This window comes from Coloeus monedula, assembly GCF_965178545.1.
Source record: "Coloeus monedula genome assembly, contig: HAP1_SCAFFOLD_67, whole genome shotgun sequence".
Classification (NCBI taxonomy): domain Eukaryota; kingdom Metazoa; phylum Chordata; class Aves; order Passeriformes; family Corvidae; genus Coloeus; species Coloeus monedula.
Window position 1 is genome coordinate 431,200 of NW_028120824.1, and position 141,943 is coordinate 573,142.

At 51.4% G+C, this 141,943-nt stretch overlaps 1 protein-coding gene and 1 pseudogene across 2 annotated transcripts; one reads left to right on the forward strand and one right to left on the reverse strand.

The window, feature by feature from the left end:
* Window positions 1–50,502: 50,502 nt before the first annotated feature.
* LOC309585540 (epidermal growth factor receptor kinase substrate 8-like protein 2) lies at window positions 50,503–120,831 on the reverse strand (annotated as a pseudogene). The gene is made up of 11 exons: window positions 120,826–120,831; window positions 74,870–74,944; window positions 74,060–74,208; window positions 73,788–73,914; window positions 73,318–73,433; window positions 54,595–54,706; window positions 53,709–53,828; window positions 52,711–52,858; window positions 51,440–51,623; window positions 50,901–51,033; window positions 50,503–50,574 (listed from the first exon to the last, which is right to left on the reverse strand). The product of its transcript is annotated as an epidermal growth factor receptor kinase substrate 8-like protein 2 (transcript).
* Window positions 65,240–66,988, forward strand: LOC309585551 (inositol 1,4,5-trisphosphate receptor-interacting protein-like 1; the record flags this gene model as incomplete). Its single annotated transcript, XM_082303517.1, is given in 3 exon segments — window positions 65,240–65,471; window positions 65,474–65,477; window positions 65,665–66,988. Coding segments are annotated over 3 exon segments (1,560 nt in total).
* Window positions 120,832–141,943: the final 21,112 nt, after the last annotated feature.

Here is a 141,943-nt window from a genome sequence, read left to right on the forward strand (position 1 = left end):
ATTACATCCCCGGATTCGTTCATTTCCAAATATTATCTCTTCCCAACAAAGCACTGGGCATCCAAGGAATACAGAAAGTGATGGGCTGACCACTGCTTACTCCTCTGGAATGCCAGAGCTTGGAAAAAAAGGGCACTTGAGGCTTCTCCTGGTGCTGCCCGTGAGGTGTATTTTACTTGAGAGCCCCTTCCCGTGTCTTTCCCTGTATCCACCAAAAAATCCACCCCTTCATTCCCCAGCTGCTTGCTTCCTCCCTCTTTTCCTGTATCCAACAGAATTTTAACAGGTCAATAGTCCCCTCTGCAAGAGCACCTTTCATTCCAAACCTAAGAACAAACGAATCACTTCCCTTCCACCGTCCTTATTAGGATTCCACTGAGAGCAGTGGATGGAAAATGATCCTCTCCTGGTCCCTGCTGGATTCCCGGAGCAGGGATCCTTTCCCTCTTTCCCCCCACCACGGTGCCCTCCTCCCCCTCCCGCCCCACCCCACACCCTTTTCAGGCTTTGTTCCACAGCTTTTGCCTCCAGGCCTCAGATCCTTTCGTTCTCCACGAGCTCCCAGCAGCTCCACAGCCTTCCCGCTCCCATCCTGACCATTTCTCCGGGAATGGAGCTCCGCATTTCAATTGCCTTCTCTTTTCTCTGACAATTCCCACCAATCCAGAAGACCTAAAGCTGACACAAGGAACACTCGGTGCCCACAAATCCAAACCCAGACCCGGCCATCCCCAAACCAGCAACTCCCGGACAATTTGCGTTCATTCCAACCTAACACTGAGGACTCACCCAACCCTTCAAAATTCCCAAGAAATATCCTGTTGCCTTCACAGCTCCCAGGGGATTCTGCTTCGTGCTCACACGAAGGATTTGGGACTTCCCTGAAAAAACCCGTGCAGGGCACGCTGGAATCCCCGATCCCGTGAATCCGGGGAGCGTTAAAAGCTCGGTCCAGCCTGGGCCCCCGGAAATTTTTGCCAAATATCCCCCAAGTCCTCGGGATAACAGAACTCTCTGGTACTGCATTTTTGGCGTTGTAAAGCCTGGAATTCCTTTATTCCTAGTGCTGGGCTCTGCATATGGCCGAGAAAATCCCGGCCTCCACACAGACCCAGATTCCAAACTTTTGGATACATTTCAGCAAGCCGAGAAATTCACCTTCCCTGCTTCTTCTTAAGGGCATCCTTCTCTTCCCTTACCCGGCGTGCTCTCTCCCACTGGGGGTGGGTTTTCCCCTTCCCATGCTAATTAGTCCCTACTTCTAGGAGGTTTAGGTACCTTTCTTCCCTGGGACGGATTTCTTAACACAGCTACCGAGGCTTTGGGAGTCTCCTTTATCTTCTACTTTCTGGGAAAACACCCTGTGATCCATAAATGCCACAATCCAGGCGCCCAACTTCAACAAGACATCCTTTTTACCTAAAAACACACACTCTCAACTCTTAGATCTTTTAAAGTTTTACCCCCGCAAAATTCCCCTATTTTTCCACCACTGAATTCCTCAGTCCTGCTTCCAAGGATTTCTTGAATACCACGGGGCTTTTCTCAAGATTTACCCCCACGACCTTCCCTACGTGCCCACTGCTCATCACCTCATTTTTCCCTCAATGTGGTCGTTCTCCACCCCAGAGAGTTTGTCAAGTGTTGCCTCCAAAATGTTCCCCATCTCTCCACTACTCAGTTCCCCATTTTGCCTCCAAAATATTCAATCTGTCCCCTCCACATTGCATCCACTTTTACCCCCAACGTTTTACTTCCTCTACAATATTGATTCAACCTTTTCCACCCCAAAAATGTGCATTCTCTCCCTTGAACACCACCTCAGCTTTTCCCTCAAAAATACCCCAGAGGGAAACTCAGATTCAGCCCCCAAACTCCCATTTTCCTACACAAACAGTTCTTGTGGCCCCTCTCAATTCCCCCAGGCTTTCAGCTCAAAGAAGAACTGGAAGCCCATTCCCTCATCTCCGCCCTTGTTTTGCTTTCCTGGAAAACCTTGCGATCCCACACTTTCTCCAAGAGATCTGCTGGGAATACTGGAAGGTTTGCTCTGTCAGAGCGCCAGGGGGCTTTACAGCACTTGTTCCTCTGCATCTTTACCCTTTTATCAGCTTTCCCCTGGAACGGTGTTGTGGGAGAAGCTTGGAACTACCAGAAATGGATCACGTTCACATTTTTTCCCCACCAGTTTTTATCTGGTTTCAGATTCCTGGAATTACCCTCCAATGTGCCCTAGAACACTGCTGTGAAAGGATCAATGAGAAGAACAGCCGGAAAGCAGAAAACCACCTCCAGCAGCAGCCACAATGATCCCATTTCTCTTCTTACCTGGTCCTGCCAGAGCTCCCAACAGCCATTCCCATTCCAAAACAAGAGCTATGGAAGACATTCCTGCTGTCCGTGAGGGTGAGGCGGCAGTTCTGGATGTTCTTCGCTGTGCAATCAGACAACAAACAGAGTGTAAATGATCCTGGTGGTCCCTTCCAAGCCAAACCAGCCCGTGATTCCATGCGTGGATCAGCACCTGTCCCAGCTCCATTCCAGAAACCTCCTCCCACTAACCCAGAACTTTCCTTTTTCTGCTCAACATCAGGGCTTTGCTGCCGAGTGCCCCGGGCAGGGGACGCCTCAGCCTTCCCTGGGACCGCAGCATTCCCTGGGCTGCCTCAGCATCCCCTGCGCTGCTGTTCCACGCCCATCCCGTGGTCCAGCGCCGTTCCGGGCTGCAGTGCCGGGCTCTCCCCACGAGGCGGCAGCACCGGGAGCGAGCAGCCCCGGCCGGTCCCGCTGTCTCGGGGCAGCTGCGCCTTTAACCCGCCCTGAGCCGGCGGGGCCGTGAACACAGCGGGCACAAACCCCACCGCTCCCCTTTATTTCACCCTCAGAGGCACAGGATCGCAGCATTTCCTGGGCTGCAAGGGACCCACAGGGAGCATCGAGTCCAAATCCTGGCCCTGCACCCCAAGAATCCCACCCTGTGCCCGAGAGCCTTGTCCAGACCCAAACTCTTCCCCCAAGATCCTGAAAACACAGCGGGGCTGGGAGAAGGATGACCACGGAGGATTTTTTTATACAGATCTCCTTGCACGATCGTTAAATAATATTATTAGACAGTCCATGAACGCATCCCTGTGCCGGGACAGCCACCCCTGTGCCGGAACACTCATCCCTGGGCCGGAATACCGATCCCCCGCGGCCCCCACCGTCCGCTCGGGGCTGTCCCCGTTCCCCGCTCACCTCCGAGCCCGGAGCACCCGCCCCGGTGCCCCCGGCCCGGCCGCGCTGCTCCCCGGGCTCCCCGCCATCGCCGCTCCTGGCGAAGAAGGGCGGAAGTCACCGGTACCGCACCGATGTGGCTATTCGACCTTCTCAAGATGGCGGCCGGAAGGACCCCCCCCCCCCCCCCCGCTCCGTCTATTCGACTGCCTGAATGCTCCCGCCTGCCCCAGGCGCCGCTGACCCCACAGTCGGTGTCCGCGTAGCGGGAAACGCCTCAGAAAATTGCGTGCAAGCGCTGGGCTGGCGTTGGCGTCGGCGTCGCGTTCAGGCAGCCGAATAGACGCAGCTTGGGGCGGGGGGGGGGGGGGGGGGGGGGGCCTTCCCTGCCGCCATATTGAGAAGGTCAGAAAACAGTGCACACGACCGCCATCTTGAGTGTGGCAGTGACGACACTTCCGCCCTTCGCCGCCATCTTGGGTGCTGGCAGAAGCCACTTCCGGTCGAGCCGCCATCTTTAGTGTGGTACACTTAGGGCCCCCGCCGCCCCTCACAAGGGCTTCTGTCTAGTCGGCTGCCTGAATCCGGCCCGGACTCCGACGCCGGCCCCGCGCTTTCCGCGCGATTTTCCGCGGTGCTTCCCGGTGCGAGGACACGGCTGGCGGGGTCAGCCGCGCCGGAGGCGGGCGACGGCTCCGCGACCGGCGGCAGGCATCGGCAGGGACACCTCTCGCAGGGGGCCTACTGCGTCCGCCATCTTGAGTGTGGCGGAAGTGTAAACCACCCTCTGCAAGGTCCTGGCAGATAATAAAATAATAAAATAAAATAAAGACTGTCATATTCTAATAAAAACGTCACTTAACGCCGTCCCGAGAGCGCGGAACTGCGCCTTCCTTTCCGAGCCGCCTCCTTGAGAGCGACACGCGGGCGGCTCGATTCCGACCGTGCCCGCCCGGTGCCTCCCGCCCGGGTCGCGCTGCGACCGCGCCTCTGCTGCCCGGCAAAACCGGCCCCGCCGGGCCGCCCCCCGCGCTGTCATTCCCCGCGGTCACCGCCCCGCACGGCGCCCGTTCCTTTCCATAGCTGTGGCCCCGCTCACGCACGGCCGTGTCCCTTGGCGCTGCGAACCGCCCTTCGCCCCTCCCCTCCGCTGACAGACCCGGCCCCGCTCGCTCCCGCTCCTTGCCACGCTCGGCAGCCACCGAGGCCGCCGCCCTCTCGGCTCAGCCGGCACCGGGCGGCAGCAGCGCCGCCCAGCTCAGCCCGGGGGCAGGCACAGAGCACAGGGAAAAGCCGGCTCCGGGCGCTCTGCAGCTCCTGCAGCCCGAGCGTCTCGGCTCCTGGGGCCAGGCGCTTGCTGCTTTCCTTCCTACAGAAAAACGCCGGCTCCTTATTCTCAAAACCTGCGGATCTCTATTCCCAGCTTCTTATATTGCTGTATGCGACAGAGTAGACAGAGAAGGCTGGCTTATTTCCAAATGAATTTACATCTAAATCAGTAGCATTTGCCTATAGACGTAAAAGTGAAGAACTTAACAGGTTTTAGTATTCTGCACACAGCCCTCGCTGGGAGGAATGGTAAAAAGTTAAAAACAAATGAAATTTTAAAAGTAGAAAGTTAGAAACAAAGTTACAACGGCAGAAATTTAGAAACAAACAAAGAGGTAAAATACAAGAAACAAACAAATTTCTAAAGGGAGAAAGTTGAAAACAAACAAAGTTAGAAACAAATAAACAAAAAAATTAGAAACAAACAAAATTAGAAAGGTAGAAATTTAGAAACAAAGTCACAAAGGCAAGTGTTGAGCCTTTGACAGGGTACCCCTCCTTCTCGGACCAGGGTGAAAGAGCAGAGGAGGCTGCTGTTCTGCTAAGTTCTTTATTTCACGGTCTCACAGCTGTCTTGAAGGCAGAGTTCGAATGGGGTTACATGATACAGCCAAGCAGCAGCAGCAGGCAAAAACAGCTTCTTCTATATGCTCCATACACTATATTTTTTCTTATAGAAGTGTGGATTCCATTTGTTCATTGACCAGTAAGATTAACACACGATTCTAGTTTTCCTTAAACCCATCCCGGTCTAAATCTAACAGTCGTAAGCCTCACACAAGTGTCATCTGCCCTTGTTCCATAAGGAATCCCTCTACAGACAGGGAGTTGTCACCGGCCCCGTGCTCATGGGCTGCAGGGGACACCCGCACTGAGGAGGAAATGGAAATGGGAAAGAGGGAAATGCAACCGGAGGGGACGCACCTCTGGCACCACACCACCTCTTGTTCCTGCTGTCCTGGAAAGTCCCAAGTAAATCCGGTCCCTCAGACCTTGCATCCCTGAACACCAGGAGAGCCGGTGTTTTACCCAGATCCCAGTGCCCTGCACGGCTGCGCTGACACGAGCACAGGCCGATCGCTCCGCCCAGCACCATCCCTCATTCTCCTCCCACGGCTCCCCAAGCGTCCCCAAAGCACCCCAGCGTGTCTGTGCCGGGGCCAGGGCCTGCCCCGAGCCCGACCAGAGGCTGTCACCCAGCCCTGCACCAGCTCCCACCACTGGGAGAGCTGGGAATGCACTGAGAGCTCGGCTCCCCGGGCTCCCCAGCACCCAAACCGGTCCTCAGACACACAGAAATGCCCAACCTGCCCCTCTGGGCACAGCCAAACACCACAATTCCATCATCCCCAAGCAACTCTGGCACTTGCCTCTTCACCTCTGCCCATTTCCAGTAGCCATGGCTAGGACCGGGCTGTCAGAAATAGCATTCCCTAGGCAGTTCATCCCAGCACAGAGGAGAAGAGGAGCCTGTCCCTGACCCACACCATGGGCAGGACAAGGGGGGCCCTAGCTGGCTTTGCCTACTCCAACACCACAGCTCTTGGTCCCAAAGATGGGGCGAGTTCAGTGGTTTTTCCTGTCCTGAAAGAGAGCAGAAAAGGGAAGTTAATCCCACTGTGGAATCCAAGACTCCTGCATTTCCTATTTCTGCTCTGATTGCTTACCATGGAGTTTTAGCCATGGAAAAAAAAGGAGAATGACACCATATCAAATAAAAAGTTGATTAATCCACGTAGGGGCTGTGGAGAGGATACAAAGGAGCTTTTCCATGATTTTGGGGCTTGAAGAGGGACTGAATTTCCCTCAAAGCTGGGAAGGGCCTGAGGATAATAAAGCAAAGGAGCAGCTTCATCTCTCCCTGGCAGAGAGCTCGGGGCTCCATTATGGATACAAATCAATCCCAGCAGGATTTCAAAGGGTTTCTTTAGGATGTCAGGTCCCTCTTTATCAGATCCCTGCTGGGATTCAGGGCCTGCCTGGTCACGGGGTGCTTTGATAAGGGCTGGATTTAAATCCCAGATCTGAGAACAGACATGAAAGGTCCCTGGGTTTTCTAGGGGGTTGAAAAACTCAAGCTGGATTCGCTGCAGAGCTGAAAAATCAGGGTAAGAGAGAGCAAGGAGTGGCCAGCAGGCCCAGGCTCCTGATCACGCCCCTGGGATCCACGGGATCCATGGGATCCATGGGATCCATAGGATCCACGGCCTCTGGCACGCTGCTCCAGCACCCTGCAGGGTGACTGACAGCCGGGCAGGGGAAGGAGCCACCAGCAGCTCTGCCATGTGCACCATCATTCACCTTGCACGTGGCCTAAACAGCCACCAAGCACTGATGGACTGACTGAGCCGAAAATATCGGAGAGATCTCAGTTTGCACTCCAAATTCCCTGCAGCCTGTTCCCTTCCTGATCCATCCCTTCAAGCAGCAAGAGTGGAATTCCTTCCATCGTTGCTCTTTCCCTCCTGTTTTCCACTCAACAAGAAAAAGAGCAGCCACGTGAACAGGAGTAAAAGCCCCAAACCCACAAAAAAGCACATTCTCAGCATCACTAATCCCTGCCAAACTGCCAGGAACCTTCCAAAACTACATCCAAGCTTGGAAACAGGGATCCAGTTGTTTGTTTAAGCAGCTATTGATCCAGTCTCTTCCAGCTAATTAAACTATTCACTATTTAAACTCATTAAACTGCTCATGCTGCTCCTGGCAGCCAGAGGCAAAGAAGAAATCGTGTCTAGATTAAATGGTGATGGTGAATGTGCCCATCCCAGTCCTTGGAGAGGTTGGAATTGCATCCCTGTTCCTCTGCTCTCTTTTCCTTCCTTTTTCTTGGAGTGATTCCCACCCGGATTCCTCAGCTCCAGCTCTCTGAGCAGCCTCAGGGGGAGCATTTCATCCCCTTGGAGCCAACTCCATTTGTTGCATCCTTCATGCCTCAACCACCCCTAAAAGCAGGCAAGTGCTGATGGGCAGTGCAGCTGCTTCCACTTGGGAATGTTTCCAGTGGAACAGGGAGGGAATTCTGAGAAGCTTCCACCCACTGCACGTTATTGCTGGATAAGAGGTGAGGCAGCAAAGGATCAACAAAGGGAGATTTCAGCAAGACAAAGTCCAGACAGAGAGGCTGCAAGTGTGGCTGGGGCTGCTAAACTGGGAAAACTGCAAGGTCAGGCTGTGGGAACATGGATTATACTGAGGTCTGGAACTGGTGTTGGGAAGAAAGGGAGAAGGAGAAGGAGAAGGAGAAGGAGAAGGAGAAGGAGAAGGAGAAGGAGAAGGAGAAGGAGAAGGAGAAGGAGAAGGAGAAGGAGAAGGAGAAGGAGAAGGAGAAGGAGAAGGAGAAGGAGAAGGAGAAGGAGAAGGAGAAGGAGAAGGAGAAGGAGAAGGAGAAGGAGAAGGAGAAGGAGAAGGAGAAGGAGAAGGAGGAGGAGGAGGAGGAGGAGGAGGAGAAGGAGGAGGAGAAGGAGAAGGAGAAGGAGAAGGAGAAGGAGAAGGAGAAGGAGAAGGAGAAGGAGAAGGAGAAGGAGAAGGAGAAGGAGAAGGAGAAGGAGAAGGAGAAGGAGAAGGAGAAGGAGAAGGAGAAGGAGAAGGAGAAGGAGAAGGAGAAGGAGAAGGAGGAGAAGGAGGAGAAGGAGAAGGGCCCGAAGTAACTGCACAGTGAATTTCCTTACCATGAGCCAGGCTCATTCCCTGAGCTGACCAATATCTCCGAGCTCCCCTTCATGGCACAGCCCTGCCAGTAAAGAACAGAAGTTCCTGCTGCTCCCACTGGAATTCTGTAGCGTGCCTGGCATTCCATACGTTCTGCTGCCTGAGAATTCCTGCAGCCGTCCTCGGGAAGAGCAGTTCACTGCCACAGGAGGAACAAGAGGAAAGCAGCTGCCACTCTCGGGTTCTGTGCCCTGTAAAAAGTAAAAGCAGATAAAGATCAAAGCTCCATAAAGCTGGAACCATCTCCAACCTCGGGACAGCACTTCTGTGGGAAAAGCGTGGATGGGCAATTAGGAAGGAGATCATCATGCAAATGGACAAGGGGGGGGAATTAAATTCTGCTGCTTTCTGATTGAGGCCTACTTCAATTTGCAGCCTTTATAATATCAGTTTAATGGGACTTTTTGTGCTTTAAAGAGGTTTTTATTAGCTGGGGGTTGTCCCTGCCTGGACTGAGGCACAGCACAATGAGTCTCCTGCCTCCTGAAGCCGTGTCGTTATCCCAGCGTCTGAAATTAAAAACCAGCACTCTGGGAAACCTCTCTACTCTGAGGAGAAGTGTGAGGAGTGTTTGGGTCTGTGGAGAGCCTGGAACAGCTCTGAGAGACACCAAACATCCTGTGGATCCCAATAAACAGCAAAACATTCCAGCAGCTCCTTCCAACACCGCCCTTGTAGGGAACTCTGTCACCCCAGTGGGTATTTGTGGGAGTAAGGAAGAAATCCCACTGATGACCTCAGTGTGATCACCTCTGGTTCGTCTGGGGATAAATCTCCTTTATCCTTCTGGGAGAATAAAGGAATCCAATGCTGCCTTAATCACCTGCTCCTCGGAGTCTGCATTTCCAGAATCCATCTCCTGGCCCAGCATGGGAAGGGTTGTCCAGCGCTGGAACAGCTGCCCAGGGCAGTGGTGGAGTCACCAACCCTGGAAGTGCTCATAAAATACATGGATATGGCACTTGAGTGTTCATAAAATACCTGGGGAAATACATGCGTAAATATAGGGATAAATACATGGGTAAATACATGGATAAACATATGGATAAATATAGGGATAAATATGTAGGGATAAATATGTATGGATAAATATATGGCACTTGAGGTCATGGGTTGGTGTGACCATGGTGGTGGTTGATGTTTGGACTTGATGATGCTAAAGGCCTTTGCCAGCCTCAACAACCCCAGGATTCCATGATTTTCTGCCTTTTTCTCCTGCTCTGGGGCTGAGAAACTCCTTGAGCGGAGCAGCAGTGGGAGCAGGGAGCCACAGGCTGCACATCAGAGCTCTGCAGGCACTTTTAATCCACCTCTCTTCATGTTCATGGAAGATGGCACAGGAAATCTCTCAGCCCGAAAGCATCTCCCCAGCTCTGCACACCCGGGACAAAGCCGAGGTGAATGATCCCCTCCAAGCTCCTTCCAGAGCCATTCCAGCGGCAATCAGAGGCAGCAGTTCCTAGAGAAACGGCTCCTATCCAATTCAGGAGCCTTCCCTTGGGGAGGAGACATCCATTTCCCCTTCTACCTGTCATTCTTCTTCATTCATGGACTCGATAAGGCAGGAAATCTGGCAGGCTTGAAGTAAAAAACGAGCTGTTCACAGCAAAGAGAGCCTCAGCGGGTAAAAAAAAAAACAAACCCCAAACTGTTGGAATCAAGATGAAGTTAATAGGAGCAAAAATAAATAGAAACAGACCCTAAATGTAAATGAACATTACATCACCACTGGCATTTCAGCTCCTTTTCAAATACAGAAATAGCAGCAGATTTAACTTGCAGAAAGTTGCTGTGTTCACACAGCCAGAGCTGCTTCAGGGGCACAGCCCTGAACCTTCTGCTCCCCAAAACAACTCAAGACTCGAGAAAGGAGAAACAGGGATCAGGCAGAGGGGGAAAATCCCAACTTCCCGGTCAAAAGAGGTTAAGAGAAATACAATTCCATCCCTTAACCCTGTGGAGATGGGATCTGTTGGCGTTTGCCAGCTCCAGAGGAGTTCACTCCACCTCGGGCAGATCGGAGGTGAAAGCAAATAATGCAACTGCAGCCCCGGAGAAGGCTGGGCTCTTAATTGACAGAGATTCCAGAGAGAGGGAAATAACCTCCAGTACCATTTGGGCAGCAGGTTTCTCTCCCAGCTGCCACCTCAAATCCTCGAGATCCCCGTTGGCCACCCAAAATTCCAGGCACCATTTCCAGCCTGGAAACAAACTCAGAGTGCTCTCAGAGTGAGACCTTAAAGCTGGAGCACCTCAGCCCCCACACCTGCTCAATCCCTGCTCTCCCAGGGGCTCAGCCTGGAGAAAAGGAGGCTCCAGAGAGACCTTTTCTCTCTCTGGAATTCCCTGACAGGAGGGGGCAGCTGGGGGGGGGGGGGTCGGGCTCTGCTCCCAGGGAACAGGGACAGAAGTTCTGAGTCATTTCAGGGAGCGAAGAGTTACAGGGCAGGAAATAAAGACAGCTGAAGAAGATCTGAGACGATTTTCCCTTATTCTTACACACCTCAGATATTCAATTTTGTCCAAGTTTGTGTCTCGAATTTAAACCCAACTCCTTCCCTGTGGGAAGGAGGAGATGATCCCGGCCTGCCATGTGCCAGAGCGAGAGTGACAGAGGGAAGGATGTTACTTGGGGAAGGGTGGCACACTGACATTTCATCGTGGCTGATATGGCAGAGAGACTTCATTTTTTTAACAGCAAAAGCTTCAATATTTCACAAAATCTGTGTTCCCTGTGATTATTTGTAAAGCATTGTGGATGGGCTTGGCACTTCCCTGACAGAAACACTGGCAGGGCTCTGCCTGGAGGGATCTATAATTGGAGATGGGAAGAGTGGATGGGAGGACAGGGATGCAGCAGAGGGAGATCAGAAAGAGAATTACGAATTCTTTCATTCTTTTCTGGATTTTTTGGGTTCTTTTAATGTGATCCATTTTAAATCCAGGCTTAAGATCTGATTCAACTTCAGATTTTTTTTGCTGCCCAAACTTTCTTCTGTCCCTGGCTGGAGCAGAAAACCAAAATTTCAAAATTCCTCATGAAATAAATAGGAGGGTGGTGTGGGAACAGCCTCACTTTCCCAGGTGGAAACACTTCCCTCCGGGTTTATCATTCTGGGAACAATTCTGGCCCAAAGAAGGGGAAGCACAGAGTGGCACTGCCAGGGTGTGACACGGCCAGGGCACAAGGAGGCCCTGGGTTCTCCTCCAGGTTTGTTTGTGGAAGGTTTGGGGTGGTTTGGGGTGGCTGAAGGGTTTCTGACAGCATTAATTGGGAGTCAATCCCCCTATGGATCCCCATTCCCAGTTCTCCCAGGAAGCTCCTGCAATGGTCTCTAAGGGGTTAATGGAATATCTGCTTTTCCCTGCACGGATGACGGGGCCCAAAGCACTTCCCTGGCCCTGCAGGAGCCCCAGCACTGAAAATCCCCGAGCAACACCTCGGAGCTGCCACAGGCACCCAGACAGAAGGGGAAGGTGCCCGTTCCCTCAGCTCCCGGCTGCCAGATGGGGGAATATTTTGGGCTTTTGGGAAAAGCGTTGGGTTTCCACCTTTTCCCTGCGTGTGAGGAAGCGCCTGGCACCAGGGAATGCTCTGCTGAGCTGGGAGGCCCCGGCATTCCTGGAGAGAAATCTTTAGGATTAGGTGGGGGATTACACCACCTGCTCCCTTTCCCTGTGGCTGGGGGCACCAGGCTGAGGGCACAGCGGGCGGGGTGTGCCGGAGACCCAAATCCCACTGGAACCACGGCGTTTTCCATCCCCTTGGGTCCAATTCCGGGCAGGAGCAGCACCTGGAGGACAAAGCTGCGCGGCAGCCGAATGCCGGGTGACAAAACCCCTGAAAAACAGGCTTGAGGAAGTGGCTGGGTGGAAGGGTGAGCTGAGGGAGGTGCTAATTAGAGCACTGGGGGAAGGTGGTAATTAGAGCACTGGGGGAAGGTGGTAATTAGCTCTGCTGCTCACCGTGGCTCAGCCTTCAGCTGTCACTCACCCACGCCTGGAGCCTGTGGAACACGTTCCTGTCCCATCTGCGAGGGAAACGCTTCCCCTTCCCTCTTCCTGCAAAAGCAGAGGAATCCTTGTCCCTGGATGACCAAGGCCGGGCCAGGGGTGGAGACGCCATCCCTGCAAGGCTTCAAAAGCCGTGGATGTGGCGCTGGAGGACAGGGGTGACTGGGGAGCGTGCTGGTGGGGCTGGGTTGAGGGTTGGACTTGGCGATCCCAAAGGTCTTTTCCAGACATTCTCCTGCAAATGGAATGTTTATATAATAAAGCACACAATTTGGAGCTCGTTAAACAGTTACATTTCAGTCAAAACTCTGCACATAATCTCTTCATGAGGGGTTTTGAATTCCACCTCCCCTCTGCAGCAGCGATCCCGTGATTCCAACACGGATCTCCAGTCCCCTTTGGCATTTTCTGATTTCCAGGCAACATCTCATGGCCTCAAAAGCCTTGGTAGACTTAATCAAAGCTGGGCTGAGTCTAAAGTGGACTCGAGCACAACGTTCAGGTGCAATGGATGCTGCTGGAATGGGGGCTCTAATGCCAGGTGTCACATCCTCCCAAACTTCCAGCTCCCGGAACTAGAAAGGAGCTTTAATGGATGGAAAAGAAATCCCCAAACCACAACCTGAGAATGAGTTAATGACTTGGAAATCACCGGGAAGGGCAAAGCGTGGGGGCTGGAAGTCAAAGGGGTTCAGAGTTGGCCTCAGGTGCTGGTGCAAGGATGACACGAGGAGGGGAGGTGGAGGTTGCACTGGTTCCTCTCCCGAGGCAGCCGATGGCATTCCGCAGTGGGAAATGCAGGGAAAAGAAATCCAAAATTCAGAACTGGCTCAGGAGAGCCAGCAGCTGCCTGGGAACACCAGCGGGAGCAGAGACAAGGAGCAGGACAAGGAGAAGGCAGGAAAGGAGAAGCCACTCGGGCTTCTGAGATGGCTTCCAGGGGAGGGGGAAGGGAGCCCTTCCCGTGCCTCAAATACCGGGAGCACAGCAGCAAAGGGATGTGTGTGACAAGGATGTGCAGGACCGGAGGGCACCGGCTGGAATCTCCCTGGACACAGGTGATGCAGCTCCCTCAGGGCACACCTCACCCCAGCCAGGGTGCAGGGATGGCTCTGCCCAGGCTCAGCTGCGCCTCTGGAAACGCCAAATCCCAGCTCCCTGCCCTGGAGCTGCCTCCTTCCTGCCGGGAAAGGAAAAGCAGGACTGAATTTTCCAGGTCCCCCCCACCTGGTTCTGTCTCAGCTTTGAGCTGGAACTTCCTCAAACCTCCCAAGCCAGTCCCAGCCTTTCCCACCAATTTCCTCTGTGGAACCTAAGCAGCCGCACCTCCCTCTCTCTAAATAATCAGAACATTGGCAGGGCTGCTCTCTCCACACTTTAATTCTCTCCACAGTTCAATTTTCTCCTTTCAGAGGTATTAGGAGCTGTTTGCACTTCAGTTTTTTCCGGCTCTGTGCTTTGCTCCTCTGTTCCCAGGCACCAGTTCTCCCTGAGCTGCTCCCTACCTTGTTTAAGAGTTCATTTGTTTGGAGCTCCTTGGAAGCAGCCGCAGGCACTGAGGAGATGCCAATTAGTGTCAGGGCAGTTAATTTGGGGGGGGGGGAAGGAAACAGGACTTTAAACTGCTCCAAGGCCTGTTCCTCCTGCACTGGGAAATACAGGGAGCACCTGAGCTGCTCAGCTGGGCTGCTTTAGGGTGCAGAGGTGAATTTGGAGCTGATTTATTTGGGGTGCTCAGCAGATGCTGGCCATGATCTCTGCACGTGCAATCCCAGCTGCTCTGCCAGGATGGAGCCTTCCTTAGCTCCCAATAAATCTCAAACCACTCCTTAGCTCCTCATAAACCTGAAACCAGAAGGTTGGCACAGCAGCCTCCTGAGAAGTAGCATTTTGACAGGGATTTTTTCTGAACCATTAACTTTTGTTTGCTGGAGCTTTCCCTGCAAAGCGCTGGATCTGCATCCCGACACGTTCGGGTGGGATTCCTCAGCGCCGCGTCTCGTCCTAAAAATACTCTGAAAAAGGAGATTTGTCCTCTCTAGGTACACTCTGCCCTTTAACAGAGAAAGCCTTTGGAAAGGATTGATGCCGGTCTTATCACATTCATGTATATTTTAATTATGATTATCAGCAGAAGTCATAATTAATGACAATGGAATATCTCCATATTAACAGCTATCAGGAACAGCCCACACAATTTCATGGGGGTGACCTCAGTGCTTCTGTGGGAATCTCAGCCCAATTCCCAGCTGTCCAAAGGCTCCTTTTGCTGGCACTGATCCCACTTTCAGCAGAACTGTGCAGCTCAGTGATATTAAAGTCAGCAAAACTCTCAAGTATAAACCCATTTCCCAGGTTTTTTCACGAGGGAGTGTTCCTGAGGTCAGCCCTGCACCGTTTGCTTCAGAGGACTTCAGCCTCCCGTGCTGGCACAGAGCTCCAAGGGAAGCAAAGTGCCCCAGGAAAGCTGCGCTGGGGGAGAACAAACACCACAAAAACTGGGATTTGCTGGCACAGGGGCTTGGACATCACACATCCTTCCCTGTTCTTGGGTAACAGAGTTATCACAGATCTCCTGAGTAGCTACACCAGTAAAAAAGTGACTTTTCCAGCCCAGATGCAGCTGCATAAGCGTTCGGAGTGGCAAAATGAAAAGAATGTAAAAATCCCACCATGGAGTGAGATGGTGCCGCCTCCTGCACCTGGGCCACCATGGAACACTCCAGGCTGGGGGAAGAGGGACTGGAAAACTGGGAAAGGCCCTGGGGGTGCTGGGGAAAGCAGCTGGACACGAGCTGGGTGTGCCCAGGTGGGCAAAGCCAAGGGCACCTGGGCTGTGCCAGCTCGGGGTGACAGCAGGGCCGGGGCAGTGCCCGTCCCTGTGCTGGCACTGCTGGGGCACCTCCAGTGCTGGGGGCAGCTCTGGGACAAGAGGGACACGGAGGGGCTGGAGCCAGTCCAGGCAAGGGAACGGAGCTGGGAAGGGGCTGGAGAGTTCCTGAGAGAGCTGGGAAAGGGCCACAGCCCGGAGCAAAGGAGGCTCAGGGGGGACCTTGTGGCTCTGCACAAGTCCCTGACAGGAGGGGGCAGCCGGGGGGGTCGGGCTCTGCTCCCAGGGAACAGGGACAGGAGGAGAGGGAACGGCCTCAGGCTGGGCCAGGGGAGGCTCAGGGTGGATATTGGGGAAATTCCTCCATGGAAAGGGCGCTCAGGCCTTGGCACAGCTGCCCAGGGAGGTTTGGAGTGCCCACCCCTGGGAGTGCTCCAACACCTGTGGCTGTGGCATGGGCGGACGTGGTCAGCGGTGGCCGTGCTGGTGCTGGTTACACTCAGTGATCTCCGAGGTCTTTTCCAACCTTGATTCCGCTCTCAAGGCAGCCCCACGGAGGAGCAGCACAAAAGGCACCCCCAGGCTGCGAGCGGAGGGTTCAGAACACGCTGCGGCAGCAGGAACGAAGCTCTGCAGGATGAAACTGAAAAGGGGAGAAATGCCGGGCTCTGTGAAAGGGAACAACTGAGAGAGCCACAAACGAGCCACCAAACTTCTCACAGGGGACACCACCAGCAGCACAGGTGTGAAGGGACTTCTTTTTGCCCCAGAAGTGTGAATCCACAGCCCAAGCCACGTGCACACACTGCAGATGTGAAGTGTATTTTTACTGCCAGCAAGCACTTGGGAATAAAAAAACCTCAGCCCCAAAGCTTGATGTCTAAACAGCAACACAGAAGTTCTAAGCCAGCTGTCGAGAGAAACAAAACACAGCAAAAACAAAGCAGACAGGGAGCAAAACCTTGTCACACTGGCTGTGTTTCCGAGCGTGACAGCTTCTGCCATGCTGGGAATGCAGCACCAAACACAAAAATCCTACTGCAACTCCTGGATCCCATAGCAGGAAGGACATGGAGATTCCCCGTGGGAATCAGGGATGCAGGACTCGGCTGTGCTGCCATCACTCCCTCAGGAATAGCCAGGTTTAGCTCATTCTGTCTGCCCAGAGAGGGGGATTTGCCCCTGGATCCCCTGGAATGTTCCAGGCCAGGCTGGACACTGGATCTGGGAGCAGCCCGGGACAGTGGGAGGTGTCCCTGCCCGTGGCAGCGCTGGCACTGGATGAGCTTTAAGGTCCTTCCAAGCCCAAATCGTTCTGTGAGTCTTAGAGCCCTGAAATTCTCATGACAGAGGTGGAACTGCAAGAGCTTAAGGTCCCTTCCCAAAAAACCCCCATTGCACGACTCTTCAGCTTCTGGAGCCCTGGGTCCATGGAAATGCAGTTTCAGAGGAGCTCCGAGGAAATGGGTGTTTTGGGGAGAGCAGAGTGGCTGGAAGAGAGGAACAGGAACAGTCTCCTCGAGCAAGCCCTTGTGTCTCAGGGAGCGGGATCGGCTCGCTCCTAACGCACCTGGTGACTCCCAGAGCGGGGGATGGAAATGCAGCCCTGGTCCGAAAGAAACCTCTGCGCATCATGCGCGGGCGCGCTGGCTACTGCGCATGCGCGGGCGCGCTGCCCTTCTTATATTAAAACCAAAATTTTCACTCTGTCCCCTGTAGTTTTCCTCGTATGTACCTTCAAAACGTTCATTCTGTCCCTCACAGATTAGCTCAGGTCTTTTCCCTCAAATTGTCTCTGTCTGTCCCCTACCGATAAGAACCTCAATTTTCATCCCAAAATGTCACCTACTAATTGCCCCGATTTTACCTCAAAACGTTCATTTTCTCCCATACTAATTAACTCACATTTTACCCCCAAAACGTTCGTTTTATCCCCTACAGAACGTGCCCAGCATCCGAGCAACAGGACCGCGAATGCCTGGCGGCAGCAGCGCCACCGCTCCGCGATTTGCGCTCTGGCCACTGAAGCCCCACACGGCCGGGACAAGCATGAGGCGGCGGCACCCACGGAAATCGTGAGGTCGTGGCCTGCGGTACGGGATGTTACCCCCTGAGCGGCAGCACCGAGCGTAAAAAGCCGCTGCGCCCGCACGGCCTTCCCGCGGCGCTGCGCGTGGGTAGCTGCGGCCGCTCCCTGCACACGCGCAGCTTTCTTCAGCCGGCATCGTTGGGCCAATGCGCGCCTGCAGCTGCTCCCCGGGGTGGCTGCAGTGCCTCCTGTGCACCAGCAGGTGGAAGCAGCGAGCAGCACCACGCAGCTCTCCCGCTTCCCTGCGCGCACGTCGCTTTCTGTCATTGCACCCGTGCGGTTTTCCGCGTTACTGCACGGGCACGGCTTCTCAATTTACTGCGCGTGTGCCGCTCTCCAAGTCGTTGCTCATTCCTTTGCTTTTTTGAGTTCTGCCGCTTATGTGCAGGTATTTTTGCTGGGGTTTTTTTAGGTTTGAGGAGTTTTATTACTGCTTTTTAACTGCACGTGCACGGCGCTGCTGAGTTCACATGCACGGGTGCGGTGTTCTTACTTGCGGTGTTAGCGAGAAGGAGAAGAGCCCAGCCCGTGCTTGGGTTCGGGAGCAGTGCAGCAACGCGCAAGACGAACGTTTGAAACAACGCAGGTCAGCGCGGTGCAAACGACCTGGCAGGTGAGGGTAGCACACAGAGAAAGGCTACTACGTGCACAGTAGCAGAAGTCAGAATTGTGACATGGAAAAACATGCTTTCCTTCTCGCCCCCGATACAGGAGTCCAGGATGGACGCTTGGAGCACGTCCATCAGAGCACCAAGGACCTCTGCAGGAGCCACAGCCCTAAAGACTCACGATGGCACTGAACACCTCTGTGCTCTGTTAACCAAAGACTGGGGCAGATCATGCCTGAAGAAAGAGTGGTCTCTGTTTTTTTCCAAGCTGCTACAGAAACAAACAAAGGTAGAAAGGTAAAAATGAACAAAGGAGGGAAGGTGAGAAAGGTCGTTTGAAAGTCAAAGTCAGAGAGAGAGAGAGAGAAAGAAAGTCAAAGTCAGAGAGAGAAAGTCAAAGTCGGAGAGAGAAAGTCAGAGAAAAGAAAGAAAGAGAGAAAGAAAGTCAGAGTCACAAAGAAAGAGAAAGAAAAATAGAGAGAAAAAGGAATAGAGAAACAGAATAGGGTTTGAGAGAAAAAGAAATCGAGTTTAAAAGAGAATTAGTGTTGAAGAGAAAAAGAGAAACTGAGAAATAGAGTGACAGAGACATCCAGAAATAGTTAAACAGTGAGAAAAAGATAAAGAGTTAGAAAAAGTCAAGGGAGGAATAGACTGAAAAGTAAAGCAAAGCAGAGCAGCAAAGCAAGAAATACGGCGAAAAAATTACTAAACCACACCAAAGGAAGAGAGCAACCAAAAGGGGGGAGGGGGGGTATCTTTATTAGGGTTTATTCAACTTTACTGAACGAGGGTTTTTTATTTACACTTCAGCAAAGCAAGTGGAAATAACAACATACACAAGCACAAGCACAAATACAATCCATATGCACACTGGTCAAAGTCCAATTGACATACAGAGCAATATGTGCAAGTGCAGCAGCAAACACCAACACAGAGCAACACAAGCCAACCCCCTATCAGTACAATGTAACAATTGTTCTATTTCTGGAAAATTCATTACATTTTATTGTTTCAGGAAACCCAAAACAACAGCAGCACAGGGAGAAGAAAACACTCATCCACCACACACCTCCTTCAGCTGACACACAAACCCACCCTCGCTCTCGTCTCGAGAGCACCCCATGGGAACGCGGTTCCCGGGAGCCCCAAAATCATCCCGCCTGACAAATCCCCGGCACGGTCGGCACCCAAACCCTGGCGATGAACGGCACCTCACAGACCGGCCGGGTCCCAGATAAACAAACCCAGCCGGGAGGGAAAACATCCCCAGACAGCGCAGCTGGGTTGTTTTTACTCTGAGTTTAAAAAGCAGCTGAAAAGCCTGAAAGGCAAAACTCACACACACAACGTTAGGACCATTCCACACCCGCACTCTTCTCGCAGGCAGACAGACACAGGCACACACACACACAGTCACACACCCTTCAGCTTACACCCTGACTGCAGCCCTTACTCCAAACATCCCAGCCATGGAGATGCTCCGACACAGCTTCTGGATGCCGCTCCTCGACGTCGAACGGCGCGCGCCGGGAAAATCGGCAGCGTCGGTGACCGCGGAGATCCGGAGCCGCCTCGGGGACCTGCGAGACAACGGGAGGCGGTCAACGAGACGCCGAGGGCTGGGAGTTATTCCCACACCGGGCCCGTAAGTCTTCTGCCCAAAAACCCATGAAAAAGAGATGAACCACTAAGTTTGATAACTCTTCTACTTAACCGTGACCCTACGTGCCGGGGCAGGGCAGCTCAAACCCAGAAAGCACACAGGGAAGTGTTTTACCATGTACAGCCCCGTGAAACAGAGTGGGCCGAGAGGCAAGAACTAAAACGCAGGGGAAAGCAGGGATTAGATACAATAAAATGTCGGTAGGGCCTTTTTTAAGCTGAACCTAAGTCGATCACTACATCAGGTTGAACTCTATGTTCACTTCCAAAGACATATGTCTTTTCAAATCCAGACAGCTGGTTTAGAACTTCTGTGTTGCTGTTTAGACATCAAGCTTTGGGGCTGAGGTTTTTTTATTCCCAGGTGCTTGCTGGCAGTAAAAATACACTTCACATCTGCAGTGTGTGCACGTGGCTTGGGCTGTGGATTCTGGGGCAAAAAAAATTCAGGAATCAGGGAAAGAAAGAGATGGAAAAGAGAAAGAGAAAGGGAGTGTGAAGGGAAAGGGAAAGGGAAAGAAAGGTGGAAGAGAGAAAGGGAAAGGAAAGGGAAGGGAAGGGAAAGGAAAAATTAGACATAGAAATAATATTAAACCCAAAAATAAAAATAAATATGATGCCGCTCCCCATCCCGTTCCCCAGTTCCCCATCCCATCCCCCGCTCTCCATCCTGTTCCCCCACTCCCCCATCCCGTTCCCCATCCCGTTCCCCATCCCGTTCCCCCATCCCGTTCCCCCATCCCGCTCTCCCGCTCCTCGCTCACCGCCCGGGCCCGTCCGTGCCCGCCCGCCCCAACCGCTCCCGCCGATTCCAACTGGCCACGCGCAGCCCCGAGCCGCCTCCCCATTGGCCAGCCCTCGGCCCGCCCCGCCTTCCCATTGGCCGCTGGGGCCGTCAATCACGCGGGAAACCCCGCCGCCCGCAGGCGCTGTCCCACGGCGGCCGCTGGAATGCGGCCCGGGCACATCCCCAAGGGAAAAGGAGGCACAAAATGAGGAATTGGGAAGTAAAAGGGGAAGGCTGCGCAGCGCCCGCGGCGCCCCGACAACGAGGAGCAGCCCCCACTCCTCTCCCCATCTTCGTTTTGCACCCCCGAGCCCTGCACGTTATCAGGGAGCAGCCCCAACCCTCTCCCATCATTAACTCGGAGATATTCCATGGTTTTTCCAAACTGCTGAATTTATTGTGCTGAAGAGCCGCTTCGTTCAGCACACACCGGTCCATAGAGCTGCATAGAAAAGTGCTGAGATACAATTCCAGGCTTCCCCAGCCCATCTCCAGGTGTCACCCCCAGCCCTCCCAGGGGCTCCCAGTTCCCAGGGCAGAGCAGAACCAGCACCCAGCCAGCAGCTCCTCGGTCCTGCGAGGTGTGTGGCACTTCCAGAAGTACACGATGCCTTGGAGCAAGCTGGCCAAACAATTCCACACCTAAACCCTTCAATCCCTGCAAGTCAAGGCAGACTCACAAATGCCCAAGAATTTGCACCTGCCATGGAAAAGTTAAAAGATCAACGTCTGCCTGAACTGCATTTGCAGAGTCCAATTGCACCCATTTTGCTCTGCCTCACGCTCGCAAATTGCCCGGAACGTGCTGTGTACAACAGCCTGGAAACCATGGAAAACTCCTGACACTGGTATCCCGACTCTGCCTCCTGCAGACACCCAGCTCAGGGAAAGCTTTGCAGCAAAGCACATCCCAAAGGAGCTGTTTTCCCCGAGGAAGCCCAGCAGCGGCAGCGCTGGCCCAGAGCACAAAGCAGCAGCTCTGCTGGGGAAGAGCATCCTTCAGTTCCTCTGCTGCTCACTTGACCAGAGAGCTGTTCCTAGGCCACATTCACTGCCCCACCCTGGATGAAATACCTGCACCCCCCCTTCCAAGTGCTCACTGCTCCCTGCTGTTCACGTGACCTTTTCTACATCAAACTACCAGGAACAGTGCCCAGACAAATGGAGACCTTTCAAAAAAAAAAAAAACAAAAACAAAAACCTGGGTTTGCATAAATAAGCACTGAACCTAAAAACTTTTATGTTTCCAGTATTCCAACCATGTCCAGATGGTGAGCAGGTGCTAAAAATAACAACAGAAAAGCACAAAAAGACACAAATCTTCCTTCTCGACCTTCAATATCCTCAATTCAGGAAAATCACCAAACTCAACAGCTCTATATAGAAGGGGAAAAAACCCCACGTGTACTTTGAGCTGGTGAGAAGAACAGGAACCTGCAGCAATTAAGGCTGCACAGTCCACAGCAGCAAGAGCTCAGCACACGTCCAGACAAGCAATTCCAGCACCTAAATTAAAAAAAGAAGAAAAAGTTGATTACTTTTTTTAAAAGTTACTCTAAGTTCGTAAAACCAAACCAGCCTTTGCTCTTGATTTTGGCTCACTGATGCACACACACACACAAGAAGCCAATGGTCACACAGGGCCCCCTTGCAGAATTCCTGATCCAAACCCTCACCTTTCCTGCCCAGCACTGAGGGAAATCTGACAGAGGATTCATAAAGAGCCCTCGCTGAGAGCAGTCATCGCCCCAGGCCTTCAGGCTTGGCAAGATCCTGAAGTGAACGGACCCAAATTCAATTCCTAAATCTGAATCTCTGACAAGTCCTGTTAGAAAGACAGCGGACAGTCCATCAGAACACAGAATTAAAAGGCTGCACAAGGAATAACAGAAGCTTTTCCAGGAATAGCACAAGTTCCTTCTCTCCCTCACCGGTCCGGGACCGTGAGACCGAACCTTGGGCCCCAGGAGACAGGAGAGCTGTTATCAACACCCGAACCTCCCAAGCGTTGTTATTGCTCAGAGAGCTGCGCCGGCACTGAGCTACTCCCATGCGCCTGCAGGGCTCTGGGGAGGGGCAAGATGACGTCCCACTCCTGCCTGGAGAAATTTCAACACCCTAAAAAGTCATTTCCCTTCTCTCTCTCTGACCCACGGCCAAAGCAGCTGTGTAGAACGACCCGGGGGATTTATGGGAGGGCTGATTCTCTCAGGAAAGACCCCAGACCCTGAGGAAACAAAACCACCCCAAATTTCCAGCTGGAAACACGCTGCCTCCTGAACGGGAGCGCACAAAACTCTCTAGAGCCAGACAGGAGGTGACAGACCGGCAAAAGCCAAAAGATGTGCTCTGCTTGCATGCACTCTCTGACTGGTAATTCCACAGGAAATTCCCCACGGATCGTCAGCAGTCGCCTACAATTTGTCCTCTGCAATCATGACTGCCTTGGCTTTCTGTGGAAGCGTTTCAAACATCCAGGGAGGGTTCAGGGCCTCGGCTGGCTCGTTTATGGCTCTTCCTGACAGGCCCAGGCCAAACCCAAGCACCCCCCTCACTGCTCCAGCCCCAGGTTCAGGGAAATATTGATACGGCTTAGAAATACTCTCCTTCCCTGAAACTCAGTCCCTCCCTGCGCATCCCCGGAGAGGATTTACTCTGTCCTTTGTTCCCGACAGCACCTCTCCAGCGCAAGTCCCACTTCACACAGACACTGACTAAGCAGACCTAAGGCAATGGTTCCAGCAGCAGCTGCAATCCCGAGCTCCCTGTCTCCTGCACAGCTCATCCAAGCACTCCCAGCAATCTCACCTCGGCCCAGACACCCTCTGTCCTCAGAGGGAAACACAACCCGATGGCACGCAGCTCTGGCACCACATTCCCTCTTCCCTTCTCCCTTTTTCCAGCACACCAGGCTGCTGGCAATGGCATTCCCATGGCAGTTCATCCCAGCACAGAGAAGAGGAGCCTGTGACTTACCCACACCATGGGCAGGACAAGGGGGGCCCTAGCTGGCAGGGACGGGTTCTTCTAGCACAGAGGTTTCTGAGCCCAGAAAGGAGCCTTGCTTTGGCTTCCCTGACTTATTCAGCAGCCCTCTGGAAACACGTGGCAGGGAGGGAAGCTGCTTTTCCTGACACCATTCAGCTGCCAAAACCAGTAACCCCTCCACAGTGCTCCTGCAGCCTTGCCTGGCCCTGGGGCCATAGAGCAGGAGCCTTGTGGGCATGAACCTGCCCCTGATTCATCCCCTGAGCAAAACCCGCTAGTGAAAGGTGGTGAGAGCAACCAGGGCAGGGGTGGTAAGCAAATCTGTGACATCCAGTTGCCTCACCAAACACGCTATCTGACATACAAAACAATAAGCAGAAACCTTATTTCTGATATTTCCTCACTTCTAAGTCTCAGAACTTGCAACTAAACCTACTCCATCTGAAAATCTGCGAATGTCATTTATTAGATTATTTGTAATCTTCCTCGCTGCTGAAGGGTTAACATGGTGTCCTTATATCCTGATGCTTATAAATAATTAAGGACACAGCAGAATTCTTCACTAAAATCTACTGTAGTCTTTTCCAGAACTGATTTCTAATCCTTTCCAAGACAGCTGCACAATTTAATTAAAAAAAAAAAAAAGTGCTGAACCATATTTCACAACTTGCCAGCTGCCTGCCAGGGCAGAGGGGTGCATGGCTCTGGCAGGGAGGGCACAGCCTCAGCACCAGCCTGCCTGGAGAACCTAGCTCTGCTCAGTGCCTCAAGCAGCAGTGCCTCAGGAAGGACCCTTTCCCAGCCCATCCAAAAGGACATAGGCACTTACTGGTCTGGCCACAGGGAGGGGGTGAGTGCTGCAACGGGGAGGCTCCTGCACAAGTTTGGAGTGGGCAAAGAAGGCACAACTGAGAAGGAATGGCCACCTCAGCCCCTCTCCTTCATTACAGCTCTGCACCTTCCCCTACCTGTAGGTCATAGGGAGAGGTGACAATGGGCACTGAGGGAATTAGTTGGCTGAGCAAGCTGGTGGGCAGAAGGTCCAAGAAGCTGACTTGCAAAAAAACCCCAAAACCTAGAACGGTTCATCGTGATTAACCACATATCAGAAATGCCTTCCTCTCTAATGGTAAAGCCACTGACACACTTCTTCTTCTCTTGCTTTGTCATTTATCTCGTAAATCAACCCATCTGCTTTCAAACCAAACGTGCCAAGTAAATATGAAGATTATTAGGAAGCCTTTTTATTTCCCTAGAGCAAATTAAACAGCTGGAGGTTACATTTTTTTTAACATTGCCAAGCTGTTACCAGGCGTAACAAAAGGCAGTTGGCTGCACACACAGCCCCGCAATGTTTCACTGGGCTGATGCAGCAAAATCAAGGAACTTGTGCCTTGCACCCAGCTGCAAATGCCGGAGACGCACCGCTGATTTTATGGCAACTGTCACACCAGGAGAGCTGATCCTCCCAGACAGTGGAAGTACACAATTAGGTCACATTAAACATCGAGAAAATGCCACAGCAGTTCCACATGCCCACTACAAGGGAGTGACACTGGAAAACAGTTCCTAGCTGGCAAGAGCCATCCCAGCATCAGTGCATAATAAACTGCTAAAAGTTTACAGATGAAGTCTGAGGGTGCAGAAGCGTGAGCAATCACCCAAACAGAGGGATTCGTAACATTTTCCCACAAGGCAGAGAAGTAAGACAGGCAAGCACCAAAGCCTGGTTTATTCCCCCTGGGAAGCCACCGCTACCTCCTGTTCACAGAAACAGAGGGGCTGGGTACAGCATTCCTTCAGGAGGGTTTCCTTTAGGGCCAGAATAACAAGATGAAGCAGTGGTGCTCACAGCAGAAGCTTCAGACTTGTGTAGGCTTTTTTTCCATGTACAACACCAAGCTCCTAGCCTTACCACAGGAGCAAAAGTGTTTGCAGTGTCCTGACCATTGCACCCACACACTACAAAGTACGTCCTTGGCCAGAGGTGGACTAGCGAGAAAAGCACAGCCCAGTCTGCTTACAGAAAGCCTTTTGCATCCTGTCAGCACCACCTACGTTCAGCTTAGTCCAGTCTTGCACACCTGAAATCAAAGGTAGTTATGAAAGGCAGCTGTTGTCACAGATAACAGGCATTCTGTTGCACAATTATTTGGTGCTCGCCACAAATTGCACCGAAACAACTTCTATGCCATTGCCACAACAGTGGTAATTCTTTAAAACATGAATAAAAGGGCTCTGTACAGGAGGGCAATGCTGCATGGGGAGAGAACACACCACACCATGTAAACTTCAACACTGTGAGAAGTGTCAGTCTATGTCTTTTTACTCCCATATACTCCCATGTATCTTGAAACTACTTGTGGAGTCTACTGATTACAAAAGCATGCTTAATTTTGCCTGTGATCAAAGACACAGCCATGATGCAGCAGCAAGCAGTGCACCTCAGGGAAACGTCACACAGTTTTTGGGATGGTAAGTGGGCAGCACAGCTTTCTCAGCACATGAATTAACACCTCAATTCTTTAAAAGTTTCCATTTTACCAGTTTCTTCACCAGCACTAGTTGTCGTGATCAGCAGTCCTGTTGCCATATCTCCTCTGCATGCATCCTCACAGAGCATCCCCATGGTTCACTCCCCAACACAAGAGCAAGGCTATTCTTTACACTTTTAGGTCAGCCCTTTAGCACAGGCCAAGAGCAGCAGCTCATCCCAAAAGCAGCTGTCAGAAAGGCACAGGCAGATACGCACGCAGGAAGTAACCTCCTGAGGTACTGCTGCTGCACTGCCCGTGACCAGGTCTGAGAGCAAAGCCACGCACCAGCACATGCTAAGAACCAAGCTGAGGGCTTAGAGGAAACAACCAACCTCCAAGATATTTTGAATTGTGAAACTTAACTTAAGCTACAGCCCAGAACAAAGAAGTTATGACACCCTCATAAACCAGATTTAGTCTGCTCTGTCATGGCACAAGATTACAATGTCACACTTTCACAGAATGGTTAAAGATTGGAAAGGGACCACTGGAGGTCACCTAGTTCCCAGACATGCAAGGGTCCCCCAAAGCAGCTTATTGAGGATTGTGTCCAGATACCTTCTGAATACCTCCAAAGAGGGAGACTCCACAACTTCTCTAGGCAATCTGTTCCAGTGCTTGGGCATCCACACAGTAAAGTTCTTGCTCGTGTACATCAGTTTCTGCCCGCTGCCTTTCGTACTATCGTTGGGCAAAACCCAACCAGAGCCTGGCTCCATCCTCTTGGCACTCTCCCTTCAGATACTGATAGACTTTGATGAGGTTCCCTCTCTGTCGTCTCTTCTCGAGGCTGACCAGGGCCAGCACCCTCTGCCTTTCCTCACACATGAGATTCTCCTTAATCATCTTTGTCACTCTAAGCCGGACCCTCTCCAGAGGCTCCATGTCTCTCCTGTCCTGAGGAGCCCAGAACTGCACACAGCACTCCAGATGCGGCCTCAGCAGGGCCGAGCGAAGGCGCGGGGTCCGTCCCTCCCGGGGAGGCTCCGGCGGCCTGTGTGAGGGCCGGGCAGGAGCGGGGCGCGCCGGCCGCTCCCTCTCGCGGCCGCGGGGCCGCGCTGGGCTCGCAGCGCTGCGGCTGCCGGGCCCTCGCTCCCGGCAGGGCCCGGCCTGGGCCCCACCGCCCGTGCGGGAGCACCGGCCGCCGGACCCGCCTCCCGGGACACAGCCCCGCTCCCGCCCGACCCCGGCCCCGCTTACAGCACCTCGAGCCCTAAGTGACAGCTGGGCTTCGCAGGACCGAGCGCCATGGAAAAAGGGAATCCAGCCGAAATACGCACGCCTCACACTCCCAAGCTGTAGGGTGGGCTCTGATGAGAGCAAGAGCTCATCAAGACAGGCCCAGCCTAACCTGGGGGAGACCTGCGACAGAGGAGCTTGAATGTCCCATACCTGGGAAAGCAACAAAAAGCCTTAACCCAAAATTATTTAAGTAGTTCATATTCAGCATAAGTTTTCCTCCCTAATTCCCCATGCCCTCCCCACGACCCCAGCCAGCCTGGGTTTTGTAGAGTAATTTTAGGGCTCCGTGTTTCTGACCAGATCTCATCTACCGTGACATGTGACAGAGCCCAGTGAGTGGAAGGCTCCAGCCCACAGATCCCCAAGAAAATCTAAGATTTCCTTGCTGCTCATGCAGTTTTCTCAGACTGTTTGTCAAAAGTTATTGGTGGCTATTTTTTAAATGAAAGGAGTAGAGGGAACATAGCTTTGAGGCATATTGGGCTAGCATATTGTTCAGACTCTGTACAGGGACAATAAAGCTTTTAGGCTCTTTTGATTGACATATATAATGAAGGTAGCTGTCAAACCTTTGTGCAGCAATTTTATTTCGTATTGACAAGCTATTTCACTGGCCAGGGTTTTGCATAAAAGGAATCATTCACATTGCTGTGGTGCTGCTATTTACAGAGCCTAGAGGACAGTGGCATCACTACAATATAAAGATTAATATTCAAATTTCTTTTGAAATACATAACTCTGTATGCAACCTATCCTACGTGCACATCTTCATACAGGGAGAAAGGCATTGTTCTGCAGAGAGAAGGGGGCCTGGAGCTGCTGGGGGTTGTTGTTCATTCACTGAATCATCATGTAGCCTTTGAAAAGCCACTTAGTCACTCTGCAGTTGAATGTTTCTCTCTGGGGAGCAGAGAACAAAGCCTCAACACAAACTGCCATCACTGTTACCAGTCAGTGGCAGAGCTCACAGAGCCAGCATGGGGTCAAGGGGCTGCTCTGAGCAGCCCTTGTGTGCACAAAGCCCAGGACAGCTGTGCTCCTCCCAAAGAAGCTTCTTTCTCCTGCCAAAGCAGTGGCAGGGTCAGCTTGGGCTACCTGAGACAGCAGTTGCTGCTTGCCCACTACCTTTCTTTGATTATGAACAATAACTTGCCAAGAAATCACTAGCCTCAGAGAAAACAGGCAGAAAGCAAACGAGAGGGCAAAGCAAAACATAAAGGAGAGGGGGGAAAAAAAAATCCACATAAGCAAGGATGACTCTCACACTGTATTTGCTATGCAGTCAAGCCCACAAGTGGGTTGTGTATCTGAAGGTGGAAATACAAAGACGTGTCCTGTTCCCTGGGGAAAGGTAAGCAACTTCTCAAACGATCTTTAGAGGCTATTATCAGTCTCGCACTAGCACTGACATACCCTGTGCCCAAAGCCACAGCATGCACACACTGTATCCATAAAAAGAGATATTCATAGCTCTGCAGCTCATAGAAGTGCTGTGCCCGTGCTCTGGTACCAGTATCATTTAAAACAAAACAAACCAAAAAAAAGTTTGAGTTGCAAGTGAGGGCATGGAAGAACTTGCACGGCAAGAATTTGGAAAGAGCATGGTAATCCAGCTTGGTCAATGGGCACACAATTTTTTAAGAGTGTACCACGTTTGTTTGTTCAGTCATTCCTATATTCATTTTCAAGTCCAGAGACAGCAGCTTCATGTCTAGCCCCAAAATAACAGCACTGTCTGAGACAAAACCAGCTTGGTCAGGGGTACCAGAGCTTTTCCCAGCCCGTTTATGTAATAAAGCATTATATACAACTGTTGGAAAACATACCAGTTTAAAAATCTTTTATCTATGACTTTAGCCAGGTTTGCTCATCTTTGCCCCAGGGGAAGGGAACTGAAGCTTCTTTCCAGGGCATTGTTTCTCTAGGTGAGGCCTGATGGGCTTAGCATTTCAACAGACTGGGAGTAGCCCCGACAAGATAAAGCCATCGATGGAACATCAACAGAACCAACAGAACGTCAGCGGCCATCTAGGAACATCTACCCCAGACTCTGCCTCCAGCAAAGACTGATAAGAAATTCAAGCAATGAAGATCTAATTAACATCAGAAGCGAAGAAATCCGGATCTAATAGGAGAGCAGATACTAGGAACTACACAACTTGAGACCAATGAACACTGACCCAATTCGTTTCTATGAGTTTTGACTGCAAAAAAGATCTGAAAATTCTAGTAAAGATCATGTGTCATGGAATGATTCTCCGCACACCCGGGCTATGTGCGGATGAGATGATTTCTGTGGTACATCCTGGCCAGAGAAGAAAGTAGTGCCTTGACTCTCTAACATTAAAAATGTTGTTGGAGGGCTTTTTGTTTTTCCTGCAGTTTCAGTGACACAACCAGGAAGCAGAACAGGAGCTATATGTCCCTGTTACTTGGGTCCTAAAATACAGAGAAAGAAGACAGGGCAGAAAGCAAAGAAGAAAAACAGAGCTTTGTCCTCATTCACATGATAGCCCTGTAAGGCTCTAACCCAAAAGATGTAACTGTATAGTGAAACATCTATGGGGGACTCTCTTGCCTGGCACAGAGGGGTTCTGCAGATAGACTTCCAGGGTGGGGAAAGAGTACCAAGTCGGCAACACAAATTACTTCAGGCCAAACTCCAATACATAACTAGAGATTCCATAGATACATCCAGCCTTAAGCCCAGGAGCAATACAGGTGGGGAGAACGGAGCCTGGGTGATTAAAACTACCTATTTAAGCAGTTCAAGGCAGCTGGAAGCAGCACTGGTGCCTCTGGGTTTCTCTGTTCATTATTTAAGGTGAACATAAAAACACAGAGTGCAGGAGCCCAAGGATGTTCCTCACTGGCTTCAAGCTGGCAGTTTGCTAAAAGCAGCGCTCCTTGGTTTCCTTGGTTTGCCGACCAGCAGTGCCACCTCCCCTCCCTGCTGCCACGGTGCTCAGCCTTCCCCAGGGTTAACAAAAGGGCACGTTACTCTGCTTCGCCAGATTTCAGCTCTGAGAATTTCATTCTGAACAGTTCAGCATCTGCTTTGGCCAAAACAGTTCCGCTATTTCCAGGAATATTATTAAAGGAAAAATATACTGCTTGGCACACGCTACCTAAATTCAGGCAACCTTTTATATGAGGATCTCTAGCTTCGGAAGGGAAATTTTGAAATCTGGCAGAGAGGTGACCTTTGTGGTAGAAATGTGTCTATCCCTATCAAAACCTACCTACCTTTGGCCAGATTACAGAGCAGGGAAATACTGCAGTTAAGGGCACAGTAACGAGTTCTGAGAACTGCAGTTACTTGCTGTTTCTGCTGTGGGCAAGAGGTCCCTGATCTCCTGCAGAGCTGCAGCTTGTGCTCACCCACTGCCTTGGCCAGTTACGGCTGCACAGGTCCTCCATGGCTGGATGACGAAATTACAGAGCCAAGGGTGAGCGGAGAGACCAGCATTCCATCTGACGCCTACATACATTCCCGTAACTTTCGGATACGGGACAGCCCCATCTGCCACACAGCCCAGGGTCAACGTCAGCATCACGAGTGCTGCGCAGGCACGAGGGCACTGCAGGAAACAAACTGCGACCAAAAAACCCAGGGCCATTACAATACATCGATGCACAGCTGGAAGAATTAATGTCAAGCAGACAATGGCATTGCAGACGTCCCCTAATAACGAAGGCTTGAATCTGCTGTCTCAGTAAAACTCTCTAAACGAGGTTTGTGTGCAGCTTATGGGGAGTTTATGAAAGAAATATAAATATAGGCCATCATTCTGCAAAGCTTCACAAACCCAAACCCTTGCATTCAGGTGCCATCTCTCGGACTTTGCTGCAAAATCAAGGCCATTCACGTTAAAAGCACAGACAAGAACATCTGCTCAAACTGATGTGTTTTAACTGTATTAGTTAATTATCCAGACAACTCTTCTTATGTCATGGAAATGCAGTTTGAACACTGGCAGATAAGTGCTCTTGCATTAAAAAGGGAGAAATCAGTATTTGCTGTTGGATGTAAGCAGCCATTAGAAGAAACAGTCCCACCTTTCACCCAAGCATACCTTCTCCCCATCTTCAGCACATTATGCAGTCCTTCTGTGTATCCGTGTGTGGGATCTCAGGACTCATATCCATATACCGAGAACTGGCATGTCATCATCATCCTGGAGAATGATTTCAGTTCATTAAGTGCTGCTAGGAAAAAGATTATAATTCCTCTCACCAAAAGCCTCAACAGGCTACAAAGGAAGAGTACAAGGAAAAGTTAACTTCTGTCTTCATTATATGTATGCCCTTTCCTCATGCATAAAGCAGGAGCAACACAGAACTTCTATACATATAAAGAAGTTCTATAGATAGATAGATTATATACTTCAGTACATATATATGTAGATAGATATAGATCTATGTATTATTATGTACATACTTCAGGTCTGGTTAAAGCACAGCGGCGAGCAGAGGGGGTCTGTGGTGCTTTCATTCCGTGAGAGAAGAAAACCGTACCTCCTGCAGAAGGCAAACTGTCCGTGCAGACTGCAGAAGGCACTCAACAAACAATTTTGGTTTGTCACTCAAGTGCTTGGTTAATGATTCACCCTGAACAACCAGGCAAGGAAGAAGCGAGCTTGTCCTCCTTCAGTGCACTGGCTGCATTAAGAAGAAAGAGCTCAATGTGGAGCCAGTGCAAGAGAGAAACTTCCCACCTGCACTGCTGCAGGAAACTCTTCCCAGGAGTATGAACTGGGATTATGTATCACAACAGCAGGTACGGCTGGAACTATGGAACCAACCCAGCCACACACGGACCTTGTGATATATTTTTCATTAGCAGAACCCAGATCCTTTACGCAGTAGTTGCCTCCCAAATGTGGAAACTGCAAGATAAAAAGCACATTTGGGTGACTTCTTGATGGGTGACTGCAGAGCCACAGGCTCATCTCAGATCTCCCACAGACCCAGCCTTGGAGTGCCTGCAAATTCCTTTTTTCCTCTTATGCTTCTGAATGGTTAAAGGCAGCGTGGCGAGCCATTTTACAGGGGATTTCAAGAAAATGACACGCTTGATGTTTACATGTTTTTGCCCATGAGACAACTTTGATATGCCTTGTGAAACACATGCTTTCACAGAAATCTGAGGAGGAAAACGACATCACCAAGAACAGTAAAATCTTGTTCTGTTTGGAACAGACAATTTTAACAAGACTGTTTTAACGGGAATAGCATTTGGTAGATATTTTTAAATGTTGGCAGCAGGTTTTGCTAGACAAAATTTTATGATATCATTCCTTGGATAGATTGCTAATCTGCAAAAACCCATCATTTGAGACCCATTCTAACATTACAGAAGTCCCTTGATTTCCATGTACACAAGGTCAGGCCATTTATGAGTGTAAAGTGTCCCCAGTACTTAATTTTTCCAGGTGACACCCGGTGCCACTTGGCTGTTTGAAAGACAATTTGAGCCAGTACACTTCCACATAGGACTGCACAGAATGGCCATGTTCTACTTCCCTTCTAAGAGTTGCATAAGCAGATATAAATGTTTCTGTGTTCAATAACTAAAATTAAGATTCCCTTTGCTTGTAGCCTCCTTCGAGAATGTCACTATTCTGTTTGAGAAACCACATCCTGCTCTGCATCCTATGTGGATTCATTCTGTCAATCCAGGGAGATCAAGTTCAGCAGCCTCCCCAGGACTGCTGATAATCTCCTGAAAGTCCACAGTAAACATTTCTTTACACACTGGATCAGATCTGATGAACTATACAACTTCACACCAGCCAGGAAAGTGTGTGGGACTGACTTTTTAACCAATGCAGACGTGGGGGTACACTTACAGGCCAACTATAATTTTCCCTAGAGAATGCTGAGCATATATTTTTTCCACTCAGAGCTATTGTTCCATGTTTTCCCAGGATTTCAGAGTATGTCCAGCAGTGACTGGAACCCCCATGCAGTAAACCCACTCAGGCTTACCAGGAAGCTTCTGTGGGAGCCTCAAGTTTCGGTGCAGCTCAGAAGCTGCACGCGCCTAAAGCATCTCCACGGGAACACGAAGCTTCCCTCGTGCATTTCATTTCTTTATCCGAAATATTCTTCCCACTCAGCCACAACCTAGAAAGGAAAAAAAAGGAAAAGAAGGAAGATCAATTAATTTTGACATAAGGAGTCTTGACTATCCCAACACACTGCAAGGTGAAAAAACATCCCTGCCCCTCTAACAAATCCCCCTGATACTGTCTCCATCAAGTATCAATTATTTAAACGCTGTATTAAGGAGAGTAAAGACACAATGCTTGGAATTCTCAACAACGGCTCAGCTTGGCTACTCCAAGCACTTTCCCACCTGGGGAGCTGAGCAGTTCCAGATTTAAACACCACATTTAATACAAATCTGACAGCAATTTGATTTGATTTGGCTGCCAGCATCGGAGCTGCTTCCACACAGACACACGAGGCTGCTCCGAGCTGCCATTTCATCGGCGCCTGGGGACAGGAACAGCACCCGCACCGGCCACCTGGCTCAGCCCGGGCTCCATCCAGCACCCACCGAGAGCCGCTGCGAGCTGAAATCCTCCCGGCCCCTCCTGCCGGGGAAAGCCTGCCTCCGGCTCCGGCTGCCCCCAGCTCCCACCTCCCGGGGAAAGCCTGCCTCCGGCTCCGGCTGCCCCCAGCTCCCACCTCCCGGGGAAAGCCTGCCTCCGGCTCCGGCTGCCCCCAGCTCCCACCTCCCGGGGAAAGCCTGCCTCCGGCTCCGGCTGCCCCCAGCTCTCACCTCCCGGCAAACAGCAGCTCCATCCTTGGTGGCTGCTCCCGGCTGCGGGCAGCCGCCGCCCTTCGGGCAAGCCGATGGCTCGGGCAGCTCCGGTGCCCGCTCTTCCTCGATGCTTTTGCGTTTTCCTGCAGCTCCCCGGGCCGGAGGGAGCGGGGGGCGGCGGCGGCGCGGGGGGGGGGGAACGAGAGCCCGGCACGGCACCGCGGGGCGCGGGGACCTCTCGTGGGAGAGGCGCGGCGCGCGCGGCACGGAGGTGTCCCCGCCGATGCCTGCTGGCCGGCGCCCACGCGCCTCCCGCCCGCCCCCGACGCCGCTGACCCCACAGCCCGCAGCAGCCCCAGGTGTGAGCGGCCAGGATGAGGAGGGGGCGGCTCCTGCCAGAGGCCGCTCTCCGAGGGTTCCCCGGGCACAGCTGTGCAGGGAGCTGCTGGTCCAGAGGGGCAATGGGGGCATCCCGAGTGTCCCTCCAGGGACAATGGTCGGAGCATCCGGCAGGAGCTGGGGAGCAGCCGGAGGCACCTGGGCACAGAGCACTGCTCCCAGAAAATGCCCAGGGAAAACCCCTCGTGCCAAGGGGCAGCACCTGAGCAGGCAGGGCAGCATGTGGGGTCCCAGGGAAACATTCCACTTTCCCCTTTCATCTTGGCAGCCCTTCCCCAGTGCCCCCCCCCAAAAAAAGGGGGGTTATGAGGAGAAAAGGGATTTAAACGGAGGGAAAAAAACTTCCTTTTCCATAACTGTCTGTGTTTAAATTGAGGGGGAATCCCCTTCCTCTGCAATTTTAAGGGCATCAGTTGAAGAAAACCCTGCCTTTTCCATGCTCTTAGGGGTATCACTTGACAGGGAATCCCCATTTTCCATTATTCTCCAGTTTAAATAGAAGGGGAAAACCTTGACAATGCTATTTTATTGATTGGAATTGAGCATAACTCCCCCATTTTCATCATCCCAAGGTTTAAATTGAGGGGAAAGCCCAGTTGTCCCTCCTTTATAAGGGTTTGAATTGAGGGAGAAATCCCCCTTTTTCCATCACTGGAGAGACCTGAAGCAAGGAAAACCCCTCTTTTTCCAGTATTTTAGGGGATTCAGAGGAGAGAACCCATTTATTGCTATGGCATCTATTTAAGTAGAGACAAACACTCCCTGGTCTCTCATTTTAAGGGGTTCAATTGAAGGAAGCTCCCCCTTTTTCAGCATTTTAAGAATTTAAATCTGTACTTCAGGGCACTTCTAGCTGGGTACTGGCACCCAATCTCTCACAAGGGAGCAAGCCCAGCACTCACAAAACCCTCCTGCTGCCAGAGAGCCCCTTATTTTTTCAGTTTTATTTATAATGAATACATCCCTAATTAGAGACCCCAACAGGAGTTACACCATGTATATTATTACTATTCTTCTCCACCCTCCATAGTCCTGTGACTCAATAGCCACCAATGAACAATTACAGAACTTAACAAGGAATCACGCAACTCATGTGTCTACGCTGACAAAACAAGAAGCTTTTTTACCCCTTCAGTGGATACAGCTGTAGTAAAACAGAAGGCATCTACAGAGCCCTTTAGTCACCTGGAATTTAAGGCAGAGCAGCCAAACAGCTGCAGCTCCTCCCAGTGCTTTTATCCCTTCTGGTAAAATTGCCTCCTCCCTTTTCCCGGGCATTGTGGGAACGAGAGGCGGGCCCGGCCAGGGGTATATTAACCCCAGCCCTGGGTAAAAAAAGGCTTGTTCTTTCTGTGGGGTTAGTTGGGTTGAGGGTGTCTTCTTATTTCCATGAAGGGGGGGGGGGGGGGGGGGTGTGTGTCATTCAGGTTTTCTCAGCTTTCTTTCAGTAGGTGCTTTTGGCATCTAAAGCAATAGAGGCTTTGAAGACACTGTGAAGAAGATAGCATTGAGTGCATAGTTCGTGATTTTTGGATCGAGTGTTCAAGGTTGTTAAGGTGCTTGGTGCTTTTTGTATTTTTTTTTTTCCTTTGCCTTGTTTTTCTTAGAAGCACTGCAATTTCCTGAAATTCCAGATTGTGTCAGTATTACACTCCAAATTTTTCAGCAGGTTCATTGTGCTGCAAGAGGGAGCTACCCTGGGTCAGAGATGACATCGGAGATGGAGGCTTCTGATAGGTAAGTTAAGGACTGTAAGTATGAGTGGGAGTGGGAGCAGGGTCCCAGTTAGTAGCTGACTTGTTGGGATTTGGCTTGTATGCCACTACACTGGTGCATTGATTTTGGTTTTCTTTGTCATAGCTGACTAAGAGGCCAACCTGGTGATCCCAGTGCCTTTGGAGATGGCTGAGGTGGACTCCTTTGCATCCAGTGTGGATTCTCATCACTGGTCATCTGAACGCTAAGTTGGGGGCTGGGGCCCGGAGAAGGGATGATAGCAGGATAGTGGGTTGGAAATTGCTGGGAGAGATTTAAAAAGTAGTGTAGGGGAAAGGGATGCTCTCCAAGGGCCTTCTTAGGTAAGCTAAAGGGAGTAGCCCTACTTTTGACTGCAACTGTAGGGTGTGCAGCGCAGAGCAGTTCCAGTGTGTGTTGTCTTGTCCGGTGTGTGTTCTGTGTCTTTGGCTTCCCTTGGATCAGATCTCTCTGCCTTTTACCCTTAAGGGGCTCATCATAAGCATTGGCCATCATCTCTAGCTTCTTGAACTTTCATACTTCTCGGTAGGATGCCAATATCACTTGTTCTTTTACCAGTGGGCTTGGCCACATCTTGGAATCACATCTTGAAAGCATTGAGTCGGATCTCTTTGGAGGCCTTGTTCCCGGCTGTACTGCCATCCATCCTTTCCAGCCGTGAGCTGTAATGTCCTGGGGCTTGTAAGATTGTCAGGATATGGGAGCATTCTAAATGTGGCCTTGTCTCTCACAGCCATCTTGATCATTGTGACTGACAGTTCTTAGAACAGGTCACTGTTCCAGTCTTTTCTTCTGCTCCTTAGAGCCTCTTTCATCCACCATTGCCATACCATCAGTTGTCTCTTTTGGCGTCGTCCCTGTCCTTGCCATTGTTCTTCTTGCCGAGAGCTTTTTTTATCATCCTCATGTCACACTGCTTGTAGTATAATGTGTTGTTTGAGTTTGTGTCTAGCCTGGAATTGCTCTGCTCTGTAGAGTAGTCTTGGGGGGGGGTTAGGTGGAGAAGAAAGGAGACTTTACAGGGAGCCTTTTGCTTTGCTCAGCCACCTGAGCCACGCCTTGGATGGAGTGACTGTGGCCAGTCTGTGTGGTGTTCAGTGGAGATGTGGGAGTGGTGCAGTGGTGTCTTGCAGTTTCATAGTAGTTTGTCCTAAGGCCCACTCTTGTGGGATCCTAGGCAGTTTGCTTTGAGGAATGAGAACTTGGGAAAGGCTAAGCTTTCCCTGTCTGTCTGGGTAACTTTGACAAATAATTCTTTTGCAGAGGGAGAGCATGTAAACCTGATATGAATGGAGGAGACCAGAGGAGCACAGCAGCGAGGTGGGTCAGTGCCTGAAGTCCAAGCTACGGCCTGACTTTGGGCTCTATGTTTACCTCACTGTTGGGATTTTCATTTTGAAGATGCAAAGCACTTGGCACAGCAGGGTATTGGCACCGGGGGGACCATGAGCTGGATGAGTATTGATTCCAGCACAGAACTGGATGCTACTGGAGTTGTTGTATTAGTGATGAAACTATAAGTAGCCTTTGATTTTTTTTTTTTTTTTTTGTTTTACAGGTGGTCTGCAGCATTCAAATTGCTACTCCAACATGACAGACACCCTTGCAGAAAGAGGTCACAGCCGAGCACTTTCAGGTGGAACCTATCTCGGCAATGCAACCCTTTTGGACACTACATGGGCATGTGCCTTTCCATTTTGTTTTGCCCCTTCTCCCCTGGGAAGGTTGGTCATCATTCAGCTTTTCAGGGGTGGTGTTTCATTTTGGTTATGTTGCAGGGCTGTTCTTTGTCTTTATTTTTAGGAAGTAAACCTGGATATCAGCAGTCAAGGTCAAGTGAGTGAGGTAAGCAGTGACCAGTGGACGCAACCAGTTATTGCTCGGGTGCCAAATTCTGGGGCAGCTCAAAGCATGCATTGTCTGAGCATCCATTTGTGTGTTTTAGGTGGCCCACTTGTATTATGCCTACAGGGGCTGAACCCCCTCATGGACCAGCTGATGGAGCCAGTTTATCACCCTTGAGCTGCCTGTCCCTGTGAGCCTTCCAGAAGTATTACAGGGCTCTGCAATGAAGCCTGTACCTTTTCTGTTTGAAGGTGCCATCTGGGCAGCCTTTGGCAATGGCTGAGGAGTTGCGGCGAGTTGGGGAGGGAGGGAGGAGCAAGGGTCTCCTCAAGTTTCAGCAATGCCACATCACCTTGTCTCCCCTTAACCCAGGGATACCCTGCGACGTCGGCCTCGGAGTGCGGCCACAGAGTATGAGCCAAGGACCGGGGTGTTCTCAGGAGCCAGTGAGTAGTGGAATTGTTGGGTTTTGGCTGATGTGCTGCTGAGTTCAGGCACTGATGTTTGGTTTTCTTTATTGTAGTAGACTGAGAGAGAACAGCCCTCTGAGGGCAGGAACTTCCCAGATGATGAGGTGGCCTTGTTTTGCACCTGATGAGGATTTGCATCCCTGGATATCTGAGAGCTAAGTCGAGGGCTACACCTCAGGGAGGGGGATGAGAGTGGGGTGCTGGGTCAGGACTTGGTGGGAGGGATCTTTGAATTAGCTTTGGAGTTGGGGATGTCCACGAGAGGGCCCCTTAGGCCACGTAAAGGCAAAGTCTCGCTGTTGATCACAATGCTGAGGTGTGCAGGGCAGAGCAGTCCTGGTGCGTGTTGTGTCACTTGTCTATTGTGTGTTCTGTGTCTCTATTGTGGGCATCTTGTGTCACATGTCTTTTGCCTTACCCCTTTGAGGGGCTTATCAGAAATGCTGGGCATCATCCTCAGCAGCTCCTTTGCGTTCCTTGGCCCGACGCTGGTACCCTTGAACCTTTGACTTGCAGGCTCGGACATGCATCGGAATCGCATCTCTCTTTAGCACAATTGAGTCAGACATCTTTTACAGTCTTGTTCTGAGCTGTATTGACAGCTGTGCACCGCAACGATCCCTTATAAGCAACGATCCCTTATAACAGATTAGGACTTGGGAGAATGCGAGGATAGGTAGAGGATTCCAACCGTACGATTCTCGGGCATCCATCTTTGCGGTTCTTGGCATAAGTCCTTCTGTTAAGGTCTTTTCCTGCCAGAGTTCTTTGAGCCTCATCTAGGTCATGTCATTGGTAATTCTTCTTGCTGAGAGTTTCCTCTCCTTGTTGCATCCCCTTGTTTGTCATCTCCTGTGTCACAGGTGTCTGTGTGTTTGGCCTGGGGCTGCTTTGCCCTGCTACATAGTCTGGGTGTAGGTGTAATAGGGTAAGTCCTAGGGACTTGACATTTGTAATGTAGGGATTAGTTGGACTCAAGATGGTATTTCTAGATTAACACAAAGTGTCTGGAGCTGCTAAGTTACGATGCAGTACTTTGACTTTTGTCATCACTTTCTTTCAGATGCAGATGGATTGAATCTGTGGCAGAGTGCCCCATACCAGGTGAGGTGGTTCCCACAGGAAGGTCAGTCACCGTTTGTCTTTGCAGGGCAAGTGTAAATGGTGACTGTGTTACAGCTTTGTTCTTCATCTTTATTTGTAGGAAGTAATGCTGAAGATCAGTGGTCAAGGTCGATGGAGCGAGGTGAGCGGTGACTGGTGGCCAGAATGAGTTGTTACTGCTTGGGTATCAGTTTCTGGTGCAGCTCTAAGCATCCGTTTTTGTTTGTGCATTTTAGGTGGTCCACTGGGAAGGTGTCCCAGCCCTGGGATGCTGGAGGCCAGGTGGGTGCAAGCTTAAGCTATAGGTGTGGTGTACTTGAGTTGGAGCGGGGAGGCTGTGGTTTCAGTCTCTCAGCATGTTTTTTTGCTTTGCTTCTCTGCAGGTGCTGCTGCTGCCCTGGGCATGCCAAGGGACAGAGGCGAGCAGGTGAGTTGGCATTTAGGTGGGGCGACTGATAGGTGAGAGGTACGTGGCAGCATGCGAAGCGTGTCCCTTTTCGCTTTGCGGGTATCGTCCGGGCCACCTCCGGAGTCGGATGGAGATTTGAGGTGAGCCTGGGCCAGTGGTGCAGAGGGAGCCCAGCCCGTGCATTTATTCTTCTGGAGGGCAATAGTCGCAGTTTCTGTTTTGTTGTCTTAGGTACCACAAGTAGGTGCAGAGCCTGAGTTTGGAAACGGCCGGTGAGCGATGAGCCTCAGCAGTTATGAGGGAGAGAGGCATTGTGCAAGGGGTCACTTCTGGGACGTGTCATCACAGTCTGAATTTTGTCATTATTCTCCATCTTTTGCAGCCGCCCAAGTGGGCTGTGGGCCATGTATTGACATCCACGGTGCTGAAGCGTTCTTTTCTGTCGAGGATGGATTTTGTCTGCTGGTCTTCAGAGAGCTAAGTGTGGGGACTGTTGGTTGGGAGAAGGCAAAAACCTTTGGAATCACAGGAGGCAATTTGAAGTTAGCTGAGAGGAGAGGGCTGTAGTGGGCCAGGCCCCTTGGAGGTTAAGGGAGAGAGGGTTTCTCTTCAGCATCACTCGAGCCTTTGCTGGGCTGGGCAGTTCCAACCCATCTCCATGTTCTCGTGAGCTTTGCATCATTGGATTTTGAGTCTCGATGTCATTGTCCATCTTTTCACCCGAGGAGCCTGCCTTCGGGTCTGGCACGATTGCCACGGTCTAAATTTTGCCTACTCTTCAGTGTAGCCATGCTTTTGAGCACTTTTGAGCATAGCAAGCACGTGGACATCTTGGCCATTTGTGGGTCGGTCATGTTTTGTGATGTCACTTCAGCCTTTGGCAGCAGAATCCTTCTCTAGGGATCCCTTTGTATCAGCTGGCAGTTGTTGCCTCCTTCTCTAGGCCTACTGCACTTCTTGAGCCTCCTCTTACCAGCTTTGGCACTAACTTCTCATAAGGAGTTTACCTTTCACTGTCACGTACTACTGCCGTAGAGCCTTCTTTCCTTTGGCGTCATCAGCCTCTGGCTCATCTTGCACTAGCAATCTTGGGTCCATCAGGTAAAACTGCTGGGCAGTTTCAGTTTGTGTCTATGTGATGTGGTCTGTGTCCGTTGTCTTCAGTGTCATAGGGCTTTGTGATGTCTCAGTGCTTTACAGGCATCGTTATGGGCCATATTGGCAGCAGGAGCACTTGCATACTTTCCTGGATCGGGCTTATTCTGGCATCTTTATGGTTTTGCTTTTTGAGACCAGAAGAAGTACACAAGGTGTTCCTATCCATCTTCCTTCTCAGTTTTGGTAGTATCTTTTTTTTCATGTGCCGTTCTCTTGGACTTCTGTATGAAGTATACTAGACCCTCCTCACTGCAGTAGTTTTGTAGCTTCTGTCGCCTCAAAGCATCCTGGTCTCAAGAATTTATCTTCTGAAGCGTTATCTCAAGTCTTCATGTCATCTTTGCTTATATTTGATGCACTGTGTGTCCATGTGCCACTTATGCTTGGAGCTGCCCTGCCCTGGCACATTCAGTCCTGGCTAGTTTGAACAGTTTTAAAACTCTCCTCTCCTGCCTATGGGCTTTTGGGTAGAAAGTTTATGGGGCTGGTGTGGGGATAACTCCTAGCTGTCAGCTACTTGCAGACTGCCTCATGCTGTCTTGCAGGTCCCTGAGGCAAATTTTGATCCCTATGGTCACTGATGCTACCAATTTTCCCAGGATCTACTGTTCCACATCAAGGAGCAGCAGATGGAAGAAGATGTTAAAGCATCTTCTTTAGGGGGGAGTGTTTCTAGTAAGGGCTGCAGTCAGTGTGTAAGCTGAAGAAGGGGTGTCTGAGAGTGTGTCTGTCTGTGTGTGTTGACTGGCTCTAACCTTATATGTGTGTTGTTTTTTGCCTTTCAGGTTCTTCAGTTCATTTTAAAACTTAGAATACGAAGAACCCAGCTGGTCCTGCCCATGCTGTGGGGTCAGTCAGAGGGACACAGGGTTCCTCTTCTCCTTTGTGCTGGGATGAACTGCCTAGGGAATACCATTTCTGACAGCCCAGTCCTACCTGTGTCCTTTGGAAAAGGGCAGAGGTGAAGAGGCGACTGCCAGAGTTCCTTGGGGATGATGGAATTGTGGTGTTTGGCTGTGCCCAGAGGGGCAGGTTGGGCATTATTTGTGTGTCTGAGGACTGGGGAGCCGAGCTCTCAGTGCATTCCCAGCTCTCCCAGGGGTGGGAGCAGGTGCAAGGCTGGGTGACAGCCTCTGGTCGGGGCAGGCCCTGGCCCCGGCACGGACACGGGGTGGTTTGGGGACACTTGGGGAGCCGGGGGAGGAGAATGAGGGATGGTGCTGGGCGGAGCGATCGGCCTGTGCTCGTGTCAGCGCAGCCGTGCAGGGCACTGGGATCTGGGTAAAACTCCAGCTCTCCTGGTGTTCAGGGATGCAAGGTCTGAGGGACTGGATTTACCTAGGGCTTTTCAGGAACAAGGGGAAATGTGGTGCCAGAGCTGTGCCCTATCAGGTTGTGTTTCCCTTTGGGGACAGGGAGTCTCTGGGCTGAGGTGAGATTGCTGTGTGAGTGGCAGGGAACAGGGAGCTGAGAATTGCAGGCACTGATGGAATAATTGTCTTAGGTCTGTTTGGTTTGTGTTGGTGAAAACTGGGATTTGGGCTGGAGAGGTGCTCTTGGGAACAATGGATAGAGTACATTTGCTCCATGGATGTGTCAGGAAGGACAGAGAAGGGGAGTATTTATAACCTGTTCTCAGTATTTCATGCAAATTTGGGGTGGAGCAGCAATGCAGGTGGGTGGGTTTGGCCTGGGCCTGTCAGGACTAACCACAAAGAATCCAGCAAAGCCCCTGACCCCTCAAGGCATCTGTGAAACACTTCCACAGCAACCCAAGTCAGAAATCCAGTGATTAGGGAGGTAAAATTATAGGTAATTGCATATGATCTGTGGGGAATTTCCTTTGGAATTATCAATCAAGGCAGGGCCTATCTTTCAGCTCTTTTCCTGGTGTGCAGTTTCCTCTCTGGTTTCAATGAGTTTGTGTGCTCCTGTTAACAAGCAGTGTGTTTTCACCCTGAAATTTGGGGTGATAGGCCTTCTTTAGTGTTTTTCCCACAACTGAATCATCCCTTCCATGAGTAGTCCATGTTGTTCTACACAGCTGCTTTGGCCGTGGCTCAGAGAGAGAGAAGGGAAATGACTTTGTAGGGCATTGAAATTTCTCCAGGCAGGAGTGGGAGGTCGTCTTGCCCCTCCCCAGAGCCCTGCAGGCGCATGGGAGTAGCTCAGTGCCAGCGCAGCTCTCTGAGCAATAACAACGCTTGGGAGGTTTGAGTGTTGATAGCAGCTCTCCTGTCTCCTGGTAGCAGTCCTAGGCGGAGGAGGGGAAAAACGGAACTTGTGTTATTCATGGAAAACTTTCTGCTGTTTCTTGTGCAGTGTTTTAGATCTTTGTATGATTTACTATCCAGTGTCTGTAGGTAGAGAATGACTTATTGGAGGTAAAAATTGAGATAATCACTAATGGAAATGGTAGGGAAAACTTTTGAAGTGAACTTGAGGTGACCTGTAATGGAGAGCATGAAGATTTTGAAGTAAACTATAGCAATCAGTTGTGCACAGGTAGGGAAACCTTTGGGGGTAAAATACAAGGTCACCTCTAGGTGAGGGAATGAACACTTTTTGAGGTAAACTGAGTGAATCAGTTGTGGAAGTATTAGTAAATTCTGGGGGTGAAACTTGATGTAACCTCCATGGTAGAAAATAAATCAATCTTTTGAGGTAAAAAGGAAGTAATCAGTGTTGGAGAGGCAGGGAGATTGAGAGTAAACTTGAGTCTGTAGTGCAGAGAATGAACATACTGAAGTTAAATGGAGGTAGTAACTTGCAGACAGGGAAAAAATGTGGGGGTCAAGTCTGAGGTAATCTCTAGGGGAGACAACATTTTTGAGGTAAACTGAAGCAGTCACTAGGTGACAGGTTGGACAAGTTTTGGGGGGTAGAAATTCAAATGACCTGTTGGGCAGAGAATGGACATACTGAGGTGAATATCAGGTAATAAGTAGTGGACAAGTAGCAATAATTTTGGAGGTGAAAGCTGGGGTGATGTGTGGCAGGGAGAGCGTACATCCTGAGGTAAAGTGAGACAGTACTGGAAAGATAGTGAAATATTTCAGGGTAAAACTTGATGAAATCTCCAGGATAGAAAGAGAATATTTATAGGTCAAAAAGAGTAAATAGTTAGTGGGCAGGTAGGGAAAATACTGGGGGTAAAACCTGAGGTTATCTCTAGGGGGAGAGAATGAACATAGTGAGGTAAAAATCAGGCAATGACTAGTGAATGTTAGGGCAATTTTGGGGGGGTAAAACTGGAGCTAATCTCCAGAGTAGTGAATGAATACTTTCTTGTAAAAAAGAAGAAATCAGAAGTGCACAGACAGGGACAGCTTGGAGGGAAAATCTGAAGCAATCCCCAGGGAAGAGAATGAACAGCATGAGGTAAACTGAGGTAGTCACTTGCAGAGACACAGTGAAAATTTTGGGGATAGACACTGAGACATTCTGGAGGACAGAGAAAATTACTTTTTGGGGTAAAAATGGGATGATGGGTAGGGCAAAGCTTGTGGGAAAAACTTGAAATAATCTGTAGGAAAGAGCATGAGCATTTTGATGGAAAAATGAGATATTTATTCTTTGCTTCCCTTTGGGATAACTTAATCTGCACCCTTCCATGAGCAATTCCTTGGCTTCTCCTGGAGAAAACCCCCATGGCAGAGGCAGTGTGCAAAGGAGCCCAGAGCTGTACTTGGAGCAGAGAGTGCTGAGAGCTGCGTGTGCCTCTGCTGCCCCAGGCTGGCAATATCCCCATGGAACAGACTGGGCAAATGGGATTAGAGGAAGCACAATCCCTTCCTGGAAGAGGTTTTCTCCTGTGCAGATCAGGCACAGGGCAGGAAGGGAACTTTGGAGATCAGCTGCTTTCCCCCAGAAAGCATCACTCACACCAGCATGGATGACATGACCTGTGCCCACTGCTCACCATGCACCTGGCCAGAATCAAGAGCAAAGGTGGGTTTGGGTGTGAGCACTTGAAATAACTTTGAAAGAGAAGCAATCACCTTTTGCTGCTTCTTTCTTTCTTGCAGATGCTGCGATTGCCTCTGGGCACATGTGCTGAGCTCTCCCTGCAGGGAACTGTCAGCCCTGAATGCCTGTGCAATAACTGCAGCTGCCCAGGCAGGCACAGGAAACTATTCCACACATTAAATTGCTGTGACCCAAGGCACTCCTGGAGAGAGAGTGTAGAGAGTTAGAGCACTGATCCTGCTCCCTGCTTTCCCAGTAGTGCATGAACATGATTTCATCCTGATCCTGAGAGCTCCAAGGACAGTAACAACTGAGGTGCCACTGATGCTGCCACTTTTCTGATGGGCCTGGCCCAGAACCATAGCCCAGCAGGGGTCTGTGGGAGCAGTTCAGTTCCCCCTCCCTTCCTGCACTCTGGGCAGTTCCAGGAGCCATCTGATCCCTTTCTGAGGTTGCCACCACAGCCTAAGCTCCCCCCCCCCCACTGGGCCATGATGGCATCTGCATTCCCAGAGCCAGCGAACGGCTCCAGCCCTCGCACCACTGCCGCACATCAGGCCGGGCCAGGGGAGCTGAAATAAAGCCTGGAACTCTCAAGGGTAAACTGGCACCACAACCACAAACCTCCCTCAGTTGAGAGTAAAGAGGTGTCCCTGTATTTACACACGTCCAGGAACAATACTCCTCTAGAGCAGGCGTGGATTTACTTTTTTATCAGTTGAACTGGCACTGCTGCCCCCTGATGCCATTAAATTCTCCATCCCCACAATCCCTGGTTACCCTTGGCTGTGGGGTTTTTGCTGTCCCACAGTGAGTTAGGAGGGATCTCTGGCCAGCCTTGTTGCCCAAGAGCATTCAAAATCCTAATCCTCACTTCTCTGACTACTGAATACCTTAAACGCCACTCTGCGTTGTGCAAAAAAGTGCCTTGGGCCCACTGGGAACTGCACATCTCTAACAGCTGTTCTCAGTTATTCCAACTGAGTAAAATAATTATTAAGGAAAAGAGGAACCAGTTAAACCTAACAGCTTTTGCCTGATGTTTTCCTCAGGAATGAGTTAGGAGCTCAGTAGCAAGGCCTTCAGACAGGCACAGTCTCTGATATAAACTATATCTGGGCACACATAAAAAATAGGTTATATATAAATAGATAGCTATATGCCCTAATATATAATACATATTTATATTACAGAGTTATGTAAGGCATAAATATCTGCCCTACACATAACCAAAAATATTTATCACCAACTACCTCTAAATTACCCCCTGACCCCTGATGCTAGGAATGTAACATTTTTAGGGATCCTTAAATCAAACAGATGCAGGAAAATAAACCACGATTTTATGCCATTAATTCCAAGATGTTTTCCTGGATGTGTGCTGCTGCGTCTGTTTTTCTGTAAGATCTTGTGCCTTATCCCTGAAGTGCACTCAGAATTGTCAGGATCATGAAATCCATTTGGGATTTTACTGTTGCTGCAGTATCCAGTGAGATGAGTTTTTTCAAAATTATTTCTCTTGGACCGAGCACATCTCCTCAAGTTCCTTCTCACTTTCTGCATCCTGGAAATGCAAAAAGGGAAAAGATCAATGTACAGCTCAAGTGAAACAAATAAAAAGCATCATTTCCCTTCTTTCTCTCCAACTCCAAATCAGTTTTTAAGCATATCATGGAATCCTGGAATGGTTTGGGTTGGAAGGAGTCTTGAAGCTCATCCAGTTCCACTCGCTTCCACTGGGCCAGGCTGCTCCAAGCCCCGCCCAAGCGTGAGTCTGAAAAACCCCAAACAAGTCCCAGATCTAGACAGCCCACTGGAAGAAAACCCAAAATTAATTAGAGCAGCAGAGCCTGGCTTCAGTCTGGCACTTCTCCTTGACAGCACGCAGAGCTGAACGGAGTGGTCAGGGCACACTCGAGGGCAAACTGGGAGAAATCACGGCGGGGTCTGCCCTGGGATGGAGACCCAGCGCCGCCACCGAGCGCCGTCCCGCTCGCCCCCCCTCCGGCCCCAGGGTGGGTCGGTCCCCGCAGCGCGCGCCCCTTCGGCCGGGCTCGCCCACTCTCCGTGAAGAGGGGCGGGAGAGGGGGCTAAGCAGAAGCTGCGGAGACAGGATCCCCTCATGCCGCTTCTCACCGTTGAAGTCCCCGGTGTCGGCCACCACCGTGGTGTGGTGCTTGAGCTGGTCCAGCGCCGACTCCACCTTCTGCCGCTTCACGGGGGACACCGACACGTCCGCGGCTCCGGGGGACTCGCGCGCCCAGGAGGGACGGTACGTGCCCGAAGGCCACCGGCCCGCGCGCTCCCGCCGCCCGCCGCCAATCCCAGCCTGGCTGGGCGGCAGCGGCCAATCAGGAGCGCGGACAGGAGACGGACGAGGCCGGGAGGAGCCGAGGCGGGGCAGCGGGAGGGAGAGCGATTCTGATTGGCTGGTTCGTGAGGGCCGGGCGGGGGTTCGCCTTGGCGACCGTGACGCCGCCATCGTCCCCGACGGAGCGTATCGGGGGAGTCTCCTGGCCCCGAGATCTCTCGGGCCCGGAACCTCCTGTCCCCGGAGTCTCCGTGTCGCCAGAACCCCCGGCAGTCTTCCCCGCGGCCGGTACGGCGCCCGACCCGCCCCTGAGCCACCCGTCCCTCGTGGCCGCGCGGGGCCCGGGCGCGGCCGGTGCCGCAAGGTGGCGGCGGGCAGCCCCTGAGGGAGGCGGCCGTGAGGGAAGGCTCGGGGCCGCGTCGGTGGTGCCCCGCTGCAGGAGCTGAGCGCTCTGGGCTCCCTTCCCCGCCGTTGTGGCAAGGTTCGAAATGGTTTATCGAGTGCAGCTCCAGGCGCTGAGAGAGCCCTCGGCCCAGTAAGGCAGGTGTTTTGGGCTCGTGGTTCGCCTGAACTTTATTTAGGCTGTAAAAGAGGTGATCTTGTTAGTGTGGGCCCACTTGGAAATTGTACTCTCCAAAACATCTACAGAAGGAATTACCAGTTATTTCAGCTGGGTAATTTAATTGTTAAGGAAAAGAGAAGACAAACTTTTGCTTCTGGAAACAGGATGGCTCTTGGCTGGAAATGTTGGAGAATCCGTGTAACAGGCTCCTAGTCATGGGGTTATGCTGTTCCCTCTTTCTGTATGGTTCCACTTGGGACAGCTGCCACAGTCGTTCCCCTTCCAGAGAGGCAAGAATGTGCTTTTGTGCAGCCTTCTCATGCTTTGCCCCTATTCTTAAGACACAGCTATCCAGGCCGTAACATCCTTCTGTTGAATGTCAGTCCCCAAACCCAAAAGGAAATGTGTGGTTTCAGACATTCAGCTGAGTTTCTGAGACTCTCAGTGACAAACCATTATGAAAACCCAGTGAAAGAGACGGAGATGGAGTTATAACTTTACTATTTTAATAAATCTTGTACAGTGCATGGTTATATCATTGTCTCCTTCGCTCAGTTACATCAATGTACAGTACTTTATAGCAGTGTCTGCAGGCAGTACAAACAGAACAGACGCACAGCTCAGTCGCGTGGAAATTTGTAAAAGTGGCCTCTGCAATAAGGTCTACTGAGCTATTTGTTTTAGGAAGTGCTCCTGTGGCTCCCGGCTTTACAGAGCTGTCATGTACACTCCTGTTAAAATCCCAGATAACTGTAATTCCCTGTGATTTGCTTTCCTCTACACCCCAGGACTAGAAGATGGTGTGTTTCCTAGCTCAACATTCGTTTTTATTTTCATTTTAGAAACTTTTTTGCCTCCCGTGCTTGCCATCCTGCCTCCCATCTCCACCCTAATCCGGAGCCAGGGCTTCTCAGGAGGATTGTCCTCTTCATCCCTCCCTGACAAGGTGAGTGCCCTTCTCAGATCCTAGCAGGGCTGTGACTAAACCCAGGATCCTCCCCTGCCTGCACCCTAATTCTGCTGGTGAGAGCAGTGTCCTGTTTCAAATGAAGAAAACAGATTATCCATTGGAGACGCTTAAGAATGAAGCCAAAACTAAGGTGCACTGGTGTTCTCAGTTTTAGACATGAGCTCCCCAGATGCTGTTTTAAAGCTTTTTCCATTAAATGTGCAATGACAGGCACAAATTTGGACGAAGACTCAGCATGTGCTGAGAGAGAAAGAAAACCCAGCTGTCCCTGGGCTGTGGGCAGCTCTGGAGCTCTGTGTGCTTCACTGCTTTGCAATCAGATTGGTCTGTCAGTCAAACAGAGCTAGAAATGCAATGTGCCAAACTTGCTGTGGACAGGAACTACGCTGCTTGCTTGAGTTTTGAAATGGTGAGTAAATTTTGGAAGCATAATCACTTAATTCTGCTTCTAGGGAGAGGGATTTTCCTCACCCCTATTTACAGATTGCTATATACAAATGCACATAACTTTATGAAGGAAAACGGGAAGTAAAGAGCAACACCCTGTGCTAAATTAGAGGGGTTTTTTTCTTGTGGCCATTTAATTTGTGTTAAACCTGCCTTTCCCAGTGTGCTTTGGGGTTTCAGCTATTTGGGAATCATTTCAGCTGACTTTTTGCAGTGAAAATGTGAAGATGGGGACAAGTGACCAACACCCTGGGAAGGGCTGTGGGTGTGCCTGGGTCGGGAGCAAACGGTCAGGGCTTATCTTCTCCTGGTTTGAGGCCCGGTTTGGCAACACCACCGCAACATTCCAGTGCAGGATCCGTGCCCCAGGGAAGGGCTGCACAGCTGCCCCCAGCCCCAGCCTCTGCATCAGCAGCGGTGGGCGGGTGGAACTCACCTATTTCCAGATTCAAATCCCTTTGTTTGTCACTCCTGCTCATTTCTAGGCACTGAAAGCTCATTTCAGCTGTTCAGAGATAGCACTAGCTGGTCCATGGATTTAAGGAAGCAGCCAGACTTCGGGAATGTGTGTTGCCATTCTAGCTTTGTCCAACGAGGGGGCACAGGGGGACAGGACAAGGACAGGCAGTTGTCACCGGCCCTGTGCTCGTGGGCTGCAGGGGACACCTGCACTGAGGAGGAAATGGAAATGGAAATAGAAAGGGTTAGGTTGCCCAGAGAGGTCATGACTCACCATTCCTGGAAGTGTCCGAGGCCAGGTTGGACAAGATTTGGAACAACTTGGGCTTGTGACAGGCATTCCTGCCCATGGCAGGGGGGTGGAATGGGATGAGCTTTAATGTCCTTTCCTTAAACCCAAACCACTGCAGGGTTCTAAAGCCTTATTCCTCTGGTCCAGGCTCCAAGCCTTGAGGCTGGCCTCTCTTGTGCTGTGTGCCACGCCTGCTCTGCCAGGGGAGAGTGGGGAGCAGGGGACAGCCCTCGGAGAAAAGCTTTGGGGGTCTTTTTTTGCTTGAAGCCAGCCCTTGTACATCCAGCCCCGTGTGAATCCTGCTCTGATCGCATGCACGGAAAATTTCAGTATAAAATATATAGTTATAAAAAAAATACTTCATGCAAAATTAAAACACCTTTCCCAGTGGGACATGGTCTTATTGTCAACCCTTCCCAACAGTGTTCAAGGAATTGTCACTCTGATGGCAGCTGGACCCCAAGGGGAGCTCTGCTGCATCTGGCCTGGGCCAGGAATCATTGCTTTCATTCCCTTTTTTTCTGCACTACTTAGGGCTAAGAGCTGAAATAAAGCAGAGAGACTTTAATTTGCAGAATCAATCCTTTCCTGGCGGCGCTTCGTGATTTCTTGGAGCTCCGACTCCCCTCTGCTTTTCTGGAATGGAAACAAAACAGGCAGTTTGGATTTGAACTTCAAGCTGCAGTTAAGTGACAGTATTTAATTAATGCTGTAAAAGTAGAGCTAGTTTCAAAGAGATAAGTGATATCAGTAAAAAGCAGATTAATTAGTGGAAACAGGGGGATCTTACAGATTTGCTCAAAAGACACTTCGGAATTTTTACGTGTGTTTTATTGCTGGTGTAGGTTTGGTTGCATTTTTTTTCCCCACAATTGTATTTTTTAAAATGCCTGTTTAATGAGCTATCTGACGCTGCTGGTACAGCCCCCATTCCAGCAGGAATTATCCAGAAAAATGCTTACCTCCAGCTGGTTTTTCTCCACTGTGATCTTGCTGTAGACTCTGTTTCCCTCATCACCGCACACCTTCTTCAGCTCCTCTCTGTTGAGGGAGAAGAGCTGAGCTCCGGTGAGGATGCCCAGGTGTTCCACGGTCCTGGGGAGACACAAAGTAGGGAGGTGACGATTGTGCTGCACGTGGCCTCGTGCCAGAGGTGAGGAGTTGGAGATGGGAGGCCAGGAGCTGCAGTGGGACCATATCACGGGGCCCTGGGGCTGTTCCAAGGTGGCAGCTGCAATTCCAGTAGCATTTCAGGCCTTGGATTTAGTTAGTTAACTGTTTATCTCCAAGAAAATATTTATACCAGAGAAAGGGAGTGACTTTGGGCTCTGAACATTCTGGTTATAGAGCCTGGATTGAACAGGGTTGAAATCTAATTTGCAACACAGGCTCTGTAAGTAAATCCAAGTGGCTTGTCCCAGGTGAGATGGTGCCGGTGGCCTCCCCCGCTCCTTCTCCAGGGAAGGACGAGCATTGCACGTGGCAATAGGGCAAATCTTACTCTTTGCTGAATGACTTGGCCTCCAGCCAGGCTTTGACTTCTTCAGTGCTGGATTCAAAGGTGAGGGGCACGAAAACTTGCTGAGGCTTTTCCACTTTGAAATTCCTGTGGGGAGGCTGAATTTTATTGTTTGTGATCTTCTTTAGCAGCTCGTCGTTCAGCTCATCCGTTTGGTGAATAAGTTCTGTAGAAACAAGTAGGGAATGAAAGCAAGTCTTCAGTCAAAAATGCCATTAAATGTTTGTGGGGAAACTGTAAGGCAAATGGGGATGTGGCTCAACATTCTTATTTAAATTCAGCCCAGAAAAGTGATTCCCATTTTCCTGTGCCCCTGTGTTGCCATTTATTTTGCTCCCATCACCCCTTGGCTGTTGCCTGATGTGGAAGCACAGTTCTGTGAGAATCTACAATTGGAGGTTTGGAATTGAGACCTTTTCAGTCCTCTCTGCTGCTTCTAGTCACTAATTTGCTGATCGCAGAGCTCCAGGTTTTGCTCCGCAACAGAACAGAAGCGGCAGGAAGCACAAACTGGGAATGAGCAACACACTCATGATGGGATGAGCTTGAAGGTCCCTTCCAGCCCAGGGCATCCTGTGCTTCTGTGAAAACTCCAGTGACTCTTCATCCAGTATCGCTTTCCCCATGAAACTCCTGAAGACTGTGGAGAATAACTCAGTGATACGAACAGATTTGTGTCCTCGTATGGTGGGGCTTCCTGTCGTCCCAGAAGGGCTCCTGCTTCCAGGAGTGGACAGGGTGGGATAAGGGGTGAGGTGAGCAGGGCCCCTGATCTCTCTCCTGCTCTGTGAGCCCCACAGCACGTGCAGGGTGAGGGAGTGATGCGGATCTCCTGTTTGGCCGGGAATTCTGTGGAACCACATGAAGGAAGCGGCCAGGCGGGCACTGTGTGTGTGCCGGGAGATGAGCAAAAGGAAGTGAGAGAAAGGGATTGACCTGAGCTGTTCCTTAGACACACTTAAACATTTTGGAAGAGAAAGGAAACTCTCTCCTTGGGAGGAGGAGGAGGAAGTTAGAACTGGAGGAAGGAGGCATGGGGTGATCACTTATTGCCCTGCTCGGCCCGGGCCGCCCGAGAGCCCCGGAGGTGTCACAAGCCCCAGGGCTGCTCTCTTGGCTCTTGTCCTGCCTGGAATGGCCTCCAGACACAGTGCTGCTCCATTGCTGTGATCAGTAAAAGGTGCAGGGGAGCCCCTTGGGCAGGTCTGGTCCCCCGAGCGCCCAAACCCAGGGGAGCCCAGAGTGGGACACACACGTGCGTTCTTTGGCGTCCTGTGCAGAGTGGCGCGACAACATCTCACTGCCCCACTTATCCCCGGCGTAGCTGGCAGGCAGCTTGTGGGTTGGGCTGGATGGGCCATAGCCCCTGGGGCTCAGGTCTCCTTTGTACCTCTGGTTAGACTGGTTAGAAAGGGAAAGAAAAGTAAGAATTTTTTTTGGTCGTTTTTAATTTTCTTAAGCTTTCTGCCTCACACCCACGGAGGGACAAACTGCCGTGTTCTCCTTGTGCTGATGTGGGGCTGGGGAGACCTCAGGTGGAGCTGCATGGAAGAAGTTAATTTCTGGGAATGAAGAACCCAAAGCAAAGTCTGAAGTTTGCGCAAGGGAATTCCTAGTTGTGCCAAACATGTTCGATCTCATTGGAAGGCAGAGCCTCACTGCTCCGTAGCTGGGATGTGAAGCGGGACCACTGCCAAGGGCCTGGAGCGGACTGGAAAGTTTTTTGACGTTTTGATTAAACTAGCAGGGATTTATCCAGAAGCCTGCTGGGCCGCCTTAGGCTTTGCCCAAACGCTGCAATACCAAAATGGGGAAGCAATTCCATGCTTCCCTAGGGTGTTTAGAACACTCCAGCTCCACGTTTCTGCAGTGCAAGTTGCAGTATTCAGTTAATTCTCACTTAGATGGTGTTTCCATCTGCCTCCACTCCAGTAACGTGTTCCTGGTGCTGAACTGAACTGGCTGAGGGAAGTGTCCATCTTTAATTTAACCCCCAAGAAAAATCTTGATGTGGAAAAATATGGAAAGCAGGAGGCTGGTGCACAAATAGGAAGGATAGGCCTTATTTGGGAAGACGATCGTAGCAAAATGTGAATTTTATCATAGGAGACTCAGGAATCTCCTGGCTTTGTCTACTTCTGAAGGTCTGTCCTGATTTGTGCATAGTATCCTAAGAAATCAGGGAGGTCTAATGACAACATTATTCCCAGAGGCAGATTGTGCCCTGCAGCTGATACCAGTCAGGTATTACCTGACTACAGACCTGTTTGAGCTCTTCCAGTTTCACCACATCCAGGATATTGTACGGAACATAACCGGCCTGCCCACTCCGGTTGAGCAACTTCCACCACTGCTTATTATCTTCCAACACCTGAGAGAGGGACAAAAATAAATCTGCTGTGGGAAAATGGGATTTCAGGCATAAACAACCAGGATATAGCGGGGCCGAACCATCCAAAAGGTGAAGTTGCCAGAAGGACATCACTGAGGCCAGGAGCTCTAATCAGATCTGTTGCTCTCAGATGCAATCCAGGACTGAAACTTTTCCTGGAAAGCATCAGAATTTATCGTAAGGATGAACAGGAGAGCACCTCTGCGTGCTGAAGAACTCATAGTTCCTACATAATGTCCCTGTTTCTCCAGACCTTTTTTTCCTAATGACTGAGTTTCTGATGTCTTTTTGCATTAAAATAAATAATTAAATAAATAAAAAGCCACATTTTGCAGAGAAACCTTTTCCTCAGGTCACAGATCAGTGTCAGCCCAAGTCACGTCCCACCTTGTCCAGCTGCCAACAGTGCTGCAGTAAGAGAAAGGTTATGAGAAAGGTGCTTTTCAGAGAAAACAAATCCTCGTGGAGGAGGAAGTGGTGATAAGGAACCGACCCAGCGGGGGATGAGCAGGGCTCTAGAGCGAGTTGTTGTCCTCCCTCCTCACTGTGGTTAAAATGGGACCGATGTCTTTGAGCTGAGGAAATGACACAACACAGCACAGGCAGCCTGCTCCAGCTTTGGGTTTGAGCAAAGCTTTGTGTCACTGCTGAGATACCACCAGGGAAAATGGAGTTGGTGCTTGTTGCTATCCCGAGCTCTCTCCTGCCCCTGGGGGACACACCTTTTCCAGGAGCGGTCACGTACCTCCAGGATTTCATCCTTCAGCACCGAGAGCTCACTGGCGTTTCGCGCGGTGAAATCGTAGCGGATTTTGGCAAATCTCTTGGGCACAGCCACCCCCTGGGCCTCGAAATTCCTGCAGAAGAGAAGTGGCCTGAAGTTCATTAACCTGAGCTAGACTGTTGGAAGGACTCTGTGTGGAAGCTGGAATTGTATTAGAGGATCATCATAAACTAAAAATATATGTGACAATGTGGCCAGATTGCAATGAATCTAAAGACAGGACAGGGTTGGCTCGAGCTCACAGAGCTGCTGCCTCCAGTGTAAACTAACCGCCTCGTGAAAGCAAATGGTTTTTCACAGACATTATTCAAATAAAAGGGGAAAGGGGAAAAAAAACCCAACCAAGAAAAAAGGAAGGTTCCCATTAGCAAAAAAAGCCTACATGAAAAAGTGAGGTTGTGAGCTATGGCCGAAGGGCCGAGTTTGGTGCTGATTCTCAATCAATTCAGCAAATGACAGTGCATTGATGCAACTGTTTTTTTAGTCAAATTTAGTCCTGATTCTTCACAGTAATTTGCCTCAAGAAAATGAGCCCCATATCCTTTGGTGAGTTCCCTGTTGGCTGAGGCCCAGACCTTCAGGCCGTGACTTCTCAACATACTTGCAGTGAGACTGGCTCCCTCTTAATTGCTTCTTTTTGAAGTATGGTTTGTCACTATCATCCTGCTGAAGATGAACAGGGCTGGTGTCTCATCTTCATATATTCTTCCCCCTCGTCCCCTCTCCTTCTTTTCCCCTTTTTCACCTCTAAATAAATTTCTTAAAGGCGGTTTAACCCTGGGATAGTCTAATCCACTTTAGTCCTTCGTGGTCCACCCTCAGATAGATGTGTTGGCACAGAAGAAGTAAGGGTGTTCTCTTAGGATCTGATACTGTAATAAAGGGAAGAGAAAGATGAAACAGGCATTTCATGTTTGTCTGTTTTCTCTCCATGTCGTTTCGTGAACATGTACTCACACTTGGCCAAGAGTAGTGCATTCAGACACTGCATATGAGTGTTGAAGAGGGGACTAAGAAGAAAGAAGCTTAGTGTTCTGCAATAGGAATTATGCTTTGGGGATTTTACGAATTGTTTCCCTCTTTTTCACCATCATGCTCTTCTTGCACACTTCCTTGTCTTTTGCTATTGAGCGAAAGTCTGGAGGCTCAGAAAGCCCAAGTTTCATCTGAGAAAGATTTCCTGTGTCAGAGAGAACGGAAGGGATTCTGTTTCCATCCTTTCATGCCAGGAAGGATGAACTGCCTGTATCAGGAGGTGCCGAATTGGTTCTGGGTGCTGCTGTAGCTCACAGAATTGCAAGACCCAGTGCTGCAGGAGTTCAAATAACAGACCGGTGGAAAGGCTCAGGGGCCACAAGCTGTGCTGCATCTCTCATGGACTTGCAAGGAACCTCTCCTTTGGTGTCTGTGCAAGTGCTGGCTGATGTGGGCACTAGGATTGCTCTTTTAATCAGGCAGCTCCAGTACCTTTCAGAAAAGAATTTTCATGGCACATCATGAGCCATTAATCTCTTGACTAACCATAACATTTCCTTACTCCTTGGTTTTACAGCATTACTCAAACACTGACATTTGTCATTTCACCAGCCATCTCCCTTGACCTCTAGCATCAGGCACTTGCAGGGGGAAGGATCTGGTCTCACAAATATTTTCATACTCTGATCTCTGTGATTTATTAACCATGAAGTTTTGCCTTCAAAATTCAAGATGCCATTTCAAATAATTTCATGTGCAAAAGTCGAGTTATTGGGCAAAAGGGATCCTTGATAGCTGGGTACAAAGGACAGCAGGACTGCTGTTGCTGTTTTCTTTTCAACTACTGTGCTTGCTGTGTGACCTTGAGGAAATAGGTTCACTGCAGCTTTATGGTTCCGTTTTTGCATAGGGAAAATAAGGGCAGTGATAATTGCTTTCAGTTGTAAAACACTTCAAGATTTATGGAATATGAATGATTCTTACTAAGTGAAAAGTGTTGCAAAGCTGGCTTAGTTGCACACTGTGCTAACAAAATCCCGTATCAGCCTATTGACCCCAGCCTGAAACACTCATTAAAGTTTATAGGACATTTTGGTGGATGAGTTGAGGCAGTTGTTCTGCTGGAAATATCATACTGAAAGCACTTTTAAATCCATCATCCGCTTTGACTTTTTTCTCTATTAAAACTAAACACAACTGCTTGCTCTTTCCAGTTTTCTTAGTTTAGTTTTTGATGGGTAAGTACTCACTGTTAACTCAGCTTGTACCCCCATGGCATCTGAGACATTACAGTTCATTCTAGTCATAGCATAAACACACAATAGCTGTTGTACTGAGACAAAAAGAGTTATAAAACATGTAAGATATCCAATGGACTGGTATTAACTATCAAGTTGCATGGTCACTTTTGAATGTCAAATGTTCTTTTTATGGATACTGCATTAATTTAATTTGTGCTTAAACATTAGCTAGGCTAGACATTGGTGTCTGAAAAGTTTACATATTTTTCCAATGTCAAAATGTGTAAATTTAGTATTAAAGAAACAAAACATATTTACTTGTACTAGAGGAAAAATACTTTCGTAGCAAAGAAATTAACTGAGGTGCTCTTTAGAAATAGGTCTGGCTTGCTTACAGAATTGTTGCTTATGCAGTAAAGCAGATCTACAGATGTTTTCTTTTTTTCTTCCAGATAAAACTTGGATTGTTTGAAAAGTGGGGAGATATTTCACCATAGTACAAAAGAAGATACAGAAGAGGAGAGCAGAATGAGAGCTTTGCAAGTGCCACATGCCTGCAGCCTGCTGTCTTTAGCAATGCTGTTCCTTCCAGTCACTGGAACGTCAAAACAAAATATCCCAAGACTGAAGCTTTCCTATAAAGGTAAACTTTTCAGTAGTTTTTCTGATTCTGGCACTTTGGTTTCGATGTGATACTGCCAGCAGTTCTTTTTGTATTACTAACCAGGAAATACATAATAGAAGCCTTAAAGATGGATGAATTCTGCCTCGGGGCAGTATTAAAATCTGGGTTTTTTGTTGTGTCGGGGCACATGTTTCTGAAGTATAAATGTCTTTTAAAAGTATTATTTCTGTTTGCTCCAAGAGGATGTTAACAGACTCTACATAAATTAGAGGGGAGTGGTCCTTGAAAGGCTCTGAGGTGCATTGGAGACATTCCTGTGTGGCTGGTGCGGATGATGTGACACATGGAGGACATTCACACCTTCCTACAGCATCAGAGAAAGTTGAGAGAGCTGACTCAAGTGTTTCAAGGGGACTGACATTTATTTTTGTAATAATTCTTTTTCTATCACTAAGTGGGTATGTTAAACTCTTCATATGTGGTTTTCTTTCTCCTTGCCTCTTTGGATCACAAAAGCGTGATTCTCTGCAGAATTTCTTAGTCTTGTGTGTAGTTCTTGTTAAGAATGGTACCGTCTGAGGGATTTCAACACAGACATATTTATGTATTAATGGCCAATTTTTTAAAGAAGGTGGATTTCTTTTTGCTTTGCATGTACAGTACACCTCCACAGGCACAGAGATGTGTCACTGACACTTCCTTCTTTAGTGAAAACAAATGCTCTCCAGTTAGTTATGTTTCAGCTATGTCAGCCCCTTGCCCTTAGGGGAGCTATTTCTGCTCTGTTTTTCAAACTTATGTCTTCCTATGCATTGCAGAGTTACACTCAGGATGGTGTGATGGGACAGGCTGTAGAGCCTTCATCGGGGCTTATGATATGTTTATCATGAGTTTAACACCCAGAGAAATGTATTGAGTAAGCAGAATGACATGCTATTTATTTACAAGCTTCTCTTTTGCTAGATTTGCATGCCACTGTGCATGCTATTCCACTGTGTATATAAATGTGTTTGGATGTGTTTGTGCGAGAGAGACAGAGGAAGCAAGATCAAGGGATCTTGACAACATTTTTATAAATTCAGGGAACAGTTGCACTCCCTGAAGCCAATGCATACAGAAACTGAAAGAGCTGACATGAGTTATGAAAGTTAGCAGTAAAACCCTCCTGACATACAGCCAGCCTTCTCACAGCTAGGCCTTTTGAGCTAATTCCCAAAAGCAGCATATACCATATGGCCATGGCATTTACTGTGGATTTGACACTCACGATTAGTGAATTCCTCTCAACTTCAAAAGCAGATAGCCTTTGGCAAAATCCTGATGGATGCCTTTGGCAGGTAAAGAGGGGGAGAAAGAAAAATTAGTGAGGTCAACACAGGGGAAAAAAAATGGCTGAAATCTTAGTTTAAAATAGTGGCAGAGACCTGCTGGGAACAGTTGGGAAAATGCCTGAGCTCGTTTAAAAAGACAGTGAGCAGATGATTGATATTTAGGCCCTGACCCAAACTTTTCTTAGCAACTTTATAAACCTTTCAGTTTGGCTTGAGGGATACCGTTTCCTGTCCAAACTTATTCACCTATATCCCTGTAGGGGGGGAAAATCAACAACAGATACAGATGCAAAACAGCACATAAATCTTAGTTTTGAGAGCTGTGATGGAACTGAAAAGTCAGAAGAAAGAGAATTACCAGAATTTATTGTGCCTTGTCTTACTTTCTTGGGGGGTTGGAAGGTGTATATTTTTCCACATGGAACAAGAAATAATTTAATGCTGTTTTTTCACATTTATGTATTGTAAATGATTCCAGTATGGCTTATCATAATTAAACTATATTTTGCGTGTTGACAACAGAATATCAGATGTACTGAATATTTAATATAGTTGTGAGAATTAAGTCCACCTTCCTCCCCCCAAATCTTTCAGACAAAACAATTCCAAGGTTTCTGAGAATAAGATGTAGGAGAAATGAACTGTTTTGCCAGTTCTCATAAAATTGTTAGTCATGTCACTGACAAGTCCTGGCATCTCTGTTCTTTGGAATTCATACTTGAACTCTCATGAAGAGGAGAATACAGGGCTCTTTTCCTTCTTTATGGAAAACAGATGAGAACTGGCCACATCAGGCAGTTCCAAAAACCTGGTCACATGTGTCTTTGAAGGGAAGGTTTCATCTCCTTTCAGGTGCAATGTGCTTATGGCATAGCTCCATCTTCCCAGAAGAGCTGAGCATTTGCTGGGGCAGGAGAGCTGGAAGTAAGCGGGACTTTGCTCTGCAGTTACTGAAGCTTCCAGTTGCATCAATCAGTGGTGGATGGAGGAAGAGGGAGAGGGTAGGGTGGTTAAAGATGTGTCTATAACTGCAGGAGTGCTTCAATAAACCACAGCATGTCAAAGCTCCTTTGTGTTCAAACAGCAATTGAAATTTTAGACCTTCTCTGAATGGCAGTTATAGGTTTCCTTCTTCTCAAGGTTGTCATCTTAACGAATGGGAATCTGTGCAGGAAATGTTAAGATATTCCAGTGAGTGATGTTGGGATCAATGTAAAGTCATACAATGGATTTCCTTTATTGTTTGTCCCAGTCTAAAGATGTGTTCTAAAAAATTGTGCATGTATAAAACTAAAACTACACACAAATCAATTAAAATATGTTGTAGTACAGAATCAAAGTCATATATTTTCCACCTGTGTTAACCGAATACACTATGATCTTTAATCACATATCTCATCCTTTCACATTTTCCCTGATCCATTAGTTGAAAAATTCTCTTATTCACTCAGACTTAACGTTTAGATACTCGTTCATGTCATTACTATCCCAGAAATTGTCACTCCTCTTGTGATGTTTTTAGGGTGCTCTCACTCCATATACCTTACTTATTCTGTGTATCTTAGATACTTCTACAAGATTGAGGTGCTTTTACTATTACAGCTTTACTATTAGGAGAAGGTAACAAACTGTCTTCTAATAGAAGATTATGATCTTTAGAAAACCAGGGGATGATTTTGAGTAATATTCCATATTTTGACTCTCTTTGCCCAGTACTGCTTTCAGTCTAAGACCAACAGTGTGTATTTATCACTCATTTTCATGTAGCTGGAGATAACCTGTGACCTTCATCCAAACTGCAGAACTCCACAAGCACAGAAGTGATATTCAGCTTCCCTAAGCAGCACGTCCTTGTTGTCTGCTGCCTCATTTAACATCCTCATTCCAACCTCTAGAGCAGATGCAGAAGGTTTTCATATACCAGTCTAATTCATTAATGTCATTTTCAGGACAGCATCAGTTCTGTTACTAAAGAATGGAAGGCTCAGTGTCCTAATTCATGTATGTTTAATTCATACAGTGTAGACAGTCTTGTTTCTGTTTGATCTTCTGAGTAATAATTTTTCCTAATGCATTGGGAGGTCCTTCCATAAATATCGTGTGTGTGTCTTTTTAGATTTTACTTCATAGGGAGAAGTAAAGAATAGCCAGACCAGAAGGTTGATTGCCTTCTGAGAAAAAGAAGAAAAAAAAGCAAATTTTTCTCAATTTGTGGCTATCCTAAAATTTTCCTGCCGAAAGAGAGAATCCTAATTGCAAATTTAACCCTATTGATTTGATTTACTTGGCTGCTTTTCATGGACATTTTAGTAAGTGCAGTCTGTGTTCTCAGTGAATGCATTTATATTACAAAAGTGTGCACCCTAGTTTCTTGGCTGGGGGGCATGCCCTAGCCCAGATTTGGACATTGTCACCAGTGACATCCACAAACATCTATCATTCCCGTGTGGGAATGTGGCCATTCCCCAGAGCAAGCCATGCTTACTGTGACAGCGGTGACTTGGTCAGAGGACCAGGAATCCTGCATTGTGACACAGTACAGAGGAATAAGCAGGACTGAAGGCAACGTTTGGCTTTTAAAGCAGGATTTACTTAGCACTGTTAAAAACGACTATGGTAGTAATTTACATCTAATAAACAAAAGCATTATTCTCAGCTGATTTGTTTTTCTCCATATAGAATGAATTAAGATGCAGTCTCATTCTCACTGAAGTCATGGCAAGAGTTTTTCCACTGAAGTAAATTGAAGCAAGATCAAATTCACGCTCCTCACTTTTTTCATCTTACCTAAATAAACTAAAGACAGGTAGTTCTTTCTCCTCTGCTGAAGGATGACAGTGCTAAATCATCAGCTCCACATGGAAATTAGCCATGTTTAAGGATTGTTTAGTTTCACGCAGTGTTTTGCGCACAGGATTTTCTTCCCCCAGAGTGATCCATTCTTAAAACATGGTGAAAAAGCAAACAGAGAACATTTTGGTGCCAGGAATTCTTTTGAAAATTTGACTGGGTGAGTGCATTTCCTTAATGTTCAAAAATTATCCTTTGACCATGCTATTTAACAGTGTCAAGCATTCTGTTCTCTATATTGTTTTTGCTTTAAACCTGTTTCATTTTAGAACTGATGAGATGCTTAACTGTTGCATCAGAGCAGTTAGTTTGTCCAGTTTCAGTACAGCTGGCTTATTTCCATGTCATGCATCATTTAATTATACATATAAAACATAGTTAAAATTGTACAGCTCCATGAGCCTCACTTAAACTGTCTGTGGCACTGCAGTAATCCCAGTACCCTGACGGGGTGTTGCACAGCTGTGACTGGTTGGAATGTGGTAAACTGGTGATGTGTAAGAGAGCCTGGAAGTGAGCTTGCATTTTGCAGCTGTGCTCGCTCTACTGGAAGAGGAAGTTAAACCAGAAAAAAACTGCTCTTGTGGCAATATCAGCATCTGTAAATCTGAATGCTTAATGAAAATCAAGGAAAATGTGCTGAGTGAGGAAGTGGTGCTTTTCCCTTGTTTGTCATTTAATTAATTTTTGGTGGTTTGTTATTTCTCAGAAAAATCTATCTCAGATTCCTCTGTGGAAAAACATGAAGTGTTTATGTGAGAGTGAAGATCCTAGTATTGGATGATTGTCTAGATATGCAAAAGACTTTGCCTGTTTTGTCTCAAAAATGCTTTCTGGAGGCAGTGATCATTGACACTTAAAATGTACCCTAGCTTGAAGATGGATGGGCACTGCTGTCCATGTGTATATGCTGTCGACTGAGTATAAACTTGAAGGCATCTATTACATCTTAGTAATGGGAAAAGCAGCAAATTTCTTACAGACATTTTTTTCCTTTTTTAAGCTAGTGAACTTGAAGGTCAGATTCAACTATATGTTGCATTTTCTGTCATATAATTATCATATCTATAATGTCCTGAAGAGCAGCCTCCAGTCAGTGACATCAACAGTTTACACAGCAGTTGAACTAAGAATAACCTTGGAGAACTGACCCATGTCAACCTCTTATGAGTGTAAACTGTAGTTCACAACAGTTTCTGTTTTTTCATGATCACAGAAGGGCCTCAGTTGGATAAAAGAAGAATTGTGTTCAAAAAATACAAAACTATTCTGCTGAATGTTCACTTTACTGTATCTCAGAAGAGGAGAGGAAACAAAACTGAAAGAGTAATACTTAACAAAGTATTTTTGCTCCCTTATAAAAAGAAGGACAGGACAACATCAAAAACAGCTTCCCTAGAAGAATGCAGGGAAGATACATGATAAGTGGCATCAGCTTGGAAGAGGGATCAAAACTCTTTCTTTGATTGCTTTTACTAATGACATCTGTTTAAGCAAATCCAATTCAGAGCAGTTTCAGGAATCCCAAACTTGTTCTCTTTCTGAGCACTATTTGGAGGGCATGATCTGCCTGACATCAGTGTCTGTCTAGCAGTGGACATCTGTGGTCACTATGCAGGTGCTCGATTCACATCCTGTTTCCTTTTCCTCCCTCCCCATTTCTGCAGTTCCATTTGTAGGTGAGTTCCCCAAAGAAGAGCTGAGGAACATAAGGGATGACTCTTCCGTACTCACAGTCCTTTGGAGATAAATACACAGAGATAGCAGAAAGAGTCAGAATTTCCTTTAATAAACCAGTGCAGTATCAGACAAGTCAGAGAGATTGGTTAACTCTGTTTAAGGCAGACAATTTTGAAGATGGTGGGAGTGACAGATGTACATCTTTGCTACAAATTTGAAAAATGAGACATTCTACTTTCTGAACAAAAGCCTGGCTATCCCAGAATTTTGCACTGTGTTGAACCATAGAGTTTTAAGAGCTGAGAGGTTGTTGAAGACACCAAAATTTTGTAATTAACTTACTGGGCCTCTTTAAGGAGGGTGTTACGTCTTCCTGTGCATCATTCAAGCAGCCTGGATTTCTTTCAGAAAGATTTCTCACTAAATCTGTAACAAAACATTAGCCTGTATGACATCCTGCCCCAAAAGTAATAAATATAAATATTATTAGTAAAAAATGTCCCCCTCCAAGATTAAATAAAAGCTTACACCTATATACCAAGAGCATCCACGGATCATGTCACACAAATTTATATTTGACAAGGGTTTGTGTGGGAGGGCACTTGTGCCTGCTTTGTACAGGGAAGCTCTGGGGTTCCCAGGTTCACGACTGATGGGTCTGCACTTTGTGTCTGTTGAGGCTCTGGGTGCCCAGGGCCATGAGCAGTTCCCGGGCTGGGGATGGCGGGTGGGGCTGGCCTGTGATGCGCTCTGGGGCCTGTGACAGCACAGGGGCCGTGTCACAATGGGGGCAGCTATAAAAGGCCCCATTGGTTGACGCTGCCCCCAGTAGAGCCTGGGCAAGCGGTGAGTGCCCACAGGCGGTGGGGAGGCAGGGCTGGGGGAGGGCTGGGGCAGAAGCGCTGGCACCCGGGGCGTGTGTTCTGTCCCTGCGTCCAGGGCCCAGCCCCTGGCGGGAGCGCCTTGCTCAGGCTCGGTGCTTGCTGGGGCAGCGGTGCAGGCCTTGCCTCCTGCCAGCTGCTGGGGGCCCTCTCCTTCCTGCTGCCACATCCCCGTGGCTCCTGCCCTGCACTGGCTGCCTCCATTCCGGCCCTACTGAACCCCTTCTGGGTGTCCTCTTGCAGACCATGGCTTTATTGTCATTGCTCTTCGTGCTCGTGCAAAGCCTGATCCAGTATCCCCAGCCAGCTGGGGATGGGCTGGATGAGGCCACGCACCGGCGAATGCAGGAGCGTGAGGAGCTGCTCGACCGCGAGATGGCTCGGCTGCTGCAGGAGCTGGAGCAAGGGCCCCCGGAGCAGCAGGACGAGGGCTGGGGAGCCCTGCTCTTTGGTGCCCTGCAGCAGTGGCCATTCTGGGCTCTTGCTGGACTCCTGCTCCTCTTGGGCCTGTGGTTTAGCTGCAGGAGGAGTCCTGAAGCCAGCAAAACCAACAGCAGCGGCAAGGACCAGACCTCCTGCAAGACCTTGGGAGAGGAGAAGGAAAAAGAAAAGGAAGAAGACAGTTTGGATTCCGAGAGAGATGGAGAAAACATTGATGTTACTGTGGAGGCAGATGACAGTGGCAGCGGAAATGAAGGAGAAGGCAGTCCTGTGGCTGCAAATGAAGGAGACGACAATGATGCCAATGAACGAGATGAAGATGTGAAGTTGAAGAAAGACAGTGATGTTAAAAGTGATGATGGCCATGATGCAAGGAAAGATGAAGGCTGGAGTGATGGGAATATGCCAGGAGACAATACTGCTGAGGAAAATGAAGAAGAACCTGGCAATGTTATTGGAGGTGTGGAAGACCTAGATGAAGCAAATGACGGAGAAAACAAGGATGTGAAGGTGGAGCCAGACAAGGATGCTGGAAAGGAAGAAGAAGGAGATGGAAATGAAGAAAAAACCGATGATGCGTATATGAAAGCAGGCAACGATGACGTACGTGAAGGTGAAGATGGAAAGGAAGAAAAAGCAGATGTGAAAGTGCAGGAAAGCAGTGATGCCAGTGAACAAAGAAGCAGTGATTGGACAGGACAAGAAGACAGCCGTGATGGTGAGAATGCAGTAGACCATTGTGGTTTTGCTGCAACTGAGGAAGAAAAGAAGGACATTGGAAATGAAGAAAGCAATCTTGGAGACAAAGATGAGAAAGCCAGTGCTGCCGATAGGAAGGGAGAAAAGAATGAAAATGGAAATGGAGGGGAACATGGCAATGTTGCTTCAACTGAAGAAGGTGTTGATAAGATAAATGAAGGAGAAAGCAGCAATATGAAGCTGAAGGAAGACAGTCATTCCAGTGAACACAGAGCCACTGATTGGAATGGGAAGGATCAGGAAAACAGGGATGCGAATGTGAAAGGCGAGAAGAATGAAGATGGAAAAGAAGAAGAAGGTGGAAATGTGGCTGCCAGTGAAAAAGAAGGCAGTGGTGCTGGCAAGGACAAAGGCAGCAGTGGTGGAATTGAAGAGGAAGAAGACGCCTGTGACGTTGGGAATAAGCGAGGGATCCTTTTAGTGGATCGCATACAGTGTCCTGTCGAGGACGTGGAGAGAGGTCGCTCAGTGGCAGCTGAGCTGATGGAGAGCTTCACGCGTGTCTTTATTGACAGCGTGAGCAATAGTTTCTACCCGGTGCCTCAAGAAGCCATCGGGGTGGGCAGTGCCTTTGAGGGTTGGAGTCCCCGTGAGCAGGATGTGGTGTACCGCGTGCTGGTCCCACTGAATCCCCCACCGGGACACGCCTTCCACCTGGAGCTGAACAGTGCAGGGCAGATGGCAGCAAGGACCTTCTGCGTCCGTGTGGAGCTGGTGTGCACGTGCGAGAGGGAGCAGCTGGGCGAGAAGCTGTTGTGCTTCCTGCACCACTCGCAGGAGGAGCTGCGGCGGAAGCAGAAGCCCAGCCTCCTAGAGACACTCTGCACCGGCTCCTACCTGGACGTGGAGAAAACCTCCCACTGGTTCTACCAGCTGGTGAGATGCTCGTGGCTGCATTTGCCTCAGTCGTACTCATGGCACTTGGTGTTTCAGCCCTGCAGCCGGTCCTGCCAATTCCGGCTGAGCAAAGGCAAGAAGAGCCTGATGGTGGAGATGCTGTTTGGGGTGCGCCACAGGGACTCCGACATCTTTGTGGTCAGCCAGCCCACAGAGGCCCAGAAAGGCGGCTCCAGCATCTTTGTGAGCAGCCAGCCCGCCGAGGCCGACTCCATCGCAAGCACAGCGTGGCCTGAGACGTACGCTGTGGCAGAGGCAAAATTCTTCCAGCACGTCGCCAGGCAGGTGCCGTGTGAGAGCTTGCACCTGAAATGCCTGCAGCTCTTCACCTGCATCCTGAGGGGCACAGGGTTTTCCAGCTCGACCTGGAAGACTGTGGTCATGCACGTGCTGACCACCGTACCGCTGTCCCAGTGGCGCAGGAGGGAATTTGCACGGCGGCTGTGGGACATCATGGCATACCTGCGTCGCTGCCTGCAGTTGAAACGCCTGGAGCACTTTGTCCTGGGCAACCAGAGGCTTCCTGAGGAGATCAGCTTGCCGCCGGCAATGCGAACGGTCGAGCCGCTCAACCTCTTTGAGCACCTGGCCCGAGATCCGGCCGCCCACGCAGAGGCGATGCGAGCTTACGGTCAGCTGCGATTCCGCCTCTGGATGCTGCTCTCCAACCACTGAGAGGAATTCCCTGCACAGAGCTGTGCTGGGGGGGCTCCCACCCGATGGCAGCCACGTGAGCACTGCATAATTCTTGCTTTTTTCACTGGCAATCCTGAAGCTGCTTTCCTGTTCCTGCGGAAGGAAGATGCTGCGGCACATTAATTCATTGTGCAGACACACATCTCTGCGTGGCCTTGCCCTTCACCTTTCAGTTTACCACGGTGCTGTTGCAATGTTCCTGCGTCTACGAGGCAGAAACTGGCTCCACCTGCACATCCTTACAGAAGACTATGAACTGAGAGAGGTTGCTTGGCATACCTCCAAGTCCAAAAAACGAGCCTGTTAGGGACTTAATGTAATTCTTCAGTAAGCTGTACTTATTGTAGTTTTTTAAGGATGTAGTTTTTCTTAGTATATGAAAGTACAACAGGTAGTTTTAAGTCACACTACCATGGAAGAATAGGTAGTCCAAGTTTTCATAATGGGAACTGGATATATTATCCATGCTTCAAGAGGCCCTTTAGTATTGTCAGTGTGTAAACTATTTTGTAAACTTACCCTTAGTTTAGGCAATTAAACTACACTGCTGTAGTTGCTTGGCTGCTTTTCAGTAATATCCAGATATTTATGTTAGGAAAAACAATAAAAGGAGAGAAGTTTCTCAAATTGCCTGAAAAGTGTCCTTCTTTATATTTAATCCAATGGTTCTTAGAGAACGTCCATCCATTGCAGCTACCTGAAAAAATGACAAAGTGACTCAAGCGGTGATTGTGTCCAGCAGTCACATCTCGGTATTGCACTTCTGCAACTCACTAGAGCAGGGGATTAATTTTGTCTCATGAATGCAACCAGAAGTCATGATGGTTGAAACAGCTAAAATATTAATTAATCCTCCCAGTGCTGCTTCAAACCTGCCCCTCCTCATTCAGAGCATGGGAAAGAAAGCTGCTGTGGCCCACGTCAGAGAGGGAAGGCCTCTGAAGGGACAGGAACAAGCAGCTCCATGTGAGGAGAGCAGGCAGGAACCTCCTAGAGGAGGATCGCTGCCAACAGCAGAACTCGCTGTTCCACTGAGAGGGAACTGTGCTCGCTGGGGTCCCTGCCTTTTGCTTCCTCTGCTGGGCAGGCACTGCTCCCACCACAGCCCCTTTGGCCCAGCTTGTGGAAGGAGGAGAACACCCTCCCTGCTCCCTTCTCCCCAAACACACACACCCACTTTGTTCCCCTCTCCTCTGCCCCCAGCTGCAGAGACCTGCCCTTTCCCTTGCTCCAGCGCTCATCAGCCCCTTCCACAAGGACATGTGCTCTCAGTGGGTAGGACTTGATCTCTGTGTGCCATTGAGCCTTACGGCCTGACCGCACAGCTTGTGTGGCCTCTGGAGCAATGCTTGGAGTCAGGGAGAAGCACGGCCCCCATGGCTTCTTGCTGCACAATGCACCCAGGGCTAGATTGGCCAGGGCCAAAACTATTGCAGGTGGTTAAACTGTGGGTGTGGCTGTGAGTTTTGGTGCAAGTGTGCTGTGTGTCTGAGGAGCATGCTGGGAGAGGGGAAGGGCAGAACCTACAGCTGTCCAGTGTTGCCACTGAAATACTGCTGTGCAGCTCAGGTGCTGATTTTAACTGGTCAGTAGTATGCAACCCCACTAGGATGGAAATTGAAAACAGTGCTCCATAAGAGCAAGCATAGCCAAATGATCTGGATGTCTTTCTGGCACTGAGCTGTTCTTTCAGGCCTTGAAAACAGGGGCAGCTCTGATAAAGTAACTGAGCAGCTGGTTGGTATTAACTCTCCTTTGCACTGTCAATTCACCTTCTTTGGGAATAGCTCACCCTGCTCTGTGTCTCTCCTAAGCCTGTCAGTATCGATGTGAATGTGCTTTTCACACCCATGCCATCTGGCACTGGTATTACACCAGAGTTCCTCCTGCCACTGCAGTTCAAGGTCTTTCAATTTTTGCATGAAAGTCTTGTCTCCTATGTTATGGACACTGCACTCCTTAGGAAGCTGACAAATACATTTGAACATAGTGGGAAAAATGTTGAAGTGGAAGCGTTGCGAAGATGTGTGGCCAATTTCACAACATCTTTCCTGTGGAACTGCTGCAGGCTGAATGGAGCAAGTCCTGCTGTCAGATGTGCATTTGGAGAAAGCAGGTTTGAATAAAATAAGTCACAGCCAGAGAACTGTCAGCGCTTATCAATAGTGTCAAGATACGAGTTTCTGTAGCCAATTGTCCTTTGGATTTACTGAAGAAAATCCCTTACTGGTTTAAATCCTGGACACTGAAATCCACAAGAAAATTCCCATTTGCTCCAAAGCGAAGTCCCTTTCCCTTTCTTCCTGCTTCCTTCATCAGTGAAGCACAAACTGAGTTAGAATTTAAAACTGTGTTGTTCTCTGTACAGCCCCTACCAGAGAGGATGAGCAGAAGTATCAGGACAACCTGGTGGTGTCTTCTCTGGCCTTAAACATCTGGGCTGTAAGATGTAGCGAAGTCATTTATCTTGCCTCAGCGTTGCCGTGTTCATGTCCAGAGAATGGCCTGTTGTCAGAAGCCTTTCTGAAGACGCAGTTACTTGAAAATTGCAGGTGCAGGTGCTTGCAGCTACTCTAACCTTTTGTGCATCCTTCTGAGGGAAGCATAGTCTGAAATGAAGAAGTGGCAGTATTTTGAAGGCAAGTGCAATTAGAAGGAGGGTAATTTGTTTGGAAAGGTGGGGATAGCACTGCCTATAATTTCACAAAGCATACTTTGAGAAAGGAAGAGCTGTGTGCCTTAAGGTGCTAATCATGATCAGCATGTTCCATTCTGAACACCTGGACATGCTTGCAAAATACAGGACATGTCTCCATCCAGGCTGGAAAGAAGGAGCCCACTGCTGCAGGGTGGAGTGGGTTCCTTTGTGCAAGTCAGCACAAGTCCCAAAGCCTTGAGGTGGACTGGAAGGTAGAGAGCTTCTAGACACATGCTATTGCCACAGAGTGTTTGGTTGGTGTTGCCTGTTCCTAAGAGTGTGGACTAATCTCCACTCTTCATTCCCCGTGTCTGTTTCCTTCCTAAGGAAGATTCACGCCTTTCTGGTTGCAGGTCATGTGCTTATGCAGCTAAAGGTAGCTGGGAGGCTGCTGAGCTGAGCTGAGCTGGTAGGCTAAGTGGAGCAGTAAAAGTCTTTCCCAGTCAGTGAGTTGACCTCAGGTCCTTCAAATAATGCAGTCCAAGAAGATTTTGCCAGTATTTCCACTGGAAGCCTACCACGGGTCTCTTGCTTTTTCTGTGTTTGACTGGCTGATAGATTGGGAGGGACAAGGGGGTGTGAAATGCTTGACCAGGGCATGAATGAAATGACTTTTTTCTTTAGTTGGTCCTAGGCATCTCAACCTGAAGTTCTAAGGAGAGAGAGTGGGAGTAGCAGAGTTTGTTTAAAGCTGCCTTTTCTCCAGGGTCAGCAAATTAAGAGGCTCTTTACTACTCTGCATCTGGTAGTGTGGGCTTTCTGAATAGCTTTAGCTACAGGTGAGTTTATGAAACACCTTCCTTAGAGTAGGGCGGAGGTTTTCTCTTATCTGCTTGATTCTCAGGTGACTGGAGGTCAGAAGAAATTTCCCCTCTTATTCTGCATCTTAGTTACTCATGTGGATTAGGAGAGCACTGTGAAGGGACTGGAAGGTAGTGATCAGTAGAGATCTAAAAAGAGGAGGATGAGATGCGCTGCTGAAACAGAGTAGCCTGTGAAATTCCTGACTCTCTCCTCTTTCTTTGTGATGATGCCTGTGAATGACTGATCAGTGGCTGCTGTGATCCTGTCTTCCTCTTCTTCCCTCCCTGCTGGGTAGCACTTGGGACACGGAGCTGTTCAATGGCGACCTCATCTAGATGGCAGAAATTACAAGGCATTGATTGTTATTATATAGGATGGTTCAGAAAACTGTTTTCTGAGTGCACCCAGCTCTTGTGTCATGGCTGGAGAAGAGAAGGGTGATTAATCAGACATTGTGTGTTTTGTCAGCCCTCAGCTGATAAAGAGTATTTCAGAGATCACCCAAGAGGAATTGGAGTAGCCCAAGGGAGCAAAAAGGGAGCTCCTGCTGTGCTGTGCTGTGATCGGCATCAGAGCAACCCTTCCCAATAAACAGCACCATCGTATCCAGTAGCAAGGATCTCCAGTCAGAAAAAAGCAATGGAGGAGGTTTGTATTGAGGATGGTGTCTAAATGCAGACACGTCTACATCCCTATACAAAATAGAGTTCCTCTCGGAACAGCAAGAGAGAAGCCAGTTGCTGCAAGTGTCAGGAGGAGCACATTAGAGTGGAGCGAGCCAAGCTTCAGGAGTTCTGTGGTTTCAGGACTTTTCTTTTTCCTTTTCCAAACTTGTATTTCTTGTTACAGTGGCTTGTCCATTTTTCAGCCAGGCTATTGATCAGCCACATCTAGCGTAAGAAGTAGTTTGGATGGGCCTGAGTATTTTTATCCTGCTTTGCAAAGCATAAGTTGGTTATGTGTGATCTTTTGTCAGTCAATAGACAGATCTTTGAAAGTGCTCCTAATTCTTTCCCTGCTCCACACTGCATCTCTACCACCTGATGTTCCTACCAGAATCAGTGATGGGGTGAATGAGAAGAAGAGTTATTTTGCTGATATAATTTGATTTAAGGTACTTGCCTGTGGATTTGAACTCTTGTAGTAAAGCTTATAAATCCTTTAGATTAGAACAGAAAAGCATGGAAAAACAGTCTGGCTTGAGGGTTTTTTCCCAGACTCGAACTGGCATCAGCAAAGTGGATGGTCAGCTGAAAACTTTGAGTCAAATCCCTGTAAAGTGATGTGTCAAATCACGGCAGAGGATTCGCGTGGAGTTTGAGAAGAGTTTGGTTGCGCTCCGAGATGTGACAGTTTCCAAGGTGTGAGCTCATGTAAACAAGGAAGCAGATGGGGCTTCTAAACTCTGAACTAAAAGTACTTTGATGAAGGTTTTGTACCACGGAGTAACCGGTGATGGGAAATGAGTCAGGGCTGTTAGAAGGTGGAAGAGCCATCTTTCCCTTGGGGAAAAACCAAAGGCAAAGGGGTGGCCTTGTTTGTTCTGGCTTTGGAAGTGACCTTCCCAAGACTTCTGAAGAAAGGGGACGGGTTTTCCCCCATTTTCTAGAATTCTGTCTCATTAAGAAGAGTTGTCTGAACCCAGCGCCCTGTCAGTTCCCTGGGGGAGAGGTGGGCAGGACTGAAATACACTGTTCTATTCAGCCCCTAAACAGTGGGTTTGCCTTTGGTTTTGTCTAAAGCCAAGGGGGAGCTGCTGTCTCCAGTGAAACAAAGCTCCTTCCTCAGCTAAAATGTTTTCCAGCAGCGCTGGGAGGTCGGGCTGCTCTTCCCCGGCCCTGTGTTTCCAACAGGGTGAGGTTTGTGTGTGCCCTTCCCTTAGGGCAGATTCCTCCTGTAGGCAGATTCCTCCTGTAGGCAGCTTCTGTCTGTGCAAGCTGGGGTGACTTTGGGATGGATGGAGAGATCCTCAAGGGAGTCCAGAGGAGGCCAGGAAGGGCCAGGAAGTGCTCCAAGAGCTAGAGCATTACACAGACGGGCTGGGAGGGCTGGGAATGTTCAGCCTGGAGAAGAGGAGGCTCTGGAGAGCCCTTAGAGCCTTTTCCAGTGCCTAAAGGCGCCCCAAGAGAGCTGGAGAGGGACTTGAAGAGCCTGGAGTGAAAGGACAAGGAGGAATGGCTTCCCGCTGCCAGAGGGTGGGTTTAGATGGGATATTGGGAAGAAATCCTTCCCTGTGAAGGTGCTGAGGCCCTGGCACAGGTTGCCCAGAGAAGCTGTGGCTGCCCCTGGATCCCTGGCAGTGTCCAAGGCCAGGCTGGACAGAGCTTGAAGCAACCTGGGATAGTGAAAGGTGTCTCTGGCCATGGCAGGGGGTTGGAACGGGATAATCTTTAAGGTCCCTTCCCACCCAATCCCTTCTGTGATTCCATGATTCCAGCATCTCTACACACATGGAGAGCCAAAGCGCAGTGCAGCATCTTTGGCACCTGATCCTTAAGGTCACTTTGCTGGGCTGATGTTGGGAAACAAGACCTATGGATGGACTGATGAAGTCAGTCAATATTTTTGCCTCCTGCGTGGAAAACACCTGCGATTCCTTTCCTTGCAGAGCTGCTGGGGGTTAAACAGCAGACAGTGCTTATGGGAATAACCCCTCAGCTGATCTTTGTCTTCCCTTGGTGGTTATTAACAGTGGCAGGGAGTTGTCTCCAGGATGCCCAAACGTCCCAGTGTCACTGTACGTGTCCGTGTGCGTTCATGAGGTTCCGAGGCGGGAGCCAAAGCTCCGGGCGTGCGGATCCATCACCTATTTCCATGTGGAGTGATGTTCTGTTTGAAGGCATCCCCGACCTGTGTCTGCTCAGCCGTCTGGCCACGCTTGAGTGAGGAGTTCCAGTAAGGATATCCATTGGCTGAGGAGAGCTGGAAAGGCAGACATGGAGTCAGTGTTACCAGGAAAGGGGAAAGCTGATCGGAGAAAAGGAGAGGGATAGTGGTAGATGAGTCATGGTCTGGCAGATTTTGGTCAAGGTGTTCTCCAGGGAAGCCTGTGTCCCTGGAGCTCAGTTACGCTGTAGGGTGCTGTTGCCTTGGATTGGGAGAGGCTCATTATTGCTGCCCTTTTCCAGCCTCATTTGCTTTCTGTATTTAACTGGGGCAACCAGATCCAACTGAGTTTTGAGCCAACTACTTGTTGCACGCCACCACTACCCCTGCAGCTCCATTTCTCCGGAAAAGGGGGAGGGAGAGTGAAGAGACAGGGACACAGGACTAACCTTCCTCTTGCAAGTGTCCAATGTCTATTTCCCAGGGAGCTCCACGGAAGATTTCTGTGGGTGGTTCCCAGCCGTTGTGGAATTTGGGGATGTAGGTGGGGATGTTCGTGTCTCGGGGCCACTCGGCTCTAGGACAGAAAATGGGAATATGAGGTGACATTCACGAAGAATGTGTCTTTCAGGGCATCCCCTGAAAGAAGAAGCAGGAGCATCAGGGAATCCAAGCATCCCGTCTGCGTGGGGAGCCTGGGGAGATGGCAGCTCTGTCCTTACCTGGATCTGGTCCATGTCTCCCCCAGGGAATCCCAGAGGTTTATCTCTTTGGGTGTCAGGTGTCCTCTCAGGAAATCGGTGGTGTCTTTAGAAAGCAGTGGGCTGAGGACAGACGGGGCCAGCTCGGGGCCACCGCAGCTGTTGATGATCTGGGTCACACACAAACCACACAAAGAGGAGAGAACTTGCAGGAAACGGTCAAAATGTCAAACCAGGGACACACAGATGAGCAGGAAGCGAAGACAAAGCTGATCCTTGGATCAGCACAGTCACTGCAAGAAACATCAACCTAAGTCTTTGAAGGAGACTGGACAGTTCAAGGGAACATGAGATTTTTTTGGATTGGAGTCAAAGGAAGAGCTGATCTACAAATGAGCTGTTGTTACAGACGAGTGAAGTGTCAGAAGCTGACACTTCAAAAAATGGAAAGTATCTTGCTATTCCTTTGTGGCTCCTTTTCCAAGTTGGGATTTCTGCTTCCAAGCATTTTCAGTGCAAATACCGAGCCGTATTTGCCTGAAGGTGAGACCAGACAGATTCCCAGTGGGGATTCCAGCTGGCTGCCCCTTTTGTTCACAGTAATGCCTTATTGACCCGGTGGAAGGATTCATATTTGCTGGGATTCCTGTATTTACTTCAAGCTTCAAACCGGATCAGAGGCCAGGAACAACCGGCATCGCTTCTGGAAGTTCCTGAGAAAGCTGTGGCCAGGTATGAGCAGTTTTCCAACCCTGTTGCACAATCTATCTACTTGTAAGTGTGAACTAGAAATAAAAGGAGTTCCCAGTGAGACCTGGGAATAAGATTTACCAGTTCCAGCGGCCCGAAGAGGAAATGCACCAACTCTGAAGCACGGGGGTTTTGGATGTGCTTCCTTAGTTTGGCCTGAAAAGAGAACGTAAACACAGTTTAACCCTAACCTGAGTGTGCCTTCTCTTTTCTGTCACATGGGGCAAGTGTTGTGGACTGATGAGAACAGTAAGGGATGGAGGAGTAGGAATCATTCATTTTTATTTTGTGTCCATTTCTAATTCCCAATGAATTTCAGGAGGGGGGGAATACCCTCTCTGTTAAATCAGTGCCTTTAAAGCTAATTTGAACAGACACAGAAGACCTTGGCTTATTTTGAAAGTCCTAGTGAGGAAGGGCCAGGATTGTTGGTGCTTCTGCCTCTTGCAGGGTTGAGAATCCCACTAGTTCCATGGATGGAAACAACAGGATAGGTGTTCTGAGGGTCCCCTGGCAAACTGCTGACAAGGGAAAGTCTCCACCAAGGTCTTGCCTGGGGCACCTGGAGCTGCCCTGGCCACTGAAAGGCTCCAAATCCAGTGGTATTTGAGGTGAGCTGTGGCAGAATGGAGGAGCAAACACTTGGGATTGATTTACTGCAAGAACTGGGTTTCAGTAACAGCAATCAGCTGAGCTGTGGTGAGAAACCTCTCCAGTTTGTGCTCCCATTCAGCTCCTTCTCCTGTCCTGGACTCCTGGCACTGTTGCCATGGGAGACAGGCTCCCCGCTCCTACCGAAATGCAAAGCATTTGAAATGCCGGAGATGAAACATTAATGTGGAGTGGGAAGTGCGAAACAACTGCTGGCAGCAGGGTGACCCAGTGAACGGGCACTTCCCAGGGACTCGGCAGCCCCATGGTGAGGAACGTGGCAGGACCCCACCACAGTGTCCCAGCTCTGCTGCGTGCTCCACCCTGGGCTCTTGCCAGGAGATCAGCTGCTCCTTCTGATCCTGAGCAGGCACAAATTAGCCATATTTGCTTCTCAAAGAAAAGGCTGGAGCTTGGTATCCTGCTTTAAGGTTGTTTACAGTCTCTTGGTTTTCCTTATTAATAACTGCCCAGGAAGGAGCTTGTAGGATGTGTTCGCTGGACAAGTTTGGTCACAACTGACAGAATTCCTGCTGCAGTGGTGAGGCAGGGACTGAGCCTGGTTCATTGTCCCCAGAGCTCAGGTAGTACAGGACAGTCAGGCCAGTAAAGCCCCTGCTCAGGGCTGGGAACGAGATCCTGGCCAGCTTTCCCTCTCTGCCCCTCTCTGCAGTCCTGCTGGCCTATGTCATGCCCTGGGGCCACTCTGCCGTTGCTCAAATGGCCAAAATCCACTCATCCAGGAGTGGGAAAGGGAGGGAGGGCACAGGAATTCATCTTAGGTGGTGAGGCCTGGAAATTTTCAAGGCAACAAATTGATCTTTGGATAATTACAGCAGAGCAGAGAACACGGTGCCATGGGCTCTGGCAGGGCTGTGCTCAGCTCTTTGTTCTCTCCCAGGTCCAAAAGTGTGACCAGTTCCAGCAGCAGCAGCAGCAGTGACAGCTCAGCCAGCGACTCCTCTGACAGCCAGGACTCCTCTACCTCCTCCGAGGACAGTGACAGTGAGGGCAGCTTCTCCTCCTCCTCCTCCCCCTCCTCCTCCTCCTCCAGCAGCTCTTCCTCCTCCTCCGACTTCGACTCGGATCCGAGCTCCTCCAGCAGCAGCAGCAGCAGCAGCAGCAGCAGCAGCAGCAGCAGCTCTGAGGATGAGCCCCCGAAGAAGAAGAAGAAGAAATAGCTGGGGAGCTGCAGGACTGGTGTGGAGTGGGGGACAAGCCCCTCCCAGGGGCTGGAGCACACGGCTGCCAAACATTCAATGGTCAACATTTCTACTGCTCACACTTTCCAAGTGTTTTGCCTAGTTGTTCCTAGGACATGGAAGGTATTAAATGGCTTCCTGAGACGTACTGAGAGAGTATTTTTGTGCTTTATCCTTTTATGGAAGATTTTACTTTTTTAGTTCCAAGAAAAATTAAAAAAAAATCTATCATCAGATTCGTTTCCATGAGCTGAAGTCCAGTAACCTGGATGCTTACATGCTGGAAAGCAAAAGCTTTTTATTGCAGGTTATGTTGTGCATCGTGTGCTGTTCCTCTGTTAATGACAGCTTCACTTCCATTGAGAAAATCCTCTCCAACTGTTAAAAGCAGAAGTTTTTCAGCGCTGCTGTGGAGCTGTGGCATTGTTGAAGCTGAATGCACAACGTGTCCCACACAGAGCCTCCCATCTCATCAGCTGGTGCCAAATGGATTCTGTGCTGCTGAGCTTGTGTTCCAATGGCTTTTCCTGATGCTTCCAGGTCCAGTCTTAAGTGCACCATCCAGCTGAGCTGTGTTGGTTTGTTACTGATCAATGGAGTGCTTGTCCTGCCCGCAGGCTCTGGGCTTTTCACTCCCCTGTGGCCTTGGCTCGTGCGTTGGAAGTGTTTGCTGAGACACAGAGTGTTGGTGGTGGGAAGCAGCAGCTCAGTGACTTGGGGCTGCTGCTGCTTTAGGAGTTTCATCTTTGTGCCTTTTTTTTGTCAATTCGGTGTGCCCCAGTGAGACAAGGGCTGCAGTGGGTGTTCTGCAGAGCTCCAGCTCAATATTGCCACGCAGCAAAAGCAGAGAAATAATAACAGCCACAACTGGGCACTGTTCTCACTGGATGCTCAGTAAAAAAGAGACTCCTTGAAATAAAGGGCTCAAAGGAAAGTGTTTCCCTTTGCATGTGTGAAATGCAGGATTGCCGAGTGACAGTCTGCAGAAATTCAGTCATTCTTTGTTTGTGGGAACTGCCCTGGAGAAGGAAGTGAATGCAAAAGCCCCACAAGCCCTACAAAAGCAGATGCAGACAGGCTGCAGAGCAGGGATTGCTGGATGCAGAGTGGGAATTCGTTGTTCTTCTGGTGCATTGAAGCAGTTGCCATTAGGATTTTATTTGGTGATGCAGTCTCCTGAATTTCTTCTTGTCGGAGTGCCCTTTGTGGGGAGGGGGCATCACTTGTGGAAGAATTCTCAAGTATCTTGGTTTAGGTAGAATACAGTAACTAAAGTATTTTTAATAATTTTTATGGAAAAAGTAGTGCGTAGACTTCCTTTGGAATAAACTGTACTTCTTTAAATGTTTGTGCGTGTGTGTCTGTGAGCACTCCTGTGTTTTACAGAACACGCTGCAGACTGTAAATAAAACTACCAGAAAGGTGTTGAAGTCTTGTGGACTGAATGTACCATTTAATGGGAAAGGGAATAAATTATTAACCAGCAGTTGCTAAGTGGATGCTTCCTGCAAATATCTGAAATCTTTGTGGTGTTTGTGTGCAGGTTTCAGCTGGAGTTGCCCTGGCATTGCCTCCCAGAGGGGCAGGATTGCTCCCCAGGAAGTTCTCCAGCCAGAAGTCCCTCTGGATCCAGATTATTTTTTAAAAAAAGTTTAGTTTGTCTTGGCTTTTTCTTTTTTTCCTGCCCTTTCTGGTTTGTCTCTCCATGTTCTTCTATTACAGAGGAGCCCCTCCCCAGCCTGGCCAGAGCCGCAGCCTCCTTCATGTGCCGCTGCCTCACTCGCTGCTGCTGGTGCTGGCTCAGGAATGTGCTCAAAGCCCGGCTAAGCAGGAATTGTTCCGGGCCTGCTCTGTTGAATCGCTGCCGCCGCGAGCAAAGCTGCCCCTGCTCCTTGAGGGGAGCGCTCGCTGCAGCCCGGCAGGAAAAGAGCCCAGGAAAAGCCGCGCCCTTTGCAGGAGAAGCGCTGGGAGCAGAGGGGAGAGCGGGAAAAGGCAGCGAGAGCAGCTGGGCGGGCGGGGCGGCATCAGCGCTGATCCCTCCGCGGGCAGGAGCGCATCACAAATAGTCCCTCCGGCGGATCACTCCGCGGGCGGGCGCCATCACCGCTAATACAAGTATTTATAAATTCAAAAGAACTCATTAACACAGAAGAAAGCAAGTATGCTTCATGCTGGGTGGGAAACATAGGGTCTAAGGGATAAGAATTTTAAAGTTGTTGATTTTTTTTTTTTTTTTTTTTTTATGAGAGAACTACATATCCCATGGCACCCACAGAGTTCAGGACGGGTAGAGAGGATGAAACAAACTTTAAAGAGAACCTTAACTGAATTAATAATTGAAACTCAAATGTCATGGGGTATGTAGTTCTCTCATAAAATTAAAAAAAATTAATATAAAATAAACAACTTTAAAATTCTTATTTTATTATTATTCCATGTTCTTCTCCCCCTCCTGGATGAGGAATAGGGGTCGGTATTTGCGGCTGTGCACTGTAAGGAAATAAACGAGGAGTGGCTGAACCTGCCATCGCAGGTGGCTGTGATCTGGCCACTGGAGGAGAGGGTGCAGTGGATCTGGGTAGGGTACTGCCAGCATGCGGGATGGGTGAGGGGTGGGGACCCAGTGCTGCAACCTCTGGAGGCAGATAATCTGCACGTTCTCTGAGTCGGAAATAAAGGTGACGAACAAAGTCATCCGAAAGCTGAAAGCGACGGTGGAAAAATGAGGGATCAGATGCCTGTTGTGGATTTCGAAGCTGTGAAGAAGGCATATGAGAAGTTGGAGTTGTATTGGTTGTTGTAAAAAAAGGAGATGAAGCTTGGGAAGATAGAGGAATGCTTTCTGAAGCTGTGCTGGTCACTATATGCTTCTCACTGAAGTGTTGAGCAGGCATTTGAGGATGAAAAAGTCCCATAAAATCAGCTGAATGTCCCTGAGAAGTTCGAGAAGAATGTGCATGAAATGGAATGTCTCGATGCGAGACGTCACTATTAATAACACGTGCTTGGTCCTGTTGTGATGGAAGAGGTGTCCACGTATAGTTGAGAAAGTCCTCTTTCTGTTCTGGAGATAAAATCGTATTTGTTTCGCTGAAATGGCACGGGAAACATGGTTCAGCATCGTGTGATTGTTGTGATAATCCTCTGAGTGGTGTTATCAGAGTGATGATAGGGGGTACATGCCGTGGTGACACGGCAGCTGTTGAAATGTCTCTGCTGTGTGTCCACGGCTGTGGCTGCGGTGCAGACGGGGGCTGTGTGGACACAGAGCTGGTAGGAGGTGTAGCTGCCGAAAGCTCCTAGGATGGAACTGCAGTAGCCGAACGAATTGCACTGCTGGCTGGAGGTGCTGTGCTTATCGGTCGTATCGGCGTGGCAGCTGAAGCGTCCGTGTGTGGCTGGAGGTGCCGGGCGGGCGGCCGGGACCGTGGGCGGGACCGGGCTGGCCTGGGAAGCGCTGGTGCCGGGCAGCGGGGCCGGGGCTGGGCTGGAAGCGGGGCCGGGGCGGGGCTGGAAGCGGGGCCGGGGCGGGGCTGGCAGCGGGGCCGGGGCTGGGCTGGAAGCGGGGCCGGGGCTGGGCTGGAAGCGGGGCCGGGGCTGGGCTGGCAGCGGGGCCGGGGCTGGGTTGGAAGCGGGGCCGGGGCTGGGCTGGAAGCGGGGCCGGGGCTGGGCTGGAAGCGGGGCCGGGGCTGGGTTGGAAGCGGGGCCGGGGCTGGGTTGGAAGCGGGGCCGGGGCGGGGCTGGCAGCGGGGCCGGGGCTGGGCTGGCAGCGGGGCCGGGGCTGGGCTGGAAGCGGGGCCGGGGCTGGGTTGGAAGCGGGGCCGGGGCGGGGCTGGAAGCGGGGGCGGGGCTGGGTTGGAAGCGGGGCCGGGGCTGGGCTGGCAGCGGGGCCGGGGCTGGGCTGGAAGCGGGGCCGGGGCTGGGTTGGAAGCGGGGCCGGGGCTGGGTTGGAAGCGGGGCCGGGGCGGGGCTGGAAGCGGGGCCGGGGCTGGGCTGGAAGCGGGGCCGGGGCTGGGCTGGCAGCGGGGCCGGGGCTGGGCTGGAAGCGGGGCCGGGGCTGGGTTGGAAGCGGGGCCGGGGCGGGGCTGGAAGCGGGGGCGGGGCTGGGCTGGCAGCGGGGCCGGGGCTGGGCTGGCAGCGGGGCCGGGGCTGGGTTGGAAGCGGGGGCGGGGCTGGAAGCGGGAGCGGGGCTGGGCTGGCAGCGGGAGCGGGGCTGGGCTGGCAGCGGAGGCGGGGCTGGAAGCGGGAGCGGGGCGGGGCTGGCAGCGGGGCCGGGGCTGGGCTGGCAGCGGGGCCGGGGCTGGGCTGGCAGCGGGGCCGGGGCTGACGTCCCGGGCAGGGCCGGGGCCGGGCCAGGAGCGGCTCGAGCCGCGAGCGGCGTTGCCGGGGTAACCGGCACTGAGGAGGGGCGGCCGATGCCGCGCCGCGCAGGCGTGGAAGCGAGGGCTCCCGAAGGCGGAAGTAAGGCCGGGATGGAAGCGGCGGGAGTGATGACGTCAGCAGCAGGCGCCGCCGTTCAAACGCGGAAGCGGCCGCGAACCCGGGCCGCGTGGGGATAGCGGGAGGGCCCGATGGAAGCTCCGGGACCGCCCCTGGCCGCGCGCATGGCTCATCTGATGGGAGGACCCCAGGCTCGGGAGGTAGGGACCTGCCTCTGCCTTGCGCCGTAACAGATGGATCGGGCGAGATGGAAACCGAGAAATATTCTCGGCACTCTCGGTTCCTACACTCAGGTGTATTCCTGGTTCCTGACATTCCTTTAAAACTACCGAATTCTTCTCTCAGGTCCCTGGCAAATGGGGCTTTGCAGCCTGGGGGAGTTCTTGCAAAACGGGGTCTAGTGAAGCACTCTGCAGGAGTGGTTGTGCACCTGAGCGGTCATTAATTGTCTCCTCTAATGAGGGAAACGTGATTAAACTCCCGGTGCTGTGCTGCTGTTGTGTGTCGGCCTCGAGGTGTGAGACAGTCCCTGTGTCACACTGGAGTTGCTTAGTGGCTGGACTGGGACTGGGACAGGTCTTGTTGGTCAGGAACAAAAGGGAAAATTTATCTTTTGGCTTGCTTAATATCTTGGCTTTATTAATGTATCAATGTCAATTGTTGTCATTTGCTGCCTCCTGCACAGTGTGTTTGCAGCTCTGTGTGAGAGCAGACTCTCCCCTGTTGGGGAGTGAGACAATCCTGGAATATCCTGAGCTGGAAGGGGCCCACAGGGATCACCCAGTCCCACCCCTGTCCCTGCCCAGACCCCCCAACAACCCCAGCCTGGGCATCCCTGGCAGCGCTGTCCAAACGCTCCTGGAGCTCTGGCAGCCTCGGGGCCGTGCCCATTCCCTGGGGAGCCTGGGCAGTGCCCAGCAGCCTCTGGGGGAAGAGCCTTTCCCTGATCTCAGCGTGAGCCTGCCCTGGCCCAGCTCCAGCTGCTCCCTGGGTCCTGTCTGTGTCCCAGGGAGCGGAGATCAGAGCTGTAGGCCCCGATGTGTTCTGACCTCACACTTCTCTACCAGAACAAACCCAGTGCCCTCAGCAGCTCTTTCATGGTCCTTCCACACCCTTCCCCATCCCCATGTCCCTTCTTTGGATGCTGTCAGCTTTTTATCTTTTGTATACTGTGGCGCCCAAAAGTGCCCCCAGGACTCCAGTACAGTTTAACAGCAAGGAAAGAAAACAGTAGATTTCAACTTTGATCTCAAAAGCTGTCTCAGGCCCCTGATACTGCCTCGAAATGTCTTTGCAGTTCTTGCTTTATGACTTGTGTCAAACACGGAGAGAGTGAGACTGAGCCCCTGGGGTCAGGTTCTGTGTGAGAAGCCACACAGCAAGCCAGAAATCTTTGCTCCAGATCACCAGAAATTTACAGTATTGAGGGCGGAAATACTGAGAGTTGAGTCTTGGGAGCTGAGCCAGGAAAGCAGCACCTCTGCCATGGGCAGATTTGGCACGTGGAGAGAGCTCGAGCAGCTTGCAAGAGGTCCCAGCAATGTGTGTGTGGAGCTGGGAGGAGCATGAGTTGCAGTGTCGTGTTTGGAGTCCCCCTGGGTGAGGATGTAGGAATAGACTGGAGTTTTTGGTGACTGAGATTTCTTTTCTGTGGCAATAATTGTTCTTGGCCACATCATTTTGGTTTGTTACTTGCCTGTGGTTTGTTCTACAGGCCTGTTTCCTTTCTCTCCTACTATGGTGTCTCAGTTATCTTCAGCAGAGGCTCAGCAATAACTAAACTTGAGCTTAGATACTTAAACTTCAGTTCAGAGTAGATACGCAGAAGAAATCTTTCCGTGTGAGGGTGGGCAGGCCCTGGCACAGGGTGCCCAGAGCAGCTGTGGCTGCCCCTGGATCCCTGGCAGTGTCCAAGGCCAGGCTGGACACTGGGGCTTGGAGCAGCCTGGGACAGTGGAAGGTGTCCCTGCCCTTGGCAGGGGTGGCACTGGATGGGCTTTAAGGTCCCTTCCCACCAAGGCCTCGTCTTCCTTTGCCTTCAGTGTCTGCCTCAGAGTTTGTACCCAAACCAAAGTGAGGTTGGTGTCACCTTCTCTAAACTGGGAGAACAGATCACTCCAAGCTGTGGGGAGATGGAGAGGCTGTAGGATGGAGAGGGTGCAGCCCTGCAGACGCCGAGCTGTGGGGTTGCTGCTTTCAACAGCCTCGTTGTTGCTGCGGACACAGCTCAAGGTGGGTCTGAGAGAGACAAACTCTGCTTTTGGGGGTTTGTGTTGATGAGGAGGGGAGGGGAGGTCGCTGCTCTGCTTCTTGTAACTGCTGTGGCAGAGCCAGGAGCCCAAGGCAGGACAAGGGCAAAGCAAACCTCTCCGAGCTCTTGGGTTCTCTTCATTCCCAGATATTCTGATTCCTGCCCAAGTCCAAGTTCATTGTGCTGTGCAGGATGCGAGTTTAATCAGGTTTTAGTGCTGGTTTAGCTGAGTGTTTCTAGGGCTTGAGGATGAAGCCAAATGCTCTGCACTGAAAAAGTGATGGATGTTCAGCACGAGATTCTCTTCAGGAACTGGCACGAAAAGTGGTTGCTGAAGCTGAGGGAGGAGCAATTCACAGCTTGGCTGGAAGAGGGAGAAGTGCTCACTGCTGGTCTGTCACTTCATCCTCATGAGTGAGTGTGGGAGCTCCCGAGATCGGCCAGGCTGCAATTTCAGATAGTTTAGATGGGCTGGCCTTGAAAAAATCATATTTTGGTGCCTGGAGCAAAAGCTGAAGGTGGCAGGAAGTGGCAGCAGTGGCAGGGAACTGAAGTGACACCACCCTGAGCTCAGAACTAATTTTGGTTGTGACCTTGAGCAGTCCCTGGGCCACACCAGAGCTTTTTGTGTCACCTGCTTTGGGAGGTTCTTCCTTGCCCGTGGAGAAGTTGGGTCTGGCACAGGTCTGCTGTGGAGCACCTGTGCCACCACCTTTAAAGAGCCACCCTGGAGGTGTCAGTGAGCCCCTCAGTGCCTGCCCAGCCTAGAGCAGGGCTGGGAGGGCAGGGGGCTCAGGGAGTGCTCATTCCTGGTGGTGTTGGAGCTCTGAGCCCAGCCCTGAGCTGGGTTTGTGGCTCTGAGGGCACGGGGAGTGTCCGGAGCAGGCCTGGCCTGGGCAGAGTAGGAACTCCTGGAGTAACTCCTGAGTAAGCCACACCTTCCACGCGAGAGGGAGGCACTCCCAGAGTCAGGCGCTGTCTCCTCAGAGGTGCTTTGGGGTTTAATTCTGTTCTCACAGTGACTCCTCTCACCTGGGAACCCCGTGGTTACCTACAGAGGGTCTGAGGCCTTAGGGATGTAAATATGGACAGGAGGGGTTGGAATCTGCCTATCAGGGAATCTTCCCCTTGCCCACAGGAGAGTGTGCAGAACTCTTCTGTGTGATGATAATGTTTTCATACTTTAGGTGTGAAAATAAAAAATGGGAGAAATCTCGTTTTTCTGGCAGCACGCAAAGAACTTTCTTCTGTGTCACCGCTAAAACTCTGTGAGGGGATGAATACCTGGGAATCTGAAAGAGACATAGCTGGAAAGCATCAATATGAATGGATTTTTCTGCTTCTTTTTGCACTTGAAAGAAAGGTGAAAGTTACAGGCTGAGTCAAGCTTTTACCCTTTATTTCAATCAATTCAGTTATTGCTAAATATGGCTACACACAGGTAGCCCAGGTGACAGAGCTGCCTCCAGCTGCTCCTTGGCCCCAGTGTCCCACGCAGGATGCTTGAGTTATCCACTGAGAGCCCCCTTGAGACTGGAGCACAGGTAAATCTGCCTGTCTGAAGGGCAGGATTGTGTCCTAAGTCCCTCCTCATTCCTTTCTTTCCTCAGGCCCCACCATTGTGGCTTGGGTGGCAGTGGCACATTGGAAAGGCCTGGGGGTGCCAGCTGGGGTGAGAGCTCGGGGTGCCAGCCCAGGCTCCACCAGCACTTGGCCCACACTGGGGCACAAATTGAGAGATGAACTCTTGGAAGCTTGTCCTGAGGAGGATGAGTGGTACCTGCTGGCGAAATTCGGTGCTTTTGCAGAGCTGTGATAAACCCCAAAGTCTTAGACTGCCAACCTACAGCCTCTGCACCGTCACATTCCCCAGTTGCATTTTGTATTGGAATTTTACCTGCTCCCACCTGCGTCCTCCTGCTGGCAGTGCCAGCAGCCCACGTGCTGCCTCTCCTGAGAGCAAGTTCCTGCCTGTTTCCTCTCCCAGCCCCAGCTCTTGCTTCCCTCTGGCAGAGGCAGCTTTAGGTGCAATATCCTGATGTTTCTGCGAGTGGGTTTTGGAATAAACCTACACACGGGATGTCCATGGGTTGCTGCTATGGATTCTGTGAAAGGTGATCAGGAAAAGCAAGTTCAGAGTTACTCAGGGGATTCTCTGATTCCTGCCCATCTCACGGAACTGCTCAGGGTGAAACTACTACTCCCATGCTTTTTATTTTGCTCCTCTTAGTGCTGGTTTTTCCCCAGGTAAGTCAGTGCTGGAGCAGCCCTTGTGGGTTTATCTGTGATGAGCAGTGGTTGTGTCTGCACACGGAGATAGCAGATTCCAGCTGTAGTGAGTGTGCAAACGTCGGTGCTTTGTGCCTTAGTGCACAGCCACATTTGTCAGCTGACAGGGCTGATGCGATGAGAAAACCTCGCACTCTCCAATAACCTGAGCACAGGCACTTCCTGCGTTGTTACATTTAACCAAAGCTCTGATAAAAAATACTACATTAATTTTTCTAATGGAGACCAGATTCCGCATTATCATCATTTACGTTTTTGGATAGTCTTTGATTGACTCTGGTGGGAAGGGAGGTGAATCAGTATCTTGTACTTTAGGGAAAGATCTAGGGGAGAATTGAATTGTACTTCCTTGGAATTCACATCACCTGCCCTTAGTCGGAGATGTTGATCTTGAGAACAACAAGCAGAGAACAGCCCAGGAAGGGCTGAACGTGACAAAACAGTGCAGAGCATACAGAAATCCTCTTTGCTGTGTTCATCATTCTGTCTTCATCTTGGATTGTTTCCACCCTTCTCCTCCACCTGGAAGTCACAAGCATCCTGCAGTGGCAGGTACTCTGGGTTCTTCTGCCAGGAGTAGTCTAAGAACAGCTTTTGCTGGGAGCAGCTCTGACCTTGCTGAAATCACTGCTGAAACCTCCCCTGACTCTTGCAGTGCCAGAATTTCAGGGTGCCAGTGGTGAGGCAGGGACTGAGCCTGGTTCATTGTCCCCAGAGCTCGGGTAGTACAGGACAGTCAGGCCAGTAAAGCCCCTGCTCAGGGCTGGGAACGAGATCCTGGCCGGCTTTCCCTCTCTGCCCCTCTCTGCAGTCCTGCTGGGCTATGTCATGCTACTATGTTACAGCATTGTTCCATGTCTTTTTTTTTTTTTGGAAGTAATGCCGGATATTGGCAGTCAGGGGCAATGGAGCGAGGTGAGCAGTGACCGGTGGACAGAATGAGTTGTTACGGCCTCGGTCTCAATTTTTGGAGCAGCTCTAAGCATCCGTTGTTGTTTGTGTGTTTTAGGTGGTCCACTTGCAGGATGTCCTGGCCCTGGATGCTGGAGGGTGCAAGCCTAAGGTATAGGTGTGGTGTACTTCAGTCGGAGCAGGGAGGCTGTGGTTTCACAGTCTCTCAGCATGTTTTGTGTGTTTTTGCTTTGCTTCTCTGCAGGTGCTGCTGCTGCCCTGGGCGTGCCAAGGGCCAGAGGCGAGCAGGTGAGTTGGCATTTAGGTGGGGTGGCTGATAGGCCAGCGGTCTATGGCAGCGTGCTGAGCGTGTCCCTTTTCATTGTGCAGGTTTGTCCTGGCCACCTCCAGAGTCAGATCAGGATTTGAGGTGATCCGGGGCAGTGGTGTGGAGTAGCCCGGGGATGCTCTTCTGGAGGGCAACAGTGACGTTTTCTGTTTTGTTGTCTTAGGTACCGTGAGCAGGTGTGGAGCTGAAGTTTGGAGAGAGCAGGTAAGCGCTGAGCCTCGGCAGTTTCGAGGGAGGGGGCCTTGCGGAAGGGGTCTCTTTTGGCGTGTGTTGTCAGAGGCTGAATTTTCTCCTTGTTCTCCATCTTTCGCAGCTGCCAAAGCGGACCGTGGGGAACGTGTTGACATCCGAGGTGCTGATGCATTTTTTCTGCCAAGGATGGATTTTGTCCGTTTGTCTTCAGAAAGCTAAGTGTTGGGAGCGGTGGTTGGGAGAAGGGAAAGGCCTTTGGAGTTCCAGGAGGCAATTGGAAGTTAGCTTAGAGGAGAGGGCTGTTGTGGGAGGGCCCCTTGGAAGTAAAGGGAGAGGGTTTCTCCTCAGCATCACCCGAGCCTTTGCTGGGCAGGGCAGTTCCCACCCATCTCTGTCATCGGCCTTTGAGTCTCGCCGTCATCGTGGATCTTTTTGCCCGAGGAGCTCGCCTTCGGGTCTGGCACGATCGCCACGGTCTCCATTTCACCTACTCGCTGGCGTAGCCGCCCGCGGGCATCTTGGCCACTTGCTGGATGGTCAAAGGTAAGGGATCAAAGGTCGGGTTGTCAAGGAATGGGTCAAGGGGTCAAAGGTCAGGGGATAAAAGGTCAAGGCTCGGGCTCAGGATTAGAGGTTCCAGCATGATTTTCCGTGGTGGTTCCCAGTGTGGGGACACGGGGTGTGGGGTCAGTGGCGCCGGGGGCGGGCAGGAGCCCCGTGGGCAGTGGCCGGCAGCGGCGGGGACGCCTCCGTACGGTCGCGCCCCTCCAGTGCCAGCAGAAGCCCCCCTGCGCCGTGCGGTGCCCGGCCCCACTCCTTGCCCTCCCCGCCGCTGCCTTCCCACACTCCCACCGCACCCCCTGCTCCCCTCCAGCCCAGGGAAATGCAGGAAAACACAAAATCATTGAGGTGGAACAGTCACCGGAGCTGCCCGAGCCATCCCCCCGCCTGAAGGCGGCAGCTGCCCAGAGCCAGGGGCACCCAGCAGGATGCAGCTCCTCTTTCCCAGGAGCTGGAGGCAGGGTTTCCCAGGCAGGGGGAGCAGGGAGAATTTCAGCTCCCAGCAGCTCTCTGTGAGTGCTGGATGGACTCTGGGCTGAGCCAGGTGGGAGGTGTGGGTGGTGTTCATGTCCCCAGGAGCTGCTCAAATCCACCTTAAACTCCTGGAATGGTCTGTGCTGGCAAGAACCTTACAGACCATCCTGTTCAGCCCCTTGCCATGGTCAGGGACACCTTCCTGGGGTGTCTGTGCCAGAGTGGTGGAATGGGCAGGACTTTCTCCCTGAGCCCAGTCCCGGGCAAGATTGGGGTTCCCATGGGAAGAAGCCTGTGAGCTGCATTTCCGGAGCTGGGAGCCTCCATGCCCGGGAGTGTTTCCAGTACTGTTCTTTGGCTTTTTCCATAACTGGGCATGATGTTTCTCCCCAGAGCAAGGTGGTTTTCCCTGGATTGTTGGGGTTACACACTGGCTGTTTGACAGCTCTGTTGTCTCTTTGTCCTGAATGGAAGAGTGAGGAACGGGGGATGCTCCCAACTGTCCCAGGGATGTGGGAACAGCCCAGTTCCAGTGAGGAATGTGACGCCCAGCTCGTGGCGTGTGCCCTGAGATGGTCTTTGCTGTTGTTTTGTCCTTAGAGCCTGTTGGAGTGCTGGCCTGGATTTGGGAGGAGCCAAGTAGCCTGGAGCAGTGAGTTTTTTCCTGTCAGAAATCCATGCTGGGGATGTTTTCCCTGGCTGTCCCAAGGGGAAGGAACAGCTCTGGAGTTTTTGCAGCCACAGGCTGGGGATGCATCCCCTGAAAACCAGTTCAGGATCGTTCATCTGACTCTGTCCCTGACCTGTGGCTTCCAGGGAGCCTTCTGGTCTTCTGGATATTCCCAGGAGAGGATATTCCACCACCTGACTTTTAAGCCAGGAATTCCAAACCCAGTAAGTCGGTCACATTCTATGGGAGCTGCCCCAATGGTGGGATGACAGAGGGCACACCCCACGCTGCTGTTTGGGACATTCCTGACTGGAACGGGAGCCAGCTGGGCATTTTGGAGCACTGAGGCCACCAGGGCAGCCTTGAGTGGCATTCCCAGGCAATGCTGAGGCATCCCATGCCTGTGGCAACACATGCCTGATGTGGAATAGAGAGAGGAAGGGAGAAATTCTGAGTTGATGGGAGGAATGGAATTGGGCTTTCCAGAATGGAATTGGTATAGGTGCTGATGGTATCATGGAATCATGGGGTGGCTTGGAAGGGACACAAAGACCCTCTGGGCTCTGTTATCCCATCCCGTGGCAAAGAACACGTCCAAAACGGCCTCCTCACCCCCATGGAATGGCAGTGGGTGTTGGGAGCTCTGGCTGGAGCACCTGGAGACCAGGTAAGAATAGCAGTGGCATTGTTTTGGCTGCTGCTGGATGTGGTTTTCTCTTGTCAAGATGTTCCTCTGATTGATGTTTTCACAGTAGCTTGCTAGGCCTCATTTGAGGATAATTCCAAGAATTTGGAAGTCGTTGGAAAAGAATGAGGAAAAAAGGTGAACCTGATCCATTTCTAGTAATTCTGAACTTCTCTTGCAGCACCGTTCCAGGGGAAAGCTGGTGAAAGGATAAAGATGCAGAGGAACAAGTGTTGTAAACCCCCTTGCCTCCCTGACAAAGCAAACCTTTCTGCAATCCCAGTAAATCTCTTGGAGAAACTGTGGGATCATAAGGTTTCCTAGGAAAGGAAAACTAAGGACAGAGATGAGGAAATAGGCTTCCAATTAACAATGATTTGATGGAGGTAGGAATGATTCTTGTATGTTTGATGCACCCCTTTTTATTCCTGGGATAATTTTAAATGATTTCTTTAAAAAATCATTTCGATTTGGGAATTCAGATTAGAGAGGAAACGATGCAAAATAAATGCAGGGAGAGATCACAGAATCATCCTGGAATGGCGGAATAATTTGGGTGGGAAGGGACCTTAAGGATCACCTCATTCCATCCACAGGGTGCTCCAAGCTGCGGCCAGCCTGGCCTTGAACACTTCCAGAGATGGGGCAGCCACGATTTCCCTGGGTTTACGGGCACAAGAGGAAATTTCCAGCAGGAACTGAGGGGTTTCCCTTGCTCTGCCTGGCCCTAGCAGGGCTTTGGGAGGCAGAGGCTGTGGGAACAGGAGCTTTGTCCACTGCCTTGGAGGAGTCTCTGATGTCCCAAAACCCAGCAGAGCAAGTGGTTGTGGTTTAACATCCCGTTCAAAGGAGATGCCAGGCCAGGAACGGGAATGGACTGCAGAGCAGGGATGGTGCCCAGCAGAGGGGTGACTGTCCAGGGGGTCCCAGCAGTCCATCCCTGCTGCCCAGGTTTGGGATGAGCAGGCTGGTGAGTGTCCCTGTGCTTGCTCTGCAGGATGAGGAAGCCAGGCCTGCTGAGGAGGAAGATGAGGAGGTGTGGGAGGATGGAGACAACGGCCACCAAAGGCTGGGGAAGGCACAGATCCAGGTAGGAGACGTTGCCTTGCGAGGAGAGGGACTTGTCTGTCCCGTTGGAATTTGGGGCGTGAGGCCAGTGGAACAAAGGCTTTGATTCCATTTTCTTGCTCGGGTTTTCACGTGCCTTAAGAGAGCTTTGTGAAAATGTCATTATCCCTGATTGAGTCTCTGAAAAACAGGGATTGAAGCTTTCAGAAGGGGCCCAACCCTGCCTGCATGTATCCAAGTGCAGCCCCCACTCCCTGTTTTTGTGTACAGCTGGGATGAGACCTCAGCTGCTGTTACTTGCCAGCTCACAAGTTGTGTAGCTCAGAGCCTCAGCCATGAAGGGCCAGGCTGTGTTTAAAACAGCCCAAGGTGCCAGAGAGCTGGAGTAATTTCCTAGCAGGTAACTTGACTTGGAAGCTGCATTCTAAAATTTGTCCGCATTTAATTGATGTCCCACATGGAGACACCTAAAGAAGCAGAGGTGGGGTGTTCCTAAGAAAAGAGCATCTAAATTCTTTGGTGGTAGAGGGCTTAAAGTCTGAGTGAGGTGCCTTTAGGACACTTCCATTCCAGTATCTGAATAGAATTTAAATGAAGTAGCCAAATCCTGACAAGCTTGTATGAACTCCAAAGCCTCTGCAAGTGGTTTACAGCCAGGGAAGGAGATAAGAGTCTGGAGTCTCTTCCCCAAAACCTGGCTCCTGGTTTCTTTGGCCAGGCATAGGAAGAATTGTGTATTCCCTGGGGCTCTCCTTATGGGGAGAGGTTTACTTATGTGCCCTGGGTTTATTCAGTGCATCTTCAAAGTGATGGAAACTGATTGCATTGAAATGCCAGGGGTGCCAAATGTTTTCCCCAGCCAGAGCTCGGAGCCAGCCCAGTGGGAAGGGGTTTAGTGGCCATTTTCCCGCTCCCTCGGGGCAGCAGCACTGGAGCACTCGCAGCCACCCGTGCCCGAGGTGCCGAGTACTGGCAGGAGGCAAAGCCAGGGACTGGGCAGGAGGAGCTTGCAGTGCTCCTGGAATCGCAGAGCTGGAGCTGTGGGTTAGAACTGCCAGGAGCTGCTGCCTCACTCAAACCTTGTTTAAAGCTCAGCATCCCTCCTGCTCCCTTGGAATGATTGTTGCTTCTGTTGTTGCTCTTTCCCGATCCATTATGATTATTATTGTAAATTCCCACTCCATTTCTTCCATAGCCCTTTGCTTCCCAGAGGTGGTGCTTTAGGCAAGCCCCTCCAGCCTGGGAAGGGGCTTTTGGCTCCAGACTCAGTCCCAGTCCCCATGAGCAGCTGGAGCTGTGCTGTCCCCAGCAGGTGCCTTTCCTTCCTTCCCTGCTGCACTTTGGCTTTTTGAGGGCTCTCTGGGGGGCTGAGGGAGAAGTTCTTTGTCATTCCAGGGCAGCATAAGCCCTGATCCCACTCAAAGCAGGAGGAATCATTCCATCCTTGTTTTTGGATACACCTTTGGTGTTCTCTCTCTTTTGCTGACACTGTGTGGTGAAGCAGCAGCTCCCTGGAATAACTTTTATTTGTAAAACAATGAATTCCCTGCTGGAATCCCAGTCCCAGCCCCCCAGATCAAGGTGCAGTTTAAGGCCTTACACCCTGACCAGGACAGGTTCCTGTCCTTAGACATGGAAAACAGGGGAAAACTCAGACTGGATTGGAGCCAGCATCCAGAATGGGGAGAGTGAGGCAGCGTGCTTGGCCCAGGCTGGGGCTGGTACAGGGGGTGTTCCCCATAGGATGACACCCGTTTGGAGCAGATGCTTCTCTTCCTTTGTCCAAAGTCCAATGGCAAAGGAGTGAAGAACCCACAAGTGGGGCCTGGAAGGAAAACAGTTCTGTTAAAATTAGGCAAAGAATGCACTAAGAAAAAATGGACATCCTTTTTAGGTATGAAAGTAAGTAGGGGAAAAATGTTGAAAAAGAGCTCTTTTATTTGGTGCCACCTCTCATTGTTTTATGGATAAAACCCTCTAGTGAGCAATGAGAACAGGAGTGGGAAAGCCAGGAACCTTTGACTTCCACAGTGGACTTAATTGCCATGCTTAATTTCAACAATTTCTTCTCTCTCTCAGGCCAGGAAAACCCACTTAACTTGTCCCATCTTTGCCAAAAGCTTTGGTGTTTGAGCAGCCAAACCCAAGGGGCTCTGGCCCCACCAGCCTGTACTGGAGGGCCCCTGGTCCTGCCCATGGTGTGGGATGAATCCCCAACTGTCCCCAGAGGGGGCTGCCCTGGTCCCTGCAGTGCCCAGCACCTGAGACACAGAGAGAGCCCTGTCCAAAGGGGCTCCTTGTCAGGAATGTGGCAGCAGCCCCAGGAGCAGGCTGGAGGTGAGAACTGGGGCTGTGTTTGAGACTGACCAGGTCAGCTCAGTGTTTACCTGTGGGGGGAGTTTGGCCCCCCATGCTGAGTTGAAGCTGGATCAGGGTGACAGATGCTGCATTTTGGGCACCCTGAGAGTTTCTCTCCCCCTTGGAGATTTCCTGCAGGGATGGGGCAGGGCAGGGAGCAGAATTAACCCTGCACCTCCCGTGGGCACTGCTGGCCTTTGTCTCTCTGCTGTGCCATCAGCCTGTGGGAATTTGCTGCTGCCGCTGCCACCCCACCTGGGGGCTGCGTGCTCCTGGCAGCCCTTCCCAGCCCCACACCCGAGCTCCAGCGCTGCCTCCAGGCTGTGTTGGGAGAGTTTGCTGGGAATGTGCCTCATCCCTGGGAGTATCCTTTCCTTCCAGAGTGGCTGGATGGAGCTTCTGGGCTTGTCAGCTTCAGAGTTTGCTTGCAAAAGTCACTGCAGGGAAGAATGACAAGGAGGTTTGTCAGAGTGCTGCTGTCAGACCCCACCTGCCAGTCTGTGCTTTGGCTTGGAGGTTGTTGTGTATTGGCCCTGCAGGGAATGAATGTCCCCTTCCCACCTCAGCCCAGCAGATCCCAAGGGCTCTTCCTGGAGTACTTACTCTTTGCTTCCCTTTGGGATAACTTAATCTGCACCCTTCCATGAGCAATTCCTTGGCTTCTCCTGGAGAAAACCCCATGGCAGAGGCAGTGTGCAAAGGAGCCCAGAGCTGTGCTTGGAGCAGAGAGTGCTGAGAGCTGCGTGTGCCTCTGCTGCCCCAGGCTGGCAATATCCCCATGGAACAGACTGGGCAAATGGCATTAGAGGGAGCACAATCCCTTCCTGGAAGAGGTTTTCTCCTCTGCAGATCAGGCATGGGGCAGGAAGGGAACTTTGGAGATCAGCTGCTTTCCCCCAGAAAGCATCACTCACACCAGCATGGATGACATGACCTGTGCCCAGCGCTCACCATGCACCTGGCCAGAATCAAGAGCAAAGGTGGGTTTGGGAGTGAGCACTTGAAATAACTTTGAAAGAGAAGCAATCACCTTTTGCTGCTTCTTTCTTTCTTGCAGATGCTGGGATTGCCTCTGGGCACATGGGCTGAGCTCTCCCTGCAGGGAACTGTCAGGCCTTAACAGCTGTGAGGTTGTGTTCTTCTCAGTGGGGAACTGGAAATAATTATTAATTAATTGCAGAAATGTTTTCTGAACCTTTCCCCTTTCCTGGTAGATCTTCTCTCTCTGCCTCTGAATTTACAGCTGTTCCCTGGTGTCATTGGCCCTGCCTGAATTCCTTGCAGCTCCTCACTGGGAAAACCTGGGATGACTTTGAGGGGACAGAGGAGACATTTTCAGCTGAAAACCTGGGGTGACTGAGAGGGGACACAAGAATTGTTTGTGTAGGAAAATGGGAGGTGATGTCAAGCAGAGCAAGGTGGCATTTTTGAGGGAAAAGCTGAGGTGATGTTTAGGGGAAAGAATGCACATTTTTGGGGCAGAAAAGAGTTAATATTATACAGGAAGGAAAAACTGGGGGGTAAAACTTGATGTAATCTGTAGGGGACAGAATGAATATTTTGGAGCAAAAATGAGGTACTCAGTAATAGACAAAGAAGGAAAATTTTGGAGGCCAAACTTGACAAAGTCTCAAGAGCAGAGAATGAACACTTGGAGGGAAAAAGGAGGTGATGAATACTGAGCATGTGGGGAAAATTTGGGGGCTAAATCTGAGCTAATCTCTAGGGGAGAGCATGAACACACTGAGGTAACATGAGGGAATCAGTTGTGGGCAGATAGGGAAACTTGTGTAAAAATAATATTAAATAAGCTGTAGAAAGAACATTTTGAGGTAAAAATGAGGCAAGCAGTAGTAGACAGATGGAAAACTTTGGGGGTAAATCTTGATAGAAGCTACATGGTAGAAAGGAAATAAATATTGAAGGAAGAATGAGGGAATCAGTAGTGGACAGGTAGGGGAATTTTGGGGGGTCAAACTTGAAATGATCTAAAGGTTGAGAATGAATCTTTTTTGGTAAAAATGAGGTAATAAGTTGTGGACAGTTAAGGAAAATTTTGGGGGTTAAACTTGAGGTAATCTCTAGGGAGAGTGTGACCACTGACATGAACTGAGGCAATCACTGGGGCTAGGCAAGGAAATTTGGGGTGTAAAACTTGGGAAGATCTGTAGGGCAAAGAATGAACATATTGAGGAAGCAATGAGGTGATCAGTAGTCAAGATGAGGTAGAATGTGGGGGGCAAACCCTGAGGTAATTATGTAGGAACCATAAGTGGTTTTGAGAAAAAATCTGACCTAATTTGTAGGGGACAGAATGAACATTTTGGGGGTAAGACAGACATAACCTGCGTGGTTTGGGTTTTAAAATCTAGTCAGTGCACAGGGGACAAAATAGACATTTTGGTAATAAAATCCGAGTTCATCTGTAGAAGAAAGAACTCATGTTTTGAGGTAAAAAGGAGGTGATCAGAACTGGGCAGGTAGGGAAAACTGAGGGGGTAAAATGTGAGGTCATCTCTAGGAGAGAGCAGGAGCATCCTGAGGTAAACTGAGGGAATTGCTGTGGACAGGTGGGTAAATCTGGCAGGTAAAACTTGAGGGAATCTCCATGGTAGAAAATGAGTATTTGGAGGTAAAAATAAAGTACTCAGTCAGTGCTGGAGATGTACGGAAAATGTTGGAGGTAAAATCTGAGGTGATCTGTAGCAGAGAGAATGCACTTGATGGGGTAAACTGAGGTAATCACTTATGGACAGGTAGGGAAGTTCAGAGGGGTAAAAATTGAAAGCATCTGTAGGGCAAAGAATGAAAAGATTGAGGTGGAAATGAGGAAAGAGGTAGTGGACAGGTGGGGAAAGTTTTGGGGGCAAATCTTGTGGTAATCTCCAGAGCAGAGAAAGAATGCTTCCTTGTAAAAAATGAGGAACTCAGAAGGAGGCAGATGGGGACATTTTGGGGGTAAAATCTCAGGTCATCTCAAGGTGAGGGAAGGACTATTTGGAGGTCAACTCAGCACTCACTGTGTCTTCCTTCCTTGGCAGCAGCTGGCAGGGAAGGGAGAAGAGGCCTCAGGCTGGAGAGGGGCAGGAGAAAGGCACTGTGGGCAAAGGCACCTCCCTGGCATCCCCAGGGCACCTGTGGGGAACACAGTGGACACTTGGGGAGCAAAGGGAGGTGATGGCATTGTCCCTTTGGGGGATGCTGGCATTTAGATCATTCCATCCATTTGCCTGCTGACATTTCCCAGCCCAGGGGCTTTGGCTGCCAGGGCAGCACAAAGATTGTTCCCTGGGTGGTGGGCAGATTTGGGGGTTGGCTTTGCTAGTTCAGATGAATTCTACCCAAAGCCCTGAATTCCCTGCTGAATTGCCACTGGCATAGCCTCCCAGCGCCTCCTGGAGCATGGATATTCCCATGCAGAGCTGCCTATTTAACACCAGCTGTGGCAGGAACCAGCAGAGCTTCCAGGGAAGCTCAGCAGGGTCAGGGCAAGGACAGCTTCATGTTCCATAGAATTTGCTGTTTGTAACCCTCATCCCCCAGCCCCCCCCCCCAATGTCCCTGGGGGCACCTGACAGAGTTCCCTGGAATTCAGCTGCCTGCACCCCCCGAGCTGGGGCTCCAGGTGATATTTGAAAGCAGGAACAGGCGCTGGCTGGACACGCTCCCAGCCCGTGCTGAGGCAGCCCCTGTGCCCACGGGAGGACTTCTCTCCCTGCAGGAGTTGATTTCATTCCAGAGCCTCAGGAGTGGCCTCTGCAAGTTCTTTTCCCTCAGGAAAGGGATGCACATCCCTGCCTTCAGGGCACCTGCAGTGGGAGCCACCTGGGAAAGCTTTCCATCAGTTGTGCAGTTCCAGCTGGCTCCCCAAAAACTCCCAACTCAATCCAAAGAGATTTCTCTGACTCTGACCTTTCATTTGAAGGCATCTCTGAGGGCATTGCTTGGCATTTCATTGCTGTGGGGGAAGCTTGCCTTGGCTTTAACACTGCTGAGGGATGATGGCCTCAGGCTGGAAGGGAAGGCATTTTGGGTGGCTGGGACATAGCTGGCAGGTGTGTGGGAGGTCAGCACTGGGAATTGCTGTCTGAGCCCCTCTGCAAACAGCCCATTCTGACATTGCCCAGTGCCAGCTGTTCCTTGGGGCATTTCTGGGGTGTCAGTGGGGTCTGTCGGGACTGAAGCATCTCTGGGTGCCTGTTCAGAGCAGCCCCTGGCCGAGGGGCCGCGGGCAGCCCTTTATCCATGTCCATCCCAGCGCTGCCCGGGCAGCCCAGTGCCCGTTCCGGGGATGTGTGTTTGGCACACTGCGTGCCACGGGCAGGACACTGCAGGCACAGCTCCTCTCTGCAAATCCAAAGCACAAGAGCTGCTGCTTCCCTTCCTGGGCCTCCTGGCCTTCTCCTTCCCCCCATTCCCTGCCAGCTGGGACACACGGAAGGAGCACCAAGGAACACTCCTGGCAGTGAGCAGGAGTTGCTGAGAGCTCTGTGCAGCTCTGGGCCACAAAAGCTGGCCCGGCCTCAGCAGCCCCTGGGATTTTGGGCTGTGAACACTCACCTGTGGGAAAGGCCCCTCTGCAGGCAGGAGCAGCCCTGACCCTCTCCAGAGGAGCTTTGGCTGTGGAGCAAGTGAACCCTCAGGACTTGCCTTGCTCATTTCTCCCTGGAAAGGGCCATGGAACAAGCACCTTTACAGCTGTTGGGTAAATCCTGGAAAGGGCAGGAAATCAGGGTTATGGGAAGAGTTCAGTGCTGTCACACAACTGCTCACCTGTGTTGTTGCATGATCAGGTGCTGGCCATGGAGCTCTGCCCTATGGCAATTACAGGGGCTGGTGTGGCAAGCAGCATTAGCATAAAAGAAGGAGTTGTATTTGCATAGGAATGATCTTGCTGGCACTTGGCATTCCTATCCCAGGCAGGACATTGCCAGGAGCTGAGATTGGCTTGGCTGGAGCAGGCTGCTGAGAGTGCCCAGGTGTGGGTTCAGTGGCCAGAGGAGCCATTCACATAAGGGTTCGACTTGGTGGTCCTTGTGTAGCCATTGCCACTCAGGATCTCCTGTGCTCTGGAAATAAAGAAGAAACATTTTTCCCTGGCCTTTTAAAGCCAGAGGTTTTTGCAGTGGAGCGTGCAAGCCGCAGAGAGAGCGGGGGGGAGGAAGGAGAGCATCAGGTGTCAAGCGGCAGTTGTGGGATGAGCGGCTCAAGCAGCAGCGAGCCCCGGCGAGGCCCCGGTCCCGCAGCGGGCGCAGTCAGAGCAGGAGCGGCAGCAGCGGCCTCGGCGCCAGCGGCCGGGCCGGGGGAGCGGCTCGTCCCGCTGCAGGCGCGCTGGTTGGGCGGGGCCGCGGCGGGCGGGAGGCCCCCGGGGGAGCGGCCCGGGGCAGGGGGAGGCGGGCGCTGCCGTGCGCAGGGGGTGCGGCGGCCTCGGCAGTGCCGGGGCTGGGGGAGCTCCGCGTCCCCGCGGGGGCTGCGGGCGGGGCCGGGCCGGGAGCGCCGGCGCTCCGGTTGCGCCAGGGGGCGCCCCACAGGGCGGGCGGCGCTGAGGGAGCGGCGGCCTCGGGGGGTGCCGGGGCGGGCACGGGCGGTCCCCGCGGCCCGGCCGCTTCCAGGCGCGATCCAGCGCCTGCTGCGGGGAAGCGCCGCCCTCCCGGCGGGCCCGGCACCGGCACGGCCCCGGCTCCCCGCGGCCGCAGCGGGAGCGTAGCCGGAGCTCCGGCGGGAGCCCAGCCCCGCGCTGGCCGCAGCCGGAGCGGCAGCGCCGGGCTCGGCGCCAGCGCCAATCCCGGAGCGGCACTTGCCAGCCGCGGCGATCCCGATGCCTAATGCCATCCCCCATCCCACCTCAGTTCTCCGAGCCCGGCAGCCGCACCCCGCCCGCCGAGAGACAAGCGGCTCGGCCCGGGACCCCCAGCAGACACCGACAGGACCCAGCCCCGAATCCCAGGGCCCGGGTCCCGTTCCCACCTCAGCGCCTCGGGCTCGGCGCAGCGCCGGGAGCAGCCCCCGGTGCCGGGCTCCGCACAGCGCTCCGAACGACGGTCCCGCCACAGCCCGGGAGGAGCAGGATGAGCATCCACCGCACAAAGCGGAGCGGGCGCGGATCCGCCGGCATTTACGGGCGCGGGCGGGGCGGGGCGGGCCCGGCACAGGTGTGAAGGGCGGGGTCCGCACAGGTGCGCGGGGCCCCAGAGCGGCTGCGCGGGGCGGGGCCGAGGGGATTTAAGCCTCGGGAATCGGCGCCGCCGCCATTTGCTCCCTCGGCGCTCGGTGGGAACGGTTGTGGCCGGACCGGGCTCTAGATCTCTGTATTTCCATATTTCTATGTCTCTGTAGTTCTTTTCCTTTATATTTGTGTTTGTTTGTCTTCTTCTAACCCTTCTCCGTTCTCCCCCCTTTGCCTCCCCTCCCCCACCCCCTACACCCCCCCCCCACCCCCCCCCCCTCTCCCCCCTAGCCCTCCCCTCCCTCCCCCCCCGGCCCGGTCCCCCCCATCCCCCCTCCCTGTCCCCCTACACACCCCAACCCTGCCCTACCCCTCCACCCTCTCTCCCCTTCTCCACCGTTCCTTCGCCCCCATCCCGGGTCCCCCCTGCCCCCTCACCCTGCTCCCCTTCCCCTCCCAGTTCCCCCCACCTGTCCTCAATCCTCCCCCTCCGTCTCCCACCTTTCCTTCCCCCTCCACCTCCCCCTGTTCCTCTTCCCTCGTTTCCCCTCTGCACCTTGACCCCCCACTTGTGCTCCGTCTTCGTCTTCCCCCCGCCTCCTTTCCTGTCCCCCCATCCCACCTCTCCCTGCACACCCCGAACCCCCCACCTGCGCTCCTTCTTTGACCCCCTCTGCTCCCTTATTCCCATCCTCTGTCCCGTCATTCCCCCGCAGCCGCGGGGCACGGGGCGCCGGAGAATAAAGCCCAGAGGGCCGGAGCCCGGCGCCCCTGCCCTCGCTGGAGCCCCACACGGGCCGGGCCCGCTCGGCGGGTCCCCCGTGCAGTACAACAACAGCGCCGGGGCTCCGGCTTTCCACACATCACACTGGGGATCCCCTCCTCAGGAGGGGTTCCCGGGGGGGTGGTGGGTTTCGGGAAGGGTGGTGGGTTGGGGTGGGCCCCCTCCTCAGGAGGGGGTCCCGGGGGGGTGGGTGGGTTTCAGGGAGGGTGGTGGGTTGGGGTGGGCCCCCTCCGGAGGAGGGGGTCCCGGGAGGGGGTCAGGGTGGGCCCCCTCCGGAGGAGGGGGTCCGGGGGAGGGGGGTGGGGCGGAGGGGGGACTTTCCCCCCCTCCAGTCCCCGCCCCCTCTCCCGGACCCCCTCCTCCGGACGGGGCTCACCCCAGCCCCCTCCCCGGGACCCCCTCCTCCGGACCGGGGCCTCGGGGAGGGGGGCGGGGGGGGAAGCAGAGGGGGGTCACGTCACTCTGTGGCATGAACAGACATAGAGACCACAGGCCAAACCAACAGCCCCTCCCGCCCAGACCACCCCCCCCCCCCCCCCCCCCGAGGCCCCGGTCCGCAGGAGGGGGTCCCGGGAGGGGGCCGGGGTGAGCCCCGTCCGGAGGAGGGGGTCCGGGAGAGGGGGCGGGGACTGGAGGGGGGGAAAGTCCCCCCTCCGCCCCACCCCCCTCCCCCGGACCCCCTCCTCCGGAGGGGGCCCACCCTGACCCCCTCCCGGGACCCCCTCCTCCGGAGGGGGCCCATCCCACCCACCCCCCCGGGACCCCCTCCTAAGGAGGGGGCCCACCCCAACCCGAACCCACCCCCCTCCCCGAAACCCACCACCCCCCCGGGAACCCCTCCTGAGGAGGGGGCCCACCCCAACCCACCACCCTCCCCAAAACCCACCACCCCCCCCGGGAACCCCTCCCGAGGAGGGGATCCTCAGTGTGATGTGTGGAAAGCCGGAGCCCCGGCGCTGTTTTTGTACTGCACGGGGGACCCGCCGAGCGGGTCCCCCGTGCGAGGCTCCAGCGAGGGCAGGGGCGCCGGGCTCCGGCCCTCTGGGCTTTATTCTCCGGCGCCCCGAGCCCCGCGGCTGCGGGGGAAAGAGGGAACGGGGAGGGATGAGATGGGGTAGGGAGAGGAGTCGGGGTGGGTTGGGGAGAACGAGGGGGGAAGGGAAAGGTCGGGTGAGGGGGAGGGATGATGGTCAGAGGAGGAGGAAGAGAGGGGAGTCGGGTTGGGGAGCGGGGTACGGAGAGGGGAGAAAGGAGGGGTGGGGGAGAAAGGAGGCGGGGGGGGTCGGGGATGCACAGGGGAGCAGGGAGAGAGGGTGGGGGGGCGCTGGGGAGAGGGCAGGCAGGGGGCTGGGAGAGACAGGGAGGGTGTGGGGGAGAGAGAAAGAAACTGGGGGGGGTAGGAAAGAGGTGATAAGCGGGGGAAGAAGGAGGAGGATAAGGGCAGGAGAAACAGGGGGAAGAAAGACGGGGAAGAAAGAGGGGGAGCGGGGGCCTCTCCCGGGCCACGCCGGGGGAGCCCGGCCCGGCCGCAGCCTCCCCGAGCTCTGAGGGAGCAAATGGCGGCAGGGGCGATTTCGGGGGCTTAAATCACCTCGGCCCCGCCCTGCGCAGCCGCCCTGGGACCCCGCGCACCTGTGCGGACCCCGCCCCGCGCACCTGAGCCGGGCCCGGCCCCGCCCCTGAAGCCGCCCCCGGCCCCGCTCGGCCCCGCCCCAGAGCCCCGGCCCCGCCCGGCCCCGGGGCCCGCCCTGCCCGGCACGGGGGCGGCTCCATCGCTCGGGGCCCCGCCCCTCTCTCCCGGGCCGGGCCCGCCCCGAGCACCGGGGCCGCTCCCGGGACCCTCCCCTCCGCTGACAGACACCGCCCCGCTCGCTCCCGCTCCTTGCCACGCTCGGCAGCCACCGAGGCCGCCGCCCTCTCGGCTCAGCCGGCACCGGGCGGCAGCAGCGCCGCCCAGCTCAGCCCGGGGGCAGGCACAGAGCACAGGGAAAAGCCGGCTCCGGGCGCTCTGCAGCTCCTGCAGCCCGAGCGTCTCGGCTCCTGCGGCCAGGCGCTTGCTGCTTTCCTTCCTACAGAAAAACGCCGGCTCGTTATTCTCAAAACCTGCGGATCTCTATTCCCAGCTTCTTATATTGCTGTATGCGACAGAGTAGACAGAGAGGGCTGGCTTATTTCCAAATGAATTTACATCTAAATCAGTAGCATTTGCCTATAGATGTAAAAATGAAGAACTTAACAGGTTTTAGTATTCTGCACACAGCCCTCGCTGGGAGGAATGGTAAAAAGTTAAAAACAAATGAAATTTTAAAAGTAGAAAGTTAGAAACAAAGTTACAACGGCAGAAATTTAGAAACAAACAAAGAGGTAAAATACAAGAAACAAACAAATTTCTAAAGGGAGAAAGTTGAAAACAAACAAAGTTAGAAACAAACAAACAAAAAAATTAGAAACAAACAAAATTAGAAAGGTAGAAATTTAGAAACAAAGTCAGAAAGGCAAGTGTTGAGCCTTTGACAGGGTACCCCTCCTTCTCGGACCAGGGTGAAAGAGCAGAGGAGGCTGCTGTTCTGCTGAGTTCTTTATTTCACGGTCTCACAGCTGTCTTGAAGGCAGAGTTCGAATGGGGTTACATGATACAGCCAAGCAGCAGCAGCAGGCAAAAACAGCTTCTTCTATATGCTCCATACACTCTATTTTTTCTTATAGAAGTGTGGATTCCATTTGTTCATTGACCAGTAAGATTAACACACGATTCTAGTTTTCCTTAAACCCATCCTGGTCTAAATCTAACAGTCGTAAGCCTCACACAAGTGTCATCTGCCCTTGTTCCATAAGGAATCCCTCTACAGACAGGGAGTTGTCACCGGCCCCGTGCTCATGGGCTGCAGGGGACACCCGCACTGAGGAGGAAATGGAAATGGGAAAGAGGGAAATGCAACCGGAGGGGACGCACCTCTGGCACCACACCTCCTCTTGTTCCTGCTGTCCTGGAAAGTCCCAAGTAAATCCAGTCCCTCAGACCTTGCATCCCTGAACACCAGGAGAGCCGGTGTTTTACCCAGATCCCAGTGCCCTGCATGGCTGCGCTGACACGAGCACAGGCCGATCGCTCCGCCCAGCACCATCCCTCATTCTCCTCCCACGGCTCCCCAAGCGTCCCCAAAGCACCCCAGCGTGTCTCTGCCGGGGCCAGGGCCTGCCCTGAGCCCGACCAGAGGCTGTCACCCAGCCCTGCACCAGCTCCCACCCCCGGGTGAGCTGGGAATGCACTGAGAGCTCGGCTCCCCGGGCTCCCCAGCACCCAAACCGGTCCTCAGACACACAGAAATGCCCAACCTGCCCCTCTGGGCACAGCCAAACACCACAATTCCATCATCCCCAAGCAACTCTGGCACTTGCCTCTTCACCTCTGCCCATTTCCAGTAGCCGGGGCTAGGACCGGGCTGTCAGAAATAGCATTCCCTAGGCAGTTCATCCCAGCACAGAGGAGAAGAGGAGCCTGTCCCTGACCCACACCATGGGCAGGACAAGGGGGGCCCTAGCTGGCTTTGCCTACTCCAGCACCAAAGCTCTTGGTCCCAAAGATGGGGCGAGTTCAGTGGTTTTTCCTGTCCTGAAAGAGAGCAGAAAAGGGAAGTTAATCCCACTGTGGAATCCAAGACTCCTGCATTTCCTATTTCTGCTCTGATTGCTCACCGTGGAGTTTTAGCTATGGAAAAAAAAAGGAGAATGACACCATATCAAATAAAAAGTGCCCTTTTCCAGCATTTTTATTCCAGGCATTAAAAGGATGCTCATTTCTCTTCTAGCATTGTTTCCCTCATTTTAGGAGAACCGTTTTCATCCCAGGCCCCACTCGTCAGTTGTTCGATCCTCTGGCACTGGATTTGGACAAAAGAAGGGACGCACCTGGACTGCAGGAAATCACTGAGAGAAACCCTTCCAAAACGTGACAGAGAAAAACAACAGGACATGCAGGAAGACACATCCCTCATTTGCACGTCTGGAACGCTTTTCTAAAGACTTCTCTGCATCTGGATGCTCTTTGCTCTTGGCTTTCTTCACAGGAATGCATTTGCTGCTAAACACGTCTCAGACCCTTACCTGATTGGGATAAGGTGGGATGGAGATGAAGACTCCCACAGGGAATAGCCAGGGAGATGCAGGGCCTGGGAACATCAAGGACGGAGAAGAGAAGGAACAGGGATTGTTTTTCTTGTTTAGAGCCAGCAGTGCTGTGAGCTTGGAGAACACACGGCACCGCAGGGATCCAGGGCAGGAGCGGGATAACTCCGGGATAAGGGGAATCTGCTCCCACTCCAGGGCTGTGCCAGGGAAGGAGGGGAATTTTTTAGTGCCTTCATTACACACAAAAACCAAACCCAGCACCACCGAGCTGGACTTTCGTGAGCCGCAAAACAAAGCGGCCCCTGGCCTTTGGCGGAACACAACCTCACCGAGTCACGGAGCCAGGGGATGACACTTGGGAATGATCCTTGCTGCTGCCTGCAGGCAAATCGGATGAGGGAGCCACAGGAGCTGCGGGGTTTCCTGCTCTTCCTGCAACGCCATCGGTCCAGACCAGGAGACCTTTCCTGGAACAGATCTTCCCTGTAAAGGGAGCTACACCAAAGCTCAAGCCCTCATTTAGAGACCCTTGGAAAAGCAAAGGTGAGAGGGGATTACCTGGAGCCCCAGGGGACCGAGGCGAAGGCGATGAAGAAGCAGACAGCAAAGTGCTTCCACTGCTTCTCACTCCAGCAAAGGGAACATCCCTGGAATTTCATGTCCAGCGTCGCTCCCAAACCCCACAGGTGAACCCACACGTACTCCAGGACTGATCTCCTTCAAACTTCCAGCAGCACAGACTCACCGGGAGGAACTGCGATCCAAGGACACACATCAGCAACCGTCTTCCCGCTTGCCCCTCTCTCCACATTTTCCCTTTCCAGCGGGATGCAGGTGCCACCCCCCAGAGGCAGGAAAACTGCCTTGCAATCCGCTACAAAACCTGCCTGGAAAGCCCAGGATGCCCGGAGCCAGCAGCCGTTTCTCCTGGAGCTCCTGCTGACAGGCATTTGAAGCCTGCTGTGCCTCACAGCTGCTTTTCTGCCAAGGGCATTCCCATCTTTTCTTTTTTAGCCCAAAGAAAGGTTTGCAAAGCTGAGTTTTGTGAGAAGCGCTTCATATTTGGATCATTCTTAACTTGGGAGTTTCCCTTGGCACCAAAATCAGGGGCTCACCTTTTGCTTGGAGCTTGGCTGAAGTCCTCAGCAATGCCAGGGAATGTGGCCATTGGAGGCTTTGGGCAGATTTGGCTCATCTGCCTTTTTAGGCCTTGTTTCTTTCTCTCAGCCTTCCCACTGGATTGTGGCCTCCGAGGAATACGTAAAATCCCATTCCATTCCTATTCTTTCGGACAATTTTTTGTACCGTCCCTGTACAAAACGAGGCCCCCTGTTCGGATGCTTTTCCCCACCGTTCCCCGGCACTTTCATCTGCCGGTGCATTCCCTGCGTTGCTTGGGCTCTTCCCAGCTCTCTGAGCTCCTTCACAAGGCAGGAGATCGATTTGGCCCAGGAAGTAAACCCTCCTGAGGAATTGTCTGATGCCATCTCCGCATTTGACACCTGATCCTTGTGCTCAAAGGATCCCTCTTTCTTCCCTTCAGCCAATTCCAAGGCTCGCTGCCCCCAGCTGCGATCAGGCCCCAGCCTGATCCCTGCAGTCTTCCCTGCCGGGATCCTGCTCAGGAATCCCTGGGCTACAAATGTAAGAATTCATTCTTCCCACCCCTGCCCAGTTCCAAAGGATTTGGTGTCTGCCTTACCCGGCTGGAGCCTGCTTCCAACTCTGTTCTTGCTGCTTCTGCTGCTTTCCAGTTCCCAGGAATTCCACCGACGGAGCGACAGCGTTTTCCAGCTCCGCCAGGATTCCCTCTGCTGCGTTTGGGTGCTGGAAGGATATCAAAACCAGGCTCTCTGGGGCTTTACTATCAGGAAATTACATCCCCGGATTTGTTCATTTCCAAATATTATCTCTTCCCAACAAAGCACTGGGCATCCAAGGAATACAGAAAGTGATGGGCTGACCACTGCTTACTCCTCTGGAATGCCAGAGCTTGGAAAAAAAGGGCACTTGAGGCTTCTCCTGGTGCTGCCCGTGAGGTGTATTTTACTTGAGAGCCCCTTCCCGTGTCTTTCCCTGTATCCACCAAAAAATCCACCCCTTCATTCCCCAGCTGCTTGCTTCCTCCCTCTTTTCCTGTATCCAACGGAATTTTAACAGGTCAATAGTCCCCTCTGCAAGAGCACCTTTCATTCCAAACCTAAGAACAAACGAATCACTTCCCTTCCACCGTCCTTATTAGGATTCCACTGAGAGCAGTGGATGGAAAATGATCCTCTCCTGGTCCCTGCTGGATTCCCGGAGCAGGGATCCTTTCCCTCTTTCCCCCCACCACGGTGCCCTCCTCCCCCTCCCGCCCCACCCCACACCCTTTTCAGGCTTTGTTCCACAGCTTTTGCCTCCAGGCCTCAGATCCTTTCGTTCTCCACGAGCTCCCAGCAGCTCCACAGCCTTCCCGCTCCCATCCTGACCATTTCTCCGGGAATGGAGCTCCGCATTTCAATTGCCTTCTCTTTTCTCTGACAATTCCCACCAATCCAGAAGACCTAAAGCTGACACAAGGAACACTCGGTGCCCACAAATCCAAACCCAGACCCGGCCATCCCCAAACCAGCAACTCCCGGACAGTTTGCGTTCATTCCAACCTAACACTGAGGACTCACCCAACCCTTCAAAATTCCCAAGAAATATCCTGTTGCCTTCACAGCTCCCAGGGGATTCTGCTTCGTGCTCACACGAAGGATTTGGGACTTCCCTGAAAAAACCCGTGCAGGGCACGCTGGAATCCCCGATCCCGTGAATCCGGGGAGCGTTAAAAGCTCGGTCCAGCCTGGGCCCCCGGAAATTTTTGCCAAGTATCCCCCAAGTCCTCGGGATAACAGAACTCTCTGGTACTGCATTTTTGGCGTTGTAAAGCCTGGAATTCCTTTATTCCTAGTGCTGGGCTCTGCATATGGCCGAGAAAATCCCGGCCTCCACACAGACCCAGATTCCAAACTTTTGGATACATTTCAGCAAGCCGAGAAATTCACCTTCCCTGCTTCTTCTTAAGGGCATCCTTCTCTTCCCTTACCCGGCGCGCTCTCTCCCACTGGGGGTGGGTTTTCCCCTTCCCATGCTAATTAGTCCCTACTTCTAGGAGGTTTAGGTACCTTTCTTCCCTGGGACGGATTTCTTAACACAGCTACCGAGGCTTTGGGAGTCTCCTTTATCTTCTACTTTCTGGATCCATAAATGCCACAATCCAGACGCCCAACTTCAACAAGACATCCTTTCTACCTAAAAACACACACTCTCAACTCTTAGATCTTTTAAAGTTTTACCCCCGCAAAATTCCCCTATTTTTCCACCACTGAATTCCTCAGTCCTGCTTCCAAGGATTTCTTGAATACCACGGGGCTTTTCTCAAGATTTACCCCCACGACCTTCCCTACGTGCCCACTGCTCATCACCTCATTTTTCCCTCAATGTGCTCGTTCTCCACCCCAGAGAGTTTGTCAAGTGTTGCCTCCAAAATGTTCCCCATCTCTCCACTACTCAGTTCCCCATTTTGCCTCCAAAATATTCAATCTGTCCCCTCCAGACTGCATCCACTTTTACCCCCAGCGTTTTACTTCCTCTACAATATTGATTCAACCTTTTCCACCCCAAAAATCTGCATTCTCTCCCTTAAACAGCACCTCAGCTTTTCCCTCAAAAATGCCCCAGAGGGAAACTCAGATTCAGCCCCCAAACTCCCATTTGCCTACACAAACAGTTCTTGTGGCCCCTCTCAATTCCCCCAGGCTTTCAGCTCAAGGAAGAACTGGAAGCCCATTCCCTCATCTCCACCCTTGTTTTGCTTTCCTGGAAAACCTTGCGATCCCACACTTTCTCCAAGAGATCTGCTGGGAGTACTGGAAGGTTTGCTCTCTCAGAGCGCCAGGGGGCTTTACAGCACTTGTTCCTCTGCGTCTTTACCCTTTTATCAGCTTTCCCCTGGAACGGTGTTGTGGGAGAAGCTTGGAACTACCAGAAATGGATCACGTTCACATTTTTTCCCCACCAGTTTTTATCTGGTTTCAAATTCCTGGAATTACCCTCAAATGTGCCCAGGAACACTGCTGTGAAAGGATCAATGAGAAGAACAGCCGGAAAGCAGAAAACCACCTCCAGCAGCAGCCACAATGATCCCATTTCTCTTCTTACCTGGTCCTGCCAGAGCTCCCAACAGCCATTCCCATTCCAAAACAAGAGCTATGGAAGACATTCCTGCTGTCCGTGAGGGTGAGGCGGCAGTTCTGGATGTTCTTCGCTGTGCAATCAGACAACAAACAGAGTGTAAATGATCCTGGTGGTCCCTTCCAAGCCAAACCAGCCCGTGATTCCATGCGTGGATCAGCACCTGTCCCAGCTCCATTCCAGAAACCTCCTCCCACTAACCCAGAACTTTCCTTTTTCTGCTCAACATCAGGGCTTTGCTGCCGAGTGCCCCGGGCAGGGGACGCCTCAGCCTTCCCTGGGACCGCAGCATTCCCTGCGCTGCCTCAGCATCCCCTGTGCTGCTGTTCCACGCCCATCCCGTGGTCCAGCGCCGTTCCGGGCTGCAGTGCCGGGCTCTCCCCACGGGGCGGCAGCACCGGGAGCGAGCAGCCCCGGCCGGTCCCGCTGTCTCGGGGCAGCTGCGCCTTTAACCCGCCCTGAGCCGGCGGGGCCGTGAACACAGCGGGCACAAACCCCACCGCTCCCCTTTATTTCACCCTCAGAGGCACAGGATCGCAGCATTTCCTGGGCTGCAAGGGACCCACAGGGAGCATCGAGTCCAAATCCTGGCCCTGCACCCCAAGAATCCCACCCTGTGCCCGAGAGCCTTGTTCAGACCCAAACGCTTCCCCCAAGATCCTGAAAACACAGCGGGGCTGGGAGAAGGATGACCACGGAGGATTTTTTTATACAGATCTCCTTGCACGATCGTTAAATAACATTATTAGACAGTCCATGAACGCATCCCTGTGCCGGGACAGCCACCCCTGTGCCGGAACACTCATCCCTGTGCCGGAATACCGATCCCCCGCGGCCCCCACCGTCCGCTCGGGGCTGTCCCCGTTCCCCGCTCACCTCCGAGCCCGGAGCACCCGCCCCGGTGCCCCCGGCCCGGCAGCGCTGCTCCCCGGGCTCCCCGCCATCGCCGCTCCTGGCGAAGAAGGGCGGAAGTCACCGATACGGCACCGATGTGGCTATTCGACCTTCTCAAGATGGCGGCCGGAAGGACCCCCCCCCCCCCCCCCCCGCTCCGTCTATTCGACTGCCTGAATGCTCCCGCCTGCCCCAGGCGCCGCTGACCCCACAGTCGGTGTCCGCGTAGCGGGAAACGCCTCAGAAAATTGCGTGCAAGCGCTGGGCTGGCGTCGGCGTCGGCGTCGCGTTCAGGCAGCCGAATAGACGCAGCTTGGGGGGGGCCTTCCCTGCCGCCATATTGAGAAGGTCAGAAAACAGTGCACACGACCGCCATCTTGAGTGTGGCAGTGACGACACTTCCGCCCTTCGCCGCCATCTTGGGTGCTGGCAGAAGCCACTTCCGGTCGAGCCGCCATCTTTAGTGTGGTACACTTAGGGCCCCCGCCGCCCCTCACAAGGGCTTCTGTCCTGTCGGCTGCCTGAATCCGGCCCCAACTCCGACGCCGGCCCCGCGCTTTCCGCGCGATTTTCCGCCGTGCTTCCCGGTGCGAGGACACGGCTGGCGGGGTCAGCCGCGCCGGAGGCGGGCGACGGCTCCGCGACCGGCGGCAGGCATCGGCAGGGACACCTCTCGCAGGGGGCCTAGTGCGTCCGCCATCTTGAGTGTGGCGGAAGTGTAAACCACCCTCTGCAAGGTCCTGGCAGATAATAAAATAATAAAATAAAATAAAGACTGTCATATTCTAATAAAAACGTCACTTAACGCCGTCCCGAGAGCGCGGAACTGCGCCTTCCTTTCCGAGCCGCCTCCTTGAGAGCGACACGCGGGCGGCTCGATTCCGACCGTGCCCGCCCGGTGCCTCCCGCCCGGGTCGCGCTGCGACCGCGCCTCTGCTGCCCGGCAAGACCGGCCCCGCCGGGCCGCCCCCCGCGCTGTCATTCCCCGCGGTCGCCGCCCCGCACGGCGCCCGTTCCTTTCCATAGCTGTGGCCCCGCTCATGCACGGCCGTGTCCCTTGGCGCTGCGAACCGCCCTTCGCCCCTCCCCTCCGCTGACAGACCCGGCCCCGCTCGCTCCCGCTCCTTGCCACGCTCGGCAGCCACCGAGGCCGCCGCCCTCTCGGCTCAGCCGGCACCGGGCGGCAGCAGCGCCGCCCAGCTCAGCCCGGGGGCAGGCACAGAGCACAGGGAAAAGCCGGCTCCGGGCGCTCTGCAGCTCCTGCAGCCCGAGCGTCTCGGCTCCTGCGGCCAGGCGCTTGCTGCTTTCCTTCCTACAGAAAAACGCCGGCTCCTTATTCTCAAAACCTGCGGATCTCTATTCCCAGCTTCTTATATTCCTGTATGCGACAGAGTAGAGAGAGAGGGCTGGCTCATTTCAAAATGAATTTACATCTAAATCAGTAGCATTTGCCTATAGACGTAAAAGTGAAGAACTTAACAGGTTTTAGTATTCTGCACACAGCCCTCGCTGGGAGGAATGGTAAAAAGTTAAAAACAAATGAAATTTTAAAAGTAGAAAGTTAGAAACAAAGTTACAATGGCAGAAATTTAGAAACAAACAAAGAGGTAAAATACAAGAAACAAACAAATTTCTAAAGGGAGAAAGTTGAAAACAAACAAAGTTAGAAACAAACAAACAAAAAAATTAGAAACAAACAAAATTAGAAAGGTAGAAATTTAGAAACAAAGTCAGAAAGGCAAGTGTTGAGCCTTTGACAGGGTACCCCTCCTTCTTGGACCAGGGTGAAAGAGCAGAGGATGCTGCTGTTCTGCTAAGTTCTTTATTTCACGGTCTCACAGCTGTCTTGAAGGCAGAGTTCGAATGGGGTTACATGATACAGCCAAGCAGCAGCAGCAGGCAAAAACAGCTTCTTCTATATGCTCCATACACTCTATTTTTTCTTACAGAAGTGTGGATTCCATTTGTTCATTGACCAGTAAGATTAACACACGATTCTAGTTTTCCTTAAACCCATCCTGGTCTAATTCTAACAGTCGTAAGCCTCACACAAGTGTCATCTGCCCTTGTTCCATAAGGAATCCCTCTACAGACAGGGAGTTGTCACCGGCCCCGTGCTCATGGGCTGCAGGGGACACCTGCACTGAGGAGGAAATGGAAATGGGAAAGAGGGAACTGCAACCTGATGGGACGCACCTCTGGCACCACATTTCCTCTTCTTCCTGCTGTCCCGGAAAACCCCAAGTAAATCCGGTCCCTCAGACCTTGCATCCCAGAACACCAGGAGAGCCGGTGCTTTACCCAGATCCCAGTGCCCTGCACGGCTGCGCTGACACGAGCACAGGCCGATCGCTCCGCCCAGCACCATCCCTCATTTTCTTCCCATTGCTCCCCAAGCGTCCCCAAAGCACCCCAGCGTGTCTGTGCTGGGGCCAGGGCCTGCCCCAAGCCCGACCAGAGGCTGTCACCCAGCCCTGCACCAGCTCCCACCCCCGGTGAGCTGGGAATGCACTGAGAGCTCGGCTCCCCGGGCTCCCCAGCACCCAAACCGGTCCTCAGACACACAGAAATGCCCAACCTGCCCCTCTGGGCACAGCCAAACACCACAATTCCATCATCCCCAAGCAACTCTGGCACTTGCCTCTTCACCTCCGCCCATTTCCAGTAGCCGGGGCTAGGACCGGGCTGTCAGAAATAGCATTCCCTAGGCAGTTCATCCCAGCGCAGAGGAGAAGAGAAGCCTGTCCCTGACCCACACCATGGGCAGGACAAGGGGGGCCCTAGCTGGCTTTGCCTACTCCAGCACCAAAGCTCTTGGTCCCAAAGATGGGGCGAGTTCAGTGGTTTTTCCTGTCCTGAAAGAGAGCAGAAAAGGGAAGTTAATCCCACTGTGGAATCCAAGACTCCTGCATTTCCTATTTCTGCTCTGATTGCTCACCGTGGAGTTTTAGCCATGGAAAAAAAAGGAGAATGACACCATATCAAATAAAAAGTTGATTAATCCACGTAGGGGCTGTGGAGAGGATACAAAGGAGCTTTTCCATGATTTTGGGGCTTGAAGAGGGACTGAATTTCCCTCAAAGCTGGGAAGGGCCTGAGGATAATAAAGCAAAGGAGCAGCTTCATCTCTCCCTGGCAGAGAGCTCGGGGCTCCATTATGGATACAAATCAATCCCAGCAGGATTTCAAAGGGTTTCTTTAGGATGTCAGGTCCCTCTTTATCAGACCCCTGCTGGGATTCAGGGCCTGCCTGGTCACGGGGTGCTTTGATAAGGGCTGGATTTAAATCCCAGATCTGAGAACAGACATGAAAGGTCCCTGGGTTTCTAGGGGGTTGAAAAACTCAAGCTGGATTCGCTGCAGAGCTGAAAAATCAGGGTAAGAGAGAGCAAGGAGTGGCCAGCAGGCCCAGGCTCCTGATCACGCCCCTGGGATCCATGGGATCCATAGGATCCACGGCCTCTGGCACGCTGCTCCAGCACCCTGCAGGGTGACTGACAGCCGGGCAGGGGAAGGAGCCACCAGCAGCTCTGCCATGTGCACCATCATTCACCTTGCACGTGGCCTAAACAGCCACCAAGCACTGATGGACTGACTGAGCCGAAAATATCGGAGAGATCTCAGTTTGCACTCCAAATTCCCTGCAGCCTGTTCCCTTCCTGATCCATCCCTTCAAGCAGCAAGAGTGGAATTCCTTCCATCGTTGCTCTTTCCCTCCTGTTTTCCACTCAACAAGAAAAAGAGCAGCCACGTGAACAGGAGTAAAAGCCCCAAACCCACAAAAAAGCACATTCTCAGCATCACTAATCCCTGCCAAACTGCCAGGAACCTTCCAAAACTACATCCAAGCTTGGAAACAGGGATCCAGTTGTTTGTTTAAGCAGCTATTGATCCAGTCTCTTCCAGCTAATTAAACTATTCACTATTTAAACTCATTAAACTGCTCATCCTGCTCCTGGCAGCCAGAGGCAAAGAAGAAATCGTGTCTAGATTAAATGGTGTTGGTGAATGTGCCCATCCCAGTCCTTGGAGAGGTTGGAATTGCATCCCTGTTCCTCTGCTCTCTTTTCCTTCCTTTTTCCTGCAGTGATTCCCACCCGGATTCCTCAGCTCCAGCTCTCTGAGCAGCCTCAGGGGGAGCATTTCATCCCCTTAGAGCCAACTCCATTTGTTGCATCCTTCATGCCTCAACCACCCCTAAAAGCAGGCAAGTGCTGATGGGCAGTGCAGCTGCTTCCACTTGGGAATGTTTCCAGTGGAACAGGGAGGGAATTCTGAGAAGCTTCCACCCACTGCACGTTATTGCTGGATAAAAGGTCAGGCAGCAAAGGATCAACAAAGGGAGATTTCAGCAAGACAAAGTCCAGACAGAGAGGCTGCAAGTGTGGCTGGGGCTGCTAAACTGGGAAAACTGCAAGGTCAGGCTGTGGGAACATGGATTATACTGAGGTCTGGAACTGGTGTTGGGAAGAGAAGGAGAAGGAGAAGGAGAAGGAGAAGGAGAAGGAGAAGGAGAAGGAGAAGGAGAAGGAGAAGGAGAAGGAGAAGGAGAAGGAGAAGGAGAAGGAGAAGGAGAAGGAGAAGGAGAAGGAGAAGGAGAAGGAGGAGGAGGAGGAGAAGGAGAAGGAGAAGGAGAAGGAGAAGGAGAAGGAGAAGGAGAAGGAGAAGGAGAAGGAGAAGGAGGAGAAGGAGGAGAAGGAGGAGAAGGGCCCAAAGTAACTGCACAGTGAATTTCCTTACCATGAGCCAGGCTCATTCCCTGAGCTGACCAATATCTCCGAGCTCCCCTTCATGGCACAGCCCTGCCAGTAAAGAACAGAAGTTCCTGCTGCTCCCACTGGAATTCTGTAGCGTGCCTGGCATTCCATACGTTCTGCTGCCTGAGAGTTCCTGCAGCCGTCCTCGGGAAGAGCAGTTCACTGCCACAGGAGGAACAAGAGGAAAGCAGCTGCCACTCTCGGGTTCTGTGCCCTGTAAAAAGTAAAAGCAGATAAAGATCAAAGCTCCATAAAGCTGGAACCATCTCCAACCTCGGGACAGCACTTCTGTGGGAAAAGCGTAGATGGGCCATTAGGAAGGAGATCATCATGCAAATGGGCAAGGGGGGGAATTAAATTCTGCTGCTTTCTGATTGAGGCCTGCTTCAATTTGCAGCCTTTATAATATCAGCTTAATGGGACTTTTTGTGCTTTAAAGAGGTTTTTATTAGCTGGGGGTTGTCCCTGCCTGGACTGAGGCACAGCACAATGAGTCTCCTGCCTCCTGAAGCCGTGTCGTTATCCCAGCATCTGAAATTAAAAACCAGCACTCTGGGAAACCTCTCTACTCTGAGGAGAAGTGTGAGGAGCGTTTGGGTCTGTGGAAAGCCTGGAACAGCTCTGAGAGACACCAAACATCCTGTGGATCCCAATAAACAGCAAAACATTCCAGCAGCTCCTTCCAACACTGCCCTTGTAGGGAACTCTGTCACCCCAGTGGGTATTTGTGGGAGTAAGGAAGAAATCCCACTAATGACCTCAGTGTGATCACCTCTGGTTCGTCTGGGGATAAATCTCCTTTATCCTTCTGGGAGAATAAAGGAATCCAATGCTGCCTTAATCCCCAGCTCCTCAGAGTCTGCATTTCCAGAATCCATCTCCTGGCCCAGCATGGGAAGGGTTGTCCAGCGCTGGAACAGCTGCCCAGGGCAGTGGTGGAGTCACCAACCCTGGAAGTGCTCATAAAATACATGGATATGGCACTTGAGTGTTCATAAAATACCTGGGTAAATACATGGGTAAATATAGGAATAAATACATGGGTAAATACATGGATAAACATATGGATAAATATAGGGATAAATATGTAGGGATAAATATGTATGGATAAATACATGGCACTTGAGGTCATGGGTTGGTGTGACCATGGTGGTGGTTGATGTTTGGACTTGATGATGCTAAAGGCCTTTGCCAGCCTCAACAACCCCAGGATTCCATGATTTTCTGCCTTTTTCTCCTGCTCTGGGGCTGAGAAACTCCTTGAGCGGAGCAGCAGTGGGAGCAGGGAGCCACAGGCTGCACATCAGAGCTCTGCAGGCACTTTTAATCCACCTCTCTTCATGTTCATGGAAGATGGCACAGGAAATCTCTCAGCCCGAAAGCATCTCCCCAGCTCTGCACACCCGGGACAAAGCCGAGGTGAATGATCCCCTCCAAGCTCCTTCCAGAGCCATTCCAGCGGCAACCAGAGGCAGCAGTTCCTAGAGAAACGGCTCCTATCCAATTCAGGAGCCTTCCCTTGGGGAGGAGACATCCATTTCCCCTTCTACCTGTCATTCTTCTTCATTCATGGACTCGATAAGGCAGGAAATCTGGCAGGCTTGAAGTAAAAAACGAGCTGTTCACAGCAAAGAGAGCCTCAGCGGGTAAAAAAAAAACAAACCCCAAACTGTTGGAATCAAGATGAAGTTAATAGGAGCAAAAATAAATAGAAACAGACCCTAAATGTAAATGAACATTACATCACCACTGGCATTTCAGCTCCTTTTCAAATACAGAAATAGCAGCAGATTTAACTTGCAGAAAGTTGCTGTGTTCACACAGCCAGAGCTGCTTCAGGGGCACAGCCCTGAACCTTCTGCTCCCCAAAACAACTCAAGACTCGAGAAAGGAGAAACAGGGATCAGGCAGAGGGGGAAAATCCCAACTTCCCGGTCAAAAGAGGTTAAGAGAAATACAATTCCATCCCTTAACTCTGTGGAGATGGGATCTGTTGGCGTTTGCCAGCTCCAGAGGAGTTCACTCCACCTCGGGCAGATCGGAGGTGAAAGCAAATAATGCAACTGCAGCCCCGGAGAAGGCTGGGCTCTTAATTGACAGAGATTCCAGAGAGAGGGAAATAACCTCCAGTACCATTTGGGCAGCAGGTTTCTCTCCCAGCTGCCACCTCAAATCCTCGAGATCCCCGTTGGCCACCCAAAATTCCAGGCACCATTTCCAGCCTGGAAACAAACTCGGAGTGCTCTCAGAGTGAGACCTTAAAGCTGGAGCACCTCAGCCCCCACACCTGCTCAATCCCTGCTCTCCCAGGGGCTCAGCCTGGAGAAAAGGAGGCTCCAGAGAGACCTTTTCTCTCTCTGGAATTCCCTGACAGGAGGGGGCAGCTGGGGGGGGGGGGGGGGGGCGGGCTCTGCTCCCAGGGAACAGGGACAGAAGTTCTGAGTCATTTCAGGGAGTGAAGAGTTACAGGGCAGGAAACAAAGGCAGCTGAAGAAGATCTGAGACGATTTTCCCTTATTCTTACACACCTCAGACATTCAATTTTGTCCAAGTTTGTGTCTCGAATTTAAACCCAACTCCTTCCCTGTGGGAAGGAGGAGATGATCCCGGCCTGCCATGTGCCAGAGCGAGAGTGACAGAGGGAAGGATGTTACTTGGGGAAGGGTGGCACACTGACATTTCATCGTGGCTGATATGGCAGAGAGACTTCATTTTTTTTAACAGCAAAAGCTTCAATATTTCACAAAATCTGTGTTCCCTGTGATTATTTGTAAAGCATTGTGGATGGGCTTGGCACTTCCCTGACAGAAACACTGGCAGGGCTCTGCCTGGAGGGATCTATAATTGAAGATGGGAAGAGTGGATGGGAGGACAGGGATGCAGCAGAGGGAGATCAGAAAGAGAATTACGAATTCTTTCATTCTTTTCTGGATTTTTTGGGTTCTTTTAATGTGATCCATTTTAAATCCAGGCTTAAGATCTGATTCAACTTCAGATTTTTTTTGCTGCCCAAACTTTCTTCTGTCCCTGGCTGGAGCAGAAAACCAAAATTTCAAAATTCCTCATGAAATAAATAGGAGGGTGGTGTGGGAACAGCCTCACTTTCCCAGGTGGAAACACTTCCCTCCGGGTTTATCATTCTGGGAACAATTCTGGCCCAAAGAAGGGGAAGCACAGAGTGGCACTGCCAGGGTGTGACACGGCCAGGGCACAAGGAGGCCCTGGGTTCTCCTCCAGGTTTGTTTGTGGAAGGTTTGGGGTGGTTTGGGGTGGCTGAAGGGTTTCTGACAGCATTAATTGGGAGTCAATCCCCCTACGGATCCCCATTCCCAGTTCTCCCAGGAAGCTCCTGCAATGGTCTCTAAGGGGTTAATGGAATATCTGCTTTTCCCTGCACGGATGACGGGGCCCAAAGCACTTCCCTGGCCCTGCAGGAGCCCCAGCACTGAAAATCCCCGAGCAACACCTCGGAGCTGCCGCAGGCACCCAGACAGAAGGGGAAGGTGCCCATTCCCTCAGCTCCCGGCTGCCAGATGGGGGAATATTTTGGGCTTTTGGGAAAAGCGTTGGGTTTCCACCTTTTCCCTGCGTGTGAGGAAGCGCCTGGCACCAGGGAATGCTCTGCTGAGCTGGGAGGCCCCGGCATTCCTGGAGAGAAATCTTTAGGATTAGGTGGGGGATTACACCACCTGCTCCCTTTCCCTGTGGCTGGGGGCACCAGGCTGAGGGCACAGCGGGCGGGATGTGCCGGAGACCCAAATCCCACTGGAACCACGGCGTTTTCCATCCCCTTGGGTCCAATTCCGGGCAGGAGCAGCACCTGGAGGACAAAGCTGCGCGGCAGCCGAATGCCGGGTGACAAAACCCCTGAAAAACAGGCTTGAGGAAGTGGCTGGGTGGAAGGGTGAGCTGAGGGAGGTGGTAATTAGAGCACTGGGGGAAGGTGGTAATTAGAGCACTGGGGGAAGGTGGTAATTAGCTCTGCTGCTCACCGTGGCTCAGCCTTCAGCTGTCACTCACCCACGCCTGGAGCCTGTGGAACACGTTTCTGTCCCATCTGCGAGGGAAACGCTTCCCCTTCCCTCTTCCTGCAAAAGCAGAGGAATCCTTGTCCCTGGATGACCAAGGCCGGGCCAGGGGTGGAGACGCCATCCCTGCAAGGCTTCAAAAACCGTGGATGTGGCGCTGGAGGACAGGGGTGGCTGGGGAGCGTGCTGGTGGGGCTGGGTTGAGGGTTGGACTTGGCGATCCCAAAGGTCTTTTCCAGATATTCTCCTGCAAATAGAATGTTTATATAATAAAGCACACAATTTGGAGCTCGTTAAACAGTTATATTTCAGTCAAAACTCTGCACATAATCTCTTCATGAGGGGTTTTGAATTCCACCTCCCCTCTGCAGCAGCGATCCCGTGATTCCAACACGGATCTCCAGTCCCCTTTGGCATTTTCTGATTTCCAGGCAACATCTCATGGCCTCAAAAGCCTTGGTAGACTTAATCAAAACTGGGCTGAGTCTAAAGTGGACTCGAGCACAACGTTCAGGTGCAATGGATGCTGCTGGAATGGGGGCTCTAATGCCAGGTGTCACATCCTCCCAAACTTCCAGCTCCCGGAACTAGAAAGGAGCTTTAATGGATGGAAAAGAAATCCCCAAACCACAACCCCGTGGGAATCAGGGATGCAGGACTCGGCTGTGCTGCCATCACTCCCTCAGGAATAGCCAGGTTTAGCTCATTCTGTCTGCCCAGAGAGGAGGATTTGCCCCTGGATGCCCTGGAATGTTCCAGGCCAGGCTGGACACTGGGGCTGGGAGCAGCCCGGGACAGTGGGAGGTGTCCCTGCCCGTGGCAGTGCTGGCACTGGATGAGCTTTAAGGTCCTTCCAAGCCCAAATGGTTCTGTGAGTCTTAGAGCCCTGAAATTCTCATGACAGAGGTGGAACTGCAAGAGCTTAAGGTCCCTTCCCAAAGAAACCCCATTGCAGGACTCTGCAGCTTCTGGAGCCCTGGGTCCATGGAAATGCAGTTTCAGAGGAGCTCCGAGGAAATGGGTGTTTTGGGGAGAGCAGAGTGGCTGGAACAGAGGAACAGGAACAGTCTCCTCGAGCAAGCCCTTGTGTCTCAGGGAGCGGGATCGGCTCGCTCCTAACGCACCTGGTGACTCCCAGAGCGGGGGATGGAAATGCAGCCCAGGTCCGAAAGAAACCTCTGCGCATCATGCGCGGGCGCGCTGCCCCACTGCGCGCGGCCCCCGCGCGGGCGCGGTTGCTACTGCGCATGCGCGGGCGCGGTTGCTACTGCGCATGCGCGGGCGCGCGGGCTACTGCGCATGCGCGGGCGCGCGGGCTACTGCGCATGCGCGGGCGCGGTTGCTACTGCGCATGCGCGGGCGCGGTTGCTACTGCGCATGCGCGGGCGCGGTTGCTACTGCGCATGCGCGGGCGCGGTTGCTACTGCGCATGCGCGGGCGCGGTTGCTACTGCGCATGCGCGGGCGCGCGGGCTACTGCGCATGCGCGGGCGCGGTTGCTACTGCGCATGCGCGGGCGCGGTTGCTACTGCGCATGCGCGGGCGCGCTGGCTACTGCGCATGCGCGGGCGCGGTTGCTACCGCGCATGCGCGGGCGCGGTTGCTACCGCGCATGCGCGGGCGCGGTTGCTACCGCGCATGCGCGGGCGCGGTTGCTACCGCGCATGCGCGGGCGCGCGGGCTACCGCGCATGCGCGGGCGCGGTTGCTACCGCGCATGCGCGGGCGCGGTTGCTACCGCGCATGCGCGGGCGCGGTTGCTACTGCGCATGCGCGGGCGCGGTTGCTACTGCGCATGCGCGGGCGCGGTTGCTACTGCGCATGCGCGGGCGCGGTTGCTACTGCGCATGCGCGGGCGCGGTTGCTACTGCGCATGCGCGGGCGCGCGGGCTACTGCGCATGCGCGGGCGCGGTTGCTACTGCGCATGCGCGGGCGCGCGGGCTACTGCGCATGCGCGGGCGCGGTTGCTACTGCGCATGCGCGGGCGCGGTTGCTACTGCGCATGCGCGGGCGCGGTTGCTACTGCGCATGCGCGGGCGCGCGGGCTACTGCGCATGCGCGGGCGCGGTTGCTACTGCGCATGCGCGGGCGCGGTTGCTACTGCGCATGCGCGGGCGCGCGGGCTACTGCGCATGCGCGGGCGCGCGGGCTACTGCGCATGCGCGGGCGCGGTTGCTACTGCGCATGCGCGGGCGCGCGGTGGCTACTGCGCATGCGCGGGCGCGCGGTGGCTACTGCGCATGCGCGGGCGCGCGGTGGCTACTGCGCATGCGCGGGCGCGCGGTGGCTACTGCGCATGCGCGGGCGCGCGGTGGCTACTGCGCATGCGCGGGCGCGCGGTGGCTACTGCGCATGCGCGGGCGCGCGGTGGCTACTGCGCATGCGCGGGCGCGCGGTGGCTACTGCGCATGCGCGGGCGCGCGGTGGCTACTGCGCATGCGCGGGCGCGCGGTGGCTACTGCGCATGCGCGGGCGCGCGGTGGCTACTGCGCATGCGCGGGCGCGCTGCCCTTCCTATATTAAAACTAAAATTTTCACTCTGTCCCCTGTAGTTTTCCTCGTATGTACCTTCAAAACGTTCATTCTGTCCCTCACAGATTAGCTCAGGTCTTTTCCCTCAAATTGTCTCTGTCTGTCCCCTACCGATAAGAACCTCAATTTTCATCCCAAAATGTCACCTACTAATTGCCCCGATTTTACCTCAAGACGTTCATTTTCTCCCATACAAATTAACTCACATTTTACCCCCAAAACGTTCGTTTTATCCCCTACAGAACGTGCCCACCATCCGAGCAACAGGACCGCGAATGCCTGGCGGCAGCAGCGCCACCGCTCCGCGATTTGCGCTCTGGCCACTGAAGCCCCACACGGCCGGGACAAGCATGAGGCGGCGGCACCCACGGAAATCGTGAGGTCGTGGCCTGCGGTACGGGATGTTACCCCCTGAGCGGCAGCACCGAGCGTAAAAAGCCGCTGTGCCCGCATGGCCTTCCCGCGGCGCTGCGCGTGGGTAGCTGCGGCCGCTCCCTGCACACGCGCAGCTTTCTTCAGCCGGCATCGTTGGGCCAATGCGCGCGTGCAGCTGCTCCCCGGGGTGGCTGCAGTGCCTCCTGTGCACCAGCAGGTGGAAGCAGCGAGCAGCACCACGCAGCTCTCCCGCTTCCCTGCGCGCACGTCGCTTTCTGTCATTGCACCCGTGCGGTTTTCCGCGTTACTGCACGGGCACGGCTTCTCAATTTACTGCGCGTGTGCCGCTCTCCAAGTCGTTGCTCATTCCTTTGCTTTTTTGAGTTCTGCCGCTTATGTGCAGGTATTTTTGCTGGGGTTTTTTTAGGTTTGAGGAGTTTTATTACTGCTTTTTAACTGCACGTGCACGGCGCTGCTGAGTTCACATGCACGGGTGCGGTGTTCTTACTTGCGGTGTTAGCGAGAAGGAGAAGAGCCCAGCCCGTGCTTGGGTTCGGGAGGAGTGCAGCAATGCGCAAGACGAACGTTTGAAACAACGCAGGTCAGCGCGGTGCAAACGACCTGGCAGGTGAGGGTAGCGCACAGAGAAAGGCTACTACGCGCACAGTAGCAGAAGTCAGAATTGTGACACGGAAAAACATGCTTTCCTTCTCGCCCCCGATACAGGAGTCCAGGATGGACGCTTGGAGCACGTCCATCAGAGCACCAAGGACCTCTGCAGGAGCCACAGCCCTAAAGACTCACGATGGCACTGAACACCTCTGTGCTCTGTTAACCAAAGACTGGGGCAGATCATGCCTGAAGAAAGAGTGGTCTCTGTTTTTTTCCAAGCTGCTACAGAAACAAACAAAGGTAGAAAGGTAAAAATGAACAAAGGAGGGAAGGTGAGAAAGGTCGTTTGAAAGTCAAAGTCAGAGAGAGAGAGAGAAAGAAAGTCAAAGTCAGAGAGAGAAAGTCAAAGTCGGAGAGAGAAAGTCAGAGAAAAGAAAGAAAGTCAGAGAGAAAGAAAGTCAGAGTCACAAAGAAAGAGAAAGAAAAATAGAGAGAAAAAGGAATAGAGAAACAGAATAGGGTTTGAGAGAAAAAGAAATCGAGTTTAAAAGAGAATTAGTGTTGAAGAGAAAAAGAGAAACTGAGAAATAGAGTGACAGAGACATCCAGAAACAGTTAAACAGTGAGAAAAAGATAAAGAGTTAGAAAAAGTCAAGTGAGGAATAGACTGAAAAGTAAAGCAAAGCAGAGCAGCAAAGCAAGAAATACGGCGAAAAAATTACTAAACCACACCAAAGGAAGAGAGCAACCAAAAGGGGGGAGGGGGGGTATCTTTATTAGGGTTTATTCAACTTTACTGAACGAGGGTTTTTTATTTACACTTCAGCAAAGCAAGTGGAAATAACAACATACACAAGCACAAGCACAAATACAATCCATATGCACACTGGTCAAAGTCCAATTGACATACAGAGCAATATGTGCAAGTGCAGCAGCAAACACCAACACAGAGCAACACAAGCCAACCCCCTATCAGTACAATGGAACAATTGTTCTATTTCTGGAAAATTCATTACATTTTATTGTTTCAGGAAACCCAAAACAACAGCAGCACAGGGAGAAGAAAACACTCATCCACCACACACCTCCTTCAGCTGACACACAAACCCACCCTCGCTCTCGTCTCGAGAGCACCCCATGGGAACGCGGTTCCCGGGAGCCCCAAAATCATCCCGCCTGACAAATCCCCGGCACGGTCGGCACCCAAACCCTGGCGATGAACGGCACCTCACAGACCGGCCGGGTCCCAGATAAAAAAACCCAGCCGGGAGGGAAAACATCCCCAGCCAGCGCAGCTGGGTTGTTTTTACTCTGAGTTTAAAAAGCAGCTGAAAAGCCTGAAAGGCAAAACTCACACACACAAGGTTAGGACCATTCCACACCCGCACTCTTCTCGCAGGCAGACAGACACAGGCACACACACACACAGTCACACACCCTTCAGCTTACACCCTGACTGCAGCCCTTACTCCAAACATCCCAGCCATGGAGATGCTCCGACACAGCTTCTGGATGCCGCTCCTCGACGTCGAACGGCGCGCGCCGGGAAAATCGGCAGCGTCGGTGACCGCGGAGATCCGGAGCCGCCTCGGGGACCTGCGAGACAACGGGAGGCGGTCAACGAGACGCCGAGGGCTGGGAGTTATTCCCACACCGGGCCCGTAAGTCTTCTGCCCAAAAACCCATGAAAAAGAGATGAACCACTAAGTTTTATAACTCTTCTACTTAACTGTGACCCTACGTGCCGGGGCAGGGCAGCTCAAACCCAGAAAGCACACAGGGAAGTGTTTTACCATGTACAGCCCCGTGAAACAGAGTGGGCCGAGAGGCAAGAACTAAAACGCAGGGGAAAGCAGGGATTAGATACAATAAAATGTCGGTAGGGCCTTTTTTAAGCTGAACCTAAGTCGATCACTACATCAGGTTGAACTCTATGTTCACTTCCAAAGACATATGTCTTTTCAAATCCAGACAGCTGGTTTAGAACTTCTGTGTTGCTGTTTAGACATCAAGCTTTGGGGCTGAGGTTTTTTTATTCCCAGGTGCTTGCTGGCAGTAAAAATACACTTCACATCTGCAGTGTGTGCACGTGGCTTGGGCTGTGGATTCTGGGGCAAAAAAAATTCAGGAATCAGGGAAAGAAAGAGACGGAAAAGAGAAAGAGAAAGGGAGTGTGAAGGGAAAGGGAAAGAAAGGTGGAAGAGAGAAAGGGAAAGGAAAGGGAAGGGAAAAATTAGACATAAAAATAATATTAAACCCAAAAATAAAAATAAATATGATGCCGCTCCCCATCCCGTTCCCCAGTTCCCCATCCCATCCCTTGCTCTCCATCCCGTTCCCCCACTCCCCCATCCCGTTCCCCCGCTCCCCCATCCCGTTCCCTGTCCCGTTCCCCATCCCGTTCCCCATCCCGTTCCCCGTCCCGTTCCCCATCCCGCTCTCCCGCTCCTCGCTCACCGCCCGGGCCCGTCCGTGCCCGCCCGCCCCAACCGCTCCCGCCGATTCCAACTGGCCACGCGCAGCCCCGAGCCGCCTTCCCATTGGCCGCTGGGCCCGTCAATCACGCGGGAAACCCCGCCGCCCGCAGGCGCTGTCCCACGGCGGCCGCTGGAATGCGGCCCGGGCACATCCCCAAGGGAAAAGGAGGCACAAAATGAGGAATTGGGAAGTAAAAGGGGAAGGCTGCGCAGCGCCCGCGGCGCCCCGACAACGAGGAGCAGCCCCCACTCCTCTCCCCATCTTCGTTTTGCACCCCCGAGCCCTGCACGTTATCAGGGAGCAGCCCCAACCCTCTCCCATCATTAACTCGGAGATATTCCATGGTTTTTCCAAACTGCTGAATTTATTGTGCTGAAGAGCCGCTTCGTTCAGCACACACCGGTCCATAGAGCTGCATAGAAAAGTGCTGAGATACAATTCCAGGCTTCCCCAGCCCATCTCCAGGTGTCACCCCCAGCCCTCCCAGGGGCTCCCAGTTCCCAGGGCAGAGCAGAACCAGCACCCAGCCAGCAGCTCCTCGGTCCTGCGAGGTGTGTGGCACTTCCAGAAGTACACGATGCCTTGGAGCAAGCTGGCCAAACAATTCCACACCTAAACCCTTCAATCCGTGCACGTCAAGGCAGACTCACAAATGCCCAAGAATTCGCACCTGCCATGGAAAAGTTAAAAGATCAACGTCTGCCTGAACTGCATTTGCAGAGTCCAATTGCACCCATTTTGCTCTGCCTCACGCTCGCAAATTGCCCGGAACGTGCTGTGTACAACAGCCTGGAAACCATGAAAAACTCCTGACACTGGTATCCCGACTCTGCCTCCTGCAGACACCCAGCTCAGGGAAACCTTTGCAGCAAAGCACATCCCAAAGGAGCTGTTTTCCCCGAGGAAGCCCAGCAGCGGCAGCGCTGCCCCAGAGCACAAAGCAGCAGCTCTGCTGGGGAAGAGCATCCTTCAGTTCCTCTGCTGCTCACTTGACCAGAGAGCTGTTCCTAGGCCACATTCACTGCCCCACCCTGGATGAAATACCTGCACCCCCCCTTCCAAGTGCTCACTGCTCCCTGCTGTTCACGTGACCTTTTCTACATCAAACTACCAGGAACAGTGCCCAGACAAATGGAGACCTTTCAAAAAAAAAAACAAAAAAACCTGGGTTTGCATAAATAAGCACTGAACCTAAAAACTTTTATGTTTCCAGTATTCCAACCATGTCCAGATGGTGAGCAGGTGCTAAAAATAACAACAGAAAAGCACAAAAAGACACAAATCTTCCTTCTCGACCTTCAATATCCTCAATTCAGGAAAATCACCAAACTCAACAGCTCTATATAGAAGGGGAAAAAACCCCACGTGTACTTTGAGCTGGTGAGAAGAACAGGAACCTGCAGCAATTAAGGCTGCACAGTCCACAGCAGCAAGAGCTCAGCACACGTCCAGACAGGCAATTCCAGCACCTAAATTAAAAAAAGAAGAAAAAGTTGATTACTTTTTTTAAAAGTTACTCTAAGTTAGTAAAACCAAACCAGCCTTTGCTCTTGATTTTGGCTCACTGATGCACACACACACACACAAGAAGCCAATGGTCACACAGGGCCCCCTTGCAGAATTCCTGATCCAAACCCTCGCCTTTCCTGCCCAGCACTGAGGGAAATCTGACAGAGGATTCATAAAGAGCCCTCGCTGAGAGCAGTCATCGCCCCAGGCCTTCAGGCTTGGCAAGATCCTGAAGTGAACGGACCCAAATTCAATTCCTAAATCTGAATCTCTGACAAGTCCTGTTAGAAAAACAGCGGACAGTCCATCAGAACACAGAATTAAAAGGCTGCACAAGGAATAACAGAAGCTTTTCCAGGAATAGCACAAGTTCCTTCTCTCCCTCACCGGTCCGGGACCGTGAGACCGAACCTTGGGCCCCAGGAGACAGGAGAGCTGTTATCAACACCCGAACCTCCCAAGCGTTGTTATTGCTCAGAGAGCTGCGCCGGCACTGAGCTACTCCCATGCGCCTGCAGGGCTCTGGGGAGGGGCAAGACGACCTCCCACTCCTGCCTGGAGAAATTTCAACACCCTAAAAAGTCATTTCCCTTCTCTCTCTCTGAGCCACGGCCAAAGCAGCTGTGTAGAACGACCCGGGGGATTTATGGGAGGGCTGATTCTCTCAGGAAAGACCCCAGACCCTGAGGAAACAAAACCACCCCAAATTTCCAGCTGAAAACACGCTGCCTCCTGAACGGGAGCACACAAAACTCTCTAGAGCCAGACAGGAGGTGACAGACCGGAAAAAGCCAAAAGATGTGCTCTGCTTGCATGCACTCTCTGACTGGTAATTCCACAGGAAATTCCCCACGGATCGTAAGCAGTTGCCTACAACTTGTCCTCTGCAATCATGACTGCCTTGGCTTTCTGTGGAAGTGTTTCAAACATCCAGGGAGGGTTCAGGGCCTCGGCTGGCTCGTTTATGGCTCTTCCTGACAGGCCCAGGCCAAACCCAAGCACCCCCCTCACTGCTCCAGCCCCAGGTTTAGGGAAATATTGATACGGCTTAGAAATACTCTCCTTCCCTGCAACTCAGTCCCTCCCTGCACATCCCCTGAGAGGATTTACTCCGTCCTTTGTTCCCGACAGCACCTCTCCAGCGCAAATCCCGCTTCACACAGACACTGACTAAGCAGACCTAAGGCAATGGTTCCAGCAGCAGCTGCAATCCCGAGCTCCCTGTCTCCTGCACAGCTCATCCAAGCACTCCCAGCAATCTCACCTCGGCCCAGACACTCTCTGTCCTCAGAGGGAAACACAACCCGATGGCACGCAGCTCTGGCACCACATTCCCTCTTCCCTTTTTCCAGCACACCAGGCTGCTGGCAATGGCATTCCCATGGCAGTTCATCCCAGCACAGAGAAGAGGAGCCTGTGACTTACCCGCACCATGGGCAGGACAAGGGGGGCCCTAGCTGGCAGGGACGGGTTCTTCTAGCACAGAGGTTTCTGAGCCCAGAAAGGAGCCTTGCTTTGGCTTCCCTGACTTATTCAGCAGCCCTCTGGAAACACGTGGCAGGGAGGGAAGCTGCTTTTCCTGACACCATTCAGCTGCCAAAACCAGTAACCCCTCCACAGTGCTCCTGCAGCCTTGCCTGGCCCTGGGGCCATAGAGCAGGAGCCTTGTGGGCATGAACCTGCCCCTGATTCATCCCCTGAGCAAAACCCGCTAGTGAAAGGTGGTGAGAGCAACCAGGGCAGGGGTGGTAAGCAAATCTGGGACCACTTAGGAGAGGCCTGTGCCACCAGAAATGTAGAATGGTGTCTTTCAGTTGAAAGGGACATACAGTGTTCATCTAATCCAGTTGCCTCACCAAACACAGTATCTGACATACAAAATAATAAGCAGAAACCTTATTTCTGATATTTCCTCACTTCTAAGTCTCAGAACTTGCAACTAAACCTACTCCATCTGAAAATTTGCGAATGTCATTTATTAGATTATTTGTAATCGTCCTCGCTGCTGAAGGGTTAACATGGTGTCCTTACATCCTGATGCTTATCAATAATTAAGGACACAGCAGAATTCTTCACTAAAATCTACTGTAGTCTTTTCCAGAACTGATTTCTAATCCTTTCCAAGACAGCTGCACAATTTAATTAAAAAAAAAAAAAGTGCTGAACCATATTTCACAACTTACCAGCTGCCTGCCAGGGCAGAGGGGTGCATGGCTCTGGCAGGGAGGGCACAGCCTCAGCACCAGCCTGCCTGGAGAACCTAGCTCTGCTCAGTGCCTCAAGCAGCAGTGCCTCAGGAAGGACCCTTTCCCAGCCCATCCAAAAGGACATAGGCACTTACTGGTCTGGCCACAGGGAGGGGGTGAGTGCTGCAACGGGGAGGCTCCTGCACAAGTTTGGAGTGGGCAAAGAAGGCACAACTGAGAAGGAATGGCCACCTCAGCCCCTCTCCTTCATTACAGCTCTGCACCTTCCCCTACCTGTAGGTCATAGGGAGAGGTGACAATGGGCACTGAGGGAATTAGTTGGCTGAGCAAGCTGGTGGGCAGAAGGTCCAAGAAGCTGACTTGCAAAAAAACCCCAAAACCTAGAACGGTTCATCGTGATTAACCACATATCAGAAATGCCTTCCTCTCTAATGGTAAAGCCACTGACACACTTCTTCTTCTCTTGCTTTGTCATTTATCTCGTAAATCAACCCATCTGCTTTCAAACCAAACGTGCCAAGTAAATATGAAGATTATTAGGAAGCCTTTTTATTTCCCTAGAGCAAATTAAACAGCTGGAGGTTACATTTTCTTTAACATTGCCAAGCTGTTACCAGGCGTAACAAAAGGCAGTTGGCTGCACACACAGCCCCGCAATGTTTCACTGGGCTGATGCAGCAAAATCAAGGAACTTGTGCCTTGCACCCAGCTGCAAATGCCGGAGACGCACCGCTGATTTTATGGCAACTGTCACACCAGGAGAGCTGATCCTCCCAGACAGTGGAAGTACACAATTAGGTCACATTAAACATCGAGAAAATGCCACAGCAGTTCCACATGCCAACTACAAGGGAGTGACACTGGAAAACAGTTCCTAGCTGGCAAGAGCCATCCCAGCATCAGTGCATAATAAACTGCTAAAAGTTGACAGATGAAGTCTGAGGGTGCAGAAGCGTGAGCAATCACCCAAACAGAGGGATTCGTAACATTTTCCCACAAGGCAGAGAAGTAAGACAGGCAAGCACCAAAGCCTGGTTTATTCCCCCTGGGAAGCCACCGCTACCTCCTGTTCACAGAAACAGAGGGGCTGGGTACAGCATTCCTTCAGGAGGGTTTCCTTTAGGGCCAGAATAACAAGATGAAGCAGTGGTGCTCACAGCAGAAGCTTCAGACTTGTGTAGGCTTTTTTTTCCATGTACAACACCAAGCTCCTAGCCCTACCACAGGAGCAAAAGTGTTTGCAGTGTCCTGACCATTGCACCCACACACTACAGAGTACGTCCTTGGCCAGAGGTGGACTAGCGAGAAAAGCACAGCCCAGTCTGCTTACAGAAAGCCTTTTGCATCCTGTCAGCACCACCTACATTCAGCTTAGTCCAGTCTTGCACACCTGAAATCAAAGGTAGTTATGAAAGGCAGCTGTTGTCACAGATAACAGACATTCTGTTGCACAATTATTTGGTGCTCGCCACAAATTGCACCGAAACAACTTCTATGCCATTGCCACAACAGTGGTAATTCTTTAAAACATGAATAAAAGGGCTCTGTACAGGAGGGCAGTGCTGCATGGGGAGAGAACACACCACACCATGTAAACTTCAACACTGTGAGAAGTGTCAGTCTATGTCTTTTTACTCCCATATACTCCCATGTATCTTGAAACTACTTGTGGAGTCTACTGATGACAAAAGCATGCTTAATTTTGCCTGTGATCAAAGACACAGCCATGATGCAGCAGCAAGCAGTGCACCTCAGGGAAACGTCACACAGTTTTTGGGATGGTAAGTGGGCAGCACAGCTTTCTCAGCACATGAATTAACACCTCAATTCTTTAAAAGTTTCCATTTTACCAGTTTCTTCACCAGCACTAGTTGTCGTGATCAGCAGTCCTGTTGCAATATCTCCTCTGCATGCATCCTCACAGAGCATCCCCATGGTTTGCTCCCCAACACAAGAGCAAGGCTATTCTTTACACTTTTAGGTCAGCCCTTTAGCACAGGCCAAGAGCAGCAGCTCATCCCAAAAGCAGCTGTCAGAAAGGCACAGGCAGATACGCATGCAGGAAGTAACCTCCTGAGGTACTGCTGCTGCACTGCCCGTGACCAGGTCTGAGAGCAAAGCCACGCACCAGCACATGCTAAGAACCAAGCTGAGGGCTTAGAGGAAACAACCAACCTCCAGGATATTTTGAATTGTGAAACTTAATTTAAGCTACAGCCCAGAACAAAGAAGTTATGACACCCTCATAAACCAGATTTAGTCTGCTCTGTCATGGCACAAGATTACAATGTCACACTTTCACAGAATGGTTAAAGATTGGAAAGGGACCACTGGAGGTCACCTAGTTCCCAGACATGCAAGGGTCCCCCAAAGCAGCTTATTGAGGATTGTGTCCAGATACCTTCTGAATACCTCCAAAGAGGGAGACTCCACAACTTGTCTAGGCAATGTGTTCCAGTGCTTGGGCATCCACACAGTGAAGTTCTTGCTCGTGTACATCAGTTTCTGCCCGCTGCCTTTTGTACTATCGTTGGGCAAAACCCAACCAGAGCCTGGCTCCATCCTCTTGGCACTCTCCCTTCAGATACTGATAGACTTTGATGAGGTTCCCTCTCTGTCGTCTCTTCTCGAGGCTGACCAGGGCCAGCACCCTCTGCCTTTCCTCACACATGAGATTCTCCTTAATCATCTTTGTCACTCTAAGCCGGACCCTCTCCAGAGGCTCCATGTCTCTCCTGTCCTGAGGAGCCCAGAACTGCACACAGCACTCCAGATGCGGCCTCAGCAGGGCCGAGCGAAGGCGCGGGGTCCGTCCCTCCCGGGGAGGCTCCGGCGGCCTGTGTGAGGGCCGGGCAGGAGCGGGGCGCGCCGGCCGCTCCCTCTCGCGGCCGCGGGGCCGCGCTGGGCTCGCAGCGCTGCGGCTGCCGGGCCCTCGCTCCCGGCAGGGCCCGGCCTGGGCCCCACCGCCCGTGCGGGAGCACCGGCCGCCGGACCCGCCTCCCGGGACACAGCCCCGCTCCCGCCCGACCCCGGCCCCGCTTACAGCACCTCGAGCCCTAAGTGACAGCTGGGCTTCGCAGGACCGAGCGCGATGGAAAAAGGGAATCCAGCCGAAATCCGCACGCCTCACACTCCCAAGCTGTAGGGTGGGCTCTGATGAGAGCAAGAGCTCATCAAGACAGGCCCAGCCTAACCTGGGGGAGACCTGCGACAGAGGAGCTTGAATGTCCCATACCTGGGAAAGCAACAAAAAGCCTTAACCCAAAATTATTTAAGTAGTTCATATTCAGCATAAGTTTTCCTCCCTAATTCCCCATGCCCTCCCCACGACCCCAGCCAGCCTGGGTTTTGTAGAGTAATTTTAGGGCTCCGTGTTTCTGACCAGATCTCATCTACCGTGACATGTGACAGAGCCCAGTGAGTGGAAGGCTCCAGCCCACAGATCCCCAAGAAAATCTAAGATTTCCTTGCTGCTCATGCAGTTTTCTCAGACTCTTTGTCAAAAGTTATTGGTGGCTATTTTTTAAATGAAAGGAGTAGAGAGAAAATAGCTTTGAGGCATATTGGGCTAGCATATTGTTCAGACTCTGTACAGGAACAATAAAGCTTTTAGGATCCTTTGATTGACATATATAATGAAGGTAGCTGTCAAACCTTTGTGCAGCAATTTTATTTTGTATTGACAAGCTATTTCACTGGCCAGGGTTTTGCATAAAAGGAATCATTCACATTGTTGTGGTGCTGCTATTTACAGAGCCTAGAGGACAGTGGCATCACTACAATATAAAGATTAATATTCAAATTTCTTTTGAAATACATAACTCTGTATGCAACCTATCCTACGTGCGCATCTTCATACAGGGAGAAAGGCATTGTTCTGCAGAGAGAAGGGGGCCTGGAGCTGCTGGGGGTTGTTGTTCATTCACTGAATCATCATGTAGCCTTTGAAAAGCCACTTAGTCACTCTGCAGTTGAATGTTTCTCTCTGGAGAGCAGAGAACAAAGCCTCAACACAAACTGCCATCACTGTTACCAGTCAGTGGCAGAGCTCACAGAGCCAGCATGGGGTCAAGGGGCTGCTCTGAGCAGCCCTTGTGTGCACAAAGCCCAGGACAGCTGTGCTCCTCCCAAAGAAGCTTCTTTCTCCTGCCAAAGCAGTGGCAGGGTCAGCTTGGGCTACCTGAGACAGCAGTTGCTGCTTGCCCACTACCTTTCTTTGATTATGAACAATAACTTGCCAAGAAATCACTAGCCTCAGAGAAAACAGGCAGAAAGCAAACGAGAGGGCAAAGCAAAACATAAAGGAGAGGGGGGAAAAAAAAATCCACATAAGCAAGGATGACTCTCACACTATTTGCTATGCAGTCAAGCCCACAAGTGGGTTGTGTATCTGAAGGTGGAAATACAAAGACGTGTCCTGTTCCCTGGGGAAAGGTAAGCAACTTCTCAAATGATCTTTAGAGGCTATTATCAGTCTCGCACTAGCACTGACATACCCTGTGCCCAAAGCCACAGCATGCACACACTGTATCCATAAAAAGAGATATTCATAGCTCTGCAGCTCATAGAAGTGCTGTGCCCGTGCTCTGGTACCAGTATCATTTAAAACAAAACAAAACAAAAAAAAGTTTGAGTTGCAAGTGAGGGCATGGAAGAACTTGCACGGCAAGAATTTGGAAAGAGCATGGTAATCCAGCTTGGTCAATGGGCACACAATTTTTTAAGAGTGTACCACGTTTGTTTGTTCAGTCATTCCTATATTCATTTTCAAGTCCAGAGACAGCAGCTTCATGTCTAGCCCCAAAATAACAGCACTGTCTGAGACAAAACCAGCTTGGTCAGGGGTACCAGAGCTTTTCCCAGCCCGTTTATGTAATAAAGCATTATATACAACTGTTGGAAAACATACCAGTTTAAAAATCTTTTATCTATGACTTTAGCCAGGTTTGCTCATCTTTGCCCCAGGGGAAGGGAACTGAAGCTTCTTTCCAGGGCATTGTTTCTCTAGGTGAGGCCTGATGGGCTTAGCATTTCAACAGACTGGGAGTAGCCCCAACAAGATAAAGCCATCGATGGAACATCAACAGAACCAACAGAACGTCAGCGGCCATCTAGGAACATCTACCCCAGACTCTGCCTCCAGCAAAGACTGATAAGAAATTCAAGCAATGAAGATCTAATTAACATCAGAAGCGAAGAAATCCGGATCTAATAGGAGAGCAGATACTAGGAACTACACAACTTGAGACCAATGAACACTGACCCAATTCGTTTCTATGAGTTTTGACTGCAAAAAAGATCTGAAAATTCTAGTAAAGATCATGTGTCATGGAATGATTCTCCGCACACCCGGGCTATGTGCGGATGAGATGATTTCTGTGGTACATCCTGGCCAGAGAAGAAAGTAGTGCCTTGACTCTCTAACATTAAAAATGTTGTTGGAGGCTTTCTTGTTTTTCCTGCAGTTTCAGTGACACAACCAGGAAGCAGAACAGGAGCTATATGTCCCTGTTACTTGGGTCCTAAAATACAGAGAAAGAAGACAGGGCAGAAAGCAAAGAAGAAAAACAGAGCTTTGTCCTCATTCACATGATAGCCCTGTAAGGCTCTAACCCAAAAGATGTAACTGTATAGTGAAACATCTATGGGGGACTCTCTTGCCTGGCACAGAGGGGTTCTGCAGATAGACTTCCAGGGTGGGGAAAGAGTACCAAGTCGGCAACACAAATTACTTCAGGCCAAACTCCAATACATAACTAGAGATTCCATAGATACATCCAGCCTTAAGCCCAGGAGCAATACAGGTGGGGAGAACGGAGCCTGGGTGATTAAAACTACCTATTTAAGCAGTTCAAGGTAGCTGGAAGCAGCACTGGTGCCTCTGGGTTTCTCTGTTCATTATTTAAGGTGAACATAAAAACACAGAGTGCAGGAGCCCAAGGATGTTCCTCACTGGCTTCAAGCTGGCAGTTTGCTAAAAGCAGCGCTCCTTGGTTTCCTTGGTTTGCCGACCAGCAGTGCCACCTCCCCTCCCTGCTGCCACGGTGCTCAGCCTTCCCCAGGGTTAACAAAAGGGCACGTTACTCTGCTTCGCCAGATTTCAGCTCTGAGAATTTCATTCTGAACAGTTCAGCATCTGCTTTGGCCAAAACAGTTCCGCTATTTCCAGGAATATTATTAAAGGAAAAATATACTGCTTGGCACACGCTACCTAAATTCAGGCAACCTTTTATATGAGGATCTCTAGCTTCGGAAGGGAAATTTTGAAATCTGGCAGAGAGGTGACCTTTGTGGTAGAAATGTGTCTATCCCTATCAAAACCTACCTACCTTTGGCCAGATTACAGAGCAGGGAAATACTGCAGTTAAGGGCACAGTAACGAGTTCTGAGAACTGCAGTTACTTGCTGTTTCTGCTGTGGGCAAGAGGTCCCTGATCTCCTGCAGAGCTGCAGCTTGTGCTCACCCACTGCCTTGGCCAGTTACGGCTGCACAGGTCCTCCATGGCTGGATGACGAAATTACAGAGCCAAGGGTGAGCGGAGAGACCAGCATTCCATCTGACGCCTACATACATTCCCGTAACTTTCGGATACGGGACAGCCCCATCTGCCACACAGCCCAGGGTCAACGTCAGCATCACGAGTGCTGCGCAGGCACGAGGGCACTGCAGGAAACAAACTGCGACCAAAAAACCCAGGGCCATTACAATACATCGATGCACAGCTGGAAGAATTAATGTCAAGCAGACAACGGCATTGCAGACGTCCCCTAATAACGAAGGCTTGAATCTGCTGTCTCAGTAAAACTCTCTAAACGAGGTTTGTGTGCAGCTTATGGGGAGTTTATGAAAGAAATATAAATATAGGCCATCATTCTGCAAAGCTTCACAAACCCAAACCCTTGCATTCAGGTGCCATCTCTCGGACTTTGCTGCAAAATCAAGGCCATTCACGTTAAAAGCACAGACAAGAACATCTGCTCAAACTGATGTGTTTTAACTGTATTAGTTAATTATCCAGACAACTCTTCTTATGTCATGGAAATGCAGTTTGAACACTGGCAGATAAATGCTCTTGCATTAAAAAGGGAGAAATCAGTATTTGCTGTTGGATGTAAGCAGCCATTAGAAGAAACAGTCCCATCTTTCACCCAAGCATACCTTCTCCCCATCTTCAGCACATTATGCAGTCCTTCTGTGTATCCGTGTGTGGGATCTCAGGACTCATATCCATATACCGAGAACTGGCATGTCATCATCATCCTGGAGAATGATTTCAGTTCATTAAGTGCTGCTAGGAAAAAGATTATAATTCCTCTCACCAAAAGCCTCAACAGGCTACAAAGGAAGAGTACAAGGAAAAGTTAACTTCTTTCTTCATTATATGTATGCCCTTTCCTCATGCATAAAGCAGGAGCAACACAGAACTTCTATACATATAAAGAAGTTCTATAGATAGATAGATTATATACTTCAGTACATATATGTACGTAGATAGATATAGATCTATGTGTTATTATGTACATACTTCAGGTCTGGTTAAAGCACAGCGGCGAGCAGAGGGGGTCTGTGGTGCTTTCATTCCGTGAGAGAAGAAAACCGTACCTCCTGCAGAAGGCAAACTGTCCGTGCAGACTGCAGAAGGCACTCAACAAACAATTTTGGTTTGTCACTCAAGTGCTTGGTTAATGATTCACCCTGAACAACCAGGCAAGGAAGAAGCGAGCTTGTTCTCCTTCAGTGCACTGGCTGCATTAAGAAGAAAGAGCTCAATGTGGAGCCAGTGCAAGAGAGAAACTTCCCACCTGCACTGCTGCAGGAAACTCTTCCCAGGAGTATGAACTGGGATTATGTATCACAACAGCAGGTATGGCTGGAACTATGGAACCAACCCAGCCACACATGGACCTTGTGATATATTTTTCATTAGCACAACCCAGATCCTTTACGCAGTAGTTGCCTCCCAAATGTGGAAACTGCAAGATAAAAAGCACATTTGGGTGACTTCTTGATGGGTGACTGCAGAGCCACAGGCTCATCTCAGATCTCCCACAGACCCAGCCTTGGAGTGCCTGCAAATTCCTTTTTTCCTCTTATGCTTCTGAATGGTTAAGGCAGCGTGGCGAGCCATTTTACAGGGGATTTCAAGAAAATGACACACTTGATGTTTACATGTTTTTGCCCATGAGACAACTTTGATATGCCTTGTGAAACACATGCTTTCACAGAAATCTGAGGAGGAAAACGACATCACCAAGAACAGTAAAATCTTGTTCTGTTTGGAACAGACAATTTTAACAAGACTGTTTTAACGGGAATAGCATTTGGTAGATATTTTTAAATGTTGGCAGCAGGTTTTGCTAGACAAAATTTTATGATATCATTCCTTGGATAGATTGCTAATCTGCAAAAACCCATCATTTGAGACCCATTCTAACATTACAGAAGTCCCTTGATTTCCATGTACACAAGGTCAGGCCATTTATGAGTGTAAAGTGTCCCCAGTACTTAATTTTTCCAGGTGACACCCGGTGCCACTTGGCTGTTTGAAAGACAATTTGAGCCAGTACACTTCCACATAGGACTGCACAGAATAGCCATGTTCTTCTTCCCTTCTAAGAGTTGCATAAGCAGATATAAATGTTTCTGTGTTCAATAACTAAAATTAAGATTCCCTTTGCTTGTAGCCTCCTTCAAGAATGTCACTATTCTGTTTGAGAAACCACATCCTGCTCTGCATCCTATGTGGATTCATTCTGTCAATCCAGGGAGATCAAGTTCAGCAGCCTCCCCAGGACTGCTGATAATCTCCTGAAAGTCCACAGTAAACATTTCTTTACACACTGGATCAGATCTGATGAACTATACAACTTCACACCAGCCAGGAAAGTGTGTGGGACTGACTTTTTAACCAATGCAGACGTGGGGGTACACTTACAGGCCAACTATAATTTTCCCTAGAGAATGCTGAGCATATATTTTTTCCACTCAGAGCTATTGTTCCATGTTTTCCCAGGACTTCAGAGTATGTCCAGCAGTGACTGGAACCCCCATGCAGTAAACCCACTCAGGCTTACCAGGAAGCTTCTGTGGGAGCCTCAAGTTTCGGTGCAGCTCAGAAGCTGCACGCGCCTAAAGCATCTCCACGGGAACACGAAGCTTCCCTCGTGCATTTCATTTCTTTATCCGAAATATTCTTCCCACTCAGCCACAACCTAGAAAGGAAAAAAAAGGAAAAGAAGGAAGATCAATTAATTTTGACATAAGGAGTCTTGACTATCCCAACACACTGCCAGGTGAAAAAACATCCCTGCCCCTCTAACAAATCCCCCTGATACTGTCTCCATCAAGTATCAATTATTTAAACGCTGTATTAAGGAGAGTAAAGACACAATGCTTGGAATTCTCAACAACGGCTCAGCTTGGCTACTCCAAGCACTTTCCCACCTGGGGAGCTGAGCAGTTCCAGATTTAAACACCACATTTAATACAAATCTGACAGCAATTTGATTTGATTTGGCTGCCAGCATCGGAGCTGCTTCCACACAGACACACGAGGCTGCTCCGAGCTGCCATTTCATCGGCGCCTGGGGACAGGAACAGCACCCGCACCGGCCACCTGGCTCAGCCCGGGCTCCATCCAGCACCCACCGAGAGCCGCTGCGAGCTGAAATCCTCCCGGCCCCTCCTGCCGGGGAAAGCCTGCCTCCGGCTCCGGCTGTCCCCAGCTCTCACCTGCCGGGGAAAGCCTGCCTCCGGCTCCGGCTGCCCCCAGCTCCCACCTCCCGGGGAAAGCCTGCCTCCGGCTCCGGCTGCCCCCAGCTCTCACCTCCCGGGGAAAGCCTGCCTCCGGCTCCGGCTGCCCCCAGCTCCCACCTCCCGGGGAAAGCCTGCCTCCGGCTCCGGCTGCCCCCAGCTCTCACCTCCCGGGGAAAGCCTGCCTCCGGCTCCGGCTGCCCCCAGCTCCCACCTCCCGGGGAAAGCCTGCCTCCGGCTCCGGCTGCCCCCAGCTCTCACCTCCCGGGGAAAGCCTGCCTCCGGCTCCGGCTGCCCCCAGCTCTCACCTCCCGGCAAACAGCAGCTCCATCCTTGGTGGCTGCTCCCGGCTGCGGGCAGCCGCCGCCCTTCGGGCAAGCCGATGGCTCGGGCAGCTCCGGTGCCCGCTCTTCCTCGATGCTTTTGCGTTTTCCTGCAGCTCCCCGGGCCGGAGGGAGCGGGGGGCGGCGGCGGCGCGGGGGGGGGGGAACGAGAGCCCGGCACGGCACCGCGGGGCGCGGGGACCTCTCGTGGGAGAGGCGCGGCGCGCGCGGCACGGAGGTGTCCCCGCCGATGCCTGCTGGCCGGCGCCCACGCGCCTCCCGCCCGCCCCCGACGCCGCTGACCCCACAGCCCGCAGCAGCCCCAGGTGTGAGCGGCCAGGATGAGGAGGGGGCGGCTCCTGCCAGAGGCCGCTCTCCGAGGGTTCCCCGGGCACAGCTGTGCAGGGAGCTGCTGGTCCAGAGGGGCAATGGGGGCATCCCGAGTGTCCCTCCAGGGACAATGGTCGGAGCATCCAGCAGGAGCTGGGGAGCAGCCGGAGGCACCTGGGCACAGAGCACTGCTCCCAGAAAATGCCCAGGGAAAACCCCTCGTGCCAAGGGGCAGCACCTGAGCAGGCAGGGCAGCATGTGGGGTCCCAGGGAAACATTCCACTTTCCCCTTTCATCTTGGCAGCCCTTCCCCAGTGCCCCCCCCCCCCCCCCCCCAAAAAAAGGGGGGTTATGAGGAGAAAAGGGATTTAAACGGAGGGAAAAAAACTTCCTTTTCCATAACTGTCTGTGTTTAAATTGAGGGGGAATCCCCTTCCTCTGCAATTTTAAGGGCATCAGTTGAAGAAAACCCTGCCTTTTCCATGCTCTTAGGGGTATCACTTGACAGGGAATCCCCATTTTCCATTATTCTCCAGTTTAAATAGAAGGGGAAAACCTTGACAATGTTATTTTATTGATTGGAATTGAGCATAACTCCCCCATTTTCATCATCCCAAGGTTTAAATTGAGGGGAAAGCCCAGTTGTCCCTCCTTTATAAGGGTTTGAATTGAGGGAGAAATCCCCCTTTTTCCATCACTGGAGAGACCTGAAGCAAGGAAAACCCCTCTTTTTCCAGTATTTTAGGGGATTCAGAGGAGAGAACCCATTTATTGCTATGGCATCTATTTAAGTAGAGACAAACAGTCCCTGGTCTCTCATTTTAAGGGGTTCAATTGAAGGAAGCTCCCCCTTTTTCAGCATTTTAAGAATTTAAATCTGTACTTCAGGGCACTTCTAGCTGGGTACTGGCACCCAATCTCTCACAAGGGAACGAGCCCAGCACTGACAAAACCCTCCTGCTGCCAGAGAGCCCATTATTTTTTCAGTTTTATTTATAATGAATACATCCCTAATTAGAGACCCCAACAGGAGTTACACCATGTATATTATTACTATTCTTCTCCACCCTCCATAGTCCTGTGACTCAATAGCCACCAATGAACAATTACAGAACTTAACAAGGAATCATGCAACTCATGTGTCTACGCTGACAAAACAAGAAGCTTTTTTACCCCTTCAGTGGATACAGCTGTAGTAAAACAGAAGGCATCTACAGAGCCCTTTAGTCACCTGGAATTTAAGGCAGAGCAGCCAAACAGCTGCAGCTCCTCCCAGTGCTTTTATCCCTTCTGGTAAAATTGCCTCCTCCCTTTTCCCGGGCATTGTGGGAACGAGAGGCGGGCCCGGCCAGGGGTATATTAACCCCAGCCCTGGGTAAAAAAAGGCTTATTCTTTCTGTGGGGTTAGTGGGGTTGAGGGTGTCTTCTTATTTCCATGAAGGGGGGGGGGGGTGTCATTCAGGTTTTCTGTGCTTTTGGCATCTAAAGCAATAGAGGCTTTGAAGACACTGTGAAGAAGATAGCATTGAGTGCATAGTTCATGATTTTTGGATTGAGTGTTCAAGGTTGTTAAGGTGCTTGGTGCTTTTTGTATTTTTTTTTTTCCTTTGCCTTGTTTTTCTTAGAAGCACTGCAATTTCCTGAAATTCCAGATTGTGTCAGTATTACACTCCAAATTTTTCAGCAGGTTCATTGTGCTGCAAGAGGGAGCTACCCTGGGTCAGAGATGACATCGGAGATGGAGGCTTCTGATAGGTAAGTTAAGGACTGTAAGTATGAGTGGGAGTGGGAGCAGGGTCCCAGTTAGTAGCTGACTTGTTGGGATTTGGCTTGTATGCCACTACACTGGTGCATTGATTTTGGTTTTCTTTGTCATAGCTGACTAAGAGGCCAACCTGGTGATCCCAGTGCCTTTGGAGATGGCTGAGGTGGACTCCTTTGCATCCAGTGTGGATTCACATCACCGGTCATCTGAAAGCTAAGTTGGGGGCCAGGGCCCGGAGAAGGGATGATAGCAGGATAGTGGGTTGGAAATTGCTGGGAGAGATTAAAAAAGTAGTGTAGGGGAAAGGGATGCTCTCCAAGGGGCTTCTTAGGTAAGCTAAAGGGAGTAGCCCTACTTTTGACTGCAGCTGTAGGGTGTGCAGCGCAGAGCAGTTCCAGTGTGTGTTGTCTTGTCCGGTGTGTGTTCTGTGTCTTTGGCTTCCCTTGGATCAGATCTCTCTGCCTTTTACCCTTAAGGGGCTCATCATAAGCATTGGCCATCATCTCTAGCTTCTTGATCTTTCGTACTTCTCTGTAGGATGCCAATATCACTTGTTCTTTTACCAGTGGGCTTGGCCACATCTTGGAATCACATCTTGAAAGCATTGAGTCGCATCTCTTCTGAGGCCTTGTTCCCGGCTGTACTGCCATCCATCCTTTCCAGCCTTGAGCTGTAATGTCCTGGAGCTTGTAAGATTGTCAGGATATGGGAGCATTCTAAATGTGGCCTTGTCTCTCACAGCCATCTTGATCATTGTGACTGACAGTTCTTAGAACAGGTCACTGTTCCAGTCTTTTCTTCTGCTCCTTAGAGCCTCTTTCATCCACCATTGCCATACCATCAGTTGTCTCTTTTGGCGTCGTCCCTGTCCTTGCCATTGTTCTTCTTGCCGAGAGCTTTTTTTATCATCCTCATGTCACACTGCTTGTAGTATAATGTGTTGTTTGAGTTTGTGTCTAGCCTGGAATTGCTCTGCTCTGTAGAGTAGTCTTGGGGGGGGGTTAGGTGGAGAAGAAAGGAGACTTTATAGGGAGCCTTTTGCTTTGCTCAGCCACCTGAGCCACGCCTCGGATGGAGTGACTGTGGCCAGTCTGTGTGGTGTTCAGTGGAGATGTGGGAGTGGTGCAGTGGTATCTTGCAGTTTCATAGTAGTTTGTCCTAAGGCTGACTACTGTGGGATCCTAGGCAGTTTGCTTTGAGGAATGAGAACTTGGGAAAGGCTAAGCTTTCCCTGTCTGTCTGGGTAACTTTGACAAATAATTCTTTTGCAGAGGGAGAGCATGTAAACCTGATATGAATGGAGGAGACCAGAGGAGCACAGCAGCGAGGTGGGTCAGTGCCTGAAGTCCAAGCTACGGCCTGACTTTGGGCTCTATGTTTACCTCACTGTTGGGATTTTCATTTTGAAGATGCGAAGCACTTGGCACAGCAGGGTATTGGCACCGGGGGAACCATGAGCTGGATGAGTATTGATTCCAGCACAGAACTGGATGCTACTGGAGTTGTTGTATTAGTGACGAAACTATAAGTAGCCTTTGATTTTTTTTTTTTGCGTTTTACAGGTGGTCTGCAGCATTGAAATCACTACTCCAACGTGACAGACACCCTTGCAGAAAGAGGTCACAGCCGAGCACTTTCAGGTGGAACCTATCTCGGCAATGCAACCCTTTTGGACACTACATGGGCATGTGCCTTTCCATTTTGTTTTGCCCCTTCTCCCCTGGGAAGGTTGGTCATCATTCAGCTTTTCAGGGGTGGTGTTTCATTTTGGTTATGTTTCAGGGCTGTTCTTTGTCTTTATTTTTAGGAAGTAAACCTGGATATCAGCAGTCAAGGTCAAGTGAGTGAGGTAAGCAGTGACCAGTGGACGCAACCAGTTATTGCTCGGGTGCCAAATTCTGGGGCAGCTCAAAGCATGCATTGTCTGAGCATCCATTTGTGTGTTTTAGGTGGCCCACTTGTATTATGCCTACAGGGGCTGAACCCCCTCATGGACCAGCTGATGGAGCCAGTTTATCACCCTTGAGCTGCCTGTCCCTGTGAGCCTTCCAGAAGTATTACAGGGCTCTGCGATGAAGCCTGTACCTTTTCTGTTTGAAGGTGCCATCTGGGCAGCCTTTGGCAATGGCTGAGGAGTTGTGGAGAGTCGGGGAGGGAGGGAGGAGCGAGGGTCTCCTCAAGTTTCAGTAATGCCACATCACCTTGTCTCCCC